At 42.0% G+C, this 103,257-nt stretch overlaps 1 protein-coding gene across 1 annotated transcript; it reads right to left on the bottom strand.

The window, feature by feature from the left end:
- Positions 1–5,501: 5,501 nt before the first annotated feature.
- On the bottom strand, positions 5,502–102,647 carry sh2d5 (SH2 domain containing 5). The gene is made up of 10 exons (XM_048561631.1): positions 102,300–102,647; positions 96,824–96,904; positions 93,023–93,097; positions 76,001–76,147; positions 47,081–47,344; positions 46,556–46,639; positions 44,159–44,324; positions 38,436–38,544; positions 6,848–7,007; positions 5,502–6,757 (listed from the first exon to the last, which is right to left on the bottom strand). The coding sequence occupies exons 1-10, from the start codon at positions 102,354–102,356 to the stop codon at positions 6,566–6,568; spliced, it is 1,335 nt and encodes a 444-aa protein (XP_048417588.1). The 5' UTR covers positions 102,357–102,647; the 3' UTR covers positions 5,502–6,565.
- Positions 102,648–103,257: the final 610 nt, after the last annotated feature.

The raw sequence follows: 103,257 nt of genomic DNA on the forward strand, positions 1-103,257 counted from the left end.
GCAATTGTTGCACTCTCATTATGGCTATGCTGTGAAATATAAGCAGAACACCTGAATACCTTCCTCCTGCATGTACTTAAGGACTCCCAACCCAAACCCCAGTCCAGGCATTTTAAGCATTGCCTGAGCATAGCCATTGCCTGTCCTTGTAAAATTTCGTTACTGCTTGGCTGTTTGTCATTGTGGTGGAACAGGTGGATCATCAATCACATAAATGGAGTTATCTTTGTCTTCAAGCAGCCAAGTTCCATCAAAGCCCAAAGATGCTGGAATAGCTTACTGCTCAAAAAAGCTGTTATCAGAACAGTAACCAAAATATGGGGGTGGTACAGTAATTAGCAGTGCTGCCTCACAGCGCCAGGGACCTGGGTTCGATTCCAGCCTTGGATGACTGTGCGGAGTTTGCATGTTCTCCCCGCGTCTGTTTGGGATTCCTCCTGGTGCACTGGTTTCCTCCCACACTCCAAAGATGTCTAGGCTAGGTGGATTGGCTGTGCTAAATTGCCTGTAGTGTTCAGAGGTGTGCAGGTTATAGGGATGGGTCTGGGTGGGATGCTCCAAGAGTCTGAGTGGACTTGTTGGGCTGAAGGGCCTGTTTCCACACTGTAAGGATTCTATGAACATTGCTCTATGAGTTGTTGCTGTGCCTCTCCCTGGTGACAATGAGACATACAGAGCCTTGTACATGAAGGCTACAGCATATACCCTATTTTCCTGCATCTCCTTGATGAGGAGGATAAAGCAGGGGTTTTATTCAGTTTGCATGCACGCGAGTGCTGTTTTCTTTCAAGATTTATTTTTTCATATCTGGGGCACGGTATTGTGGGGGAGGAGGCTGATTTGCTTTGGGGACAGTCATCTGGGAGTTTTGTTTCCCCTTTCTCACATTGTTTTATTTACTGCAGGTGAGTTGCAGTTCTTAAACTATTTTATTAAACCACTCATCCTTCTTGAAAAATTATGGCCAAGGTGGCTGATGTACTTACAAGATTTTGAGATGTTAGTGATTTCTGCTGGGAAAGACCTGGAGACAACTGTGTTCTAAAGGCCACTAGCATTGCTGACCTCTCCCTGCTTCAAGACTCCATATTAGATTGAATGAGGTGGCAGAGTTATGTGACACCTCTTTGTCCAATCTGAACAGCCTTAGCTAGGTAAAGTACTCTTGAAAATCTCTTAGTGGATAGCATCATCTGTGAAGAGCCCTTCCCCCACTGCCTCCTCAAAATGCACCCTTTGATGCATTTGCTGAACATGTTGCAGACCCATGGCAATAAAACCACAGGCCCCAACAGTCACTAATTCCAGGTAGGACTGCTCTTTAAAATACCTCAGAATGTACACCACTGAATTTCCACTAAGTTTGTCAAAGTAGAAGTCAAAAGCACTTCATCTGCAAATTGGTGTCTTAACTCATTTAAAAGGACCAGTAGGGGTCCATTAAGCTACACATTCATCCGGTTCTGATCAGCACTGCAGTTCAGTCTACCTCGTGTAGACTAAGTTTGTTAAAACGGCATCAAATCATCTGAAATTGTCATGATAGCATAGGCATGGCTATCATGTATAGGTAGAGATTGTAAACCAAACTGCATGCCCACATAGTTAGACAAATTAAACAAGAAGAAGTTGAGAATGCAAATGTTTAATGCACTTATCTGTGATCTTACTGAGTAATTTTTATTTAAGCATTCTGCTAAGATTTTTTCAGAATGTGAATTAAGATTCAATGATTTCAGCAGCTTGTAAAAAAACAGCATAATTAGTCCTGCATAATAGATAACAAAGTGTGAAGCTGGATGAACACAGCAGGCCAAGCAGCATGTCAGGAGCACAAATGCTTGAAGCTGGATGAACACAGCTGCTTGGCCTGCTGTGTTCATCCAGCTTCACACTTTGTTATCTTGGATTCTCCAGCATCTGCAGCTCCCATTATCACAGATCACAATAATTAGTCCTGCATTTTGCTTTACATCTCATTTTTTAAATCACAGTTTGGGTGGGCTGTTCTATTTTAAGCCAATATCCCACTTAATCCAAATGTATGTGGTGAGAATTTTAATTTTGAAACTGGAAATTTCACAAGTTTTAAAATTTAGTTGCCAAAGATAATGCTAGATTTGGTAGACCTAGAATTTAATACAGTTATCTTTGCAGCATCACCAAGTGGAGGAGTAGATGTTCACCTATTCACTGAGTGCACAATATGTAATGGACACCTGTCAGAGATCTTGGAAATAGGCAGCACCACCCCCCCCACCCCCATTCTGGGGCTGGGTGCTGAAGGGTGGAAGGTGCAAATGAAGGAAATCAGAACCTATCAAATTACTATAGTATCACCAGATTCACTGGCAGCTAGTCTTACTACTACTGTCTCAACAGTAGTTGGTTTGCTTGGTTTACTGATACAACACAAGATTTGACTTGTGCGGCAATCTTAATATTTTCTTCACTCACATCCAGAAAAAGACTAGCTGCTGGAAGTTCACATGCTCTTTATTATGGAATTTCTGCAATGAATGCTATTATAATGTAAACAATCTAAAAAATAAAAAATACACATCTTTAACACAAGATTGTACATTCAAAGTCAAAAAGCACAATATAGAGATTTAAATAAAACAGATGTTTTGTTTTTTGAGAGATCTTAAGGACAGTGAAGAACAGTGAGAATGAATTAGTCATAAAGACCCTATATCATTAAGACCACATTTTAATAAAAAACATAACTGGAACAAGTTTGTACTTATTTTGTATTCAATATTTGTATTCTGTTTAGGAACTATACATAATACCAATGTGCAGAACATAAACAAATTCTTTAGTATCGCTGTTTCTTGATCTTACTTTAGCATCATAGCTTTATTAAAAGAAAGGCAAACTTGCTAAGATTATCTAATGACTTAAGTCAGCTTCAAACCATTTGAGATTCTCACTGCAATACTTTATGATTTCATGATAACCTTATTAAATCAAAAAGGACACTTCTAATACAGCAATTAATTAGAATTTGTTGCATGCAGACTGAAGCAGAAGAGTTTGCAGTTGGTGCCATAATCTGCATCAAGGTGCAAAGTAGTACCTCTGCTTTAAAGGTAGGGATCAGTACATTTTCAATTTCCACTTTTGTATATTTTCTTGAGACTAACTCTGATACTTGGTCTAAGTGCCTATGGTTGTTAAAGCTGATCAACTGCAATAAATTTAAAATCTCTTTGGACTGATTGTTCAACGTTTCAAGCTGACTCCTTGTTCATAGCACTACGGTCATTTTACTTAAGCACAAGTAATTCTTAAAACAGTGCAATATTAGAACAGTTACAATGTACAAAAGAAAAATAAACTCCCCTGATAGTCTCTTGGGTAGATGATGAGAAGTATTCCCCGTATTCACTTATGTGTCTGTAACTACCTGATTTTTACCTTGGTCCTTCTGCTATGAGAATGTCTGGACCCACTAGAATGTCCTCCAAAACCTAAAGAAATCTACCAATTAAAGGCACAGCAAGTTGCTTTTTTAGTACTTATTTTTTGTTTTCATTCATTCAAATTTCATTTTAAATTTTTATTTTTGATAACACAGTTCAGGACCTTGAGGACCGAGAGTTCTAAATGTAAACAAAATCTAGGTTTTAAATTTCTAGTTTTTAAAATCTAGCTTTTCCTTAGTTCCAACAGATGAAAAATAAATCCAAAATAATACTTATTTATGAGCAACCGTATTATTAAACTGCAGTGTAGCAAAGCAAGTAGTAAATAAGTATTATACTTGTTGCAGAGATAGTAGGAACTGCCGATGCTGGAGAATCTGAGATAACATGGTATCGAACTGGAAGAACAGAAGTTGCTTAAATACAATCAAATATAATACTTTCTTGAGCTGGATGAACACAGCAGGCCAAGCAGCATCAGAGGAGCAGGAAAGCTGACGTTTTGGGTCGAGACCCTTCTTCAGAAATGGGGGAGGGGAGGGGGATTCTGAAATAAATAGGGAGAGAAGGGCAGTCAGATAGAAGGTGGATAAAGGAGAAGATAGCTGGAGAGGAGATAGACAGGTCAAAGATGCAAGGTTGGAGCCAGTGAAGGTGAATGTAGGCGGTGAGTTAGGGAGGGGATACGTCTGTCCAGGGAGGACGTACAGGTCAAGGAGGCAGGATGAGGTTGGTGGGTAGGAGATGGTGGTGGGGCTTGAGGTGGGAGGAATGGTTAGGGAGGCGGGGACTAGCTGAGCTGGTTTTGAGTTGTGGTCGGAGGACGGGAGATTTTGAAGCTTGTGAAGTTCACATTGATACCCTTGGGCTGCAGGGTTCCCAAGCGAAATATGAGATGCTGTTCCTGCAGCTTTTGGGTGGCGTCATTGTGGCAATGCAGGAGGCCCAGGATGAACATGTCATCCAAGGAGTGGGAGGGGGAGTTGAAATGGTTCATGACTGGGAGGTGTAGTTGTTTATTGCGAACTGAGCGTAGGTGTTCCACAAAGTGGTCCCCAAGCCTCCGCTTGGTTTCCCCGATGTAGAGGAGGCCACAATGGGATCAGTGGATACAGTATTACATTAGCAGATGTGCAGGTGAACATCTGTTTGACGTGGAAGGTCTTCCTAGGGCCTCGGATGGAGGTGAGGGGGAGGTGTAGGGATAGGTGTAACACTTGCTTCGGTTGTGGGGAAAAGTGCTGGGGGTAGTGGGGCTGGAGGGGAGTGTGGAGTGGACAAGGAAGTCACGGAGAGAGTGATCCCTCCAGAAAGCCCATTCCGGGCCCTAAGAAGACCTTCCACATTAAACAGATGTTCATCAGCACATCTGCTAATGTGGTATACTGTATCCACTGTTCCCGTTGTGGCCTCCACTACATCGGGGAAACTAAGAGGAGGCTTGGTAAGCACTTTGCAGAACACCTACGCTCAGTTCGCAACAAACAACTACACCTCCCAGTCGTGAATCATTTCAACTCCCCCTCCCATTCCTTGGACAACATGTCCATCCTGGGCCTTCTGCATTGCCACAATGACGCCACCCAAAAGCTGCAGGAACAGCATCTCATATTTCGCTTGGGAGCCCTGCAGCCCAAGGATATCAATGTGGACTTCACAAGCTTCAAAATCTCGCCTCCCCGACCGCATCCCAAAACCAGCCCAGCTTGTCCCCGCCTCCCTCACCATTCCTCCCACCTCAAGCCCCACCCTCATCTCCTACCCACCAACCTCATTCTGCTTCCTTGACCTGTCTGGCCTCCCTGGACCGACCTATCCCCTCCCTAACTCCTCACCTACATTCACCTTCACTGGCTCCAACCCCGCATCTTTGACCTGTTTATCTCCTCTCCACCTATCTTTTCCTTTATCCATCTTCTATCCACCACCTCCACTCTCCCTATTTATTTCAGAAATCCCCTCCCCTCCCCCATTTCTGAAGAAGGATCTTGACCCGAAACGTCAGTTTTCCTGCTCCTCTGATGCTGCTTGGCCTGCTGTGTTCATCCAGCTCAATAAAGTATTATATCTGATTGTATTTAAGCAACTTCTGAAATTTGCACATTCTCACAGGCACAGAAAGAAATTGGATAAAGCTGTGGGCAATTCTAAGTATCACCTCCTCTCTCCTCATAGCATCTCAATAAAGTCAGCAAAAGTCTAAAATGTACTTTTGTGGAACAGCAGCTGAAGAGAAAAATCTAGGGTCATTTAGATCTTGCAATTGACCATTCCTCAAAACATTTTCAATCAGCTAATTTGCTTAGACAGTATCCCTTACTTGGCTTCAAGCTTTAAGTTAACCATTATTCTTGCACAGATTGCTATTACATTTTAGTACTTTGGACAATATTTCCACAGGAAGTGCTGTTTTTTTCATTCTGTTTGTACAATGCACATTCTCATCAACTATTTAAGAGGCACTAAATCCAGACGCTAAACAGAGATTAGAAATTTGGTTGCCCATCTGGGTGAGCGAAGGATACCAAAGCCTGTGTTTCAAAGTTCTTTTACCGTCAAGCTCTTCCAAACCAAGAGAAACAAGCACACAAAGATGTGCTTTCTTGAAACTGAATAGCATGGAGGTTAAAAATATTAGAGGATAAACCCTCTTTCCTACATTAATTGAAAACATGTCACTGATGGTGAAGTGTGTTTCTATTTTGTATCTTAATGCCATAATGGGTGATATTAATTGAACTTTTCTAATCTGATCATAACTGTCTGTGCATTTGCTGTGAAGTAAAGCAATTGAATGATTTGTATCACACTTCAACTCATTAAGTGCTAGCATGGTCTGCCACAGAAGGGACTAAAGGGACATACATGCGATGTATATAAGTATCCTGTTTGAATCACAGGACAGTGTTATTATTACAACTTCCCACATGCTATTGAGATCAATCCCCATAACAGTAAAGTCTGGGACCACTGGAGCAGTGTCTGATGTTACTGAACATGAGACAATATCTGTGGTGGATTCAAATTTATCGTATTAAATTTTCCTCAACCACTCTGCACATTATAACAGGCAGCCAGCTTCTTGATATGACCTGCAAAAAGCAACCTTATCAGTTTTTGGAAATTCAACATCATTAATCTGAAGCAATCTGCCTGTCCTCTGGTTTGCTTTGGACTGGGTGCAAACAATAGTGTTCAGTAGAATCATGTTCTTCATAGCAGTGATTTACCCTTGAAACACTTAGACAACAAAAGAGACCATCTTCATTTGCTGTGTAATGTTCTATCAAGGCTTTTATGCTGGGAAACGTTAATGTGTTCAATTGCTGGAAAAGAATACATACATATTATAATATGTTATAAGCTACTGTGTAAAAAAGATCATTTCATAATTTTAAAAGATATTATAATCATACCTGCAAATAATAGTTGCCTTCATCATTTTTACAGATGAGGTAATTTATCACACCAAATGGGGTCCTCATCATTAGTGTCCAACACTGTAGGGGGCCAGGATTCACCCACAATAAGAAGGCTCCCATTACATCACGTTTTAGTAGTGCTGTGGCATAATCCCTTTACAAAAATAATAAGATACGTGAAAAACAAACTCATTTTTGAAGTTTTCCAGAAAAACTCTTTTTTAATATGTAACTTCAGCTAAGCACTGAAAAAAGGTTTCCTTTTCAAGCAGTCATTATTAGTTGTTCAGAAAGTAGATTGGGAGAGATTGTATTGTGGGGGTAGAGGAGTGGCATTTGACACCAGGAGCACTGCCTTTATATACATCAACAACCTAAACATTGGTGTACTGAGTACAATTTTAAAATTGCAGATGACGCACAACTCGCAAGTGTTATTAACTGAGGGGACAATGGTAACAGGCATCAAGGCGATGTTTTGGTGCTAAATATGATACAATCATGGTGTAAAGAGTACAATTCCAAAAAGGGTGCAGGAACAGAGAACCCTGGGGACATATGTGCATACTGAATGTGGTGGGCTATGGTTGAGAAAGTAGTTAAAAAGACATCTGATTACAGGGCTTTATAAGTAGAGTGAAAACAGACAGAAGCAAGAAAGTTATGATAAACCTTTTTAAACACAGATTTGGCCTCAACTGTATTGTGACAATTCTGGGGACTACACTTTAGGAAGGATGAATGGCTTTAGATAGGTCTCAGAAGTGATTCATGGGAATGGTTCCAGGAATAAATAATTGAAGACAAAACAAAAATCTCATGGAGCTCTGGGAAAAGGGTAAGAACTGCAACTAGCTATATTGGTCGTACGATGAGTGAATATGACAAGCCAAGTCCATTCAATTGTGCTACAGCCTTTCTATGATTCCACAATCTCTATCAATGTCTTGAATTGATGATAATCATTATTCTGCCAAGTATTATTTAAAATTTCAGTTGCACAAATAGCAACCAGATGTGCAATAGCAATACAATCAATCAGACAATAACATTCACATGTGCAGATAAACACAGAAATCTGCAAGATGCTCTCTAATTTGCTGTATCTTCCACAAGCTTCACTCTAAGCATATACCACCAAGGGATAGCATTGATATCCATTTAAGGGCATAAGGTCGCAGTACTTACCTGCTAGTGACCATGACATGCTAGAAAGGTTTGTTCATGTAAACAATTGAGTGACAGTTATGTTGGTTCTTCCTTTGGAACCAGGAATTATACACAAGCTAGACAAATGGTAAATCTGGACGCAACACTTCATCGACAACGCTCGCAACTTTGTAAATGGTTCTAGACTGACCCAAAGTCCCACCTGACCAGCTCGCCTAAAGGGCCAGCAGCACCCCCCAACTACATACACAACAGTAGAACAGTGTAACATTAGAGATAATGGGAACTGCAGATGCTGGAAAATCTGAGATAACAAAGTGTAGAGCTGGATGAACACAGCAGGCCAAGCAGCATCTTGGGAGCAGGAAAGCTAATGTTTCGGGCCTAGACCCTTTATCATATTTTCTGATTTTCTGATGAAGGGTCTAGGCACGAAATGTCAGCTTTTGTGCTCCTAAGATGCTGCTTGGCCTGCTGTGTTCATCCAGCTCTACACTTTGTTATAACAGTGTAATATTACTGGATTGGTAATCCAGAAGCTTACAATAATACACTAGAGGCATGAGTTCAAATTCCATCACAACACAGGAAGAATTTAAACTCATTTAATTAATCATAATGAGAAACTGGTGCAGACATAATGATAACGAAACTCTCAAATTGTTGTAAAAATTCATCTGGTCCGCAAATGTCCTACAGGGGAGGAAAATGACCTCCATACCCAGTCTAGATGAAATATGGATCCAGACCCACACAAGTTTGGTTGGCTCTTAACTGTCCTCTGAAATGACCCACTCAGTTACAGATGGTTTGTGAAGGTCTACTCGAGGGCAGTTTGGGATAACAAGAAATGTTGATCTTACATGCCAAGTTCACATCCCAAGAACATCTTCCTAAAAAGAAAGTGCCATCAACCAACTTTTAGCATTGAAGATTAACTTTTATAAATGTAAAGTCTCATTCTTTCAGAAATGAATTATTGATGGAGATATTTAGAATAGTAAAATTAAAATAAAATTTAATAAAATTGTTCTTTGTTTCTTTTGCCTCTCTCCAAATTCCATCTTTATTACCAGCCTTTTAAATTTTCCATGTAATATTTGATTTTACATCAAGTTAAACATTCTAACTTAAACTTCCTGGTTTAAACTCTGCAAGGTATTTACACATTGGCTAGAGAACTAGAGAGACCTCTGTATTTTTGCCTCCTGTGAGGAAGGCCTGCCAAACTGTGCCAAACAGGCACTTCTTCAAGTGTAAGGACCTTAGAGAGAGCAAAAGCCTCCCTATATGAGTTGCTGGCCTCTGCTGTACAGTCCTAATGCAGGCAGTGGACAGGTGGCAGCCACTGGCAGAGCACCCTTGGAGAGGCCTAAGATTACTGAAGGGCCCAGAGTAAAAGCAGTAGTGGCATCAGCATCAAGGGATGTGGGTGGCCCTTGTCAGGTCACTCGTAATGCCAGTGCCCTGAAAGCATCATTAGCCTTTTGGGCTTCCCAGAGTAGTGTCTGTTTTGCCTGCCACTGGCTGCTACCAGCAGTGGAAGAACAAGGCATTAATTACCTTAAGGGCCTCAATTAGTCAGATCAGGAGGGTCATCCATGCCCCTTTGTTCCCCCAACTTAATTAAGTCGGTGATAGGAAGGTGGCGGGGGTTCCTGTCTGGTATCCACCAATCACTGGAGGGCACTGAATTCCAACCTGTATCCCTTGGTGACTATTCTTTGAGACAATATCGCTTGCACTATTTATGCAGATTCCTTTTTTTCTTGGATTGCACTGGACATGACAATGAGTTGCCACTAAAAGCCACTGAAAATTCTGGATAGTTGCAGCGAATGCCATTCATGCACCTTTGACTACAAAACTGGGATCACTAATTTCACAATTTGTTTCTCATTTAATTTTAATGTATTAAGGTGCAACACATTTCAGAATTTTGAAGTTTGTACTCAGTTTCTTTGAGCACATTTTATTCAGTTTTATTTTTGATATATTCATCCATTTTGCTTCTGGTTAGACATATGTATGATACATGTTTAGTGCTTAAAGTTTTGTCATTCTCCAAGTCACTGCTTCCTTTTAGTGGTCTCCCAAAGAGGACCATTCTGGCTTTTACTGAATATTTGGGCAACAGGCCTTTCTTATTTCTCAGGGGCAGGCAATGCAATGAGCTACCACCTTTCAAATTGTGTGAAATTCTTCATTGATTTGAGTACACAGAGATGCAACCTTCTGTATGCCCAAATACATTTATGTCTGGGTAGCATCAACACATGCAGTCTAACTGGCAGGATTCTGAATTTGGACAAATAAGTGCTGACAATGCCTGTATTCTCTGTCTGGAAAAAATAGCATTGAGTACTCAGATGGGCCTGGAAATAGAGATACTTAAAGTTAGTAAAATTTCAAGTTAGTAAAGTTGTTGGAACTTTTTACATTTGAAAGTACTTTCCAGTGTTATTGGAGGTGTTTTATTCCATCTAGCAGAAGACATTTCCAAAACCTCATGAGGGGTGGAGGATCTGGTCATCTGTCTACATAAAGGCTGGAGCATATGTAGAGAAGCATGACAAAGCTGCTGGCTTTGCAGCATGACAGGGAGATGTATCAGAATCTGCACAGAACGTGCTCTGCAGCATCCACTTTACTAAGGTGGAGCTAGATTCCTCCCAGCTGTCTGACAGGCCATGAATGAACCCAGCGTTTTCAAATATATCAGAGATAATGGGAACTGCAGATGCTGGAGAATTCCAAGATCATAAAATGTGAGGCTGGATGAACACAGCAGGCCAAGCAGCATCTCAGGAGCACAAAAGCTGACGTTTCGGGCCTAGACCCTTCATCAGAGAGGGGGATGGGGAGAGGGAGCTGGAATAAATAGGGAGAGAGGGGGAGGCGGACCGAAGAGGGAGAGTAAAGAAGATAGGTGGAGAGAGTATAGGTGGGGAGGTAGGGAGGGGATAGGTCAGTCCAGGGAAGACGGACAGGTCAAGGGGGTGGGATGAGGTTAGTAGGTAGCTGGGGGTGCGGCTTGGTGTGGGAGGAAGGGATGGGTGAGAGGAAGAACCGGTTAGGGAGGCAGAGACAGGTTGGACTGGTTTTGGGATGCAGTGGGTGGGGGGGAAGAGCTGGGCTGGTTGTGTGGTGCAGTGGGGGGAGGGGACGAACTAGGCTGGTTTAGGGATGCAATAGGGGAAGGGGAGATTTTGAAACTGGTGAAGTCCACATTGATACCATATGGCTGCAGGGTTCCCAGGCGGAATATGAGTTGCTGTTCCTGCAACCTTCGGGTGGCATCATTGTGGCAGTGCAGGAGGCCCATGATGGACATGTCATCTAGAGAATGGGAGGGGGAGTGGAAATGGTTTGCGACTGGGAGGTGCAGTTGTTTGTTGCGAACTGAGCGGAGGTGTTCTGCAAAGCGGTCTCCAAGCCTCCGCTTGGTTTCCCCAATGTAGAGGAAGCCGCACCGGGTACAATGGATGCAGTATACCACATTGGCAGATGTGCAGGTGAACCTCTGCTTAATGTGGAATGTCATCTTGGGGCCTGCGATCGGGGTGAGGGAGGAGGTGTGGGGACAAGTGTAGCATTTCCTGCGGTTGCAGGGGAAGGTGCCGGGTGTGGTGGGGTTGGAGGGCAGTGTGGAGCGAACAAGGGAGTCACGGAGAGAGTGGTCTCTCCGGAAGGCAGACAGGGGAGGGGATGGAAAAATGTCTTGGGTGGTGGGGTCGGATTGTAAATGGCGGAAGTGTCGGAGGATGATGCGTTGTATCCGGAGGTTGGTGGCGTGGTTTGTAAGAACGAGGGAGATCCTCTTAGGGCGGTTGTGGCGGGGGCGGGGTGTGAGGGATGTGTTGCGGGAAATACAGGAGACGCGGTCAAGGGCGTTCTCGATCACTGTGGGGGGAAAGTTGTGGTCCTTAAAGAACTTGGACATCTGGGATGTGCGGGTGTGGAATGTCTTATCGTGGGAGCAGATGCGGCGGAGGCGGAGGAATTGGGAATAGGGGATGGAATTTTTGCAGGAGGGTGGGTGGGAGGAGGTGTATTCTAGGTAGCTGTGGGAGTCAGTGGGCTTGAAATGGACATCAGTTACAAGCTGGTTGCCTGAGATGGAGACTGAGAGGTCCAGGAAGGTGAGGGATGTGCTGGAGATGGCCCAGGTGAACTGAAGGTTGGGGTGGAAGGTGTTGGTGAAGTGGATGAACTGTTACGTGGAACAGTACCTCTTCCGCACCTATACAGGCCCCAAACCCCACCTCTTCCTCCGGTACATTGATGAGTGTATTGGCGCCGCCTCTTGCTCGCCAGAGGAGCTCGAACAGTTCATCCACTTCACCAACACCTTCCACCCCAACCTTCAGTTCACCTGGGCCATCTCCAGCACATCCCTCACCTTCCTGGACCTCTCAGTCTCCATCTCAGGCAACCAGCTTGTAACTGATGTCCATTTCAAGCCCACCGACTCCCACAGCTACCTAGAATACACCTCCTCCCACCCACCCTCCTGCAAAAATTCCATCCCCTATTCCCAATTCCTCCGCCTCCGCCGCATCTGCTCCCACGATAAGACATTCCACTCCCGCACATCCCAGATGTCCAAGTTCTTTAAGGACCGCAACTTTCCCCCCACAGTGATCGAGAACGCCCTTGACCGCGTCTCCCGTATTTCCCGCAACACATCCCTCACACCCCGCCCCCGCCACAACCGCCAAAAGAGGATCCCCCTCGTTCTCACACACCACCCTACCAACCTCCGGATACAACGCATCATCCTCCGACACTTCCGCCATTTACAATCCGACCCCACCACCCAAGACATTTTTCCATCTCCTCCCCTGTCTGCTTTCCGGAGAGACCACTCTCTCCGTGACTCCCTTGTTCGCTCCACACTGCCCTCCAACCCCAACACACCCGGCACCTTCCCCTGCAACCGCAGGAAATGCTACACTTTTCCCCACACCTCCTCCCTCACCCCTATCGCAGGCCCCAAGATGACATTCCACATTAAGCAGAGGTTCACCTGCACATCTGCCAATGTGGTATACTGCATCCACTGTACCCGGTGTGGCTTCCTCTACATTGGGGAAACCAAGCGGAGGCTTGGAGACCGCTTTGCAGAACACCTCCGCTCAGTTCGCAACAAACAACTGCACCTCCCAGTTGCAAACCATTTCCACTCCCCCTCCCATTCTCTAGATGACATGTCCATCATGGGCCTCCTGCACTGCCACAATGATGCCACCCGAAGGTTGCAGGAACAGCAACTCATATTCCGCCTGGGAACCCTGCAGCCATATGGTATCAATGTGGACTTCACCAGTTTCAAAATCTCCCCTTCCCCTACTGCATCCCTAAACCAGCCTAGTTCGTCCCCTCCCCCTAGTGCACCACACAACCAGCCCAGCTCTTCCCCCCCACCCACTGCATCCCAAAACCAGTCCAACCTGTCTCTGCCTCCCTAACCGGTTCTTCCTCTCACCCATCCCTTCCTCCCACACCAAGCCGCACCCCCAGCTACCTACTAACCTCGTCCCACCCCCTTGACCTGTCCGTCTTCCCTGGACTGACCTATCCCCTCCCTACCTCCCCACCTATACTCTCTCCACCTATCTTCTTTACTCTCCATCTTCGGTCCGCCTCCCCCTCTCTCCCTATTTATTCCAGCTCCCTCTCCCCATCCCCCTCTCTGATGAAGGGTCTAGGCCTGAAACGTCAGCTTTTGTGTTCCTGAGATGCTGCTTGGCCTGCTGTGTTCATCCAGCCTCATATTTTATTATCTTGGTTTTCAAATATATGTTCATTTAGCACTTACCTGTAAGCCATTGCATCAAGCTCCTCATCAGAGTCCTCTGCGGCAATATGTCTGTCATCTCACCCTCTGGTAAGCTAAGAAGCAAATCATTTTTACTCCATCTGCTTTCAGCACACTCATACCCAGTGACTCACTATATGCTGATCCAAACTATACACCAGACTCCAATGTAAATGCAGTGCTAGAGTCTGTTTTGGTGGTTGCATTTGTCAGATTGTTACAAAGGAGCCTGTTCATCACTGCTGCGCTGTTGTCTCTGCCTTCCTTATTGGGCTGCTGTGGATGTGCAAGCAGTGCTGTTAAGTCTAATGGAAAGGCAAAATACTCATTTGCTGGAAGCCCAAAAGTGAAAACAAAAAGTGTTGAAAATATTCAACAGCGCAAGCAGTATCTGTGGAGACAGCAGAGTTAAAGTTACAGATCAATTCATTTGATTATCTGAATCAACTGACCTACTGAGTATTTCCAGAAAGCACAAATCAGAAGGCCAAAGTTGTTGTGGAGGAAGGGGGTGGGATGAGAAGCAAGAGGTTCCTGGTCACACCATTAGCAGTCTGTTCACACAAGATAGCATAAGATTTAGATGTAGATTCTTTTTTAGATTTAGATTCTTTATTGTCACGTGTACTCAAGTACAAAAGTACTGGAGTACAGTGACAACTGTAATGTCGCCACACAAGGTAGGTACAGAATCGTAAGAACAAGGTGGAAAGAAAGAACAAAGTTAAAAGTTTAATAAAAATAAAGAAATGAAGCCAGAAGTCAGACAGTAGTCTTTTGAAAGTGCTTAGCCACACTTGGACCACACTTCCTACAAGGGCGCGATCTCCTGCTAATTGCCGTGTTTTCCCCACACAGTCTATTCCAGGACTCCCCGTGGCGGGCCTACCATGCCACTACCGAAGCAACTGTCGCTTCTGTCGATCCACCATTGACTATTGATTCAGGCCTACTGCATTGCCACAGCTGACCAATGCTGACCGTAGATGCTACCTTTTCCGCTGACCACAGAAGATGCCCTGCCATTGAAAGCTGATCCACTGCCACTGTCTCAAGTCCTGCACTAGGCCCAGTAATGTCGAAGGTGCCTTGCTCTGCTGCCATCTCTTGCCACTGGGCCCGCAATCGCTGCCATTGTAAGCTCCCTAAAGACTTGTTCCCTCCATGCTGGGCTCGCTGTCCCCAAGGAGCAGACTCCTGCCTTCGCTGCCCCATGTGCTTGGGAGGTTGGGCCCACTCACATCCTGCTGAGGACGCTGAAAGGGACTGTCTTCAGCCACAAGGAACGGCCAAATCCACTCTGCTGCTGTAGCCAGCACCACCTGGACAGAAGCCAGCAGGAACTTGAACTCACCTCCACCTTCTCTGCCGTGAATCTACACTGCTAGGTCTACTTGTTGCTACTGATGCTGTCAGTGGAATGGAGTTCTTCACCAAGAGCTAAGTAAAACAAAAGAAGGAAAAAAGAGTTAAGAGAGAGAGAAAAATTAAAGAAATTAAAAGAAAGCAGACAGAGTAAGTGAGCCCTGGGCTCAGAAACTCTACTCCAATTCCAGATGGTGTGCAGGCAATTGAGAAGGGGAATAAGTCAGGATATACTTCAAGGTTTTCATTGATATCAATTGCTGTGGGCCCCATCACAGCCATGATACAGAGAAACTTTTGCTTTCCAAGGTTCAGAAGATGAAGGCGTCATTATTCCCTTCTAGCTGTTCTCTGCTGCCTTCTATTGTGTGCTACTTTATCTTGCACGAGTGAGGGCAGAATGTCAGTGGTTATACAGCAATGTGTTTGGATGATACACCTGCTCTAGCTCAAATCATGGAGAAATGTGGAGGCAGTGAGAGATAGGTGTGTGACTGGCGACATGTGAGGGTAAGGCGTTACTTGGATGTTAGGTTTGAATCCTGAGTGCCAGGGAGTGTTGCTGAGTGACAAGAGGAATCTGGTGAATTAAGCAGCACCTGGGAATGGTGAAGTAGTGAGTAGATGTCTTGTGATGATGCAATCAATGATGTTGACCACCTGCATGAGGTCATAAGTTTTCTTGTGGTATTACTGCCAGATTCTCTGGTTCAATGCCATTCCTGGATACTGGCTCCCACTTTCTTCTAAGAGTATTACTTGAAGGTGTCCTAGAAGGAGTGCAATGAAGACTCACCAGACTGTTTTGGGATTGGCAAAATATTGCTTTGAGGACAGATAAAAGAAACTGACCCTATGTCCTCTAGAGTTTAGAAGAATGACAGAGGATCGCATTGAAGCATACAAAATTTTTACAGTGCTTGACAGGGTAAATGCAGAAAGAATGCTTACTCTGGCTGGTGAGGTCTAGAACCAGAGAACACGGTTTCAGAATAAGAGATAGGCCATTTAGAACTGAGATGAGGAGGATCTCTTTTCAGAAGATAGTGAACCATTGGGATATTTGGAATTCTCTATTCCAGAGAGCTGTGAAGGTTCAGTTATTGAATATATCCAAGACACAGATTAATAGATTTCCGGGTATTGAAGATATCAAGGGTTATAGGGTCAGTATTGGAAGATGGTGTTGAGATAGAAGTTGAAACAAGGCATAGTTGCATGCCAGAGCAGGCTTGATAGGACAAATGGCCTACTTTTGCTCCTATATACTTTGTTGCTAGACTCATATCTAAAAATCAGGGTTGATGAATTTTTCACTATAATTGAACTACCTGTTTAGAATTTTAATTCAGGCCTACCGTATTGCCGCAACTGACCAACACAGACCGCAGATGCTACCTTCTCCGCTGACCACAGAAGATGCCCTGCTATTGAAAGCTGATTTACCGCCACTGCCTCAAGTCCTGCACTAGGACCAGGAACGTTGAAGGTGCCTTGCTCTGCTGCCATCTCTCGCCCCTGGGCCCACAATCGCTGCCATTGTGAGCTCCCTAAAGGCTTGTTCCCTCAATGGGATAGGGCAAAGATGGTTTACTGCTTTCTTTAAATGATACTGGAAGGACAAAATCTTATCTTGAATCACTCCCAGGTATATTGGATTAGCATTATGTTTTAGTCCCTGACCATCCATGTAGATTTGCAGTTCTGGCATTGTGGGGTGGAACACACTGATTATGTTTTTAGAGGGGTTCAATGTGGCGCACGATGTGCTGTGGTAGTCTGCAATTTTTGTAACGTCTTTACTAATGACCTGGTCTAGGATGCGGAAAGATGGAACAAATGGCACAACAGATATTAACTGCATAGGATAGCTCATGAGATGTGGTTGTTGGCACATCAGAGTCATATATGTTGAACATTATTGAGAATAGCATTGATACCTGTGGTAGTCCATTAATCAGTCATATCCATGCATTTCTCACTTGTCCAAGATGGACTCTAAATCTGTTGCAGAGGGTTGCTTCAACAACTGTCCCAGGCTGGAAGTACTTTGGTAGTCTTTAGGAGCAGGTAGAGTATCATAGTATTAGTATCATTGGAATTTGTAAGGTGAAGTGGCACTGTGCAGGTCTTTATTTTCTTTCAGAAGCCATTTTCAATATAGGTGGCGAGTGCCAGAACTTGTGTGATATGCTGCACCCCATATGGAAACCAGTTTTGTTGACCTTATTTCCAGAGATAGCTGTTGCAGGATAAGACACTCAAATTTCTGAAAGCACATAGTAAGTGTCGCTCTCCTAAAGGAATATGAATCAGCTGGTGACCTTGATGGAGCAGACTACTTCATTGAGTCTCTTAATGTTGTACTTCTACATGCTGTACTTGATGAGGGAATTTCAGCAAGAAATCAAATTCACTCATTTCAATTGGAGGCACTGGAGCCTGATTTTCTATCTTCTAGGAGCCCAAGAATCACCTGTACTAAACAGCCCACCAGTCACTGTGAACCATGTTGCAAGTCATCTGCTGTAAGAAGCAAGAACATCGTTGGAAAAGGAAACAAGATGCATCATCTGTAATACACTGAAAAAAAAAGCAACACCAGCAATATGTAGAACATCCTTTTAAGATTATAGAACTGGAGAAAACTTGAAGCGGCTTGCAATGTGGCAAAGCAGTGGGATAATCAGAATTCCTGCAATGACTGTTCCCCTGCGCTTGTGCCTAGCTTTGTTTTAATTAATTCACAGGATGCAAGTGTCACTAGCTAGACCGGCATTTACTCCCCATACCTAACTGCCACAGCACAGGTAAGAGTCAACCACATTGCTGTAGGCCTGGGGTCACACGTAGGCCTGCCCAAGTAAAGGATGGCATGTCTTCCCCTAGAGGGCCTTTGTGAATTTTAGTGAATTCAAATTCCACTATTTGCCATGACAGGATTCAAACCTGTATCCCCAGAACGTTACCTGGGTCTTTGACTGACTGGTTTAATGATAATACCACTGGGCCATCCTCTCCCAGCTGATTCGCTTCGACATAAGAATCAACATGCTGAAGCTCCCAAAACTGTGGTAAGGCTAAAATCATTGCCATTCCAAAACCTGGAGAAGATGTTGCTGTGGAGGCCAGTTATTAATCAATTAAGCTCTATGAAATGTTGCTATAAATGCCTTATGGCTAAGGTCATGACATTTACAGTGTTAATGTCTTCTACTTTGTGAATTTATTTCACTCAAGCATGAATTTCATTTACATTCACCTTAAACCCACAATTCCTTTCACTGACAAAAGTAAACACCTGTTCAGTGTACGCATTAGATCATAATTATGAATTGTAATGTTAAATTTCTTAGTTTTGTAGAATTACCTTGTGGCTAGGATAGTATACAGAGAATTTTCTTCTGAGATGTTTGCCATGGTTGTGGTTGGAATAGGGATAATGGGCTGAACAGCGTGTTCTTGTTTCCTGCTTTATCATCTTAGTTTAGAAGATTGAAGGTTGTCCAAAATTATCGAATAGAAATAAAATTCACCTTGGGCTTTTTTATATTTAAAATCTAAAGGATATTCCATCAAATGTTCTGAATATATCTGGCTACTGCTCAAATGACAATCCAAAGTTAAAGAAAACAGCTGGATTGTATTAGTTAGAATGTTCCACCCATTTGTCCAAGGATTAAAACATTTTATTGCCAAACTGAATAATTCTCTTTTCAGTTAGAAGTATACAGATTTTACTTCCTCTCCTACTGATTCATCAGCTGAGACAGGGAGCAGGTGAGCCACTCTCAGGACTTTAACAAATCAATTATGGATCTAGAGTCTGGGAAATTTGGGTGATCCGACCATGGCCCTTCATCTAATTTGTTTCCACGCCCAGTGGAAATATGCCAGCACTGGTAAATCATGCAGAGAAGTAAATGGCCTGAAATTCAGTAACAGTGTTTTTCCATACTTTGTACTGCATTCCGTTATGATTTTTAGAAAACAGTCAACTTTGACGTTTTTCCAAAAAACACAAACAGATCAGTTTACAGCTGTGATGAATCAGCCTGTCTGAACAAATTCAGAAGTGTTTTATGTTCCTGCTCCCTGATAATTCTAAGACAGTAATGGCAAAAACGACTCCACAGATCCCAAATATCAAATGGATCCTGACTGACCTTGCCCCAACCCATTTTTCAAACACAGAGAATGCTGGAGAAATACAGTAGATCTGGCAGTATCTGTATGCAGGGAAACAGAATTAACATTTCAAGTCTGGTATGATCCCTTTTCAAAAGTGAAATATGTTGGAAAATGACTTTTTCAATACTTTTGAGAGAATGAGGCCCATTACAAAGGACGAAGGATTTTTTAATGGTGAAAGAGAAGTATGTAGAATAGTGGTAAATTAAGCTGTGAAGGGAACGAATTGATCCCCTCTACTAAGTTCAAAGTAAACAAGATTCAAACAATACAAGACTGTAATAGAGTCTTATAGTACAGAAACAGACCAACGTGATCCAATTTGTCCGTGCTGACCAGACATTCCAATTTGACCGAGTTCCATTGCCAGCACTTGGCCCATATCTCTCCAAACCCTCAGAGATAATGGGAACTGCAGATGCTGGAGAATTCCAAGATAATAAAATGTGAGGCTGGATGAACACAGCAGGCCAAGCAGCATCTCAGGAGCACAAAAGCTGACGTTTCGGGCCTAGACCCTTCATCAGAGAGGGGGATGGGGAGAGGGAACTGGAATAAGTAGGGAGAGAGGGGGAGGCGGACCGAAGATGGAGAGTAAAGAAGATAGGTGGAGAGAGTGTAGGTGGGGAGGTAGGGAGGGAATAGGTCAGTCCAGGGAAGACGGACAGGTCAAGGAGGTGGGATGAGGTTAGTAGGTAGCTGGGGGTGCGGCTTGGTGTGGGAGGAAGGGATGGGTGAGAGGAAGAACAGGTTAGGGAGGCAGAGACAGGTTGGACTGGTTTTGGGATGCAGTGGGTGGGGGGGAAGAGCTGGGCTGGTTGTGTGGTGCAGTGGGGGGAGGGGACGAACTGGGCTGGTTTAGCGATGCAGTAGGGGAAGGGGAGATTTTGAAACTGGTGAAGTCCACATTGATACCATATGGCTGCAGCGTTCCCAGGCGGAATATGAGTTGCTCATATTCCGCCTGGGAACGCTGCAGCCATATGGTATCAATGTGGACTTCACCAGTTTCAAAATCTCCCCTTCCCCTACTGCATCCCTAAACCAGCCCAGTTCGTCCCCTCCCCCCACTGCACCACACAACCAGCCCAGCTCTTCCCCCCGACCCACTGCATCCCAAAACCAGTCCAACCTGTCTCTGCCTCCCTAACCTGTTCTTCCTCTCACCCATCCCTTCCTCCCACCCCAAGCCGCACCCCCATCTACCTACTAACCTCATCCCACCTCCTTGACCTGTCCGTCTTCCCTGGACTGACCTATCCCCTCCCTACCTCCCCACCTACACTCTCTCCACCTATCTTCTTTACTCTCCATCTTCGGTCCGCCTCCCCCTCTCTCCCTACTTATTCCAGTTCCCTCTCCCCATCCCCCTCTCTGATGAAGGGTCTAGGCCCGAAACGTCAGCTTTTGTGCTCCTGAGATGCTGCTTGGCCTGCTGTGTTCATCCAGCCTCACATTTTATTCTCTCCAAACCCTTCCTGTTAATGTACCCATTCAGATGCATTTTAAATGTTGTAATTGTCCCAGCCTCCACCACTTTGTCTGGCGCTCATTCCGTACACACGCCACCCCCGTGTGAAAAAGTTGCCCCTTGGGTCCCTTTTAAATCTTCTCTCACCTTAAACCTCTAGTTTTGGACTCCCCCACACTAGGAAAAAGACCTTGACTACTCACCTTATCTGTGCCCCTCATGATTTTACAAACCTCTATAAGGTCATCCCTCAGCCTCCGATGCTCTTGGGAAAAAAGCCCAGAATATTCAGCCTCTTCCTTTATCTTAAATCCTCCAGTCCCAGCAACATCCCTATAAATCTTTTCTGCAGATGAACGAAAAAAGATGGACTACAGACATATAGTGGTCAGTTTCTGAAGTAACTGAATTTAATTTGATGTTTTGAGGCTGTAAAGTGCCTTAATGGAAAAAGTGTTTGTTCCTCAGGTTTGCATTGTGCTTCAGTGGAACACTGCAACAGGTCCAGGACAGAAATATTAGCAATGAGAGCAAGACGGTTTATAGAAACGGCAAGCAACTGGAGATCAGCGTCATTCCTATGAACAGAGCAGGGGTGCTTTAGCAAGGTCAAGCTAAAGCAAAGGAATCTGCATTGTGAGCAGCAAATGCAGTGAACTAGATTGAAAGAAGTACAAGTGAAATACTTCTTCCCTGGAAGATGTGTTTGGTGCCTTGGACAATGAGGAGGGAGGTGGTGAACGGGCAAATGTTACACCTTCTGCGGAAAGGTGCCATGGAGGAGTAAGGAAGCCTTAGGAAGGATGGAGGCTGGACCAGGGTGTCACAGAGGGAGCAGTTCTATAGAGAGTGGAGGGGAGCGGTGGTGGCATCCTACTGGAGGTGGCAGAAATGGCAGGGGATGATCCAATGAATGCAAAAATTAGTGAGCTGGAATGTAAGGACAAGGGGAACCACAGTGTTGTTCGGCGAAGGAAGGGATGGGATGAGGACAGAACAGCAGGAGATGGATTGGATACATTGAAGGCCCTGTCAACCACAATGTAAGAAAATCATCAGTTGAGGAAAAGAGTCATGTTAGAGGCAGCCTGGTGGAAGATGGCATCATCAGAATAGATGTGACAGAGCTGGAGAAACTGGAAGAATGGAATAGAATCCTTGCAGGAAGCAAGCTGTGAGGCAATAGACAATAGAAAATAGACAACAGGTGCAGGAGTAGGCCATTCGGCGCTTCGAGCCAGCACCACCATTCATTATGGCTGATCATCCACAATCAGTATCCCGTTCCTGCCTTATCCCCATAACCCTTGATTCCACTATCTTTAAGAGCTCTATCTATCTCTTTCTTGAAACTATCCAGAGAGTTGGCCTCCACTGCCTTCTGGGGCAGAGCATTCTATATATCCACCACTCTCTGGGTGAAGAAGTTTCTCCTCAAATCTGTTCTAAATGGCCTACCTCTTATTTTTAAACTGTGTCCTCTGGTTCTGGACTCCCCCATCAATGGAAACATACTTGCTGCCTCCAGATTGTCCAATCCCTTAATAATCTTATATGTCTCAATCAGATCCCCTGTCATCCTCCTAAACTCAAGTGTATACAAGCCCAGTTGCTCCACTCTTTCAACATATGATAGTCCCACCATTCCGGGAATTGACCTCATGAACCTACGCTGTACTCCCTCAATAGCCAGAATGTCCTTCCTCAAATTTGGAGACCAAAACTGTACACAATACTCCAGGTGCGGTCTCACCAGGGCCCTGTACAGCTGCAGAAGGACCTCTCTGCTCTTATACTCAATTCCTCTAGTTATGAAGACCAGCATGCCAGGCGGCAGAGTTGAGATAACTGGGGGAGTGTGGAAAGCTAAAAAAAAATGGAAGCAGCAAAGTCATAGAGTCATGGAGCTGTACAGCACGGAAACAATTCTAACTTATCCATGCCATCCAGATAACCTAAATAAATCTAATCCCATTTGCCAGCATTTGGCCCTTATCCCTCTACACACTTCCAATTCATATAACCATTCAGATGCCTTTTAAATGCTGTAGTTGTATCAGCCTCAACCATTTCGTCTGGCAGCTCATTCCATACACGCACCGCCCTCTGTGTGAAAAAGTTGTCCTTTAGGTCCCTTTTAAATCTTTCCCCTCTCACATTAAACCTATGCCCTCTAGCTTTGGACTCCCCTACCCCAGGGACCAAAGACCTTGTCTAATTTTCTATTCATGCCCCTCATGATTTTATAAGCTTCAATAAGGTCACCCCTCAGCCTCCAAGGTTCCATGGAGGATAGCCCCAGCCTATTCAACCTCTCCCTATAGCTTCAAATCTCCAACCCTAGCAACATGCTTGTAAATCTTTTAAATGGACCAGGTGAAAGTGAGAGAAGAATGGAAATTGGAAGCAAAACTTCACCCTAGTTTCATTACTTTCCGCTCCCGAAGGCAGTGACCAATATCCATTGCAATGGCATAAGCTATAGAACAACAGTCTCCCCACAACTTGACGAAGAATTAACATTTTATGTGTGACCATAAACAGTAAATACCAGTCGTTTTTTTCACCACAAAGGGCTTCACAACTGAGCACCTCCTGTCTCTTCATTCCTTATATTCCTTGTTTGTACACAAAAGCCTGAACTACTTTCCACACTGGACAGTTAGACAGCTTGGACACTTCATATATTTCAAAATGTAGGTATGAGTTTCTATCTGTCTTTATAAATCAAAATGTTTATGTCTATTTTTTGGCAAATTCCTCCAAGATCCTTGGACCGAGTTGAATCAGAACCTGACTGGATAATACCTTGACCAAAGGGAATGTCGCATGGAAGTTGACATCTAATCATTTCACCACTCCCACTGGTCTGGGGAGATTGGGGGAGAAAGCCTTCTCCTGGCAAGGGTCCTATGGCCCCTAAGCTGTACCCCACTAACGCAGTTTACCAAGTTTAACCACACATTTCAAGAAAGAATACAGAAAATATACATCCTAAATACTTGTCATTTTTCATATTTAATTTGTTCTTCCCACATTTTTTTGGTTTCACATAAGTCATGTTCTGATACATGACACATTACTACTTGGTAAGGTGTAACAACAGGTGACATGCAGAACCAGGAAAGATGAAAAGGCTGGAGAATAGTGGCAAATTGTTGACAGAAAGTGACAGACAACAATTAGAAAAAGGGAAGATTAGGAGGCTAGAACAAGAAGGAAAGAGGTTGCACATATGATAAAGTATAATTGCAATTATTAACTGGGTTACCTGACCCACTGAATGTTCTTACATGAAGAATGACAAAATCAAAAAATTTCAAAAGAAAAGCTGAGAAGGATCACTAAGAAATCTCTTCACATTGACTTAAGAGTGAACGTGTTCTTAATGTTGTCTGTCATAAATTATTTAATGTTTCAATCAATATTGAAAATGCAGACAGTGACCCTACAAATATGAAGACTTGTGTAGAAACGCTGTATTTGAAACGGATGATGAAATATTCAGAGTAAAAAAAATGTTGAAAAAATAGATGCAGATGTAGATTTTGATCCTTGGGATTTTGAGCATGGCATTGAAAATGTACAGAATGATTAGTAGAAATCATATGGTAAAAATTGTATATTTAATTAAACTACAGTTTATTCAAATAAAGTAAATGAGAGTAAATTCATTATGAAAATAATTTTTTATCCAATAATGATTTTACAAAATTTTTATGTACATTTAGTTATTTGAATGACACAAGATTAAAATTGTGAAATAATTGTGTAAAAGAAGATAATTAAATGATTTGTTGAATGAAATCTGTTAGTTTAAGAAATGCTTAAAATAAATTGCTTTACAAAGGCATTTTTAGTTTTAGTACCTATCTCGTTTATCCTAAATGCCCATAGATGAATATCTCAGTTTATTAATTCAGAAAAGCATTTTACCTTATCTTTAGAATCTTATTTTTAACTTTTATCCCTTTCTCTCCTGGCTTGTGTGTATGTATGTACACACATATATAATTTCAACTGGAAAATCACATGTATATACAAAGTCACATCTATATACTAAATATACTTTTGCTACTTAAATCTTGAGGGTGGGTGAACAGCTAGGAAAAATAATCTGATTCCTCATGATAAAGTGCTAAAATTATAAAATAGCTGCATTTTAATGTTGTAATGACAGCAAAGCTGTCAGCAATTGACATCATCGCAACAGTGAAACACAGTAACTTCTACCATCCACACATGCAGTTAAATATGATTTCCTGTTCCTCCATAGAGTGCACTGTTGAGGTCCTCATGGATAGAATTCACTTGAATCTGTATTAATTTCACTTTTATGATTTAGTCTTACTACAAAAGTCCTCAATCATTATGTATTACTGAATGAAGTGGATAAGAGGGGTAATTTTCTGGGCCCTCCTGGGACTTTTAGAAGGGCAGGCAGAGGAAGTTAATTGGTCAGGAGTAAAAAAAATTAGTTTCCTGACAGCGGGTTTACGTTTTCCTGTTAACATCTCAGAACTTTTCAGACAGGTCAGGTTTCCTGACCTTTATGGTTGGGAACCTATTTTGCCTTCACTAGGCTTGCATACGTATTAATTCTCCAGTCTGCTGGAATTATGTTCATGGAAGCAATTTCAGTATCCATAAATGTGAAGTGATTATGTTTACAAATTTGACCATATACAAGATACGAGGCATGGACATGGCAGGATAGATTTCTTACTCCATGTCGGAGTGAGTGCAAATTTCTTCAGTTATTTAGCTCCTTCACAAGCGTGCAATATAAATGGGTAGTGCTCAGAGTGAAGCCAGACTGAACCAACAACTACACCTACCCAAGGAAGGCAGCCACACTGACTGAAGCAGCCAGTTTGGTCAGGGACATGATGGTCTATGTGCAGGAGAGACGGCTGGATGCGTGTCTCATCAGACTGGACCAGGAGAAGGCCTTTGACAGGATATCGCACAAGTACATGAGAAATGTCTCCAAATTAGGCTTTCGGGAGGAAATCTGAATTTGGATCTGACTGCTCTACACCAACATTGTTAGCACAATCTCAAGCAATGGGTGAGAATCGCAAAGCTTCCCAATCAAATCTGGAGTCAGGCAGGGCTGCCCACTCTCGCATGCCTTGTTTGTATGCTGCACAGAGGCCTTTGCCAAGTCCATCAGGGAGAATGCAAGCCTTGGGGGGTGGGAGGGGGGTGACTATTCAGGCAGCAGAGGCCAGCAAGTCAAAGTCTCCCTGTACATGGATGACACTGCTGTTTTCTGCTCAGATCCACAGTCAGTGAACAGACTCTTGAGAATTTGTGAGCAGTTTGAACTGGCCTCCAGTGCCAAGGTCAGCAGGGGCATGAGTGAGGCCATGTTCTTTGGGAACTGAGCTGATCAATCTTACATCCCTTCACCATCAAGACAGACTACCTGAAGGTGCCGGGTATTTGTTTGGAGCGGCTGGGGTGTGCACCAAAATTTGGGAGGAGCGTGTTGCCAAAGTAAAGCAGGAACTAGGCAGATGGGAACACTGGTCTCTCACCATTGAGAGAAAAAACCTGGTCATCGAGTGTGAGGTACTGTCAGTGTTGTCGTACGTAACACAAAAACAAAGTTGCTGGAAAAGCCCAGCAGGTCTGGCAGCATCTGTGAAGGAAAAAACAGAGTTAACGTTTTGGGTGCGGTGATCCTTCCTCAGAACCCAAAACAATAACTCTGCCTTTTCCCTCACAGATCATGCCAGACCTGTTGAACTTTTCCAGCAACTTTGTTTTTGTTCCTGATTTGCAGCATCCACAGTTCTTTTGGTTTTTGTTGTACATGGTGCAGGTCTGGCCTATTCCCCAAACCTGCACTGCTACAGTCACCCGGGTCATCTTCCACTTCATTTGGAGGTTGAAGATGGATCAAATTCAAAAGAACATTATGTGTAAAGAACTGGACCAAGGGGGGAATAGCATATCCTCAGCCTGATGGTCCCCTTTGTGTGTGGCTTGATCAAGCTGTACATAGACCCTCCAAATGCAAGCAACAAGTATCACTACTTACTGAGGTTCTTCCTGTCCCTGGTGTTACGAAGGATAGACTTAGCCTCATTGACGCAGAACGCTTCGAGTAGTTGGACCATCCCATACCACTTGTCCTTAGTGGAGAAATCTGCGACAATAAACACCTATGACTACTAGTCCATCAGGCTGTGGTCAGCAAGTAGCGTCCTCGAGACCCTTCGGGAAAAGGAGAGGGTGGATCCTGTCGAATGGTTCCCTGTACAGACTGTCAGTCATTTGGCAGAATGCCTTGTTACCAGAGCTTTTCAACAAGCTCCAAGACATTGCTCAGTTGGTGGTGAGAAGGGCTCTGCCTGTGAGATTTTTCATGCACACCTGTATGCTGCCCTCAAAGTGGCTGCGGAGGGACAAGACTGTCATACACCTCCTTCTGGAATGTGTCTATGCAGAGCAAGTCTGGAGAGAAATGCAGTGGTTTCTGTCGAGGTTTATCTCGAATAGCTCTGTGATGTGAGACAGTCTGTTTCCTGAGACACACAACAAGACCAACATCAGCTGTGCCTGGAGGACCATCAATGCAGTGAAAGACGCACTTTGGTCTGTTTAAAACTTGCTGAGTTTCCAGTTGAAAGAGTTGACCCTGACTGAGTGTTGCAGACTGGCTCTTTCCAAGGTCCAGGACTACGTGCTGACGAATGCAATAAAGCTTGGGGTAGCTGCTGCCAAGGCACAGTGGAGAAAAACCACTATGTAAGGTACTTCTGTCAAAGCAAAGCAGGGGCTCCATTCAGTAACCAGAGCCTGGTGATGCCTAAGCTAAATGTCAAGAGGTTACTTGAAAATATAGAGGAAGATGAATGCCAATGTTTATTTTATTCTCTGTAAGTAATGACAGTATAGGTCAGAATGGCTACATTGACCATATGTACATAAAGATTTCCTTCTATGAATAAAGTACATTTTTGCAATTAAAAAATGGGTAGAACTCAAAGGTGAACCATTCATTGTGGCTGTCTTCTCATTCCGTGCAAGCCTTTGGTGAAACCGTCAGATGTGTACGTATTCCTGGCTCTGATAAAAGGTCAGTGAGCTGATTTGCATAAACCTCTGAGGATTGTAGCACCTTCTACGTTTAAAGTCTGAACATTAGCAGAAATTTGAGAAGTAATGCCACTGCAGAGCCCGTAGTGCTACAATAGTAACTACAATGAAGTGACAGACACTGACCACACATTGAAACATCTGACAGACATGTCTGACACCCAAACTCCTGTTTTGTAGTCCTCTACAATGGTAACATTACGATGCTAACTCACACTCGTAACGGCATGAAACACTAAGCAGACACTGGTTCCTATTCAGGAGAGCGCAGATCATTGATCCTGCTGTGGTATTAAAGCCAGGTTCTCTGGCTCACCCATGAGCATTGACCTCTGCAGTCACCTCTGTCTAGTCTGCTTTTGTCAGTTAGGATATTCTCTTGTTACCAATCATTAAGAAAAATAATTAAGAAAAATGAAGGGTCTAGGCCCGAAACGTCAGCTTTTGTGCTCCTGAGATGCTGCTTGGCCTGCTGTGTTCATCCAGCTACACACTTTGTTATCTTATTACGAAAAATAACTTCTCTCTGGCATAGCCAAGAGTACCTCTAAGGTAAAGTGTAGTGCTGCTTTTGGCTGCTCTCTGACATGTTTGACCTCTCCAGAGGTTGAGTGATGTTATTTTGTCTGAGACACTGAAGTACTGTTTAAATATGGTGCTGGATGATAGTGACCACAAGGTCCCAGTAGGGGGCAGAACATCCAATCCATAAGCTTTGGCATTTTTCATGCACTTGCATACATAGTAAACTGAGGAACATATATGGGAAAACACTGCAAGCCTCCAGCAGAGGTCTCTCCCACTTTTCACACTTAGCCTTAGAAGAGAAAAATCCACCTGAAGTTTTTAATAACATGATAACACTGTAATTACTGCTGAGCAACCTCTTAAACCTTAAAAAGTATTTGAAGTCTGTGAAATATGAAATTGCTGCATTATGATAAAAATTCCATGGATACTTATTTTAATGGAAAAGTTATTTTTAACATATGTTTTTGATATTCCAATTTCTTGCTTAACCCTATGTGGATGTTGCAATATTTATTTTACTCTTTGTAAAATAATTAAATGAAATTCCTGTATATGAGACTTGTTCAGTGTTGCTTAGACTGCTTGATGATTGATGCAACTCCAGCTTTGGCACCAAGATGGTGTGCAGCCTCATCATCACTGAGTAACAACGACATTTTGAAGGGAGCCAGAGATTGTGATCCATGTCTGTACCAACGACATAGGTAAAAGGAAGGATAAGATTCTGCAGAGATAGTAGCAACTGCAGATGCTGGAGAAACTGAGATAACAAGGCACAGAGCTGGATGAACACAGCAAGCAAGCAGCATCAGAGGAGCAGGAAGGCTGACGTTTTGGGCCTAGACCCTTCTTCAGAAAATGAAATAAGATTCTGCAAGCAGAATAAATCAAAATGCAGAACTTCAAAGATAGCAATCTCAGCATTACCTTCTATGCCACTTGCTAAGGAGATCTGGAATAGGAGAATACACCAGGTGGATGCATTAATGGAGATAGGTGTTTAGATTCTTGAGACATTTGGACTGATTTTGGGTAAGATGGAATCTACACACGATGGACAGCTTGCACTCGTGCAAAATCAAGACCAATGTCCTTACAGAGGTGTACACTATTACTGTGGCGAGAATTTAAATTAGAGGGGAGAGGGATGGGAAACTATGCATGACACTAAAGTGGGGAAACAAAGACGAAAATGAAAGACAGAAAAGAAGGCAAAAGTAGAAGACAGGAAAGAAAGATCTAGCAGCAAAAAAAGCATAAAACTTCCAAAGATGTTCGAAGATACTGTCTCTGAATTCTTGAAGCATAAGCAAAAGATAGACAAATTAGTAGTACAAATAGTTGTAAACGGCTACAATATGACTGTGATTAAACAGACCTGGCTGCTGGGTGAGCATGGATAGGAACTGAATATCCAAGTATATTCATTCTTTAGGAAGAACAGGTAAAAGGATAAGGAGGTAGGGTGGCATTGTAAATAAAGGACAAATTCAGTGCAATAGTGAGAAAGGATACTCATGCAGAAAATCTACATGTAGAATCAATCTGGGTAGAGCTAAGAAACAACAAAGGGCAGAAAACCTTGGTGGGAGCTGCCTCCAGAAATTAACGATTTATGCAAGATGGGTGCTGCTGGTATTCACTGGTGAGGTCAATCGACACATGACTGGACAAACCATTTTAGCAACAATACTGTGGTAGATGAATTTCTGGAGAGTGTACCAGTAGTGTTTTTGAGACCAGTACATAGAGGAACTGACCAGGAAACAGCTATCCTAGATTTGATTTTATGCAATAAGAAAGGTCAATAATAATCTTGTTGCAAAAAGTCCTTTAGGAAATAAATGACCATAACATGACAGAACTCTTCACTGGGAGTAGAAAGTGAAACAGTCCATGCTGAAACAAAATCATATATTTAAATAAAGGAAAATTCAAAGGTATGAGGAGTGAGTTGACTGCAATAGATGGAGTAACCTCATTAAAAGGCACGGTAGTGATAGGCAATGGCTAATATTTAAGGAATAAATGCATGCATTGCAACAGTTACACATTCTTTTCAAATGAAAGCACACAACTGGAAAAGTGATCTAACCAAGCTAACAAAATAAATTAAGGATAATATAAGGACTGAGTGCATTTTTGAATTCAGCAAGGAGGACTGAGAGACTAATTAAAAGGGGAATAATACAGTGTGAGAGTAAAATTACAGGAACATAGAAGCAGACTGTAAGAACTTCCATAAGTACGTAAAAAGTTAAGTGAAAACAAAATGTAGACCCTTTACAGAATTAAGGAGGAGAATTGATAATGGAGAACATAGAAAAGGCAGAGCAATGAAACAACAGCTTTGGGTTCTGTTTTTACAGAAGACACAAATGCAATTGAAGCAAGGGTTGATTGAGAAGGAAAATTGATGAAAATCAATAACAGTAAAAAGTAAATTGCTAGAGAAATTAAGGTAACTGACAGCTGGTAAGTGTGCAGAACCTAATAGTCTACATCTCAAGCTACTAAGGGAGGTGACCATGGAGATATTGGGATGTGTTCGTTGAAATCTTCTAAAATTATGTATGTTTTGGAACAGTCTTGGCAGACTACCTCCTTAGCTTAACATCAATTGTAGGGAGAATATTGCACGTGATAACAAGATACTTAGTAAATACCAATGGGAGAGCACAAAGTCAATATGGGAAATCCAGTTTGGGAAACGTACTGAAGTTTTTTCTGAGGACATAACTAGTATAATAGATAAGGGAGACCCAGTTAATGGGGCATATTTGGATTTTGAAAAAACTTTTGATAAAGTCCTACTTAACAGTTTTGTATGCAAAATGAAAGCTCATTGGATTAGGAGTGATTTATTTGTATGCATTGAAAATTGGTTGGCAGTGAATAAGGGATCAGTGCTTGGCACTAGGCATTCACCAGGTATTCATAATATACATCAATGACTTGGTTGAGAAAATTAAAAGTAATATTTCCATGTTTGCTGATGATATAAAGTAAGATTATGAATATTTAAAAGATGCTTTAAGATAAGTTAGACAAGCTGAGTTAGAATAAATGCATGTCTGATGCAATATAATTTGGGATGGATCCAGGCTGGGTTCAATGGTCCTGCTAGTTCTGGGGTCAAGACAGTTTAAAGATATAGAAGGATGATATACCTGTTCTTCTGAGATATCAGCTATTGGATTAGAAACATATCAGCATGGTTGCTCAACGGTTAGCACTGCTACCTCACAGCTTAGGAACCCGGGTTTGATTCCAACCTTGGTCTGCGTGGAGTTTACACATTTTCCCGGTGTCTGCATGGGTTTCCTCCGGGTGCTCCGGGTTCCTCCTACAGTCCAAAGATGTGCAGGGTAGGTGGATTGGCCTGCTAAATTGCCCATAGTGTCCAGGGATAGTTAGGTTAGGTGTGTTAGACATGGGACATGCAGCAGTAGGGGAATCGGGCTGGGTGGGATTCTCTTTGGAGGGGTGGTGTGGACTTGTTGGGCCAAATGGCCTGTTTCCACCCTGTAAGGATTCTATAATAATGTGGATAGGTGTGAAGTTATTCTTTTCAGTAGGAAAACGACTATGGCAGAGTATGAGTTAAATTATAGTGGATTGGGAAAGACTGGTGTATAAAGTGGACCTGAGCTTTCCCTACACCAGTCTCTGAAAACAAGCATGCAGGTATAGCAAGCTGTTAGGTAAGCAAATTGTATGCAGGCATGTCCTACTGCAACAGTATAGAGCCTTGTTGAGATCACAGCTGGAGGATTTTTTGCAGCTTTGGTCTTCTTACCTAACAAAATAAATACCTGTTAGATTGAATCCTGGGATTGGCAACTTTGTTGTGTGAGGAGAGATCAGGTCAACTGGGTTTGTATTCACTGGAGTTCAGAAGCATGCGAGGGGATGAAATTCTAGCAGGGTTGGACATACTGGATGCAGGTATGATGTTTCCCATAGTTGGGATGTGCAGAAGAAGGGGACAAGGTCTCACAATACAGTGTAGACCTTTTCAGACTGAGATGAGGAGAAATTTCTTCACACAGAGTGTGATGACCCTGTGGAGTTCTCTGCCAAAGAAGGCTGAGAAGACCTAGTCATTGGATATGACTAAGAAAGCAATAGATTTCCAGAGACTAAATTTGTCAAAAGGTATAGGGAGAGAGAGCAGGAGGACATTGCTGAGGTATCACCATGAATTGAGGAATGAATTTGATAGACTGAATAGCCTACTCCAGCTCCTATTTTCTATGTTTCTAATCCAATAGCTAATATCTCAGAAGAACAGCTTTTTATATCATCCTTTTATATCTTTAAATTGTCTTGACGCCAGAACTACTGGGACTGTTGAACCCAGCCTGGATCCATCCCAAATTATCAGCCAATGGGAATCTTTAATGGACTATAAACTGTCACTTAATCTGTCCTCCCACTCAATAATCTATTTGCCTCTGAAAACTTTGATTGTGTGTAAGCATCAAAGTTATCAGAAGACTGCAAGTTCTAGTCCTGCTGCAATTGCTTTAATGACCCTCTTGTGGCACACAGGTGGTGTCCCTACCCTTGGAAAGTGAGGCCTAGGTTCAACCTGTTCCAGCAGTGTGTAATAACATCTCTGAACAGGTTGATTAGAAAATAGGTCAATGTCACAATCTGGGTTAAATACAATAAATAATATTCTTTGTTCCAAAAGGAAAGACTCAAGGAAGCCAGTCTGTGTTATTTTCAATTGCACCATTAGAAGTTATAAATTCACTGAATTGGCAAACATGTCCTAAGAAAAAAGTCAGGTGGCAGTCCTGTAGCAGTCAGATGTGAATTGGAGAAAATTCTTGTCCCTCCTGACCTGGTTGCAACAAAATCACAATGGATTTTTTAAATTTCTATAATCATTAATGTCCAAATCATGGTCTTCAAAATTATATGTTTCCAATGATACATAGAATATAGCTTTTAGAAAATACATAGACTGGATTTCCTGCAAAAGGGAGAGAAAAACAACTTCTCTGTTTGTAGAAAACAGGGGTAGTGTCTAAATTTACCACTTTTTTGGAAGAAAGCTTTCTGCTTTTAATGATTTATTGAAAAAAAAATTCATGTTTATATGAATCCTTGGTTTGTGATTTCACAACAGATTGTAAACAGTGAAAATCCCCACAGATGGGGAACTTACATCAACAGCTCCATAGCTTGGGATTACAAGGAAAAACTGTATATCTCTTTCTTAACCACAGATCTGAAATTTTTATTTTATTCTAATAATTCTTATAGGCTGATTCTAAGCTGATTTAATAGAACAAGCAGACAGATGGTATAGTGCAAGAAAAAAAACTTTTTGCCCCAGTTGAAGATCAGTACTTCACTTTCAATTGGAATTGCTCACAGGTTTTAGCTGCATGTGACAAAAGGAAGTTGTCTTCAAAGCCATAAAATGAGATGGCACTGGCAGAAATCTGAATAAGACCTGGCCTGGTTTTGGATAGAATACTTCACAGCCCTTCAGTGGACGGCAGCATCTATAAAGGACCTCATGCTTCCAACCTCTCCAAACCTCCTTGCTCCCATCTCCCACTTCCAGCTTCACCAATACCGCCTGCTCTTACTTTTTGGCCTACTACAACTGAAATCCAAACCTCTTGTCAGTGCCACATGCTTTGATGGAGACATCACTGTGCACAGGTCATCACTGGCACAGATGTTTTCTGAGGCCAGTCTTGGTGCAGCGAGCTAAAGACACTGGTAACATCTGTGCATACAAGGTGCCAATACTGCATTTTGGACAAGCAGATAGCTTTAGTTATCCTCCCCACACAAGCTTTGGTGGCACCTGGAATATTGTGTGCAGTTTTTATCTCCAAATCGATAGAAGAATGTACTTGCCTTGGAGATGATGCAGTGAGAGTTTACTAGATTGTTTTCTAGAATGAAAAGGTTATCCTATATGATGAGGCTGAGTAAATTGGACCTTAACAACCTATTTGTGCAGTTTAGAAGAATGAGAGATTATCTCATTGAAACATACAACATTCTGCAAGGGCAAAGACAGAAAACCTGTTTGCTCTAACTGTGGAATCTAGAACACGAGGCATGGCATGATAACAATATTAATAATAACAACACAGTAAAGGAGTTGACTGAGAATTTGTGAAGAGAAGAAATCTCTACACTCAGGTGATTGAGAAGTTTTAGAATTCTCTACTGCAGAGAGTTGTGAATCCTCCATCAACGGACATGCGCAAATCTAAAACAGACATACTTTTGATCTCTTGAGGCAGGAAAAAGGAGTTTAGGCACATGATCAGCTGTGATCATACTGAATCGCAAGGGACTGCAATGGCCCAATCTTGTTCCTATTTTGTAAATATTTAAGCTCTTTTAACAGAGTATTATTTGCACCAGAGTATTTGGCAAACATTTTTTTAGGTTTGTTAACTAAACAGGTTAACCTCATTCATATCATTATGATATTGAGTTGCAGTCAGGTTGACAAAGATAGATTCATGCCTTTTGACAGGAATATTCATTAAATCATGAAAACAAATCACAGAATGACAGAAGCTGTAATTTGAAGAAAAAAAATCTAGCAGTGAAGTCTCACATGTGTGCTAAAACACTAAATAAATGTCTTATAAAAATGATGGTTTATTTCATTAAGTCCAAATCCTACATTCTGATATAACCTCATGTCAATGCGATGTCCTCCTGTGTCAAAAGTTTGAGACAATGGAATATTCCAATCTTTTCTGTTCAGTGCACCTCTACATTCTACTATAGAAATAAAGCAATTTCACAGTGTAGCAACGATAAGTTATGTTGCAACAGACATTATTGATTATTCTTCTCTCTGGATATCTTTGTATCTTACTAATATTCTTATGTCTCTATTCACTTTGTTCCACATTTGACATATTGTATGATCTGATCACTATTGTATTTTTTATTTTTTCAAATAATTCAGAATGTTTTGTAAAGTTTCCTATCTCTCAGTTCCTCTTCAGCAAATAAAGTTCCTAATATCCAAAATACAGGTTTAAAGAAATTGCTAAACATTTTACAATAATACAATTATGTTAATCCAGTAAGTTATTTTGTTGGATACGGCCTTCAATGAACAGAGTGGGAGAAAAATAAATTGTGTCTAGGTACTATTGTTTTATATACTATAAACTTCATAAAGTAGATGAGACAATATTTCCACGCAATAATGTCCAAATTTCAAAGATCTGACCTGTTGACTGTTGTAAAAAGTAAGTGCTTACAAACCTAAGACAGATTTTTATTACCACCGCAGGGCTGCATGTTATGCTGGGGGATTAATCTGGCAAGCTGTTTACTGGCTTGAGTCAGGCATTCTATTTTATCAGGATGAGCTCCCAGCTCCAAAATTTAGCTGGTTGCTCTCTGGTCCAATTGTGTTGCCAAGAGCAGTGACAACTGCTGAGACTGCAAACAGTCCCAAAGTGTGTGATTTGCAATACAGCCACGATAAAAGGCAAAACCAGGGACATGTTGGAGCCAGGCTGACAGGCTGTAGTGTGGGGGCCTGGGGTGAACAAGGGATGAATGATGTGAAGGTGGAGGTTAACCCCGTGGAAGGCCTGCTTTAGGCACAGGGGCTCCATGAAGAAGGCATCTCCCAGTCCCTGGCCTAGCCGCCAGTCCACTCAATTAAATGTGGCAAGCTGGACAATAATGAGCCTTTCACCCAATGCAGGTATAATCCCAGTGGCAGTGGGAGGGGAGTCTAGCCCTGGGAGGAACATAACATTCAGTCCATAAGGTGAAACAGGTAGAAACAGACTCAAGCAGCAGGCCTTGAGAATGAGATAAACTCTTGATGACATAACTGGGAAGATGGGGAAGGGTTGAATGGGAACTACTCAGACTCCAATTTCAAATATGGCCTGGAACTGTTATTAGATGGTTCATCCATTGCACCATGCCAATATGTCTCACTATCTTGCACCAGAATGGAATTATAAAACAGGATCGTGATATAGTTACAGCACCAGAAGAACGTATTTGGTCTGTCTTGTCTGTGCTATTTCGACATAAGCTTGAAACAAAAGAGAAATGGACGAAACAAACAGTTAAGGGGGAAAAAACACAGCAAGAGAGGAAAGAGACAGCAACATAAAAACAAGACAACAGTACAATTAAAAATTATGACTGCACAATGTCCAATACATTGGCAAACTCAAAAAAACCCTCAATGCTCAGGTGTTCCACCTGATGAAATATTAAGTTCTGTACATATTCAAATAAGAAGCTGAGCCCACTTTGAAATTCCATCTGCAAATGCTGGGTCACCCTGAACATAGCTTTATTTAGTAAAAGAAAGTCCCAATAGGACACTTGCAGGCCACGCCTTACAAATTCAGTATTCAAAATATAATTGCCTGTTGTTTTTATATTAATTCATGGGATATGGGTGTTACTGGCTGGGCCAGCATTTATTGACCGTCCCTGATTGCCCTTGAAAGGTGGTGGTGAGCTGCCTTCTTGAACTGCTGCAGTCTATGTGCTGTGGGTTGACCCTATATATTGTTAGGGACAGAATTCCAGAATTTTGACCCAGCAACAGTAAAGGAACAGCGATATATTTCCAAGTCAGGATTTTGAGTGACTTGGAGGAGAACTTCCCATGTATCTGCTTGCCCTTACAGATGGAAATGGTCACGATTTGGTGAATTTCTGCTGTGAATCTTATAGACAGTACACACTACTGCCACTCAGCGTCTGTGGTAGAGGAAGTGGATGTTTGTGGATGTGATGCCAATGAAATGAGCTGCTTAGTCCGGGATGGTGTCAAGCTTCCTATCCAGGCAAGTGGAAAGTGGTCCATCAATGCCTGACTTGTGACTTGTAGATGGTGGACAGGCTTTGGGAAGTCAGGAGGTGACTTACTTGCTACTGTATTACTAGTCTGACCTGCTCTTGTGGCCACTGATTATCACTCGTCACACACTGGTCAAACTGCAGCATATAATGGAATTTTCCCTTCCATAGAGGTGGTAAGGGAGGTACTGAGAAGGGAAAATAATTGGATGAGTTTGTCCTAGAGAAAAACTTACCCCATTCTTACTACGTCTGCATTTAAATACTGGGCAAGAAATGTCCATGGGCTCCTTTCTCAACTCGCCAGCAACTAAGACACATAAGTGATCAATTAATAGCCAATTAAGGGCTGCAACTCACTATTCTCCAATTATATGAAAGGTGGCCAGATTCCCAACATGGCGACCCACCTGTTAAGATTGGGGCAGGTCTCCAATAGCCCTAATCTAGTGGCAGTCAGAGGCATAGGAAGTGGGCAAAGGGTGGCCTCTGAAAGCCAATCCCCTGCCTTTGCCTCAAATCTCCCTGACCATCCTCTCCTCGCAATCCCTACCCCAAACAAAGAAGAGAAACCTTCTCTCCATTGGATCCCCTCCATAGTAGGCCTCAACCAGTGGTCCTCAATTTGACAAGATGCCTCAGAGGAATAAAAATTCACCAATGCATGCCTGTGAGCTCTTAATGACAAATTAGTCACCGCCCAGATCTCTTATTCCCACACATCATCCAAAAATGTGAACTGTCAGTTACATTTCCCTGCCAGCGACTGTGCAGTTGTATAAAATAAACTAATGGCTCCATCTCATCCATACCAAGCCACATTCTAATTCACCTCATGGTATTCTTAACTATCTGAACAGAATACATGACTAATATAAGCATTTTATTCTGCAAAATGATCATGTGCTGGAATTTTCATTTCACCATGTAATCCATTGAGTTTATTTCTGCCAACTGCTTTTAAGAGACTACTTGGATTTATAGCCACTTTAGCATTTAAAGAAGACATACCAAATATTTCTTATTGTAAAAAGCTTATGTTTAGAAGAATTACTATTGTACTGTCATGACATACTAACCTGGGTAGTCCAGCACTGGCCCAAACTGTATCCATCAATACTTCTTCATGTTGCAGTGGTGCGAGCGCTTTCCAGGATTCCATGAGTTCATCTCCCAAGCTGCAACTGTCTGTAGAAAATATAAAACATAAATTGTTTCTGTGTTGACATTGTTTGAGGTACGTCTTTTTTTTCCGATCTAATATTGATTTTAAAAACAAACAGCTTCCAAACATCTATTTTAATCAATTATTCAATAAAGCACAAGTTGGAAAACCACCAGACAGAACTAGACTGGGGGGATGGTGGCAGTGTGAAAGTTATGTGATCAATTCTGACTTTGTGTCTACTTCATTTATGAGGATCAGGTCATAATAAAGAATACTTCATTTATATATTGACTCTGCTTAAGTAAACTGTTTAAGTGATAGGTTAGAGAGTTTTTGGACAAAATTCACCAGCACCATCAACTAAGGCTTATCCACCTCTGGGAGTGCACTCTGCAGCTATTCAATTCTGGTACAGCCAGATGCTTGTTTGAGGATCCCTGTGTGTTCCAGAAGTAACTGAATATGTTCTATCATGAAGCCACACAGCCCCATCAGCTTATGAGATACCCATTTACTAGGTTACAACCTCATTGCTCCATTTAGCAAATTTCATATCACTAAAGATCAAGTGTTCAAATCCAAGAGGAGCCTAGCATTAGTGTTACTTTAAGGAGCACACACTCATATTGCAGAAAGGGAGCTTTGAAGAATTTCTGCAATTTTATTCTGTCTAATAGTGTCTGGAATGATTCATCAAGGATTGTCAACTTGACATTGGTCACTGCAATTTCTCTGCACTCCCCCCAACCCCTTCATCCATTTCAACCTATCTCCCTCTGAACTGACTGCACTTCATACCGTCAGATCCAACCCTGACTTTATAATCAATCCTGCTGACAAGGATGGTGCTGTTGTTTGGCACACTGACTTCTACACTGCAGAGGGTAAGCACCAGCTCTCAGATACCTGCTCTGATCTCTCCCAGCTTATGACCCCACATGGAACACCAGGACATTGTATTCATAACTGTCACTAACCTCAGTTCATCCAGCGATCACCCTGCTACTGCCTCCAAGCTCATAGCCCCCAAACCCACACAGCCACATTTCCTTCCCAAAATCCACAAACAATACTACTTGGACAGACCCATTGATTCTGCCTGCTTTTGCCTGACAGAACTCATCTCCACCTACCTTGACTTGATTTTTGTCACCCCTTGTCCAGTCCCTTCCTATTTACATCTGGGATTCTTCTGATGCTTTACATCAGTTTCAGAATTTACAGTTTGTGGGCCCCAGCTGCTGCCTCTTTACCATGGATATGCAATTTCTTTTTAAGTCCATTCCCCCTGTCAGTCTCATGGCTCTGCACTTCATCCTGGAAAAAAAGCCTGAACCATTTCCCATCCACCACCACTACCCTCCTCTGCCTGGTTGAGTGCATCCTCACTTCGAGCAACTTCTCCTTTAACTACTCCCACCTTCTTCAGATCCAAGGGGTGACCATGGGTACCCACATGGGCCCAGTTGTGCCTGTCTCTTTGTGAAGTACATAGAACACTCCTTGTTCCAGACCTACGCTGGCCCCCACTCACAACACTTTCATTGGTATTTTGACAACAAGATTGGTGCTGCTTCCCTCTCTCATCCAGAACTGGAAAAATTAATTAATTTTGCTTCCAATTTTTGACCCCTCACCCCCCTCAACTTCACCTGGTCCATTTCTGACTCCTCCCTTCTCTTCCTCGACATTAGTTTCCATCTCTGGAGACAAACTGGCCACCAGCATCCACTACAGACCCGGCAACTCCCACAGTTACCTTGACTATACATCTTTGCTCACTGTGGAAACTCTATTTCATTCTCCCAGTTCCCCTGTCTCCATCACATCTATTCCAGTGATGCCAGCCTGACAAGAGGGCTTCCAAAAGTCCATCTTCTTCCTCATCTGAGGATTCCTCACCACCGTGATTGACAGGGACTTAAGCCGTGTCCAATCCAACTCCTGCATTTCAGTCGTCACCCCCTCTCTTCCCTCCTATAACAGCAATATGGGTCCCTTGTCTTACCATCCACCAGTATCTACATCTAAAAGATCATTAGCCTTTCCAAAATGGGAAATGGTCAACCAAATTGCAGAGAATTGTAAAACCAAAACACATAGAAGTTAACTAAGAAAAACAGGAGTAGGGGTAAATGGCTAATTCAAAACTGTGATTAATGGTCTCAAGTTGGAAGTGAGAAAATGTTTTCCTGAAAATCAGTGCTGGCCTGTGTGGTTGGGGGCCTGGAATTACATTAGTTAATAATTTCCCATTGTCACTTTCTGAATTCACAATCTTTTTTTGTCAATCCAGCTTCAGATAAAATGTATTTCATTCAAGAATTTTTGAGTTTGATGAATAATTGATTTTTGATTCCATTGCTGGAAGAACTAGTGAGTGAATATAGAAATAAACAGAATCACATTAAACGATGATCAGGGGAGCAGAGAGGATCTGAAATAAAAGGATAAATCAAAGATAAATCATAACAGTGAAACATTACTTCAGTGAATAAAAGTCAGCAGGCCAGAATGAGATGAGGACCATAAAAAATGTTAATGTGACTAAAACGGTAAATGAGACTATGTCCGATGGTTTGCTAATTAGCTAATTCCATCTGAAGTCCAGAAATGAAGAAACATGGAGTGAGAGATGTTAAATCATTAAGAATGAGCTGACAAATGTTATGGAAGTTAACCGATAGATTTAAAATGGAATTACACATGATGGCCATCTTCAGAACATTTTGAAAAGACAGACACTGAAAACTGTCAAGCCATTTTTCTAGAATAAACACCAGGTTGAATAATAAAATTGATTATCAGAAATTGTGAATTGCCTATATGATAGGCTGAGGAACTATTATTGTTTCAGAAAGAAAAGAGCCTGCATGATCAATCTCATGTTTAAGGAAGAGAAATCTCTTGCAACTCTATGGAAATTCTCAATAGGAGAAAATTAATGCAGGATCCACATGACATTCAAGGGCAAATACATGAGATGATGATTTCAAACTATAGCTACATTTAATTTGCAATTATTCAGTTGTCCATTTGCTCTGCATGCAGAGTGAACATGTTTAGAGTCCAAATGCTGTAGAAAGGCAATTTACAAATTGAATGATGTAGTTCGTGGAAATGACTTGAAGAGGCCAACAATGGCCAAAGGCAAACCATTAATCATGCAACTTTCAAAGGCGCTGTGGGAACTCCGAGCATTGCTGAATTATTTGTCATGTAAGTTTGATAATGATCTGTACTGAATGTAATGGAAAATTGAATGAGTGATATAGATGAGGAAATGGCAGGCACTCTTTTTTATATAATATGCTGGTCACTCAGCTGGCACATCCCTTTCACCAAGTTGGTGCACATGCTGAACCAATTCCACCTCATGCAAACACCTGGCAAAATGTGGTCAGAGATATCATTCTAGGATTGGACTTACCAAGGACCCACAGAACACAAGACCACTAACATGGAATTTGCTAGTTGACAATCATACTCATTAGTGAGTGAGATGATAGCACAGGCTGAGGGCTGAAGTTGAATGAATGAGGAAGACATGGCCTCCATTATTGGGGTGCAGCATGTCACATTACATGAGTAGCATGTTCAGTGCTAATCTCCAGTGTATACCACAAATGTTTCTCCTGAGATGTGTCTTTTGCTCCTTGCACTTCCAGCATAGGTTATATCCGCCAACAATGCCGCAACCTCCCGCAAGTGGGATCTTGGCCGCTGTCTTTCTAAGACGGTGTAAGCAGTTGCAGTAGGACCTCGGCTAATAGTGAGCCCAGAAGGCCAAGGAGCTCTTAGCTCAGGGAGAGGTCACTCTTGCAGGCCACAACAGACACAGAGCTTTTTGGCCTGACTCCATTGACTAGAGTGGGACCTAAGCATTGAAGGAGCGGCAGGATATCCTGTCCTGGTGGGTGTGAAGATGACAGACACTTTTGATTTCCAAGCAACTGGCTTCTTCCAGGGACCAGTTTTGGATTCTCTCAATCATGCATTCATTCATAGATTGGAGATTTGGGCGGAGAAATGGCAGATGGAGTTCAATCCAGGCAAATGCAAGGTGATGCATTTTGGAAGATCCAATTCAAGAGCGAACTATACGGTAAATGGAAAAGCCCTGGGGAAAATTGATGAACAGAGAGATCTGGGTGTTCAGGTCCATTGTACCCTGAAGTTGTCAACGCAGGTCGATAGAGTGGTCAAGAAGGCATATGGCATGCTTTCATTCATCAGACAGGGTATTGAGTACAAGGGTTGTCAGGTCATGTTACAGTTGTTTTGCACTTTGGTTTGACCACATTTGGAAAACTGCATACAGTTCTGGTCGCCACATTACCGAAAAGATGTGGATGCTTTAGAGAGGGTGCAGAGGAGGTTCACCAGGACGTTGCCTGGTATGGAGGGTGCTAGCTATGAAGAGAGGTTGGGTAGATTAGGATTATTTACATTAGAAAGACAGAGGTTGAGGGGGGACCTGATTGAGGCCTACAAAATCATGAGAGGTATAGACAGGGTGGACAGCAAGAAGCTTTTTCCTAGAGTGGGTGACTCAATTACTAGGGGTCACAATTTCAAGGTGAGAGGGGAAAAGTTTAAGGGAGATATGTGTGGAAAGTTCTTTACGCAGAGGGTAGTGGGTGCCTGGAATGCGTTGCCAACGGAGGTGGTAGAGGCGGGCACTATAGCATCATTTAAGATGTATCTAGTCAGATACAGGAATGGGCAGGGAGCAGAAGGATACAGATCCTTGGAAAATAGGCAACAGGTTTAGATAGAGGATCTGGATCAGCATAGGCTTCGAGGGCCGAAGGGCCTGTTCCTGTGCTGTAATTTTCTTTGTTCTTTGTTCTGTAGATGAGAGCTGGTAAAAAAAAAACACTGTCATGGAATGTACATTAGTCATTGATCACAATGCCAGCATTTGGTTTGCATTGTGGGAACAAACCACAGTCTCTCTTAAGTTTCTGTTTGTGTTCCCTTTTGGTAGCTGTAAATAAAAGCTCACGTCTGCCTACCTGCATGTAATGTTCTCCTACTGGACAATGACAAGTTGAAGTCTCCGGCGGGCATTGGGCCAGAATAATGGTCAGGTACAAAGGGTATTTATGTGGGCAGGTAAACTGTATTGTCTGGTTAAACAGCGACAAGTGAGAAAATGGAACTTTACTTGCAAGGGAGTGTTAGCTGTGTCAGCTATGTGCCATGACCATCATAGCTTAGTGGTTGCTGTGCCATTATGCTATTGGTGAGGGGCAGCACGGGACTGCCAACTTTGTCTGGATGCACACTGGCATTTCAAAGATGGTGCAGGCACAAGACATGCTGGTCTTTCAGCAGATACCAGTAAGTGTCAATTTGTTCCAGGCCTGACACATTGTAAAACGGAGCTTGAATTGGATACAAGGGACACCATAGGGGCAAGATAGTTGTTAATGAGGCTCATTTGGTATGATACGACAAAAAGTTTGCTGGGTCTTGCTACAAGAAACCCTCCAAAGAATATGATGCAACTCACTATTTGCCAGAAGAACCAAAATCTGACCCTACAAGTAATAACGAATATCCTTCTGGATGCCCCTACTTTAAACTGCACAATACCCAGATATTGTAAAAACAAATTCTTATACTTACAGCCATCTGCTAGTGCTTGTTGGAATTGTCTCTTGAAGGTAGAACTCCTGTAAGCTCCTGACCTGATCCCTTTGTTACGTATCGCTTTCTTTCGCACTAATGTGAGCGAAGAGAATGGACAGTCTTCTAAAGATTTTTCAAAAGGCTCCAGTACTTTTGATTGGACCTAAACATGTATTCAAGTAGCCATTAGTTTAATTTGCATTTTATTGAGTGGTTGAAGAGTCATAACAGTAGGCTTTGCTTCAGCATTTTGATAGTATGATTAGCAGATTACAGGAAGAATGAGTGTATGGAAGAGGTTTACAGTGACATTTCTAACCTGTTCAGATACGTGGGGTTTACTTCTGAGAATCCATGAGTTATTTCCAATAATCATCTTTAGCAACAATGTACTAGTGCTTTTATAGGGGGTAACCTCATAAATAATTTTGTATATGCTGATGGATATCATAGATTGCTAAATCTCACATTTACTGGGAAGGAGCTCTTTACTGTATTAAATATACTGACCTGACAGTTCAAGGGAGCTGTCATTGCAGCTATCAATGGAGCTGTCAAACTGTTAAGGTAATTAAGCTTTACAAAGTGTGGAGCTGGATGAACACAGCAGGCCAAGCAGCATCTCAGGAGCACAAAAGCTGATGTTTCATGCCTAGACCCTTCATCATCCTCTCTGATGAAGGGTCTAGGCCCGAAAAGTCAGCTGTTGTGCTCCTGAGATGCTGCTTGGCCTGCTGTGTTCATCCAACTCCACACTTTGTTATCTTGGATTCTCCAGCATCTGCAGTTCCCATTATCACTGATACAAGGTAATTAAGCTTCTTGTCATTTAAAGAAAACTGCAATGTTAAAAAATTGAATACTTGCAATTTACTTTGTTGATAGAAGCCTGAGGAATATCATTATGGGATTAGCACTGCATGACTGATTTCACAATCTATTGTCACAGTGGGGGGTGTGATATATATTGACAGTGTAGGGGAAGTCTCACTGTATTATCAGCTAATTAGCATGGAGACTATGCACGGCCATTAGAGGGGACAGAAGAGAACAGGTTTGCATGGAAGGATGAGGAGCCAAGTGGTATGTGGAGAGGTATAAGTTGACTTAGATACTATGTGGGGCCATGTGGATGAGTACAGGAGCATAATTGGCATTAGGATTATAAAAGGCCATGAGGGGTGGCTAGTGCGGCAGTATGCTTGGGTTGGCAAAGATGAGGTATTGGGAATGTATGGAAGAGTTTTTGTTTGCACTTGTTGTATTCTTTTCCACCCACTGGGACAAAGTGCTGTAGAACCAAGGCAAGGAAGTCCCTGCGTCCGCTCATGAGCCCTTTTCAGGGCAATGGATATGACTCCCATTTCATTCCATCCAGAGTGAGAGGTGGCTTCTGGAGAATTTTTCAGTAATAGGATTTGAATTTCATGTCACTGTGCTCCCAATGTGAGAACAAAAATTCAGGACATTGTCAGTAACCAACAGACGTGATACATGTTTTTGGGAAAATCTTACAATGAACACCCTTTTATCTTTCTGTAACACGTTAAAATTAGGAAGACTTCTTCATAAGCATTTTTGGTGAAAAAGCGAGCGTGACTGAAGGTTGGTAGCATTTACTGCCCATCCATATTTGACTTTGAGAAGGTGGTGGTGAGCTGCAGACAATTTAGTGTAGGTAGTCTACAATGCTGTTAGCAAAGTAATTTGATCAGTAACAATGATGGAATGGTGATAGTAAAGTGTAATTCTTGTTCAATCAACATGTTCAGATATATATTACTACATACCTCCGAGCAGGTTGGACTTGAACCTAGGTCCCTTAACTCAGTGGCATAACTTACCACTGCACAAGAACCCCTTAACATGTAATTTACCTTTATTTTTCTAATCAATTTGTTTAGAGATGTTATTGCATCTGAAAAATCCCTTAAAATGCAATTTAACTTTTTTATGAATCTATTTTTCTAACAAACCTGTTGAGAGATATAGTTACATACCTCTAGAACAGGTAAGACTTGAACCCGGATCTCTTGGTCCAGGGGTAGGGACAAGAACCTCTTAAAGTGTAATTTACCCATATTGCATGAATAAAGAATGTGCTTCTTTAATCACAATTCTTGCTTCCTCTTCTCATAATTGCTTAAAATATTCAGCATGTGCCCATTGAATCTGTGTTTAATCAGTTAGTTAAATTTACATGAGAACTGCTGAGGGATTTAGTAGCATCTGAAAGGAACAATAATATTAAATACAAATCTCACGTTAATATAAGCACGGAGTAAAATGTATGGACTGAGACCATTGTTTTATCTGTAATGCCTTTTTCAGTGCATCTTATGTCGAAGGCAGAGTTCAAGTCAAAAATTATTTGCAATCTTTCATGACACGTACCTTAGAACCACTTGTGGAATCATGTGCCCCTGTTTTACTGGTGCAGCAACCATAGTTTTCACTTTTAATGGTTTCCTCAGTATCCTGCAAGTAATAGATTATATTTGCATATGAATTTGGAGAGCTTAAGTGTTTACCAGAAAATATACTCAGTGGTTGTACAGGCAGTGGATTGGCTGCTATCTTCTTGTTTTGGAGCAATGCTCCTGTAGAGCAGTTATCTCACCATGCAGGTGGTGTGAAATTGATCCTTCTGTCTGGCCTGTCATTTTGTATATTATTTACAAGATCCAGGAAAGCCCAACTCCGCCAAAGAGCAATTGGAAATGATTTGTCTGTTCTAGGTGGCATTCAAAATGCAAATATATCAGTTGAATATAATCTTGACAAAGGAAATCTTATAGAAAAGCAATCAATTTCAAATGGACTGAAAATTGCTATGTATTTCAGTTTTGTGATAGGTTAAAAATATCTACTGTTCTGTAAATATGGCAATCTCTTCTACATGCAATCGCTTTGCCTTACTATTTCTTCTGATGATCTGATTTCCTCCTGCCGTGATGGTCTCTTGAAGGAGACCAAGGCACTGACATTCAAGGAAACCTCCATTTTTCCATAGCGCTCTCTCCCATGTCTTGTAGGAATAGTTGAAACTGGAGAGGATGATTCTTGGTGAATTTCCTGTTTAGGGTGCTGGGTAGCAGAAACATTGCTGTGTTGTTCTCTTCGGTATTTTGTGCAGGAAGCAACCTGGAACAACCGGCACAGCTGCAAATTCAGAATGGTTGCCTATGGTAGTAAAAAGTTTATTTAGACAGAAGATTTATTACAAACTCAAAATCAAAGGACTAATCAAATCAATTACTGCTCAAAACAACTTCAATGACATTACTAAATTACTTATACTGAATGTCACATTTGATAGCAAACCACAGAAGGAGATATTAAAGCAGCTGGCCAAAAGCTTGGTCATAGAGGTAGCTTTTAAGGGATGTCTTAAAGGAGGAGAGAGAAGTAGAGAGGTGAAGAGGTTTAGGGAGGGAATTGCAGAGTTTAAAACCAAGGCACCTGAAGACATGGTCACAAACAGTGGAGTGATTAAAATTTGAGACGCTCATGTGCCCAGAATTGGACAAATGCAGGGGGTTAAACAGATGAAAGATTCTGTAGAGATTGGGAAGGTTGAGACCATGGCAGAAGTTCAAAAATTTTAAAATGTGATGTCACTTAATCAGAAGCAAATGTGCATCAGCAAGTCAGGGATGGTTGATGAATAGGACTTAGTAAGAACATGGACTGTAGAACTTGGGAATGACCTCAATATAATAAAGAGAAGAATGTTGGACACTGACCAGAAGCTTGTTAGAACAGTCAAACCTGAGGTAATAAAGACATGAATTAGTGTTTCAGTAGATAAGCTGAGGCAGGTATTGAGGTGGATGAAGTTACAGATGTGAAAATAAGTAGCATTAATAACACTGCAGATGTGAATTTGGGATATTCAGGAGGATCAAATATGACACCATGGTTCAGCTTCAGGCAGTTGTCGGGGAAAGAGATGGAATCAGTGACTTAGGGGGCAGAGCACTTGAAGGGCTAAGAACTGGTGAAAGTACAGTAAGGGACAAGTGTGCAGAACTACCACTTTATATAGTAAAAGATGAATATCTGGCATTATTAATGGCAGGGACTGAAAGAATTGGCTTTACAACTCCACAGTATTAAATTGGAGGAAATTTCTTCTTATTCAGACAAACAGTCTGATAATTTGAAATGACAGTGAAAGAATTAAGTGAGGCTTTGTAGAGTTAGGAGTAGAGTTGGGTGTCATCAGTATACTTGTGAAAAATGATGTCTTCATGGGCAGCATGGTGGCTCAGTGGTTAGCACCACATCCTCACAGTGCCAGGGACCCAGGTTCAATTCTGGTCTTGGGTAACTGTCTGGGTGGAGTTTGCACATTCTCATGTCTGCGTGGGTTTCCTCTGGGCACTCCGGTTTCCTCCCACAGTCCAAAGATGTGCAGGCTAGATGGATTGGCCATGCTAAATTGCCTGTGGTGTTCAGGGGTATGTGGGTTATATGGGGATGGGTCTGGGTGGGATGCTTCAAAGGGTGGTGTAGACTTGTTGGGCCAAAGGGCCTGTTTCCACTGTAGGTAATCTAATCTTCCTCCATTATGTCGCTGAGGAGTAACATGTAGGTGAGAAATAGGAGGAAGCCAACGTAAAATCATTGAGGACACAAGTAAGAGTACAAGAGCAGTGTTATGGACCAGGCTAGAGCCCCTCAAAATATTTTAAGAAGGTAGCCTAGACCATAACTTTTTCTTATTTTAAAGGCAGATGTGAAGTGGGTCTTCCAGGTGGATGCAACTGGTCAAACCACTCAGTTTTAAGTAAAACAAAATATATTTAAACACTATGGTTAAAACATGAACAAAAGTGGAATTTAGAGTAACTTAACAATTGGAAAACCTAACCGACCCAATGTAGCAACTTAATTAACTGATCCAATATACCAACATGCCATAAACACACTCCTTGGCAAAAAGGTAAACTGAAACACAGATTCTTACAAGCAGGAGGGAACAACATCTAGAGAGAGATTTCAGAGAGAAAACCCTTACTGATGCTGGCAACCCTCTGGTACTCAACACATCCTGTGACTGCTACAACAAAAAAAACTAGGAAAAAACTGGGAGAACTGACCACGCCCTTTCAGTTGTTAAATGTACTCCCTAGACTATTCAGTACCTTTGTCTTTACAACTTTTCTTCAAAAAAACCAAGGACAACATAACCTTTTTAAAGTGACAGCATCATCACAGCAGGAACAGATGCCACTGAAGGTAATTTTCAAAATGTGATTAGATAGATAGTAATAGAATTGGGTGATTGCAGTTCAGGGGTTAAAATAACTTTTATCATGGGCTAATTTTTCATTTTGGGGGCCTGCTTTCCCATTCTCACTAGCTGCTTTATAGATGAAGGGTCCAGGCCCAAAACGTCAGCTTTTGCGCTCCTGAGATGCTGCTGGGCCTGCTGTGTTCATCCAGCCTCACATTTTATTATCTATTATAGATGATGTTGTTATATGACAACAATAACTTCTGAATATGCAATTTTTTTTGGCTTTCCTTCTTTGGTAAGGCAGTATTGCACAAATATTACAAATATGTAGTCATAAATATTAAATATTTTAACTTTGGGATCTATAATTATTTCAGTAAGTGATCATACATCATGCATGCAACTGTGTGTATGCAGATGGATCATGGTGGCCATTTATAATTATAGTGCCCTATCTCCTGCATCGAGAGCACACAATCTGATCATTTTTATCCAGCATGCTACAAATTACGATCAGGATTGATTTGATTAGAGTACCCCATTCATGGGTATTTACATTACTGGCAGATTAGTTTTGTTTATGGGCATTATTGCTTATTCTTTGCACCTGGAAACCTTTCCTGTTTATTGCTCAGATGATGAGTTTTTTTTAACCCATTACGTCACCCAATGTATATGTGTTGGAGGTGCAGTACTGCAATCTGCAGAACCCCCTATGATCTATACTTAAAACAAATTCATCTGTCTTTGGAAACTCAGTGTGAGATCAAGGTCATTTAAGGGTTGGGCAATCACATGGCACCATTCAAAGATGAGCAAGGGCTTTCCCCTCCTTTTCTGGTCATCGCATTCTTGTCTGAGTTTACCAAAAACATTAGATTAACTGCTTATTCTCTTGTTATGTTTGTGGGACTTCATGGTACACAATTTTGTTTATACTCATTCATGAGATGTGAATGTTGCTGGCTTGACCAACATTTATTTTCCATTTCTAATTGCCCTGAAGCTAAGTGACATCTTCAGTCTTTTCTGAGGGCAGTTAAGAGACACTCGCATTGCTGTGGATCTGGAATCATATGCAGGTCAAAAAGGTAAAGGTGGCAGATTTCCTTCCCCAGAGGATTTGAGTGAGCCAAAGATTGTTGTTACTCTAGCTTTTTAATTCCAGATTGTATAGAATTTCAGATTTCTCCATCTGCCAATGATTGGATTCAAATGCATGTTGCCAGGCCTTTATCTGGGGTCTCCAGTTACTAGCCAGTGGTATTATCACTGTATCACTGCAACCCTGAGTTTAATTACAATACAATAGTGACCCTGTATAACAATCTTCATTGACTGTTAAACATTTTTGATTGTCTCAAAGTCATAAAGAGTAGAATTTAAAAGCAGGTATTTGTATCAGTACAAGCATGCTATTTTCAACTGGTTTATTGCCTCTCTGGGCTGCCTGCAGAGCTATGTATGTATGTATAAATATTGGAATTTTCACATATAAGGAGGCTTTGCTTCTCTGTAGCATCTGGTTCCTGTAGCAGGGCCTCCAGATTAGAGTTAGGTACCAGGACAAGGCAAGTTTGGCTGGGAAAAGTAAGTCAATCTTCCCGAGTTCCCTCTCCATTTCTGTCTTTTCTGTAGTCTGAAAAGTCCAGCACTGGTGAGCTTTTCTGAAGAATGCCATACATCCTTTGATTAAAAATTCTTCCTTTAACAGAATGGGTATGCATTCTGCCCACCTCCCCCATTTGGTCAGGAAGTGGGTTGACAATTGGTTTGCTTTGGTAAAGAGCAGCCATATCAGGTTTCCACACATGGTCTATTGTTGCGCCAGCAACTGATTTGGTAATTTTACCCATGAAGTTAAAAAGCAATGAAGCAATGACAAACCTTCAGGAAGTACAGGTTTCCGCCTTATCAAGTCCATAGAATCCCTACAGCGCAGAACGAGGCCCCATTTGGCCCAATGGGTTTGTACTGACCTTCTGAAGATCATCCCACCTAGACTCAGTCCCCCCACTCTAACCTGGTAACCCTGCATTTACCATGGCTAATCCACCTAGCTTACATCCCTGGACACTATGGCAATTTAGCATAGCCAATCAACCTAACCTGCATTATCTTTGGGCTGTGAAAGGAAATGGGAGCACCTGGAAGAAATCCACACAGACACAGGGACAATGGGCATATTCCATACAGACAGTTGCATGAGGCTGGAATCAAATCTGGGTCATTGGTGCTGTGTGGTAGCAATGTTAACCACTGGGTCATCCACGCTCAATTCTGAGTGCTGCACTTTTGGAAGAATGTGAAGGCCTTAGAATGGGTGCAGAAAATTTTTACATGCCTGGTTACGGTGAAGAGGATTTTCAGTAGATGGTCAGATTGGAGATGCTGGGGTTGATCTCCTAATAAAAGAGAAGGCTAATAGTAGACTCAGACAAAGTGTAATCATGATAGTCTAGACTCAACTGGTAGCTGCTCCCATTGACGAAAGGGTTGTGAACCAGAGGGCAAATTCCGGGGACACAGTAAAATCCAGAAAACTCAGAAAGAAAATCCCTAAAAGATACCATGAGCTGTTTGTATCATTTTAGTATCCTGTTCTTAAGTTAAACCATTTTATAAAGCATTACTTAATAATTTTAAGCAGCTTATTATTAGTAATTAAAAGGAAAATATTTTAGTTTGCCCTTCTGCTCTGAAGTCACCATTTCACTCTGAGTAACAATTCTATTTGCATAAATCTGCAAATACTAATCTGACTAGGAAGTGAGGAGGCTATTGAACTGTATGGGGCATCCAATTTAAAACTGGCTGTGCCTTTACCTAGTATCCATGCAAAGGACAGATATTGTGACATCTAGGTTATTTTCATCTTCTCACTGCAACCAGATGAAGTGGATGAATTAATTTCACATTGACCAAGGATTATACTTGGCTCATTAAAACAGACATCACATCACTTCTTAACCCTGGGGGGAAATGGACTTCTGATAATCTGTTAATTATTAAAGGTTGCATGGTGCGTTCACTGCCAGGACCTCCGACTGAGACAGCAATTAAAGGACTCTGACTAATCATTTTGTTGAAAAAAAACTTGAAATAAATATTAAAATAACGATTAATAGTGCACCAGATTAACACGATTTCAAAAATAATATTGGGTCTCTTTATGGTCAATTTGAGGGATGTTTGTAAATGGAGCAGTTTCCAGTTTTGCATTTCACAGTAGCATTGTACCAAACAGAGTTTGCTAGCCTGTACCAACCGGGAATTTGCTGGCACTGAACATAGAATAACTGGTTTCTATTGAAGCCAGGGATAGATTATTAAAAAGTAATACAGTCCTCTTTTGTCTTTATCTGAGGAAGGATGTACTGGCATCAGAAGCATTTTAAAAAAGGATCACTGGATTGATCATGAGCTCTTATGAGGAGAAGTTGAGTATGCTGACCCCCTCCTCAATGGAATTAAGAGGAATGAGATGCAGTCTTATTGAATCGTGTAAGATTCTTAGAGGCCTTTTACCTCTGGGAAAAAAAGCGAAGGTAAATGATAGAAAAACTTGTACTTCATTTGGAAGGGAATGACTCCCAGCTAATCTATTTTGAAAGTGAAAAGAGGGTCACAAAACCAAAAGGATTAATAGACCTCAGTGTTTGTACTGTGTATGCAGTTCATGATAGCCTGTTTGGCAGGTGAATATAATTGTATACTTATGTGCTTAACTCTTTATAGTAAGTTTTTTTAAGGCTTTCTTATGCCTGTTGCAACATTTCTAATCATTCCTCCTCTTTCCATTACCCTATATAATTATCTTTGATAAGCATTTTATAATACTTTCAAGTACAATCTGTGTTCTTCCATGGGACAATGGCATTGTGGGATGTCAGTGGATTAGTAATCCAGAACTCCAGGCTAATGCTTCTGAGGACTTGTGTTCAAATCCTACCATGGCTGATGAATTTTGAATTCAATACAAGTCTGAAATGAAAATCTAATTCAACGCTAAGCGCATCCACTGTTAATTGTCGGAAAACCAGTGTGGTTCACTGATATCCTTTTAGGGAAAGATGTGTATCACCATTATGTGGTTTGACCTGATTGTGATTGACTCTTGACTGCCTTCTGGGCAATTAGGGATGTGCGATAAATACCAACCTAGCCGTCATCCTATGAAAGAACGTTTCTTTAAAAATTTGACTTTTAAGCAAACTGCTTTCTTTCATCAAGGTCTGTTAAAAATGGATAGTGGTATGCATACCTTCAATGACTGTCTTTGCAGTGCTGCAACTCGAAAATATTCCCTTCACTACCTTGCAGTTTATTACCAAAGGAAGTCGACTGATAGCTACCTCTAACTAATCAGTATTTCATATTCAAATAATTTAGTTGCCAATCTGAAAAAAATAGTTTCATTATCAAACATTGTGATCTGGAGATTGGCTGCACTTATTGGTGTCTTCAACAATTAAGGGATTAGGTCAATTTCATCATGGAATCCCTACAGTACAAGCAGGCCGTAGAGCCGAACAAATCCACATCAACCCTCCGAACAGCATCCCCCCCAGACTCCACCCCATACCCTATAACCCTGCATTTCCCATCGCTAACCCACACCTCCCTGAACACTATAGGCAATTTAGCATGGCCAATCCACTTAACTTGCACTTCTTTTGGACTGTGGGAGGAAACCGGAGCACCCTGAGGAAACCCACACAGATGTGATTGAGAGTGTGGAAATTCCACATGGACAGTTGCCTGAGACTGGAATTGAACTTGGGCCCTGGTGCTGTGAGGCAGCCGTGCTAACCACTTTCAAAGGTAAATGCAATAGTTAAGCACAAACATTCAGTAATGTTTTTCATTAACACACTGTTGTCTCACTTCTTGGAACCTAGTTTTGAATCTAGCCCAGAGAAGAGAGATCTGAACCTGTTCTGAAGGGACTAGCGCACCTTTATGAATCATGCTTTGGTAGTCATCAAGCTTCCGTTGATTGTGGAAAGACAATACAAAATAACTCTGTTCAATGCACATACTTTGAACTTTGAGTTAATTGATATGGGAAATGAAAATGAAATAAAAAGTGTCTTCTGAGACAGGTTGAAGTGACACTTTTATAACTGTATGGAAAGTACTTTACACAAAAGATGATGCTGATGGAATGAAATGTTCCTGCTCCCAATGTTTGTATTCTTCAAGGAAGTCAACTATACACAGGATGCAGAAGCTGGCTGATCCATTGGGCAACTAGCAGTAGTTGAAGAATATATTATTTTAATTTAATCACAAATCTATAGAAATATGATATTGCAAAATAAAACCTCTAACTGTTCTAACACTAATTACTTTTCTGGGCATAATTGCAATGTAGAAATCGCCACTGACTTCTCGTTTTCTTTGAAGCGTTATAAATTTATCGATCAAAGTCGTTTTTATGTGTATATTCCATTGATGTTTTCAAGACATTAACAGGCTATTTGTTGTCTTGCTGGATCAATCAAAAACATAATCCTAGTTGCTTCTTTCTTGACTTTCCTGTGTCATCCTCTGCCTCAGACACTGATTTTACTTTTCCCTTAAATGATGTTTTAACGATAGCTTGTGCCAAGCATTCCATGCTTTGGGAACCTGAGAACATTTTATTTCCTAAGCTGTGAAAAATATTAGTCACATAACTCTGCTTCCAGATTAAATAACATCATTTAAGGTGAATTTATTTTGTGCCCACATTAATTGAAAAGAAGTTAAGAAGACAGAATTTTTCTCAGATTTGCTGGCAATCTACGTTCACCTTTGTCTAAAATGTCTAATGAGCCTGATCAAAACTTTGAAGACCTGACTAAATTATGGGACAAGTGCATGTTATTTAAATAGACTTTCAGAAAGCATTTAATTAAATTCTTAAGAAATTGCTAATTGAAGTTGTAACTTGTGGAACTGAGTGTAAATGATTGACCTTGTTAAGAAAAGCTAAGTGTCAGAATCTGAGAAAAGGCACAATGGACAGGTACTCTAATTGCCAAGATGTGACACATGACACTTCATCGGAGGCTGCATTGAGGATGTTACCCAGCATGGTAACGAAACATCTGCGAAACAAGAAACCAGCTCGGCGAGCCAACCAACCTCAACACCCACAACCCGAGCTACAAATCTACTCCAAAACCTTAGACACGTAACGTTGTTCAAGAATCCGTGTTAAGGCCTCTTACATATTAACATTTTAAATGACAGTATAGAAAATCATATCTCCAAGTTTGCCAATGATCCAAAGTTAGGTGGTATTGAAATTTATGCAGATGGAAATGTAAAATTAGAGATATTGATGGACTAAGTGAATATGCTAAACCCTAGTAAACTGATTTTGTGGTACCGAGATGTAAAATTATCTAAGACCTAAAAAGTATAAAACAAGGTCCTTTATAAAAGGTAATAAAGTGTGAAGCTGGATGAACACAGCAGGCCAAGGCATTGACAAGGTGAATGACAGGAGTCTTTTCCTAAGGGTGGGGGAGTTCAAAACTAGGGGACATATTTTTAAAGAGAGGGGGAATGATTTAAAAAGGGCATGAGGGGCAAACAGTTAACACAGAGTGGTTTGTATGTGGAATGAACTGCCCAGAGAAAGTGGTTGGATGCAGGTACAGTGAAAACATTTTGAAGAAATTTGGATAAGTTGATGAATAGGAAAGGTGTGTAGGGATGTGGGCCAAGTGCAGCAGCAGGCAGGTGGGACTAGTTAGTATGGGAACATGGTTGGCCTGGACTGGTTGGACTAAACAGTCTATTTCTAAACTATATGACTCTATGACTGTGACTTGACAGAGCAGATGTTGAGAGGTTATTTTCTCTTATGGGGTAGTCTAGGATCACAGAACGTGTGGTCACCTATTTAAGAAAGAGATGAGGAGGAATATCTCCTTTCAGAAGGTAGTGCATTCCTTACCACAGATGTCTGTCAAGGGTAGGTGGTTAAGTACGTTCAAGGCCAAGACAAACAGACGTTTAATCAGTAAGTGAATCAGGGCTAAGAGGAAAAGACAGGAAAGTGGAGTTGAGGATTATCGGATCAGACATGACATTGTTGAATGATGGAATGGACTCAATGGGCCAAATGGCATACTTCAGCAACTTTCTCTCAAAATTAGATGTTCTGTTTATTTTTGTGTAGCCTTTAACTGTTCCATTGGAGAATAAGGTGTCACGGAAGGATTGACATTCTGACACACTTGCCCTTTCCATAGCCATGGTATGTTTTTCTCAGCAGATAGGATGCTTAGTCTTTTACAGCAGAAGGATTTTGTTTCTTCCCACAATCAATAGGAGGTAGAGAGAAGGGGCAACTGAATCTATCAGATGCAAGCATCTCAGTGGATATCAACCAACAGCTGGAGCTCTGGCCTCCACTCATTGCCATTGTTTATACTGCAGTTTGAACCCTGGCTGAGGGTCAGATGTGCTACCACTAGGTTACAAGGCACATTCCCACATTATTTGACAAATATTTCTAAAATTATAGAGCTAGGTGTTTTAAAAGTAGTCTCGCCTTTCTTTACAAAATTACATTTAGTCCCTTCTCGTAAAAGTAGTCATTCTTTATTCATGCGTCTTGAAGTGAATGTTAAGGGTAAGCTATCAAACTCGATTTAACTTATCAAATGTTGGGACAAATGAACAGAAGTAGGTCATTCAGCAGTTGAGCCTGTTCTGCCATCTATTACAACCATGGCTGATTGAACACTCCAACGCCTTTTACCCACACTATCCCTGTAAACCTGTATGACACTGAAAAACAAACATGTATCAGCTTGTATTTTAAAAATACTCAAAGATCAAGCTTCAGCAGTCCTCTGTAATAAAAAATTCTGAAGATGCACCACCCTCTGAGTAAAAGAAATTCTCGTCATCTGATTATATTATAGTAGATATTGTAATATATATATAATACATATGTTACTTCAATTCTGGTCCCTGTACAGCAATTAGGTGTATGAAGATGAAAAATACAATTGGTCATTGTACTGCCCTAGGAAAGACTGGCAACCTGAACACAAGCCAGTGCCAGAAAATGGGACTACCTCGCTTCCTGATCCAATGTTGTACCATATTGTATTTTCCATGTTTCTTCCCAAAGCATTCTTTGGATTTGAAATGACAGTAAGGGAAGGGAAGAAGTTAATGAAAAGTGAGAATGGGAAATAGAGAGAAAAAGATCTAAAGAAAGAGATAAGAGAGAAAAAAAATCTGTTCGAAAAAGACAGAGATATGATAACTAGACTGACAGGGAGACCAAGAGGGATAGGTGGACACCATGCTGAGGGAGAAGTTCAGTAGCTCCATAAACTTGCACTGCAAAATCACGTCACCTTGACCAAAGTGAGTCCTTCACCAAATAGTGAGTCCGTGGGTCTGCTCAGAAGATTTCTGGACAACTAGTGCTTCCCAACTGAAGATTTCCATACTGAAGAGGATATAGGGTATTTTTGTTACTTCTAGTTCTTCAATCAGCTGAAATCAACTTTAATGATGTGCAGACAGTAGACAGTAAGTTCAAGTTACATTTTCTATTTTCAGCCTCTTTTAAAACATATTTACTTAAATAGTAAGTCTGGGTTATGCACAGGTAGCTTTCCAATCACATAATGTGTGCAATGGATGCAAAATTCATTTGTGCAGCACCTCTTCTAATACAAAGACTTTATTCAAGTATACTATAGGAGAGGAGGAGGAGGTTGTAAGTGGTCACTATTTGCACAGAGACCTGCTGTGTGTACCAAAACACGCTGCTGTAACAACCCAACTAGCTGATGTGATGCCAGAATCTCAAATCCCAAACGCCCAGATCCAGTTTGGTTCACTATTAAGAAGAAGCAGCAATATGAGCCCACAGTGGCATTGTTTAGGGACTAGGCACTCTGATTTCAGGCTTCAGGTGAAGAGATTTGGAAATCTAAAGAGAAAAGTGGAGATGTAGTGACTTGTATAAAACAAGTAAAGTAGAACAAGTATGGTAACAGTGTTTCAGCAAATAAGGCTCATGCAAATACTTGTAGTGAAGAAGTAAAATTAAAGGATCTTTATTTGAATGCACAAAACAATAATAATAATTAATGTTAAAATGTTGATGTAAATAGTTTAGATCTAATCACCATTTCAGAGATACAGTCACTAGGTGAATAAAGTTGGGAAGTAAGAAGTTTGTGGGGTACAAAACCTTTGAAAAGGCAGACAGGCTGGAGAAAGCAGAGGAGCAACCTTGATACAAAGAATGGCAAAAGCACATTGGTGAAGAAGGACCTTGGCCCAGAAGATCAGAAACAGGACCAGTAAATGTGGAGATCAGAAATAGCAAACTCCAACAGTGACGAACATAACATGCAGGTTCCCTTTATTAGTGAAACCAGTGAACAAGTATTAAGCAAGAAATAATTGGAGCTTGTAACAATATTAATCGATAATTTTGAGGAACTTTATTTTTCGTTGTGACTCAATCAATAAAATTAGCAAAGGTAGACCAATGTTGAATTTGTAGAATGCTTTGTGATTTGTTCTTGAAACAACATGTCATAGAACCTCACAGAATATGGGTTCTCTGACTGGGGCCGTTAACCTGGTCCAATTAGAAAGCCCTTGCTGACAGATAAGACTAGGAGTGTCAGAGGTTCTGTTCACTGAAAGCTGGCTTTGAGGGAGCCGGACAAGTGTCAAGTACTATGCACGTGTAAATGGTGACTTGGTGACAGGATACCAGTCTCTGTGGAGTTATTTCAGTGGCAGCGATAGAAAAAAATACGCTCCTGGAGAAATTCACTTGCAACTGTAGCCTTTGAGTTGGGGTAAGCATTTCTGGCATTATGTCAGAAATTTGGGAAACTTAACTTGTTTGATCATACCTTTGAAGACTGGGCCCATTATATGGAAAGAATACGTTATTTTTTCTGGACAGTTGACATTGGGGCAGATGAAAAGCAATGAGGAAGTCTCCTGACCACCTTGTGCACCCACAGCTTTTTCAATTATTAGGTGCCAAACGTTTCTTGTGGCACCAGATACTAAAACCTCTCAAGAGTTGACAGATTTAGTTACGAAATATTTGACTCCAAGCCTCCTCTAATTCTGAGACACTGTCAGTTTTACTCAGCAGTTCGAGAACCAGGGGAATCCACGTTGGGATTTTTGACCAGATTAAGGCAGAAGCATGTGACTGGTTGAACCCCTAAGAGAGAGCGTTAGGTATGTGGGATTAATGATGTTACCATGCAGAAGCACCTACCAGCCAAAGCCAAAGTGGACCTCAGACAGGCATTACAACAGGCTTTGTCATTAGAAAATACGGCTAGCAGTACAGGGTATGCAGGTAGGAGTGGACACCTACCCCAGTTTGACTGAGCTTGGGGGAGACCACTTGAGTGAAGGCAATTGCATAGCTTCAGTCAGGACATAGCCTGAACAGAGGAACTCTAGGTCAGCCCACAGCAAAACCCCAGAACAAAGCCAAGCCTTAGCAAAACGGTTAAAATTTTCTTCAGGGTCTGGGCTGGCAAGCCATTATAGTTGCTGCCGGTACATGGATTTGAGACAGCAAAAGAGGCCGACTAGGCCTAAACTGAGTAAGAGAACTCATGTACCGGTTCCAGGAGAGTGCGCACCCTGGAACACCCACTCTTATCTGGCTTTAAATTACGCAGCAACATCCAAATCAGAACCAATTGAAATAAACGTCCAGTTAAATGGTCACCCAGTTCTAATAGAGATTGATACTGACATAGCTGCATCCATTATTGCAGAATCAATCTTTGACAAAGTTCACTCCCGACTCCATCCCTTAGGTTTGTGCAAGAGCTTGGCTAGCCTAAGAACCCACACTGGGAAATCTTTACAGATTAAGGGTACAACTTCAGGTCCAGTCTCGGTGGGGTGAAACTGATTGAGAAAGTCACCTTGATTGGCTGTAGATTTTTCAATTAGAAAATAGCTGCCTGAGTAAAGTCCTAACTAAATGCCCGGACATTTATCAGGTATGTCTAGGGACTATCAGAGGGGCCAAAACTACCTTACATGTTGACGAGGAAGCAATACCACATTTCTGCAAGGCCTGTCCAGTGCCAGTTACCTTATGTACAAAAGTGGAGGCAGAAATCAGAAGGCTGGAAAGTGAAGGAATCATCAAACCAGTACAGTTTGCAGAATGGGCAGCACTGATCACACCGATTGTGAAGCCCAACGAGTCTGTTTGCCTTTGTAGGGATTTTAAACAAACGGTAAACCATTTCTTGTAGCTGGATAAATAACCAAACTTTTGCAAAGAAAATTCATACGTAAAGCTGGTAGAGAGGCTGTCTTTCACGAAGCTGGACATGAGCCATGCGTACCTGCAATTGCGGTTTGATGAAGATTCCCAAAAGTATGCTACAATTAAGACCCATAGGGGTTTGTACCAATATATGAACTGCCATTTGCTGTATCAGCAGCCTGTGCCATTTTTCAGTGAACAATGGAGCACATTTTATAAAGTCTACCCCAGGTCGCCATTTACCTGGATGATGTACTAATAACAGGGAAGACCAATAAAGAGCATTTAGAGAAATTGGACATGGTCTTTAGATGTTTCTCCAAGGCAGGCCTACACCTTAGAAGGGAAGAGTGTGTTCCAGACACTCCAAGTGACCTACTTGGGCTACAGAGTTGACAAGATCGGTTTATACCTGTTGGAAGATAAAGTGAGGGCGATCAAAGGTACCCCAACTTCCACACCTTTACTGTAGCTTAGGTCTTTCTTTGGATTGATGAATTATTACGGAAAGTTCATACATGACCTGGCCTCCATCCTGGCACCCTTACATCTGCTGTTGAAAAAGGGACACCTTGGAAATGGTCTCGTAGACAAGATGTTGCCTTTATGGAAGTGGAAAAGCAGCTATCATTGTCTCAGGTATTGGCACACTATGATTCCAAGCAAGATGACATGCGATGCCTCCCCATACAATATCGGGGTAGTGTTTGGTCACAGATGGCGAAATGGAGAGAAACACCTGATAGCATACGCTTCCCAGATTATGGCTGATGCCAAGTGCAAATACACCCAGATAGAGAAGGAAGGTTGCAGGTCATCTTTGGTGTGAGGAAGTTTCACCAATACCTTTACACATGTAAATTAATGATAGTAACAGATTGCAAACCCCTGCTGGGTCTACTTAAATAGGATAGGGCCACATCACCCATAGCTTCAGATTGAATTCAATGGTGGGCTTTCATTCTAAGTGCGCACTGTTACAAGTTGGAAGACCATGCGGGAGGCCAGGTAACAAATGCAGATGCTTTGAGCCACCTTCCACTGTCAGATAGTCCACCAGTGGTGCCACCACTGGAGGAATCTATTCTGGTTTTAAGCTTTCTGGACGCTCTTTCAGTCACTGGTGACAATATCAGACTGTGTACACAAAAAGATTTGGTCCTGGCAAAACTAAAACAGCTGGTGGTAATGGAGGAAACAAGAAAGCCATCACAATCAGAACTGAACTTTTTCTGGACCTGGCAAGACCAGATCACTGCACGGAATAGCATTTTATTATGGATAGCAAGAGTGATTGTCCTGAGCAAAGGTCACTGCCAGATATTGGCTGAACTCCACCAGGGTCATCCAGAGGTGTCCAAAATGAAGATGTTGGCGGTAAGTTATGTCTGGTGGCCAGGACTGGATGCTGACATAGCCACATTGGTGGAGCAGTGTCCAGAGTGCCAACATGGACAAAAATTACTCCCAGCAGCTCCCCCATTTTCATGGGAATGGCTGGGTAAATCCTGGACTAGGTTAGATGTCAACTTTGCCAGCCTTTCATAGGTTCAACTTTCTTAACCATTGTGGACACCCAATGGAAGTGGTTGGATGTGCATAGAGTTCATTCGTCATACACAGGGATCACAACAGAAAAGCTGCAAGCATCTTTTGGAATACATGGGCTCCCAGAAGTGCCGGCCACAGACAATGAGCCATCATTTTCCAGCAGAGAATTTGAGTATGTTCTAAAGTTGAATGGCATTAGGCATATAAGGACAGCTCCATACGATCCATCGTCCGCTGGTCCGCTGGTCTGGTCTGGTGGAAAGAACAGCCCAATGTTCTTTGAAGGCAGACTTAAAGAGACAGCCTACAGTTTCACTCAATACCAAAATTTCTGGCTTTCTATTTGATTATCGGACTATCCTTCATGCAACTACATGCAGCTCCAGCAGAGTTGCTAATGGGTGAAAGCTCCACACCAAGTTAAATCTGATCTTCCCAGATCTGTGGGGTTGTGGGGTCGGGGAAGAATAGCCAGTGGCAGACGAAAGAGCGCTCTAAGTGAGAGAGTCAGTTTACTTCAGGGGATGAAGTTTGCTGCCAAAACCACAGAAATAGCCCTCCATGGGTAACAGGTGAGGTTGATGTGAGGTCAGGTTCCATGACGTACCAAGTTAGAGTAGATGACGCAGTTGTGAACAAGTACGTGACTCATGAGAAAGCTGCAAACCCGGCCCCTCAGAACAGCTGTAAAGGCTGTTGGAACTCCTGGGTTCTCCCCCTCTATCTAGTGTGCAAGAAACCTTGGAGTTTGACATGGACATGGTGGATGTTGCAGCCTTAACCCTTTGATGCTGAATTTCTTCCAAGGCACTCTGGGCACAAGACTCAGGCCATGGTCCAGTACATCCTGCTTATATTCAAGGCTGAGTCGAAGGACCTGGACTCAGTGTAAGAGGCTACAAAAAAAAGAATAGGGCATGACCCCGGATTTAGAGGAGGTGGGATGTAGTAATTGTAATGATGTCAGCCAGGTAGGCCTCATAGAATATGAGTTCCCTGACTGGGGCTGTTTACCTGGTCCAACCAAGGAGCACTGGCTGATAGATATAAACAGGTGTGTTAGAGGTTCTCTGTTTACTCTGAGAGCTGGCTCTGAGGAAGCCAGACCTGTGGCCAGTGCTTTGCATGTGAAAATAAAATGTAACTTAGTGATGGGATACCGTCTAAATGCGGTTATTTCAGAACTAAATATGGATAATGCTATTTTAGACTTAGTATTGTGTAATGAGACAGAAAACTAATAACCCCAAGGTAAAAGGTCTTATGGGAAATTGTGATCTTAATAAAAGTTTAGTCGGCACGGTGGCTCAGTGGTTAGCACTGTAGCCTCACAGTGCCAGGGAACCTGGTTCGATTCCACCCTCAGGTGACTGACTGTGTGGAGTTTGGACATTCTCCCTGTGTCTGCGTGGGTTTCCTCTGGGTGCTCCGGCTTCCTCCCACAGTCCAAAGATATGCAGTCTAGGTGGATTGGCCAGGCTAAATTGTCCATAGTGTTCAGGGATGTGTAGAGTAGGTGGATTACAGGGGATTGGTTTGGATGGGATCCTTTGAGGGTCGGTTTGGACTTGTTGGACCAGAGGGCCATACAGGAGGGATTCTATGATTCTATGAAGTTTAGATGCAGCATAATGTAGTCACAAGCAAGATTCTTAAACTTAAGCAAAGGCAATTATATATAAGGCTAGCTGAAGTTGCTCGGGTAAATAAATTAGAAGGAATGATGGTGAATAAACAGTGGAAACATTTACGGAAACAATTCAAAATGTTAAGCAAACATATGTGCCATTAAAAAATGCAAGCTAAGTAAAAAAAAATCCCTTTTGTGGTTAACTAGAAAAATTGAGGATAGTACTGGATTAAAATAAGTGGCATATGATGTTGCAAAGAAAAGTAGAAATTAGCAGCCAAAGAATTAAAGTTCTGCAACCCTCCGAAGACCTGATGGCCTATGTTGTAGGGTTGTCAAGAAGATATCTGCAGAGTTAGTGGATTCTCTGGCCAAGTTTCCAAAATTCACCAAATTTTGGAATGGTACCGGCAGATGGGAAGTTAGCAGAAGAAACACCACTTTTCAAGAATGACAAGTAAACTGCAAGCTACTTAGCTTGACATCAGTAGTCAGAAAATAACTAAAATCAGTTATGAAGGAAATCTTATCAATTCACTTATAAATCATAAAATAATCAGACAAAGTTAATGTGATTTACAATACAAAAATTGTGTTCAACAATAGTTGGTGTTTTTGATGATGTAACTATTAGGGTAGATAAAGGGGAGCTAGTAGATGTATTTTGTTTAGATTTCTAAAGGGAATTCAACAAGGTACTATACAAAAGGTTCAAATACAAATTAGGAGCTCATGGACTTGTGGGTAATGAATTGACAGAGGGGAAGCAAAAAATAGTGATGCTGCAAGGACCAGTGCTGAGGGCTAAGCTATTTACAATCTGTATTTGTAACCCCAACAAGGAAACTGAAAGTAATGTAGCGAAGTTTCCTGCTGACACAATGCTAGTTGAGAACGAAAGCTTTGAGGAGGAAACGAAGTGGCTACAAAGAGATATAGACAATGAAGTAAATGGACAACAAAATAGCAGTGTAATTTGGGGGAAGTTCAGGTTTTTCACTTTGGTAATAAAAATTGAAAATCAGAATACTTTTTGAATGGTTTGAAATATGTAATGGAAATACTTATACAAGAAACACAACATTAACATCAAAGTACAGCAATTAGGAAAGCAAATGGTATGTTTACCTTTATTGTAAGGAAATCAGAGTACAAGAATACAGAAATCTTGCTTTAATCATACTGGGCTATGGTGAAAGGGCAAAATGTCAGTGATTATGTTACATTGCGTTTAGGTAAAATGCCTGCCACAGCTGCATATATGGAGACAGTGTGATATGCATGCAAAACTAGCAGTATTCGCAAAGTGTTTGGACATTAGGCATAAATCCTGAGTGCGAGAGAATGCTAATGGGTGAGTGTTGAATTAAGCATCATGAGAGGCAGAGTGTGTGGTGGGTTGGAGATGTGGTGCTGACCATTCTAGGGAGATCATTAGGTCTTATGACATTGTCACTAGGTCCTCCAGTCCAAAAATTCAGGTGTCAACCTTCCTGGCCAGTTGCTGATTTCTGATGATGGTCCTGGCATCCCACAGGACAATGGCATTTTTCCTCCTGCACATCTGCACCACTAATGCCTCCAGCATCATGAATTGTTTTGTCATTATCTGGTGTTCAATTTCCGAGAACTTTCAATGCAGCAATCTTCACGTGCAGTTACCCTTTAACAGACAACCTGCCTTTAAGAAGAGACTGCCTGAACCACCTGGAAAGAAGACAACACTGCCATGCATCCCACTGTGTGCAGAGCTTGCCACCAGCTTTAAGAACCAGGAAGCAGTGCTGGAGATTTTAACAACAAATACCACAACTAAATAAGGGGCAGGTATATAAATTTTGTTAGGCATGAATTGCAATGCCTTGTTTCTGAATGTCATATAAAACAAATTTCTAACCCAATAATTATATAATGAATTTGGACTGTCACTGCAGAGAAGAAATTTAAAAAGCCACTCTCAAATACTGACTAATAAATGTAAACTTTGCTGGTCATGATAGCATTCCATTTATTTTCTCAGAACTAACAAAACATACTTAAACAGTATCTAATTAGTAAAAATTCTAAACACATCCCAATTTATAACAGCTATTGTCAAATTATGTTTGACAACCTACATTGTAGCTCACTGCTAAACATTCAATTCTAAGCTCCTAACACTCCTGAAAAGCCAAAACATTTGGATTTGTTTTGTACCACAGACTCCAGCTGTTGACTCCATATCTATCCCTGCATCTCAGGCTGATTCATTCAATCTTGGCAACGTAACTAACTTCAAAACAGAGTTTAAACACAACATGCTATCTCTTATAAAACTTCCTATGCCACGCCTACAACTTTTTCTGAATCTGTCCCTTCCCCTAACTCAACCTCTCACCACTGGAATCTTCATATATTTCTCATGATCTGACTTGACTATTTCAATTATTTCCCTTTCTGGCTTTCCATTTTCCACCCTTAATCAACTTCCAATATATTCTAATTATCTCCCAGTTTTTCAGTGAATTACATTGACCTCGATTGTTACATCACCTCCACCCTTGCTGATTGTTACTGACTCCCAGTCCCCAAGAACAGACAAAACTCAAGTTTAACATTGCACCTGAAAGGGATCATAGCTTGTTGAATGCCTTACTAAAGCCACACCTTGCCTCATTTAATATCCAGCTTCCTATCTTACCAAATACACAAACAAGCTAGACATTGAGAATTCTCAGCATGGAAGTCACAGCGTGTGCCTGAAGCCTTCAGAAAGCCACTTGCTCAAGAGGACCTCTATGTTGGATAATGGGTGCCAACATCTCAGAGTACATTCCAAGGGCACCAACAACATGTATCCAATGTCCACAGACGTTGGCACTGACATTGCCAGCCTCTAAGAATCCGCATAGCACATCTCTGATCCACTTATTAATTCAGTTCTGTGCTTCAAAGCTACATTGGCAACTGTGACTGAAGTGCTGCTGAATGGACACTGCATGCTCAGAGAAACTGACCTACCTTGTGGACTAGATCAGGTTGAAAGTCTGGCCTGTTTGCTTGCTGCCGTAGCACTCATCCTAAGTCTCCGTGGCTGTTCTCAGCATTCCTGCCTTGTATTTCTTTGACTTTCTGCGTTTTACTCCTCTCAGCCATAGATACCAGCTCACAGCACTGATATCTTTGTCATTTAGTGCAAAAACAAAGCCAGGAAACTTGGTTGTCAGCAATCATCTCACAAGGGAGATAGCCTTTCGTCAGCAGGCAATGCACAGGACATGCATAATCAATGGTGTTGTGGTTTGGGGTGGGTGACAGCAAGTGAGAGAAAATGCTGCAAGCAAATAGTGAGAGCAGTAGAACATGAACTTTGGTGTGAGATGGGTACAGTAACAGTGTGAGAAAGCAGAAAGAAGAATGTGAGTCTCTTACAGTAGTGAAGTGGTGAAGGATATTGACCAAGTTCATATGTTGCTGCGCATTCCTCCAGATGGCTCAGACGGCACTGAATTGGGTGGTAACGTCAGATGAGGCTGGCATGGTCTGGTGTTGTGGCCGCCTTTACTGGTTCTGAGGGAACAGAATATCTTGCCTGTGCACCACCCTGTTTGACACCCGATACTAAGTATGGGGGACTGTCTTATGAGGAGAGAGTAATCGATACGGGAATCAAAGGTTATAGAGAAAGGGCAGAAAAGTGAAGTTGAAAATTATCAGATTAGCCATGACTTCATTGAATGACAGAGCAGACTCAAGTCATCAGAACAGCTGACTTCTGGTCCTCAACATTAGGTCTAATGAAAGGTTTAATAATAAGGCATAACCCAAAGGTGGCCTGAGTTAGCAGAACAAAGGGAGAGGAGCATTTTCCTATGTAGAACAATTATTTCAGAATACTTACTAATGACAACAGGCCCATTCCAAATTTTAATATCATTCACCGGAATGAGCATTAAAGAGAGTTTAAATAGAAAGCAAGAGTAGTTCAACTTTAGCGGCATTAAAGCTTACCCTTTAAAATAAGATCCAGATCCCTGTCTATAAATGTAAGTAACCATGCACGGCAACTCTGGACTGACATGGTGTCTGGGCCTTCTAAAGATGGTGCCAGCACCCAGGGATGCTGATCAATTTTGGAATATCTCATGTGGCGAGTTGTTCTGGGAATGGTGCACAGTAATATGGGGCTAGAATTGGACAAGTGGGATACTACAGGGATGGAACAGGTAGTTAATGAGCTAACTTAGTAACATATGATGAGAAAACTGACTAGGCTTCATGCCAAAAAGTCTTTCATAAAACTAGACACGACTGACATTTAACAAGAAAGTGTAAGGTTCAGACCACAGAATCCAGTATGTCAATTGTAAGCATTTAATGAGTAAAATTTAATGCCGTTCAAGATGAATTTCTCTTGGTTTATATTTAAACTCTCATTAATGCTCATTTTGCTGAATGACAATAAAATGTGGAATGGGTTTAGTGTCATCCATAAGTATTCTGAGACCTATCGAGGTTGTTGAGGTTGGTTGGCTCACCGAGCTGGTTTCTTGTTTTGCAGACATTTCGTTATCATGCTTGGTAGCATCCTCAATACAGCCTCTGATGAAGCGTTGTTTTCCTGCGTTGTTTTTAAACTCTGGGGTCCATTGAGTCGGATTGCCTCACTTCTGGTTTTCCTTCGTAGTGGACTGTATATGGGGTCGAGTTCAATGTGTTTATTGATACCATGCCTCGTGAAGTGCCATGCCTCTAGGAATCGGGGGTAGAGAGATAGAGCACAAGGACCAACTCTCAGGGAACAAATGAAGGCATGCTTTGGTGTGGAGGGTGTTGGGAAAGCAGAGGGTGTGGAAGTAGCTCACCAGGATGAATGTGTAAGTGCATATACACTACACATTCATGATGTAAGGGACCACATACTTCTTCCTTTTTTGATAGTACATAGGCAAAGAAGTTTGAGTGATGGATGGCTTCTGGTACGATGGTCCAGTAAGATGGCAGTGGAGTAGGGCTCGTCTGTTCTGTCCACTTTTTGTTTCTTTTCTTTTCATTTCTCACTGCTCTTGTTTCTTTTCTCTTTTATTTTGCTTATCTCTTGGTGAAAAGCTCGGTTGCAGTGACAGCGTTAGCGGTAGCGAGTAGGCCCAGCAGTGCTAACTCATGGCAGCGATGTTGAGGGTGAGTTTGGATTCCCAGCAGCTTCTGCATTGACAAGGCAATCCTAGTGCCTACTCATGGCTGCTGCAGCGAAGATGAGTTTCAGCCTAGTACAAGACCTGGTGACATCAGTTGTGGCTGCATTGGTGAGGTGCACCCAAAGCAGAGTCATGATGGCGGTGGGGCTGAGTTTGGGCAGTACAGGGTGGCATCAGTGGCATCTGCATTGGCAAGCTCCAGTGAGGACTCAGAGTAGCGAGGGCGTCAGAAGAGGTGAAATGGTGCCAAAGAGTGGCAACTTTCGTTCCAGAGGTGGCAGCGAGGTGAAGAAGATTCATGCCTGGCCACTAGACCCATGGGTCGTGACAGAGCACTTAACAGGAAGGACTGTAAAGTTGGATACTTTTTCTTAATTCTTCATTCTCCTGCCTTTATATTCTATGCTTTAGTTTATTTTTCTGTGTTTTAAGATGGTGCTGGAGTCTGGTGACACTATGCAACACTTTTCACTATTTTTTTAACAGGATATGCATGACAATAAATAAATCAAATCAAAGGACAATTCCTGATTTGAAGATTAAAATCACCCATGTTAAAAGTACTGCTTTTGTTATGTGGCCACATTACCTCCTGATTTATTCTCTGATAAACAATATAGTTAGTTAGGAACCGTACAGACTACTCCTCCCAGTGTCCTTCCCTTTTTATGTCTTACCTCCACCCTTATGAATGCTACACTTTCTACCCAAGATCATTTCTTGCTGTTGTACTTACTCCATCCCACACCAACAATGTTACACTACCACCCTTTCCTTCCTGCCTGTAAAAAAAATCACATTCCTCTGACAATTTAGTTCCCAGCTTTGATCTCCTTGTAACTAGGCCTCCACAATGAATGCAAGATCATACTCATTAATGTACATTTCCAATACTACAAGTATTTCGGTAAGGAGCCATTAATTTTGCCTTTATACTGTTTTTTTTCCTCTGTTGACGCCATTTATTGCTGTTTTTCTATGTTTGTATACTTTGTTCCTTCCTGTCCTGCTCTAGTTGTCATTATCCAAATAGCTACTCTGTAATGCAACCAAAATCTTTCTTTCTGAGCCTCAGTGTTGTATTTTTCCATTTCTCACAGTAGCCTCCCAATGACGAATCAAGCTAAAATTGACAGATTTTGACACCAAAAGGCTCACATATGCCTTTTATAATGAAATAGCAGCACCACTTGCACCACAATACTTATTCCAGCAGTGTTCTTTTTGTTACCTGCAATCATGTGCATATGAGTTTAGTTTCTGGGCTAATATTATGTGAAGTTGAAAATGATTTAGGCTAAACACTATAATTGAGTAATATTATTGTTGAGTCTTTCTTTGGCCTCTACTATATCCATTAAATTACTTCACACGATCAACTCTGCTAATTTGGACTGCTACAGGAAGGGATAAAATTGCAGATTAGGATCCTCAAAGCACTACAGAAAATGCTCAGTCCTGGCAAGTAACACTGAATTTACTTACTCAATTACGATAAACTACTGGAAACTAATTATGACTGGACAAAACTATGGAATGAAATCCCAAAATACTGGTAAAAGACCTGTATAAAAGGGTAATTTTAATTATTCAGGTGTGCCAAAGCAACAATTCTTGTAGCAATTAAAGATATCACTCTTAAGTTTACATTTCTTTGGCCACCTGTCTCACAATACACCATGCACACTAAATTTTGATTCAGGCATACATAAGAACGGGTTATAAAATATCATCAGAATGATACTTCTATTGTAGAATGTATAATGTTGTGTGCCAACTGTCAGCAATCTTGCATCTAGGTCAGAAGGTTATGGATTCATAGGTGAAAGGAGGTTTCAGATCATAATGTATATTATTATTCCAATGCTGCACCAACTGAGATCTGAACTATTCAAATTGTTAAAAATGCGACCCATCAGATGAAATATAAAACCTGAGTAGGTTTTTTGCCCATCTTTATTGCCCTTAAACTGGGCTTGCTTGGCCTCTTCAGAGGGCAGTTCAGAGACAACCACACTACTCTGGGTCTGCAGTCACATGTCAGCCAGGCTGGGTCAGGATAGGAAATTTCTTTCCCTAAAGATCATTAGTGAAAAGGGAAAGGGTCACAGATTCTTCTCAATTTAATCTCATGAGAAAGCTAAAAAGCAAATAAAGCTTCTAAGAAAATAAAATATGATCCCCCATAGATAAATCAGGCAAACAATTTCATGATATTCATCAAATATTTATGATCTCAACATAACCTTCAACCCTAGTTCAAGTATATTCCACTTATTTTAATTCTCAGCATTTACTAAAACAAACTGTTCTGTACTGATAATACAGTGTGGAGCTGGAGGAACACAGCAGGCCAGGCAGCATCAGAGAAGCAGGAAAGCTGACATTTCAGGTCAGGACTCTTCTTCAGACAAACGGTTCGGGACCCTTCTTCAAGAAAAAATCTATGGGATCTATGACTAACTCTATATCTTTCAATACCTTTGCTTAACAAAAACTGATCTATCACAGGGCTAAAATTAACTGTTTCAGCATCCAATGCTGTTTGTGGAAGAAAGTTCCCACACAAATGGAATTTGCACATGTGAAAAATCCACTCTAGTATTGGCCTGCAATCTCCAGGAACTAAAGATTGATCTCCTGGACAATGTGGTGAGAAACCCCAAAAAATATTTTAAATTGCCTTTTCCATTTTGATTCGTGTATAAGCTATAAAATATGAGAGAAGATTGGAGTTGTTCACCGATAGATAGTTTCTAGTTTCTCACCCAGTTAGAAAATACTCTGACTTTTCCTTCTTGGATCCAAAGTGGATGACAACACTGTTCCCAAACTGAGATCCTTTGCCACAGTTTTTCCCATTCACATAATTTACTTTCCTGCACCCATTTACACAACTGCTGCCTCTCCCAATTTGGTGTCATCTGCAGGCTCAGAAACTCCAGAAAAACAGCATACTTATTGCTTGGCTAACTGCATGGATGAGAAAACACACATCACTTATTGGTGTCTAATACCAGGACGGCAGGGGTTAGTTCAGATTCTTACTCCTTAGAAGGTAAAAACTGAGCTGGTTGCTGATCCTCCAGGTGGCAAAGGAAGAAGGGAGATGATGGCAGGCAGGAAAGGTAAGTTTGGTGGACTGGCAGTGAACAGTACTGGATCTCTTGGCCCACAAGCAGTGCTGGAAAGACACTTTTTCAACACAACAGTCTTTCTTTTAGCTGCTAGGTTTCCAGAGGCCTATAAAACCCGGACAGCCATGGTTAAATCTGTACGTCAGATTAAATGTCAGGAATGTAAACTCATGATAATGTTTAAATGGACAAACCACCTCCTGGGAAAAGGTTAATCTCAGAGAATGGAATCCCTACAGTTTGGAAACAGGCCCTTTGGCCCAAGAAGTCCACACCGAACCTCAGAGCATCCCACCCAGACCCATCCCCCTATAACCCACCTAATCTACACCTCCCTGAACACTACAGGCAATTTAGCATGGCCAATCCACCTAATCTGCACATCTTTGGACTGTGGGAGGAAACTGGAACGCCCGGAGGAAACCCACGCAGACACAGGGAGAATGTGCAGACTCCACACAGACAGTCGCCCAAGGCTGGAATTGAACCCAGATCCATGGTGCTGTGAGGCAGCAGTGCCTACAACAGGATTGGGGAGAAAGACTCGGATTTACCTTTCAAAAGGCAAAACAAGATTGCACATTTCAAGGGGTGATCTATATGTCTTACAGGAGGTTACTTGGCTAGAAATTTTATTAGTGTCCATTGTATGCTTGGGAAGTTTAAATCCTTAAAACCAAAATTGCAGTGGAAATCAGCCTCGAGTTAGTGGCACATGGTCACTTCTGATTGGTTGTGTTCCAACAGTTTGAGAATAAATTCCAGGCTGACACTCCTGAGGAGAAACACTATACACTGGTTGTCAATCCTGAAAGTGGCGAGGGAGAAGGGAAGTAATGGTATGTAGGGAAGGTAATTTTGGTGAACAGGAGGGCGTAAGTAAGCTAAGTGTCTTTCCAGCTGGTGCCTGGAAAATGAGTGTTTCTATGCTAGTGATAGAGGGACAGGGTGGGGTCAAGAGATCACTTAATTGTTTCTTCATTGATATGTGCACTTTGGCTGCCATGTTTTCTTACAAATACATCAATGATCACATTTAAAAATAACTTATTTGATTGTGAAATATTTTGGAACTCCTAAGATTGTGAAAAGCTCTGCAAAAATGCCAGAGATAGTAAGAACTCCAGATGCTGGAGTCAGAGAAAACATAGTGTACAGCTGGAGGAACACAGCAGGCCATGAAGCCACAGAGGAGCAGGAAAGTTGACATTTCGGGTTTTTCCCAACCTGATCCGAAACATCAACTTTCCTGCTCCTCTGATGCAGCTTTATGTTCGCAGCTGTGTTCCTCCAGCTCCACATTCTGTTATCTCTGCATAAGAGCCAGCTTTTTTTCCTGAAATCATAAGAACTTAGAAGTAGGAGTAGGAGTAGGCCATTCTATCCTTCAAGTCTGTCTTGCTATTCTATGAGATCATCATGGCTGATCTGATCCTGCCCTCAAGTCGTTTCCTGCCTACACCTCATAACCCTCGACTCCTATATATTTCAGACCTATCAACTTCCTCTTTAAATACTTTCAGCAATCTACCCTCCATAAATCTCTAGGATACAGAATTCCAGACATTCATTACCCCCTGAGAGAAAAGATTTCTTTGCATCTCAATTTTAAATGAGTGTCCCTTTACTCTGTATCTATGTCTTTTAGTTCAAGGTTTCTGCCAACAGTGGAAACATCTTCTCAATGTCTACCCTGTCAAACCGCATCAGTCTTGCATGTTTCAATAAGATCACCCCTCATTCTTCTAAACTGTGATGAATAAAGGTGTAACCTGTTTGGCTGTTCTCAATAAGTCACCCCCTTCATCCCCATAATCAGCCTAGTGTATCTCTTTTGAACTGCCTCCATTGCCAATATATACTTTCCTGAATATGGGGACCAAAACTGTACACACTACTTCCCAATACTTAATCTCCAACCTTCCAGCAACGAAAGTCAAACTTCATTTTGCCTTCTTAATTACTTGTTGCAAACTAGCAACACCAAATCCTAATCAGAGCAGAAGGACTATAAAAATGCTAGGATATAAACAAAAATATTGCGAATGTTGACTGAAACCTCTAATGCTGTACACAAGAATCAAAGCATTGCCTACAAAGCTTTACCTGAAGAAGGAGCATGCTGCAAAAGCTGGTGATTTCAAATAAATCTGTTAGACTATAACCTGGTGTTGTGTGACTTATGACCTTGCCTATGAAAGTGAAATAGAAGAATTGTTTCCAAAATACAGGAGTCTCATGGCAGAACAGTTAGGGATGTTTTTGTGCACTGTGCTAAAATGGCCAATCTCCTCAATAATGTACAAGCTCCAACTGTGAACCAATTTACATTTAGATGCAAATCTCCCTATCAACAAATTCTCAAAATTAATTCAATATATCTAAAAATTGGTAAGCTGGCAGCAGGAAAATAACCGTGAAGGCTGTATGATTGTTACGTAAGCACAACTTTTAATTTATGGTCTAAGAAAAGGAAACCCACTACCCCTACCCGGTTGACTATTAAAGCACTGAAAACAACAATGATTAGCAATTAGCATTAAAAAAATTGCTTTGTCAATACTCCTCAAAACAAATTAAAAGAAAGCTGCTGCCATTATCACGGGACTGGGTTTTGAGCTGAGCTATTTCCTGGGGATCATTGGAGGCTTCTCTGCAACCATCTTACACTTTTCCAAATGGTCATTTGCACAAGTAATGGAGCTCACTGCTGTCCTCTGGTGTCTTACTTGTATGACTGTACCTTCCTAGTAATGAAGAGCAATTTTTCCTAATGCAAGCTTAGCAGTTGACAACTAGTGAGAAAAGTTTTGTAAAGGATTGGGGATTATCAATACAATTTTAAACTACACAGCGGTATTTACTTACTAATTTTGCCTTTACTGAATAATAGTACTATCAGGAAGGGACATGAAATTAACTATTTAACATTACCACCAGGGATAATAATTGCTAATTCACAACACTTGCAAACTATTTCTACATAGTAAGGGTTTCGTGCTGTGTATGTAATGTCATTACCCAGCAACATTCTGAATTGTCCCACTGCTTTCATAAAACAAATAGTTTAATTTCCCTCACTGAGTCACAGGATTCTGGTTATTATAAAATGTAACCAAACTCTGCTGATCATAGAAATAGAAATCGTAGTTTAAGTATTACTATATTAATCAGTCTCAGCGAGACATCATGCTCCTGTACACTTCTCTCAGTGAGACTGATCTAAGCGCCAACACATTCCAATCAGCTAACAGCTTTCATTTCCATAAATCTTTGTACTGCTGCAACTCAACTGTATACAATGAGAAACATCTGCCTCTCTCTGTTACCCATGCTCCAGGACACCCAATCATACATTGGCATAAAGAGAAAGTTGTTCTGTTGTTCGCTTATTCTTTCCCCAAGCAGAAAAGCACTCCATTTTATGACAAAAACAGCAGGGTGTTATAAATACAGCAGCCAACTTCATTTATTCATGCAGTCAGACCATAGGAACTGTTCACAACAAATAGGTTCCAAATTCATTTCATGGTCTCAGCCAGGGCAGTAATGGGATTGATGAGAGGAGAACTCAATTGCTTTTATGACCTCTGGATTAGGACGAGGAAAACTCAGTCATCTGTAGAGTTTTTGTACTGAACTACTGCCCAGCCATTATTTCCCAAGTAAAAACAAATAGAGGATTTTCAATACAGAGAACAAAGCATGATTCTATCTTTTTTCAAAAAAGTACGACTGAACAAGTGGATGGTTTTTATCATCTGATTCACAATGATTTTTTTGTATTATTACCAACCCACCTCATTCGGCTGTGTGGTGACAAACAGATGGCAGAAGAGCTCACTTGGTGGTCTGTAGGGGTTGCGTGTGACAAATGCAAACTGACAATCTGCCGGTTGACACGTTGTGTACAAGATTCTCCTCAGGGCATGAGCCATCAACAGCGTCTAATTGAAACCCAGTACAGGAATTAATTACACCTGTGCAATCAAATTATTTGTACAGCATTTCATGTTAGTTCTTTTTAAGAGTCAGCAACAAAAGCTTCTAAATTTTCAATCATGATACTAAATGTTTTCTTTAAGCCTACCTGGTGAAGCAATTTGTGGTCTGACCAAAATGGCCGACATTCTGCAGGCCAATACTAGTCCCACCACTTCTTGTTGCACATACTCACCAAGCTGGACAGAATCAACCACAGAGCAATTTGTTCGGTGATTTTCTTCCCTTATTCATTCTTTACTATCTGTTGAACCTGATACCACCTTAATTTCTCTGCCTCTACCGACAGGAAGGTTTTTAAACTACAAGCTTGTTGACCACCCAACTTCTTGATTAAATTCTTCAAATTCTTCAAAGAAAGAGTAGGGCCGATCAGGGATAGCATAGGGAACTTGTGTGTGGAGCCTGAGGAGGTAGGGGAAGCCCTAAATGAGTTTTTTGCTTCTGTCTTTACGAAAGAAACGACCTGTGTAGTGAATGAAACCTTTGAAGAGCAGGTGTGCATGCTGGAATGGATAGAGATAGAGGAAGCTGATGTACTGAAAATTTTGTCAAACATTAAGATTGACAAGTCGCCAGGCCCGGATCAGATTTGTCCTCGGCTGCTTTGGGAAGCGAGAAATGCAATTGCTTCGCCACTTGCGAAGATCTTTGCATCCTCGCTCTCCACTGGAGTCGTACCTGAGGACTGGAGAGAGGCAAATGTAATTCCTCTCTTCAAGAAAGGAAATAGGGAAATCCCCGGCAATTATAGACCGGTAAGTCTCACGTCTGTCGTCTGCAAGGTGTTAGAAAGGATTCTGAGGGATAAGATTTATGACCATCTGGAAGAGCATGGCTTGATCAAATACAGTCAACACGGCTTTGTGAGGGGTAGGTCATGCCTTACAAACCTTATCGAGTTTTTTGAGGATGTGACTAGTAAGGTTGATGAGGGTCAAGCTGTGGATGTGGTGTATATGGACTTCAGTAAGGCATTTGATAAGGTTCCCCATGGAAGGCTCATTCAGAAGGTCAGGAGGAATGGGATACAGGGGAACTTAGCTGCTTGGATACAGAATTGGCTGGCCAACAGAAGACAGCGAGTGGTAGTAGAAGGAAAATATTCTGCCTGGAAGTCAGTGGTGAGTGGGGTTCCACAGGGCTCTGTCCTTGGGCCTCTACTGTTTGTAATTTTTATTAATGACTTGGACGAGGGAATTGAAGGATGGGTCAGCAAGTTTGCAGACGACACAAAGGTCGGAGGTGTCGTTGACAGTGTAGAGGGCTGTTGTAGGCTGCAGCGGGACATTGACAGGATGCAGAGATGGGCTGAGAGGTGGCAGATGGAGTTCAACCTGGATAAATGCGAGGTGATGCATTTTGGAAGGTCGAATTTGAAAGCTGAGTACAGGATTAAGGATAGGATTCTTGGCAGCGTGGAGGAACAGAGGGATCTTGGTGTGCAGATACATAGATCCCTTAAAATGGCCACCCAAGTGGACAGGGTTGTTAAGAAAGCATATGGTGTTTTGGCTTTCATTAACAGGGGGATTGAGTTTAAGAGTCGTGAGATCTTGTTGCAGCTCTATAAAACTTTGGTTAGACCGCACTTGGAATACTGCGTCCAGTTCTGGGCGCCCTATTATAGGAAAGATGTGGATGCTTTGGAGAGGGTTCAGAGGAGGTTTACCAGGATGCTGCCTGGACTGGAGGGCTTATCTTATGAAGAGAGGTTGACTGAGCTCGGTCTCTTTTCATTGGAGAATAAGGAGGAGGAGAGGGGACCTAATTGAGGTATACAAGATAATGAGAGGCATAGATAGAGTCGATAGCCAGAGACTATTTCCCAGGGCAGAAATGGCTAGCACGAGGGGTCATAGTTTTAAGCTGGTTGGTGGAAAGTATAGAGGGGATGTCAGAGGCAGGTTCTTTACGCAGAGAGTTGTGAGAGCATGGAATGCGTTGCCAGCAGCAGTTGTGGAAGCAAGGTCATTGGGGTCATTTAAGAGACTGCTGGACATGCATATGGTCACAGAAATTTGAGGGTGCATCCATGAGGATCAATGGTCGGCACAACATTGTGGGCTGAAGGGCCTGTTCTGTGCTGTACTGTTCTATGTTCTATGTTCTATGTTCTAATTGTTTCAACCCTGACAATGCCTGAATCTTCGAATCCAATCTTCCTCCTTGAATTCTTTGTTTTAAATATGGAAATGAGGAATTTTTCTTTCTCTGAGTGTGGAGAATTCTGTTCCTCCGGAGCTGTAGGGGCAGGATCTTTAAATATATTTAAGGAAGAATAGATGAGGCTAACAAGGAACCCAAAGGATATGGGAGTAGACAAGAAAGTGGGTTGAGGCTGCAATCAGAACTGCCATAATTTCATTGAATGGTGCAGCAATAATGTTGGAGCCCACGTACCTAGCAAAAACAGTAAGCAGTAAGAAATAACAAAGATGGCTACAAGTAAAGCTAAGATGATTAGCAATGTACTATCCTGATACAGCAGTGGCAGGCACATGGCCGTGAGCAATCGAATCAAAAGAAAATTGACCTGCAATAGAATGAACTCAATAAATTCAACAATTCCAATTTTAACTCAATGAGAGTTCCGAGGTCAATACAGTAAGTGCTCACGGTTCTACGTGTTTAAATGCCTCAAACTTTAGTACAATGTTGTAGCAAGGACGCCCACACCAAGGGTAGCTCATGGATGCAGTTTCACTGCTCTATTAATGTACAGATGAGGGTTGGGGATCTGGGAGGGTGTTGAGTGGGGAAGGTTGAAATCTCAAAAACTAAGGAGATCCTGACCTCTCCCGAATCTCCCAGGGCAGCCTTGATAGACAGGCAGGAACTGGCAGCTTAGCAGTTTTGCAGTTGATAAAAAGCCAATTTTGTGCTGCTTTAGTGCTGAATTCTGGATTTCCCAGTCTTGTAATCTGTTTCTTGATCCATCAGCAACTTGCCAGGGTCACCAAGGTTAGTGCACAGCAGGAAACCGGCAAGCTGTAAAGGCTCTGATCGGTTCCATGAAAAACTCAATTCAGAATCACTGACAGACTGCTGTTCCATCTTTCTTGGAAGGTACTTTGCCTCCCCTACGGATCCCTCACCTACAGCTCCCTCACCTACAGCTGCACTTTCCTGCTACCAGTCTTCAGCTTAGCATGGGAGAGCTCAGACATTTACTCCTTTCACCTTTTCTGAGGGTAAACACCAGTGCCACACTATTGAGCATAAGAACTGAGAGCAGGAGTAGGCATTTCAGCCCCCTTGGGACTCTCTCATTTAATACTATCATGGCTGGTCTAATCTAGGCTTCAACTCCACTTTCTTGCCCACTTTCCATAACCCTTCAACCCATTACTAATTAAAAATGTATCTATATTCTTCCTGGGTTTATTCAGTCCTGGTGGCCATCACTTTCTGGGTAATGAAATCCACAGATTTTTAAGCCTTTGAGAGTAGTTTCCTATCATCTTTGTTTTAAATATGCTACCCCTTATCCGAAAACTATGACCTCTCTTTCTAGGTTGACCCACATGAGGAAATATCCTCTTTGTCTACTTTGTCAAGTGACTTTAACATCATAACCTCAATGAGATCTTCTCTCATTCTTCCAAGCTCCAGCTAGTATCAGCCTAAACTGCACAATCTCTTTTCATAAGCCAAACCCCCTCATCTCTGGCAAACATCAATCTCATCAATCTAGCAAACATCATCTGAACTGCCTCCAATGTCTCACATAAGGGGCCTAAAAATGTAGACAAAACTCCAGATGCAATCTCACTAATGACCTGATTAATTGCAGCAACATTTACCTACTGTTATACTCGATTCCTTTAACAATAGATGCTTTATTACCTGCTGTACCTACATACTAGTTTTCTCTGATTCATGCGTGATGACACCTGGATCCTTCTGCACCAAAGTACTCTGAAGTTACTCTCTGTTTAGTTAATAAGTTGCCTTTTTATTCCTTCAACCAAAATGGATAATCTTACAATTCTCCATGTTAGACTTCATCTGCCAAATTTTAGCCCATTCACCTACCCGTCCATTAGCTACTACTTCACTGCAGCAAGATCAACACGAGCAGCAATGCTAACTGCCTCTCTCAACCATATGCTGTTCCACACGGCAGATAGGATGGTCATAGGATCCAGTTGGAAGGAGGTGACACCTCCAACTGAGAGATTACAGACAGACTCTATCCCTCTGAACTTGGAACCATACAGCATAGAAACAGATCCTTCAGTCCAACTCGTCCATGCTGACCAGGTTTCCCAAACAAGGTTCCGCATGGTAGACTGATTAGTAAAGTTAGATCATATGGAATTCAGAGAGAACTTACCAATTGGATACAAAGTTGGCTTTATGATAGGAGACAGGGTGGTGGTGGAGGGTTGTTTTTTAGACTGGACATCTGTGACCAACAGTGTTCCACAGAGATCAGTGCTGGGTCCTCTGTTGTTTGTTATTTATATAAACAATTTGGATGAAAATTTAGGAGGCAAGTTTATTAATTTTCCAGATGACACCGAAATTGGTGGTATAGTAGACAGTGAAGAACGTTATCTAAGATTAAGAAGGGATCTTGATCAATTGGACCAATGGACTGAAAAGTGGCAGATGAAGTTTAATTTGGACAAATGTAAAGTATTTTGGTAAAATGAACAAGGGTAAGACTTACACAGGTAATGATAGGACTCTGGGTAGTGTTGTCAAACAGAGAGATCGAGGGGTGCTGGTACATAGTCCTTTGAAAGTGACATCACAGGTAGACAGGGTGATTAAGAAGGTGTTTAGTATGCTTGCCTTCATTACTCAGATTTGAGTATAGGAGTTGTGACATCATGTTGAGATTATATGTGCTGAGGGCATTGTTGAGGCCACTTTTGGAGTGCCGTGTACAGTTCTAGTTGCCCTGATGCTGGAAAGATATTATTAAATTGGAGGGGTTCAGAAAAATATTTACAAGGATGTTGCTGGGACTGGACGGTTTGAGTTATAAGGAGAAGCTGAATAGGCTGGGACTTTTTTCAATGGATCGTAGGAGGTTGAGGGTAACCTTATAGAGGTTTATAAAATCATGAGGGACATAGATAAAGTGGATAACAAAGGTCTTTTCCTTAGGGTAGGGGAATTTAAAACTAGAAGATAGATTTTTTCAGGTGAGAGGCAAAAGATTTAAAAGAGACTGAGGGGCAGCTTTTTCATAGCGTGTTTCAAATGTGGAATGAACTGCCAGAAGAAGGGAAAGATGCTGATACAGTTATAACATTTAAAAGACATTTGGACAGTTACACGAATAGGAAAGGTTTAGAGGGATGTAGGCTAAATGCAAGTAATTAGGACTAGTTTAGTTTGGGAAACTTGAGCTGCTAGAGGAGATGGTGGAGGCGCGTACAATTACACCATTTAAAATGCATGTGGATGGGTACACGAATAGGAAGAGTTTAGAGGGATATATACCAAATGCTGGCAAATGGAATAGATTAGTTTAGATTATCTGGTTGGTGCAGACAATTTGGACCAAAGCATCTGTTTCTGTGATGTATAACTGTATGGCTCAATAATTGCATTGCCATAGCCACCAGGGCTGTGCTCCAAAAGTTGGAAAATGGGATTAGTTTGCTTGGATCTTTATTGGGTGCAGTGGGCCAAATGGCTTTCTTCTGTGATGTAAACATCTACGACGCAATGAGCTCCTTTATTATGACTGAAAAGGTGGAGAAGGTCAAAATTTGGAAATTCTGCCCCCAAAAAGGCACCTAGCATTTTCACAGGGGCAAGTCACATTTGACATAGGACTTTTTCTGGAGTTAGCTGCCCACATAAATCACCTATTACCTCCAATCATGTCTGGTTTTGGTGATCTAGTTTTGTGAAGCACACTGTGCACAAACTAGACTTGGTAAAAGCAGGTCTGAATTTAGTGATTTGTTTGAATGGCTTGTGCACCTTTGTGAAGACTTAAGCTATCCCTTTGAATAAGGCCCTAGAACATCTTTGGAGGAGGTGAGATGCCTTTTCGGAGAGCTAAGCTGCCCTTTGAGGGAGACTAGATGCCTTTTGGGAGAGGTAAGTTGACCTTTAGGATGGTAAAAGTAAACATGATTATACATGAAAATGTATGAACTGATTAACCATCAAACTCATAAGATATGTCTAAAGCGTCAAAAGGAATCAAGCTGACAAGGCATTTAAAATTCCCGCCTTATATATCTTGGCAAAAATGTTGGGAGTGCTATTTTGTTTTATTTATGTTGACATAAACCTAAGGGTTACCATAACTGAATTAGTGCTTCAGACTAATTTCACAATCATTCATTACCACAGTAGAGTGCCTGTCATTTCATAATTTGATTGATATCCCATGTAGTTATGAATTTTAAGAATTTAGCACTTGAATAAAATGTTTATTCTCACTTAGAATTGTATTTTATTTCATCTTAGCATAGGTCCTGATTTATGCCCAAGATGGGTACTGGAATAGTTAGAATGATAGGTATAAGGGCAAAGGGTGCGTGGTGGGTGGGCATGTATCGGTGTGATTTAGCACTAAGTTGGGATAGGTGCTATAAATTTCCATGTGACTTATTGAAGGTTGGTAGGTTGGCATGAGACATGGGGATTGTGTAGGAGATGAAATGATGTAAGGAGTGAGAGTTGGAGAGATATTTTATTTTTTTTTGTAAACTGCAGACTTAGTGTCAGAGTCCGGAGGCAAATATTCCACCCAAGCCCACCTTCACACCTTCAGGAACTTCTACATTAATTCTCAGGTAGACCAACCTGATTCCTAGAGAATCCAGCCAACTTCTGAACTATTTTCTCTTGGATCAGGTTTGCAGAATTAGGACACACCCTACTCTGTGTTCCTGGCCTGTGAACAAAAATTCATGCATAAAGGTTTCTCTCTGGTTCCAGTTCCATGACAAGCTATTTTCCATATTCACTTTGGTTATTGTGAGCCATCTATGCACAGAAAAAGTACTTTATTAATATCACAAACATTATAAATGACAACCACCGTTACTAGGAGGGCAACTGTTACTCACAGAACAGCAGAATGTTGCTGATCACTCAGCAGAGAGAGAAAGTTGAGGCAGCTGCTAATCCTCTAACTCATCAATTAAAATTAATGTACAACCCAAACTCCAGTAGAAAAAAAGAAAAATCATAAGGTAAATATGTTCCTCGAAGCAGACAGCATTGCATGTCAAGAACACATGTTGGATGAAGAAAAAGCACCCCTCCTCCAGAGGATACCACAAATAGAAAATTACCACTTAGGTCTTTTTGCAACCTATTTAAATTCACCTGTAGCATATCAAGGGCTTGAACAAATTCTATTAGTTTATTACATGAACTGGAGGAAGGAATGTCACTGCTGGAAAGAAAGGACCACTTTTCCAATTTCAAGATTGTGTCAGTATTAAACTTTGTAAGTTCAAGTAATACTGAGTGCAAGTAATAACGCTTGTTTCCCAAGGTTTCTGAACTTCAAGAAAGCACTGCTGATAACACCAGTGTGAACTTTCTGTTTCATATACCAGTCATTATTGTGGCCACTCAGTGAGCTACTGCTAATTAATGTTCAAGTGGAGTAGTTTATGCTGTGAATGAACTGAAAGAAGTGGAATAAGAATGCCAAAACTGATTAAATTTACCTTATCATTGTGCAAATTAGGACATTTGTTACATTCGGCTGTTTAGGGTTCAGAAGCACAAGTCAAAACTGACACGTCACTGTTCTGGCCACTGTCGCAATTATTGACCCTCCCCATCCCTCTTCAGTTTTGTTTACACATCATCTCAAATTTACATCCAGATGGACGTCAGTGGATTAAGTGTGGCAGGATGGGACATTCCTCTGTTCAAAGAATACCCTGCTGTCTGCACATGTTACACATGATATTATTGGGGTTTTTTTCATAATTGGTATCTTTTTGACAAGATTCTCATGTATCAAGAAACCTGCTTGAGGAATAATGCACAAACTTTGTTGCAGAATATGTAACCCATTCTTTGTAAGGCACACGGCTTCAGGAGTGCGACTGATCCAAAAATTATAAGCAGTGCTTGAGGAATAATGCACAAACTTTGTTGCAGAATATGTAACCCATTCTTTGTAAAGCACACGGCTTCAGGAGTGCGACTGATCCAAAAATTATAAGCAGTGGGTTGGAGGATTTAAATTTTATATTTTATATATTGAGACATTATTGCAGGCCAGGATATACAGTATTCCCAACATCACTGACTACTCTTGCAGCCCTTTGGCATGTAGAGACACCAATGTTGCTATTAGGAAAGGAATTCCAGGATTTCAACCCAGAGGTAGTAAAGGAGCAGTGATATTATTCTAAATCAGGATGGCATGTGACTTACAGGGAAACTTGCAGATAACAGTGTTCCATTGCATCTGCTGCCTTTGTCTTTCTAGGTTGTAGAGATTATGGGTTGGAAAGGAGCTTTTGAAGAAGTATTGATGAGTTGCTGCAATATATGTTGTAGATGTTGCGTAGATGGAGGGCATGAATGTTTAAGCTGGTGGAGAGGGCACCATTTAATATGCTGTTGTCCTGGATGGTGTTAAGTTATTGGATATTGTTGGAGCCTTACTAATCCAAGGAGATGGAGAGAATTCTATTACGCTCTTGGTTTGTGCCTTGTAGATCATGGACAGCCTTTGGAAAGTCATGAAGTGAACTGTTTGCTTTAAAAAAACCTACAAATAACCATACTCAGTGTTAAAAGGCAAAAGGTTCATTTGAAATTATTTTGATTAAGTAAAGAATGACACTAAATGTGTGATGTGTAGAAAATTCATTATTTTATATAAAATCATGTTTTAATCAACCTGTTTGGACATGTTATGGTACACCTCCAAGGTAGGCGGGACTTGAATTCAACTTTGAAGGCAGTGATTTGGTGTTAAACAAGCCTTGCTAAGCATTTTGAACTGGGATTCTCCCCAGGAGAAATGGATGTGAGAATTTTAATGATTACCAAAACAGTATAACAATTTGTTAATGGTTTATAGTCTTATTAACTGTAACTATGACTGAAATTAATTGCACAACATGGCTCATAAGCTTTTCAGTCCATTTTGTCAGCATCTTTTTTTAAAAATGCTGGCCTGAATATATTTCACTTTTAAAACATAACTCTTAAACATATTAGTTACTTCCCAGAATTCCTTGGAACAAATAAAAATGACCAAATGTTGTCACAAGATGTAATGATAGATGTATTGGCTGAAGTTGAAACGGTACTAGGCGTTAGAGAGACAGCACAAGGACTTCCCACTTAATTTCTGTTCCATCCAATAACAGCACTCTAGGTAAACAGGAATAGAATAAGCTCAACCACAGCCAGATTCTTCTGTAGAAACCTTTTTTGTGTATTACACAATCACATTCCTATGGTTAAGCCTAGAAAAGGGTCAAATTCAGCAGACATCCAGTTCAATTTAGCTAAGACAGATTGACTCCTCAACCAAACTGAAATTAATATCTGCTAAAGTTGCATTAATGAGAAAACCCGGCATTATTTAATTGATTTGGTCCTTTGAACTTGCAACAATTTAATTTAATTTTCAAAATCAATAACATTGGCTTGGTTCCACACTTCAGAAGCCAAGTTTGTTTTAAAATATATGTTACCATTAATACATGTGAGGCTTCATCTTATGACTTATCTCTCAGCAAGATGATCAGATAAAAATGTGGCAAGTGGGATATAACCGTAAAATACTGCACTTGCTGGATCAGCACCATTAATAACAAAGTAAACAACATAAGATGAGTCATGGGAAAATGGTCACTGGACAGTGAAAGAAGAGCTAGTAGACATGATTAAAAGCATGACCACAAAAAGTTTTGAGGAGGCTGTAAAAGGTAGTGAAAGAAACAGAATGTTAGAGGAACAGAGGAAGAAATTGAGGTGATTAAAGACAAGGTGACTGATCGCAGAAGGATGGGCTGTAAACGAAGATCCCACTGGTAGAAAGACCAAGGGTCTTTAAGTGGGACAGAATTTAGATTTCCAAACAGGAAATGAGAAATATGAATTAAACATATTAGGGGCATTCAATTAATCAAGAGTGGTGAGGATAGGGATGGAAAGCATGAGTTAGTGTGGGACAGGTTAGGTTAGTGGAGTTTTGAATGATTTAGAGCTTCGAACAAAATTAAGGAAGGTACACCTTGGAAACGATGAAGCTGGATGCAACAAAAACAGATTTTGTGGGGTAGGAGGTGAGGCAAGGATTAAGGAAAATTGTTGAGTAGGCAAAAGTTTTGATGATGGTTTGAAGATTGGCTCAATGAAACAGGATATCAGATAACAGGGAATTAAAGCAAAATGTTCTCAGGTTAAGCCACAGAATATGGCAGGAACAGAATAATTCTTTCAAGTGTTCATTTGTTGGAAATTTGAATTAAATCACAACTATATCAGACAAGCTATATGACAGCTTGGAATAGATGGCGTCTTAGATCTGTCGCTGGATGTTGAATGTTGCAACCTACGTTTGGATACTGACACATGCCTCCAGATAATGTCAGCAGGATGCAACACATAAACAAAGAAAACCAGAAAACTAAAGAAGAAATCTTGAGATTCCCTGGAAATAACCAAGCAGTGGTAAAAGGAGGAGATAGTTAGGCAATTGTGGTAGATACTTTTGAACTGTTAAGAGTGTACTCCGTCAAGGGCAATTCAATGGATTGATTAATTATGTTCAACATGGGACACCACTTAACAATATGTACAAATGAAATCACAAATTGTTCTGGTGTTTCAACGAAGTTAGTCTAGGTTCGAGGAGAAACATAGCATAGACTGGGTGACCGCTCTGCAGAACATCTGTGTTCTACTTGCAAAAAAGACCCTGAGCTACCCGTATCCTGCCACTGTACACACCACCCTGTTCCTTGGTCAACATCTCTGTCTCTGGCTTGCTGCAGTGTACCAGTGAGCTCAACGCACGCTGAAAGAACAACACCTCAGTTTCTGCTTGGGGACCCTGAAGCCCTCTGGACTCAACACTGAGTTCAATAATTTAGGGCCTAAACTCTCCAATGTCCTAGCCCCCTACTCTACACACCAGGCCTTGTTATCACATAGCCTGCCATTACACACTACCTATTGTTAGTTACTAAACAGTCCCCATTAACAACTGTTCATTTTACCAGCCAGATTGTTATCAACTCCTTTGTCTGTCCAACTGTTCTTCTCTCTCTTTGGGCTCTAACCTCTCATTTACTCCCTCCCCCACCCCTCCTCCTCCCTATTTTCTGCACTAAACCAACGTTTTCCCAGGTACCATCAGTTCTGAGGAAGGGCGACAGGACCCGAAACATTAACTTTGATTTTTTTTCTTCACAGATGCTGCCAGACTTGCTGAGCTTTTCCAGAAATTTCTGTTTTTTGTTCCTGATTTACAGCATCTGCAGTTTTTTCAGTTTTTATTTGATCTCAGTTCTGTGAGCAGGGCAAGAACCTGTTTTCATTCACTCATGGAATGTCAGCATTGCTGGCTGGCCAGCAATTTTTATTGGATGTCTCCTGCTGCCCTTGAGAAGGAGGTGGTGAGCTGCCTTCTTGAACTGCTGTAGCCCACATGCTGTAAGTTGACTCACAATACCCTTAGGAAGGGAATTCCAGGATTTGACCCAATGACAGTAAAGGAATGGTGATAAATTTCCAAGTCAGGATACTGGTAGCACCATTGAAAGTCAAGGGATGGTTGTTAGATTGTCTTTTATTGCCTGCCATTTGTGTGGTGCAAATGTCACTTGCTACTTGTCAGTCCAAGCCTGGATATTGTCCAGATCTTGTCGCATTTGAACATAAGCTGTTTCAGTATCTGAGTCACAAATGGTGCTGAACATGGGGCAATCATTGGCAAACATTCCCACTTCTGACCTTATCAATGGAAGGAAGGTAATCGATGAAGCAGTTGAAGAAAGTTGGGCCTAGGACATTACCTTGAGGAACTCCTGCAGAGATGTCCTTGAACTGAGATGACTGACCTCCAACAACCACAACCAACTTCCTACGTGCCAGGTATGACTCCAACCAGCAGTGAGTTTGCTCCCTGATACCTGCTGATTCCAGTTGTGCTGGGGCTCCTTGCTGCCACAGTCGGACAAATGCAGCCTTGGTTATTGTCAAGGGCTGTCACCCTCACCTCACCTGAGGATTTCAGGCCTTATGACTATATTTGAATTAGGACTATATTGATGTCAGGAGCAGAGTATCTTGGCAGAATTCAAACTGGGCATCAATCAGAAGGTAATAAAATGTGAGGCTGGATGAACACAGCAGGCCAAGCAGCATCTCAGGAGCACAAAAGCTGACGTTTCGGGCCTAGACCCTTCATCAGAGAGGGGGATGGGGAGAGGGAACTGGAATAAATAGGGAGAGAGGGGGAGGCGGACCGAAGATGGAGAGTAAAGAAGATAGGTGGAGAGAGTATAGGTGGGGAGGTAGGGAGGGGATAGGTCAGTCCAGGGAAGACGACAGGTCAAGGAGGTGGGATGAGGTTAGTAGGTAGATGGGGGTGCGGCTTGGGGTGGGAGGAAGGGATGGGTGAGAGGAAGAACAGGTTAGGGAGGCAGAGACAGGTTGGACTGGTTTTGGGATGCAGTGGGTGGAGGGGAAGAGCTGGGCTGGTTGTGTGGTGCAGTGGGGGGAGGGGACGAACTGGGCTGGTTTTGGGATGCGGTGGGGGAAGGGGAGATTTTGAAACTGGTGAAGTCCACATTGATACCATTAGGCTGCAGGGTTCCCAGGCGGAATATGAGTTGCTGTTCCTGCAACCTTCGGGTGGCATCATTGTGGCACTGCAGGAGACCCATGATGGACATGTCATCTAAAGAATGGGAGGGGGAGTGGAAATGGTTTGCGACTGGGAGGTGCAGTTGTTTGTTGCGGACTGAGCGGAGGTGTTCTGCAAAGCGGTCCCCAAGCCTCCGCTTGGTTTCCCCAATGTAGAGGAAGCCACACCGGGTACAGTGGATGCAGTATACCACATTGGCAGATGTGCAGGTGAACCTCTGCTTAATGTGGAATGTCATCTTGGGGCCTGGGATAGGGATGAGGGAGGAGGTGTGGGAGCAAGTGTAGCATTTCCTGTGGTTGCAGGGGAAGGTGCCGGGTGTGGTGGGGTTGGAGGGCAGTGTGGAGCGAACAAGGGAGTCATGGAGAGAGTGGTCTCTCCGGAAAGCAGACAGGGGTGGGGATGGAAAAATGTCTTGGGTGGTGGGGTCAGATTGTAGATGGCGGAAGTGTTGGAGGATGATGCGTTGTATCCGGAGGTTGGTGGGGTGGTGTGAGAGAACGAGGGTGATCCTCTTTTGGCGGTTGTGGCGGGGGCGGGGTGTGAGGGATGTGTTGCGGGAAATGCGGGAGACGCGGTCAAGGGCGTTCTCGATCACTGTGGGGGGAAAGTTGCGGTCCTTAAAGAACTTGGACATCTGGGATGTGCGGGAGTGGAATGTCTTGTCGTGGGAGCAGATGCGGCGGAGGCGGAGGAATTGGGAATAGGGGATGGAATTTTTGCAGGAGGGTGGGTGGGAGGAGGTGTATTCTAGGTAGCTGTGGGAGTCGGTGGGCTTGAAATGGACATCAGTTACAAGCTGGTTGCCTGAGATGGAGACTGAGAGGTCCAGGAAGGTGAGGGATGTGCTGGAGATGGCCCAGGTGAACTGAAGGTTGGGGTGGAAGGTATTGGTGAAGTGGATGAACTGTTCGAGCTCCTCTGGGGAGCAAGAGGCGGCGCCGATACAGTCATCAATGTACCGGAGGAAGAGGTGGGGTTTGGGGCCTGTGTAGGTGCGGAAGAGGGACTGTTCCACGTAACCTACAAAGAGGCAGGCATAGCTGGGGCCCATGCGGGTGCCCATGGCCATCCCCTTAGTCTGTAGGAAGTGGGAGGAGTCAAAAGAGAAGTTGTTGAGAGTGAGGACGAGTTCGGCTAGGCGGATGAGGGTGTCGGTGGAGGGGGACTGGTCGGGCCTGCGGGACAGGAAGAAGCGGAGGGCCTTGAGGCCATCTGCATGTGGAATGCAGGTGTATAGGGACTGGACGTCCATGGTGAAGATGAGCTGTTGGGTGCCAGGGAATTGGAAGTCCTGGAGGAGGTGGAGGGCGTGGGTGGTGTCACGGACGTAGGTAGGGAGTTCCTGGACCAAAGGGGAGAAAATGGAGTCCAGATAGGTGGAGATGAGTTCGGTGGGGCAGGAGCAGGCTGAGACGATGGGTCGACCAGGGCAGGCAGGTTTGTGGATTTTGGGAAGGAGATAGAAACGGGCCGTGCGGGGTTGGGGAACAATGAGGTTGGAGGCTGTGGGTGGGAGGTGCCCTGAGGTGATGAGGTCATGAATGGTGTTGGAGATGATACTGCATCCACTGTACCCGGTGTGGCTTCCTCTACATTGGGGAAACCAAGCGGAGGCTTGGGGACCGCTTTGCAGAACACCTCCGCTCAGTCCGCAAAAAACAACTGCACCTCCCAGTCGCAAACCATTTCCACTCCCCCTCCCATTCTTTAGATGACATGTCCATCATGGGCCTCCTGCACTGCCACAATGATGCCACCCGAAGGTTGCAGGAACAGCAACTCATATTCCGCCTGGGAACCCTGCAGCCTAATGGTATCAATGTGGACTTCACCAGTTTCAAAATCTCCCCTTCCCCCACCGCATCCCAAAACCAGCCCAGTTCATCCCCTCCCCGCACTGCACCACACAACCAGCCCAGCTCTTCCCCTCCACCCACTGCATCCCAAAACCAGTCCAACCTGTCTCTGCCTCCCTAACCTGTTCTTCCTCTCACCCATCCCTTCCTCCCACACCAAGCCGCACCCCCATCTACCTACTAACCTCATCCCAACTCCTTGACCTGTCCGTCTTCCCTGGACTGACCTATCCCCTCCCTACCTCCCCACCTACACTCTCTCCACCTATCTTCTTTACTCTCCATCTTCGGTCCGCCTCCCCCTCTCTCCCTATTTATTCCAGAACCCTCACCCCATCCCCCTCTCTGATGAAGGGTCTAGGCCCGAAACGTCAGCTTTTGTGCTCCTGAGATGCTGCTTGGCCTGCTGTGTTCATCCAGCCTCACATTTTATTATCTTGGAATCTCCAGCATCTGCAGTTCCCATTATCTCTGGTACTATCAATCAGAAGGTTATTGTTGAGCAGGTGCTGTTTGGTAGCACTGTTGATGACCCCTTCCATCACATTATTTGTGATCGAGTGTAGAACGATGGGGTGGTAATTGGCTGGGTTGGATTTGTCCTGCTTTTTGTGCACAGGACATACCTCATAATTTTCCACATTGTCAGGTGGAGGCAAGTATTGTAATTGTACTGGATGACCTTGCGAGGCTGCAGCTAGTTTTGGAGCACAAATATTCGGTACTATTGCCAGAAAGGTGTCAGGGTCTATAGCCTTTGCAATATACTGTGGCTCCAACCATTTCTTGATATCATGTACAGTGAATCAAATTGGCTGAAGATTGGTATCTTTGGTGCTGCGGACCACCAAAGATGCCAAGATAGATAGCCCATTTGGCACTTCTGGCTGAAGGTTGCTGCAAATGCTTCAGCGTTATCTTCTGCACTCATGGTTAGGCTCTTCCATCATTGAGGGTGGAGATATTTGTGAAGCCTCCCCTCCGGTGAGTTCTTTAATTGTCCATCACCATTCACGACTGATTCTGGCAGGATTGCAGAGCTTAGATCTAGTCAGACAGCATCTATGCAGAGACTGCAAACTCTCGCTCTATGGATACTGTTCGAACCGCTGTGATCTCAGCATTTGTTGTTTTCAGTACAGATTCCAGCATCTGCAGTAATTTGCTCCTACAGAGCTTAGATCTGATCTGTTAGTTGTGGGATCTCTTAGCTCCGTGTATCACTTGCTGCTTATGCTGTTTGGCATGCAATTAATTCTATTTAGTCGCTTCACCAGGTTGACACCTTATTTTTAGTTATGCCAGGTGCTGGACCTGGCATGCCCTCCTGCACTCTCTATTAAATTGGCTGAAAGGAATTATAGGCAAGGTGAGTACATAGCTGGGTTAGCAACATTTGGGTTGGGTAAGTTGGTCGTGTGGTTATTCGTTTGCTGGAGAAGAAATTAGGGGAGCTGGAGTTGTGTTCCAGAGGAGATGAAACTTGTGATTACTGGAAAAAGGTCATTGAAATGAAGGACAAATTAAAATATCCTTCCGAGTCAGAGCTCGAGTGAGGATGATTTTGGGGAGGAGAGACGAATTAGACACTTAGTTCCAATTTTGAGAAGTAATAATATATAAACTCCTAATCCAGGAGCTGATCCCTTGAAGTTATACGCTCTGAAGCGATAAATAATTCCTCAAATCATAAATACAAAACTATAATGGATAGGCAAAGCTAATGAGGCAGAGACAATGATTGGCAGTATAGCTCCCATTACTTGAATTTGCTGAAAGTTTTTTCCAGCCTCTGATATACATCAACATTTACCGTGCCAGACGGTTTCTATTATCTGCAATTGACCAGTTTGACAGTTCTCCATGAGAAAGCTTTTATGAGATGATCATAATTCAACATAGGTTGCTGTCTTCAATACAGAAGACAAAAAACCTGAGGGCAAGGTGGAGAAATGGAGTAAAGAAAAGGGAAAAAATATTCAAAGTTATCACGAAATACTACTCAGGAAATTTTGTATTCCATTATACTTGACTTCAGTAGCCATTTTATCAAGCTTTCAAGTCATAACAAAGTGAATGAGTTGTACAGTTTGTATTATAAAGGGGTCTCTTCACTATACCTCTTTATTTTCATTGTACATCTTTATTCCTTGTGATGAGAATTTTAGTATTACTGCCATTTTTCGAGGAAGACTCTACAAGAAAATAAAAGCACATGTCAGATGATGTGAGATGCAACTTAAGTGCCTTTTGAGAATGAAACAGATTGAAATTGTACCAGCAAAATGACTGATTACTCTTTGAAATCTAAAAGAGAGTTTCAATAGCAAACACTTTAGACATGCATCATCTACAGCATTAAGTCTTCCGTATTAATCTTGTAGGATCATGGAACCAGGTTATTTTCTAATCAACATGTCACAGATGTTATGACATACCTTGGGCGCAAGTCAAACTTGAACCCAGACCTTCTTGACCAGAACTAGGACATTACCATGGTGCTATAAGAACCCTTAGGATCATGATTTTAGGGATATGTTTCATCAATCTGCTCAGATATTTTATGAAACACCTGACAGAAACCAGGGGTAAGGTCTGTGATACAATTAAAGAAATTAGCATAAACAGAGAAGAGGCCCGGAGTTAATGCTGTGGCAGCTCTAAAAGTAGATAAATTTCCAGGGCCAGATGAAATGTATCCCAAGTCATTGAGCGAGGCAAGACAGGAAATATGGGTACTTATAAAAATTTTCAATTCCTCTCTGGCCACAGGAGAGGTGCTGCAGGGCTGCCAATGTAGTACCATCATTTGAGAAGGGAGCAAGGGATAAATCAAGAAGCTGTAGGCCAGTCTAACCTTGGTTGTTGGGAAACCATTGGAAGCAATTCTGAGGGACAGAGTTGATCTGTACTTGGGAAGGCGAGGATTAATCAAGAATAGCAAACGGGATTATGTTAAGGGACTGGCTTGATTGAATTTTCCGAAGCTGTGACCACATTTGAAGATGAGGGCAATGCTTTTAACATAGTTTGCCTGGACATCAACAAGACTTTTGATAAGGCCAGTATGGGAGTCTGACAGCTAAGGTAACAGCCCACGGTATCCAATTTTTCAAATTGGATCCACAGTTGGCTGAATGGCAAGAAACACAGAGAGTGATAGTTGAGTATATTTTTCTGACTGGAAGTCAATGTCCTTTGGGGTCCAATGCGGGGTTAGTGTTGGGGCCCTTGCAATTTGTCGTTGATATAAATGATTTTGGTTGGAATGTAGGAGGATTGATTAGTATGTTCACAGGTGAATCAAAAATTGGCGTGGTGATAATCCATGAGGAGGATAGCCCTAGGTTACAGGAGGATAAAGACAGGCTGGTCAAATGGGCTGATCAGTGGCAAATGTAATTTAATCTGGATAAATGTGAGGTGTTGCACTAGGACAGGACAAACAAGGCAAAGGTAATGAGCTTTAGGACTCTGGGAAGCACTGAGGATCAGAGGAATCTTGGTGTGCATGCACACTGGTCCCACACTGATATCGGGACTGGTAGATAAAGTGGCTAAGAAGGCGTATGATAGGTATAGTTGCCTTATTAATTGAGGCATAGAGTTTAACAGCAGGAAGGGTATGCTGGAACTGTATATAATATTGGTTAGGCCACAGCTAGCAGTTCTGGAATCCACATTATAGGAGGAATGTAATTGCACTGGAAGGGGCGCAGGGAAAACTTACAAGGATGCTGCCTATGCTTGACAGTTTTAATTATGAACGGAGTTTAGATAGACCAGGGTTGTTTTCCTTAGAGCAGAAATTAACAGGGGGTTTGCCTGCAATGTATAAAATTATGAAGAGCTTGGATGGGGTAGGTGGGAAGAAGCCTTTTCCTTCAGTGGAGGGATCAGTGAGCAGGGGGCATAGATTTCAGGTTAGAGGCAAGAGGATTAGAGGGAATGTGAGGAAACTTTTTCTTTTCAGCCAGCGGTTAATAGGAATCTGGAACTCATTGCTTGTAAAGGTGGTTGAGTCAGAAACATTCAAAATATTTGAGAAGTAATTAGAGGTGCATAAAGTAACTCTACAGAGGCCAGTATCCCGTCACCAAGTCACCTTTTATTTACACATGCATAGTACTTGACACTGGTCCAGCTTCCTCAGAGCCATCTCTCAGAGTGAACAGCGTGTCTGACACTTCTGTTTATATTTGTCAGCCATGGCTCCCCAACTGGACCCAAGTTAACAGCCCCAATCAGGGAACTCAGTTTCTATGAGGCGCACCTGGCTTACTTTGCCACAATCACTGCCTTGCACTTGTGATGCCAAGGCATACAATGCCATGGGCTAAGTGCTAGAAAATACAATTAGAATAGTTAAGTTGTTGTTTCTGAGTGGAGCAGAAATGATGGGATGAAGGGCCTTTTCCTGAGTTGTAGATCTCTATGACCTCCAGTGTAGGCGTTTCTCAAACCAAGGTATTATGATCCACTACCACTGCATCCCCTGTATTTCTAAATTTAACCTATTTTTCTAATTAACCAATTCAGAAATGTTTTTACACACCTCTTTTGCAGGCAGGTGTTTAACCTGGACTTTGCAGCCTAGAGGTAGGGACACTACCACTGTGTCATAAGAGGGTCCTTTACAAAAGCCCTATGTAAGATAATTCGTTTGCAACTAATGCCTGGCACCTGGAATCATTTTACTGGGAAGGTTGGCCACAATTAAATAAGCAGATAGTCAAAACAGCAGAGGCAAAATGTGCATACTTTTCAGAATCATAACTATGGTTTCCATTGCAATGACAAAACCCACAGACCACAACTGAGTAGAACAGTCTAGATTAATGGAAATTATTACTATCACCCTTTATTTTATTACAAACATCTTAACTACTTAACAGTATAATTTTATATGAAGCAATTGTTTATCATGCTACTTTTCACCACTTTTTAACTTGACTTTAATGTTGTTTTGTGATTCTGTTTTATGCTAGCACTATGATCTTGGACAAGGTGAAGCTGTTAGCCCAAACAGATCCCATTTTGTAGGTTAGAAGGACAATATTGCAAGTTAAACATGATGAGTTCAACATTATAATTCAAAATATTTAGCATTTGGATTCAGTCACAAAATATTCTTGAATTAAAAGTTACATTTTTTATAATATTAGATACTAACTTTAAGCATTTAGTTAACGTCCATCTACAGTCGTTTAAGGTAAAGTATATTTGTGTTCTAATGATGAAACTAAGCAACTACTGCAATCTTTTCAAACCAAAATGTCAAACTTCAAAGAGTTACAGCTAATCAGATATATTAAAGAAATTAAAATTCAATTGGAAACATAAATCTATGTTACTACTTTGAAACTGTGAAATTTAGCTTCAATTGTGCCTCCACTTTCTAAATCTTTTTCTGCTTCAAAACACATGCAGTTTAGTGGTTTCTTTAGATCTTCATTTAGCCATTTCTTTAGCCAGCTCCAGATGTTGTCTAATTTGGGTTCACGCCAATAAGTTTTTCAATTCAGTCTATTTTAATGCTAGTCATTTTATGTTCTCCCTTCATAGCAGTGGAATACATTCAGCAGCATTTTCATCCTTAGCATACCATATTTTAGGCTATTCAAAAAGATCTTCCATCCATAAAGAATCAACTGTCTCTTATGTTTTTTCTGCAATCACAGGATTCTATTCCTAATTAAACCAATTTGGGATGTTTTAACCTCCACCAATGTAAGCAGAAGCCTTTATGTTGATCAACTGTTATGTCTTATTAGGTTTTTAACTGTTCCTTGTCCTAGGTTGAATGTTATCGGACTGCTATGGTTTAGTTTATTAGGAATTGTCCACCAGTTAGTGGGCTAGTAACTGACTTTAAGAACAATCCCCCAAGACCACTCTTAGCTACAACATGCAGTATTTACCTTCAGAATATGAAGCTGTTGGTGGATCCGCCATGTCTTTTCATCAAGATCTTGATCCTCCACTGTAAAGGAACCTACATACTGCAGGAATAATTCCACAGATAAACGACAGCTTTCACAAGATAGGCTTAAAATATCCTAAGTATTTGTTACCAAAATCCTGCACTGATCCAATGTTTAGTAATTCAGTTTTAGATTATGTGAAGTTTTAACTGAACTATTTCCAAATTGAAAGGTTATACCAACCTATGCCTCCCTGATAGTTTTGTGGTGTTACTGGTTACTCAGGATAAGTGTTGAGGAGTAACACACCTGATTTCCCTCCGAAACAATTGTACCTCCACTCTGCCTTCTCCTCAATAATCCAACAGAGATTAGGGGCTCAATAGCTGGGAATCATTGATGCACTCTCATACCCTATTAATCAAGCACTCTGTAGCTCAACGATAATGGGAACTGCAGATGCTGGAGAATCCAAGATAACAAAGTGTGAAGCTGGATGAACACAGCAGGCCAAGCAGCATCTCAGGAGCACAAAAGCTGACGTTTCGGGCCTAGACCCTCTCTGATGAAGGGTCTAGGCCCGAAATGTCAGCTTTTGTGCTCCTGAGATGCTGCTTGGCCTGCTGTGTTCATCCAGCTCCACACTTTGTTACTTTGTAGCTCAACGTTTATTTCCCACTGTGTTAGGATAAAACTCTCAATTCCTCAATAGCTCTTTGCAAAAGCAATAGTAGAGCTGGGTTATCTCAATACACCAAAATCCATCTTGGTTAAACACACTGAGATGTGTTTTGTTTCAATTAAGTTTAGCACTGCTGAATAATAGATCGCATTCATGCCAATCATTAAATTAAGCTCACAGAATCATTATCCTCTACCATATTTCAAAATGAGAAGAAAACTGGTGGTTTAAAAATGTAAATGTAAAATCTATTTGTCATTGACATAAGCATTCTGCCAATTACAGTAGTTGCGTCCCCAAAGCTTATTTTCCCAATTACCTCAAATCTGTGCCTCTAGTTATCAACAATTCACCAAAAGTTCTGTCTATCTACTCTATCTAGTCTCGTCATGATTTTGAACACCTCCAACAAACCTCCTCTGAACCTTTTCTTCACCAAGGAGAACTATCACAGCTTCTCCACTTTATCTATGTAACTGAAGTTCCTCATTACTTGAACCATTCTCATGAACTTTTTCTGCACTCTTTTTAATGCCTTCAAATCTTTTAATGGACACAGTACTCCGGTTAAGGCTGAACTAGGGGTTTAGTCAGGATTACCATATCCTGTTGTACTTTTGTGCTCTATGCCCTACTTATAAAAGCCATGATGCTATACTCTTTGTTGGTGATCTCTCAATCTGTTCTGCCACCTTCGATATTTGTGCACGGATATCTCCAGGGTCTTCTGCTCCTGAACACCTTAAAATTGTCCCCTTTATTTTATCCTCTCTATCTTTTCCTACCAAAATGAATCACTTCACACTTATCTGCATTCAATTTTATTTGCCACTTATCCACCCATTCTTCTAAGCTGCCTGTCATTTTGAATTTAATGCTGATCTCTTCAAAGATCACAATACTTCAAAGATTTTTGCATCTGCACATTTTTAAATGGCCCTGTACACCAAATGTCTAGTGCGGAGATCCTAATACTGATACCTGGGGAACTTCACAATAAACCTTCCTCAAGTCCAAAGAACAAAAATGCACCACTACTCTCTCATTAGCAAAGGAAAACCTAACTGATTTGCCATCCCAGGCCCAAGCACACTAAGATCAGTTGTACCATTCCTACTGTTCTGGAAAGATCTGAAACTGAACCATGACAGTGTATCAAAGGGAAGATTAGTGCTGTAACACAGAGGGTGCTGAAGTGTACTTTATATAATGTGAATTTTCAAGACTTTTACCAGTTCATTCACTCTTTGCAAGCTTCTGTACAAGGCCAGTTGCAAGCTCTGCTCTCCAGCAGCTTAGATGAAATGAAAAATGTACTCTGAGAGTTGAACCTTCTATGTACCAAACAGGGAGCAGCTTTTGCTAGTTTCCCAAACATAGGAAATTCAAATAGTTGATGCTTTAAAATTTTGTAAAGTGGGAGGATCATAAGGAATAAAGGGAACAGAGAAAAATGCAAGAAAGGTGAGGATATTGGAGAGGCTTGTATTGATTTCCTTCAAGGAGAGAAGGTTGAGAGGAGAACTGAAATAAAGAATCTGAAATGTGAACGGTCTGGATACAGTAACTATTCCTTTTGACAGAAGGGTCAAGAACCAGAGGATACTGATTTTAAATTAATGGCAACCAACAGCAATGTGAAGGATGATAAAATGTGAGGCTGGATGAACACAGCAGGCCAAGCAGCATCTCAGGAGCACAAAAGCTGACGTTTCGGGCCTAGACCCTTCATCAGAGAGGGGGATGGGGGGAGGGAACTGGAATAAATAGGGAGAGAGGGGGAGGCGGACCGAAGATGGAGAGCAAAGAAGATAGGTGGAGAGGGTGTAGGTGGGGAGGTAGGGAGGGGATAGGTCAGTCCAGGGAAGACGGACAGGTCAAGGAGGTGGGATGAGGTTAGTAGGTAGCTGGGGGTGCGGCTGGGGGTGGGAGGAAGGGATGGGTGAGAGGAAGAACCGGTTAGGGAGGCAGAGACAGGTTGGACTGGTTTTGGGATGCAGTGGGTGGGGGGGAAGAGCTGGGCTGGTTGTGTGGTGCAGTGGGGGGAGGGGATGAACTGGGCTGGTTTAGGGATGCAGTGGGGGAAGGGGAGATTTTGAAACTGGTGAAGTCCACACTTCCTCTCACCCATCCCTTCCTCCCACCCCCAGCCGCACCCCCAGCTACCTACTAACCTCATCCCACCTCCTTGACCTGTCCGTCTTCCCTGGACTGACCTATCCCCTCCCTACCTCCCCACCTACACCCTCTCCACCTATCTTCTTTGCTCTCCATCTTCGGTCCGCCTCCCCCTCTCTCCCTATTTATTCCAGTTCCCTCCCCCCATCCCCCTCTCTGATGAAGGGTCTAGGCCCGAAACGTCAGCTTTTGTGCTCCTGAGATGCTGCTTGGCCTGCTGTGTTCATCCAGCCTCACATTTTATCATCTTGGAATCTCCAGCATCTGCAGTTCCCATTATCTCAGCAATGTGAAGGAAATCTTTTTAAGTGCTGTCTGGAATGGATAACCTGAGAGTGTGGTACAGTAACCTTCAAACTCTCATTTCTGAAACAGAATTGTATAAGCCCCCGAAGAGAGAAAAACAATGTAAGGAAACAGGCAAAAGGTCGGACCATGGTGCTAGCTAAATTGTTGTTCCAGACAGGCAGGGTAAACATAATGGCTCAAAGGTCACCTCTGCTATCACCGCTCAATGAAAGTCTCATTTAATGTTTTTGTGCAGGGACCTTACAATTTGTGTGTAGCACTTACTCTTATGCAGAGCAGGAGCTGAAAAAGTTAAAGGAGCTAATTGGAGAGGCACTTGAAGGTAAGAAAGGATGTAGTAGATCCATGGATTGGGAAACAAATTGAACATGTTTCCAGCGATCTTAATTTTCAACTTATCTTACCTCAAATACAGACCAGAATAAATTACTTTTAAGGATGCTTGAATAACTGGAGATAGCAGGAACTGCTAATGCTGGAGTCTGTGATAACAAGGTGTGGAGCTGGATGAACACAGCAGGCCAGGCAGCATCAGAGGAGCAGGAAAGCTGATGTTACAGGTCTGGACCCTTCTTCAGAAATAGGGGAGGGGAAAGGAGCTGTGAAATAAATAGAGAGAAGGGGAAGCGTTGATAGAAAGTGGATAGTGGAGCAGATAGGTGGAGAGAAGAGGGACAGGTTAAGAAGGCGGGAATGAAGCTAGTACAGATGAGTGTAGGTGGGGAGTTGGAATGGGGTTTGGTCAGTGTGGAGGGAGGGGCAGATAGGTGGGAGGGAAGACGGACAGGTCAGAGAGGTGGGGGACGAGCGGGGGGGGGGGGTGCTGGTCTTGGGATGAGGTCGGTGGTAGGGAGATTTTGAAGCTTTAAAGTCCACATTGTGACCATTGGGCTGCAGGGTGCTCAGGCGGAATATGAAGTGCTGTTCGTCCAGCCTTTGGGTGGCATCTTGTGGCACTGGAGGAGGCCCAGGATGGACATGTTGTCCAGGGAGTGGGAGGGGGAGTTTAAGTGGATTGTGACTGGGAGGTGTTGTCATTTGTCATGAACCGAGCATTGGAGCATTCTTACACTCCTACTTATTTCAGAGCCTCCTTCCCCTCCCCCGTTTCTGAAGAAGGGTCCAGACCTGAATAGTCAGCTTTCCTGCTCCTCTGGACTGCTGAGTTCCTCCAGCTCCACACCTTGTTGTCTTGAGAAACTGGAGCTCCTTTCAGTAGGGGATCAACAGGAATGGTCAAAATAAGGAGGGCTTTTGAAAACCTAATTGGAAAAATTGCTTCTGCCAGTGGTGAGTTGGCAATTTAAGGGGACGAATATAACTTTTAAAAACTGAATAAAGGGAAAGGTTATTTCTTTATTTTGCTGATGTTATTTTGACTCCTAATTGTCCCATCAGAAATAACGGTGGAAAGTGACCGCATAATAACTTAAAAAAGGGAGTGATAAGTACTCAAACCGTAAAACCTAAACGGCTCTGAGGAAGAAACAGCGGAAAGTAACAGCTGAAAGCATTTTTGGAACAGCGAATTTTTGAATCAGACGAATGGCCGCGTTCTGTGCGACAAAATGTTGATTTCACTTATTCCTGCTACAGTCGAAACATCACCAACGTCCGATTTTAACCGAATTGATGTCACACGGGAGGGAACTGACTAAAATGCCTAAATATCGTCTTCAACAGTGGAGGAAATTCTCTGTCTTAAATTGCAGTATAACCTTCCCAAAGGCATTTGGCCACTGAACTCTGGAAATGCGATTAATCCGAAAGAGCCTTCCCAACAGTTTCCAGTAGCAATTCTCTTATTTTTCTTGGTAGCTGGATAGTTTTCCATCACAAACACGTCATTCTTTCTCTTGGATCCTCGGAGCTGGAAAACTGTTCGTGCTTTTCCTCTGACTCGCAGGATGTGAGTAACATGCAAAAGGGAGGAGGGTATGTTGTAAGATATGAAACATTCATGACATGTCGCGACTTAAAGTGGGGAGAAGGGGATGAACATAATGCGCCAGAAGACAAACCTTAGCAAATCCACAAACCCCACCCCCAAATCTAAAAGGGTCTCACTTTGCCGATAGCATTGATTTTTTTTTCACGACAGTTGTTTAGCAGGCTGTCTCGTTAATATCTTTTAAAAAAAATACATATATCAAGTTCGTACCGAATACAGCCGCTGCCTGCTCATGGGCAGCACACTGTAAATTCAACAATTGCATTACTCACTGGACAGCCTGATGCAGCGCCAGTACTGTGCAGAAGCAATGCAGTTCAGCCAAGCCAGGCTGTGAACAGACTCCACCTTACCTCCACGAACTTGGTCCGGCTCCTGGATTTCTTATCTGGAGAGCGGTTCTTGGCCATCACGGCAGAGATGGTGTCGGTAAGTGATGACACGAGGGAGTCCAAGCTTGAATCTGGGAGAGGTGCGAGGGGTGGGGACGCTCGATGCTAACATGGGGCAAAAGCTCACCTGGGTCCTCCTCTCCCTATCTATCTGTGTTGACATCAGTACTCAGAGAGGCGTGCTTATTGTGCCGGAAATGCTTCTGTTTTATGCCAGTGTCCTTTGCACAGCTCCAAGGGAGGAGGGGGCTGTGAAAGTAGGAGACGTTTCCCTTCACCGTGAATGGATCCTGATTTGAAACTCCGGTATTATGCAGAAAGTTTCGTTTCCTGTTCTTGGCAATTTGATCGTTGCGTTACCGGGAAATTGTTGATTCCAAACATTTTTTTTAGAAACACAAAGTATCAATTCGCCCAGCGCCCTGTGGAATGTCTGTCAGTAACAAACTAACATTCGGATACCCTAAAAGACAGAAAGAAATTCGCTACGTTGTATCCAAAGCTTTTATAAATGAAATAACGAGTACTAAATTGTCGCATTTCGACAATTTTATAATATCCGTGTATTAAAATATATATATAGTTAGCTGCTACTATGCATTTTGCTTGCGCACCGCCTTTTCTTATTTAAGTTGTCTTTACAAACGATCTGACCATTAAAAAAATACTGCTGCTATGATTTGTTCTCTCGAGTCTCTTGAATGGCTCCTGCCCACTATTCCTGCAAATCATCACTTTAGACTTCCCTCTCTCACTTTTTGTAAACGCCTCAAGATTGTCTTTCTCACAGGCTACATTCTTTAAAATTCATTCTTAACTTCACATAAATACCCCCCTTGTATTTACCTCAAGTCCCGCTTTTTTCACGTTTGTACTGTCTTGAATTTGATTTCTCCGTAGATAAAAATTTCTAATGGTG

This window comes from Stegostoma tigrinum, chromosome 28 (genome assembly GCF_030684315.1).
Source record: "Stegostoma tigrinum isolate sSteTig4 chromosome 28, sSteTig4.hap1, whole genome shotgun sequence".
Lineage (NCBI taxonomy): Eukaryota > Metazoa > Chordata > Chondrichthyes > Orectolobiformes > Stegostomatidae > Stegostoma > Stegostoma tigrinum.

Bases quoted from the DNA above. Each gene is read 5' to 3' on its own strand.
- sh2d5 (XM_048561631.1), bottom strand. From the start codon at position 102,356: ATGGCCAAGAACCGCTCTCCAGATAAGAAATCCAGGAGCCGGACCAAG. The intron at 96,905-102,299 runs GTAAGGTGGAGT...TTATTCCTGCAG, and splicing joins GCCGGACCAAGTTCGTGGAG to TATGTAGGTTCCTTTACAGT. The intron at 38,545-44,158 runs GTAAGTATAAGA...TATTTTCTACAG, and splicing joins ACAAGCACTAGCAGATGGCT to ACAGTTGCAGCTTGGGAGAT.